The following is a 139,850-nucleotide window of genomic DNA, read 5'->3' as shown; positions in this document are numbered from 1 at the left end:
GCTGAGCTGCCGGGGCAGTCATCGCTAACCCATGCTTGTGCCTTTCCTGCCTCCACATACCTTCACCTCTTAGCTGAGGTGTACCTGAAATACACACCTGCCTCACCCTTTTCTCCTGGTTGATGCCACACGAGCAGATATGTGAGAACGCTTCTTTTTGACTCCCTTTTTGACTCCCTCTCCCAGGCGCAGGGCCTGGAAGAGCCTTCCCAGCTCCCTTGAGGGGGGCAGCATTTGGTAGAGAGCTGGGCGGGAGGGGGGCACGGTGCAGCACAAGGGCCTCCTGTCTCCCTTCCTGCCACCGCACCCCGCCTGCCTGCCCGCCCCTCACCTCACGGGCCCTTCCCGGACCCCAGTCGTTGTCAGGGGCCCCGGAAGAGCCGCCAGCGCTCTCGGGGGTGGGCGGACACGCCGAGAGTGCCCCCTCCTTCCCCGGCCGGGCCCGCCGTGAGCTCGGCCGCCGCCCTGCCTCTCTCCCGCCGCGAAGGGCGGCAGCCAACACGGCGGCCGGCCCCCAGCGCCCCCTAACGGCGGCGGGCGCCGCCCCGCGGCCCTCACGCCGTGACGCGCCTGCCATGAGCCGGTTGCTAGGCGGCGGGGCGGCGTTTCCTCCGCCCGCCGGAAGTGACGGACGGGGCGGTCGGCTGCGTGTGGGATGCGCGAGCGGCGGCGGCGGTGGCGGCGGCGTCGGGGCGACCCGGCTGATCCCGAGCGGGGCTGCGGGGGGCGTGCGCGGCCGCCGCCATGCTGAGCCGCAGCTCGTTCACCAGCCTGGTGGTGGGGGTGTTCGCCGTCTACGTGGCTCACACGTGCTGGGTGATGTACGGCATCGTCTACACGCGGCCCTGCCCCGCGGCGGCGGGGGGCAGCGGCAGCGGCGGCGGCGCGGCGGGCTGCGTCTGGCCCTACCTGGCGCGGCGGCCCAAGCTGCAGGTGAGCGGGGCGGATGTGGGCCCGATCCTCTCAGGCCCCTCATAGCCGAGCGCCGGCGGCAACGGGCTGCTTGGTACCGCCTGAGCTCCGGGGCCGGGCCGGGCCTTGGCCGCGGCTCCGGCGGCTCCGGCGCCGCGCTGACTGGGCTGACAGGCGGCCGGCCTGTTCGCCAGCACAGCCCGTCTTCTCCCCCTCCACACCCTCTCCCGGTGGGGCCGCGGTGGTGGCGGGGGGAGCGGTGCTGGGTGCGAGGACGAGGACCGGCGCCGGCTGACCGAGGACACGGGTGGGGGGACGAAAGGGTGTTTTGTGTTTCGATTTCGTGTGTCCGTTGGTGCAGAGGCCGCGCACAGCAGCCTGGCTGGAGAAACGGATCAACTTCCGTAGAAATGCTGGACTGCCAAGTATAGGTCATCCCATAACAACGTCTTTGGTGGCTGTGTCACAGCGCGTTTCTGCCTCCGAAAGGAGGGAACAGATAACTGACAGCTGGTTTAGACTTTTTTTTTTATGAGTACGGTGTTTTCCTTCCCTGTGAGTATAACCATCACGTGACTGGGGAAATCAGGGAAGCTGGAATACGTACAGACCTCTACTCTGAGAACATTAATGCGTGATCTTAAATACTAATGCATGAACTTAAAACGAGGGGTAAAAGTTTTAAACTTTTTTTTTTTTTAGATTTAGATTAGATATTAGGAAGAAATTCTTTACTCTGAGGGTGGTGAGAACAGGTTGCCCTGAGAAGCTGTGGAGGCCACATCCCTGGAGGTGTTCAAAGCCAGGATGGATGGGGCTTTGAGCAACCTGGTCTAGTGGGAGGTGTCCCTGCCCATAGCATAGGGGTTGGAACTCGATGATCTTTAAGGTCCATTCCAACCCAAACCATTCCATGATTCTAACTCCATTCCATGATTCTAACTTAATGTTTCTGTACTCTGATTTCTCTGTGCTGTGTTTTGATTTCAGTTGAGCGTGTATACTACCACACGGTCAAACCTTGGTGCTGAGAGTAACATAGATCTGGTTTTGAATGTGAAGGATTTTGATATTGAGTCCAAATTTGAAAGGTAGGTACCCAAACTACAAGTTCTTTAATTCTGAAGAGTGTATCCTAACTAGTAGTTTCATGTATGGATGTATGCATGAAGCAAGCTAGCCTGTTCATGATAGTTGTGTTTAAAGAGTAGAGTTGTTCTCGCATTCTTTGTTTTGGGGTTAAAGCTCTTTTTGCATGCTGTACAGGGTATTCAGTTCACACTTGTTCTCATAAAATGTGTATTTGCCATGTTAAGGCAGAAAAGGTGTTAGTTGGACTTCAGCCTTAAGAGTTGATGACAAAGTGCTGCTGTTAATAAAAATTGTATTTTTTTTCTTTAATGAAAGGTTCCTAGAATATATCATGAACTAAACGTTGGTAAAGTGCCTGCCTTGATGGAAATAGTACGCTAAGTTCACCTGGTGCTGAGGAATAGGCTCTTAGACAAACTTTTCTTACATTGAAAATCATCTCATAGTTACAAGAAACAAAAGCTTGCAAAAGAAAGCTATAGTAGTAAATACAGAAATGCTTGTTTCTCTCATGTAGATTTTACAAATCTGGAATGCTGTCCTATGTTGCCTATAATTTTCAGATTCCACTCTATAAACGTTCATCTCACTAGCTGTGCTAAATCAGTAACGTACGTATGATGTGCTAAACTTAAGTATTGGTTAGTTTGGATCAGCGTTTTCAGCCACACAGACAACTTTTTTAAAAAGTGTGCTTTGCTTATAGTAGTAAAAATTACTTCCCATTCGGAAGATCTAAGTCAAAGTCAAAGTGCCTGGAAATGCTTGAGACTTTCCTCTAATAACACGTGTAGCTAACCTAGCTAGCTAGTAGCTACATGATGTTCTTAATAGCCATGGCTTCAGACCTGGAATAGAACTTAAAAGTCAAACCATGTTCTCTCTTCTTGTATGTTGTAGCAACATTGTTTTCTATAACTGTTTCTGTGCTAATAATCATAAAAATAAATATTTTTTAGGTTTATATTTAGGGTTTAGGGTTTCGAGATCTTCTGAAGGGATTTTGGTGCTAAGATGGAATAAAATTGTGCCATTAGACAAATTTCTGAGTATAACACTGGACTCTAGGTATGCCTCTATAAAATTAAAATTATCAGAACTACTTGGTTTGTGCTACATATTTGCTGCCTCACTTTTTTTTGTTTAAAATAGTTGCCTTTGACTCTTGTCACAGTCTCCCAGTTTCTTTCACGCTCTGTGTTTTCTATACTTAAAGAACATCTGCAGTTTAGGTCATATTAAACTTCATCACTGACAGACTTAAAAATATAAGAATTTTTTTTACTGACACAGTCTGCTAAGTCATTGAAATTATTCAGAGAAAAATAACCTCAGCAAATTTACAAGAATAGAGGAGACATTATGCAAGGTTGCAAGTAGGATGATTTCTTGGCTAACGTGCCACTAACACACCACTTCATGATTCGGGGCTCCAATTTAGAGTTCTGTGCTTGGCATGCCATAGCTGAGAAGACATTTTGTTAATGCAAAGCGCTTGGCAAAACTTGGTGATTTTAAACTTTTTATTGTGTATACAATCTGTGATACATATTCAGCACACAGAAGGCTATTTTCTACAAGTGCTGTGATAATTTCAGCCCTATGATCTATTGGTAGGGGAAAACAACAAAAGAACTGATGATGCAGTCCTGTGTTTTCTAGGATAATAAAGGATGAGTTGGACAAAGATTACAGTATCTTCAGATAATATTTGCATTTCCTAAGTTTTACCATTTTGATACATACTAGAGTATATAAATTGATCCAGCCACGGCTTGTTAGGACATATTAGCCAGAACTAATTGTTGTGTGCCAGGGAACACAAATGTGTCTTTTTCTTTTTTTTTTTTTTTTTTTTCATTAATATCCCAACCTTTTTTGCTTGCTTCCAGAGCATCTTCAGTGATCCATATACGTAATAGCTAAATATTTCAGCATGTGCTACATCATCTCATAATGTTTTGTTGTTTTTTTTTATTTTAGGACAGTGAATGTCTCTGTACCAAAGAAAACCCGAAATAATGGCACATTATACGCATATATATTTCTTCATCATGCTGGCATTTTGCCTTGGCATGACAGTAAGCAGGTGCATATAGTAAGCCCTCTGACCACATACATGGTCCCTAAACCAGAAGAGATTAATTTGCTCACTGGAGAATCAGCCACACAGGTAGGTGGTTTTTCCATCTATAGATGAACAACTGCAAAAAAAAGTAATTTCTTTTATAGACACTACTAGTGTTAGCATCTGCTGTGCTTGCATCTTTACACTAATGATGATATTAGAAAATAAAAACAAAATCAAAACCCATCTTCTTGATTATCTTGATTATTAGCTTGTATCCTAATAAGTAGATCACTCAGCACAGCAGAGGTAGAGCCCTCTATGACACTGGCTGCTATTAAAACACTTCCCTAGTTAACATTAGTTACTTCTTTAAAGATTCATTGCTTTTGGTAGAAATACTGTATGGTTCTGTAACAGTATGATGATGCTTTCTGTAGTGAATTGGATTCGTGTGAAATAATACGCTTTGCTTTTATAAAAGAGATAGGAACTTGATTTTGACATTGGTGAGTGACCAATGTCAAATTGCTTCTTTTCCTTTAGGATGTTCTTACTTTGCACTTCAGTTCAAGAGAATAAGATAGTATCCTTTGACAAGTGCTATGATTACTCACAGGGGCGGGGGGAAATGTAGTGTTACTTAATGAAATACTTGTGAGTGGCTGCTGTACCTCATATTAAGTGGACCTTGAGAATTTCACTCTGTTCTTTGGAATCTGAAATATACCTGTAGCCAGCAGTGCTGTTTCTAAATCCTGTCAGAATAAAGCTGAGAATAAGTTGAGGCTAGAGTCCAACACTGAAAGTCAGAACAGGTGCTGTTCATCCAAAGAAAAGCAAGTAGAATGCTGTGGGGATAAGCATCTACTGAAAGCTAAGGTCATACTCGGTTTCAGCAGTGCTTTACAGAGCATTCGGAAGCTCAGAAGTTCAAAACAAATGGTCTGATCTTTTTGGACCCCAAAATTAATGTGGTTGACCATCCACATCCTTTTGACTGTTTTGAAGTAACATCTGATTACTTATGTAATCAGTCCTTATGTCAAAGTGACTTTTTCTGACTAGTGTCCACATTCCTAAGTTAATAAGATTAATTACTCGAATATTCATTCTTGATGAACAAGGCTGTGAATGGGCTCTGAAGTTTTTCACTGTCAGATTATGGTGTGCCTTTACCCGTTCTATCATACTTGAGCAAAATATTTGATCTGGTCAAAAGTAAGGTAAAGTGTTTCTTAGTGGGCTTCTGTTTCATGATATAGTTAGTGGCTCCATAGTTTTTGTGAGTTAGAGTATTATCCTACCCAAAATTCAGTATTGTTTAGCAGTATATATATTTGTTGTATGTTTAAAGCAAATTGAAGCAGAAAAACAGACCAATGCTCTAGATGAACCTGTCTCTCACTGGAGGTCAAGGTTAACCTTAAATGTCATGGTGGAAGATTTTGTGTTTGATGGATCATCCCTCCCTGCTGATGTTCACCGTTACATGAAGATGTAAGTTGATAACTTAATTTTGCTAGATTTGTTATTATAAACTTACTGCACATTTGTTCAAAAAATCCTCCCTGGCCTCCTTTAGTATTTTATGTTTAAATTGGCGGTTAGGAGACAAGAATAGATACTCCTAATGCTTGCATTTTGGTAGTGACAATTAGTAAGATATTATGTACTAGAAAACCTGATTGGAGATACCTTCTTCCTGGGCAGGTCAGAGTTTAGAATATTTCTTTGTATGGAGTTATCATAGTATGTGAAAGCAGAACTACAAACACACAAGTAAAATGCTACGGCAGACTTCATACCCCCTTGTTCTCAAATCATACTTCTGGCCTTTAAAGCAATTACTGTCCCTTGACCTTTCCACTTGTCCTTCATCTGCAAATTATCTATACAAACTGCAAGTGCTGAAGAGGCATAGCTGATCTCCTATGTCATCTTTTTTTCTCCCTTTATGAGTTGCTTTATTTTACTTTGACAATGTGTGTCCCTACATTATGTCATTTTCTCAAGAAATTACTAAAAAGCAAGGATAGGTTTTTGGGCCACTAAATGCAGGCAGTAGCTTCTGCTCACAGCTTGCTTAAATTACTTCCAATGTTAACCATATAAATAGTGCTGTATTGGCTTATGCTGCTGTATGTCGATGCTTTTCTCTTCAAGTATCCTGTTAAATCCAGAAGTTGTTGCTTAATCAGCAGACCTCGGGGTTCTGGGATAGCTTCCCAGCCAGAACAGATAAACTTAGTAACTCATAAGATAGGCCCATAACAAGAAGGGGTTGGACTGGGGTTGGTGAATGAGGATATTTTTTCTGGTCACGTTTAGATATGCATCAGTGCTGTTTTGTCATTGCATTATACAGGAAGTAGTTTAGATATGAAACAGCCTGCTCCATTTCCACTAGCAGTAGCTTTAATTGTAGTTATTATATAGAAACCTAAACCTCTTCAGTTAAATAACCAAGCAGTATTTCTGAGCCTTGTTTTAGTACTTTTCTATATTACTGTTGCCCATTGTATATTTAGAATGCAGTCTTTCTTAGCATGCATAGAGCCTTCATTCTTTTGTCAACAACTAAAATTCAGCTTCAGGCTTTAAAAAGCTCTGTTATGCTAGTTCCATAGACTTACTGAGAACATCACAGTGTAGATAACTGCCTTTCTAGTGAAGGACTTTAAGAATTTGTCTCTCTTTAGCCTAGTGCCCTGACACTTTTCTAAGATACGGACAAAGCGATTGCATATAGGTCATAATTTGCTCAGTACCTTTCCAGTGGTCAATTTTGTAGAGGGCTCAAAGGCCGGGAAGTTTCTATTGGTTCCATACAGGTTGGTGAGGTGGTAGAGTAATCCAAACGAGAGCTTTGGTTGAGAAGACAGAGAATATTTCTGCATCTTGTGCACTCTCTCCAGTGGTATCTCTAGCCTTCCAGTGTGCATACCAGCCATCGTGTTCATAGTCCCATGCTAGCTAGAGCACGTGCTGTTGCTGACCTGATGCATGTCATCGGGGGTGCAGAGGAGTGGGGGAGGTGGTGGAGGGTTGTCATTGTTACAGTAGGAGGGGAATACTTGAGAAAAAGGATACAAATATATGGTAGTAAACTTCAGCACATTTCTCTTCAACGAACTTTTAATTTCGGCTACCCTTGGTCATGCAACAACTTGAGCATCATCACAGCCAATGTCATTTGTCTGGCTCTTCTTTTTTTTTTGTTTTTGTTTTGGTTTGGTTTTTTTTTTTGTTTATTCTGTCTTTCTACTGAAAAGTAAAAAGAAACTAAAAAGAGAAATGTGACATGCCTAATTTTTTGTAGTCATCTCTCAGTGAAAGACTGTAGGCTAGTGGCTTCTTTCTATCTTCTGTTAAAGAAAAATGTGCCTGAAAAGATGGTGGGAGATATCTACATGTGTAGATCTGAAAGTGATGAATAAGTGCTAATTTGAATAAAAGTAGTTTTCTTTTTAGATCACTACAGTCATAAAATCCATGTTTAAACATCCTAGGGTTCAGTTGGGGAAGACAGTGCATTACCTTCCAATATTATTTATTGATCAGCTAAGCAACAGAGTGAAAGATTTGATGGTGAGTAATAGAATACCTTTAATTATATTTCACAGTTTTAATAGTAATCTTCAATGTTGTTTTAATCAAGGTTTTGTCTTAGGTTGTTTGCTGTAATGAAAAAGTATAAATTCACAAAAGGACTCTATCAATGACTGTTTAACTTAATGTGGTCAAAGGTGGTAACTGCAAAGGCTGGATCTGGGTTTTGAGACTCCACTCTGGCAGAAATCTCTGCCAAGCACTCCCTTCTATTCCACCAAAAGATATTTGGATTCCACTGCTTTGCCTCTTGGGTGGATATGGAGGACATCACTGCAGCAGCAGTTGTGGTGGGAGCAGTCTCATGAGCAATTTGACTCCTTAAGTTGAAAAAACTGTGTTAGTGTTCCAGAGCTGCTTCTGATACCTTTTAGGGAAATGACCATACTGAACGCAGCTGCTACCGGAGCTACACCGAGATAAGTCAGTAGCTGTTCTCTTATCTCCAAAAAAAATTCACTCGTGATTAAATTTTCTGGTGGTGCTCTCTATCATCTTAGAGTAACTTGGGCATCTGAAAGTTTGGTATTACAGTACATCCAATGATTTTGTGCACTGAAAAAAATCAGGGCTTAGAAACTTCAATAATGGAATTACAGAAGGATGAGGCTGAATGAGATCTCTGGAGGTTGCTAGTCCAATGGCCCTGCTCCAAGTAGAGTCACCTAGAGTGGGTTGCTCGGGACCTTCTCCAGTTGGATTTTGGATATATCCAAGGATGGAAATGCCATGGCCTCTCTGGGCGACCTGTTACAGTGTTCAGTCACCCCTGCAGTTAAAAAAGGGTGTTTTCATTCATTTAAATAGAATGTTCTGTATTCAGTTTTTGCCCAATTCTTCTCTTGTGGGAAATTATGCTGTTCCTTTACTACAAGTTACACCTGGCAATCCCTTACATCTAAACTATGTTCATCTTAGCAGCTCTTAGTTAAGCCCTGCAATTCTTGTCAGTTGTACTGACTGGAATTTAGCAATCAGAGTTTCTGAGAGCAAAAGTCTTGGGGAATGTCTCAAAACTGTTAAATAAGTATGCCTGGATTCAGCATCTTCTAAATGGAAGTCTTGATAGATGTAAACTTTCCATAGACCTACTATATTGTCTTTCCAATTCATTAACTTTAGCTCAGACAAAGAATTTTGTTACTTTTTGTTGGGGAAAATCTTCTTTAAGAACTGGTATCCCCCCCTGCCCCCCAAGCTTTTTCAGCAAAATAAACTCCTAAGGATTTGTTACAAATCTTGGTAGCAGATAGTTTTGTCCAGTATTTCTTTAGATACACTTTTGTGATGTCTTTATCAGTGGTCATTGTCCTTTGTTTTAAGTTTCTTACCACAACTCATTCGGTTCAGTACATTCATATGAGCTTCTAACTGGTCATCTACCCTGTTTACAGATAAACTCAGCATTCTCATGGTACTAATAACATTCCTGCAGTTGTCATGCATGTCACAGATTATGCTATTGTAACTCACTGCCTTAAAGTCATTAAAGATCCTGAGAAGTTCTGCAAAGACTATTCCATCAAAACTAGCAGACTTCCCCTCCAGCACTGACTTGTGTGACTGCTCAGTAGTGACTTGCCAGAATGCTTGCTAGTCCTGCAGAAAGAGTGGTCTGATAGTATGCATACTGTGAGATAACGAGGGGTAAGTGAAAAGCAGGAAAGTATAAGGGAAGAAGTTGATACAGCTTTTGTGGAGTAAGGTTGGCATTTGACTGTAAGTAGGGGCATAGACACTACCTGTTTGGTATGCCTGACCTGAAGTCATGGAGCTGAAGATGCATTTTCCCTGCTTGTGCTAGGCTGTGTAGATTTTGAACTGGCTATTATTTTGACCCAGATGGTAGGTTTTCTATGGTAAGTAATGTAGACAGAGGTTACGCGTTCCTCATGTTCTTAATTGTTCTTGCCAATGCTAGGGGTTTGGGGATTGCACAGAATTCTGATTTAACGAAGAGAGAACTTTAAAATTCATGCCACTGAATTAACTTGCTTTGTTTACACACTGTTTTGTAGTGCCGATAAACTCAAGCACTAGAAGTAATATGTGATGTTCTGAGGCCGTACAACAAGAGTAGGTTGTATTGCAGAGGTTTGGTAACTTCCTAGTTTTCAAAGGCGTAGCAACAATTGCACTCAACTAGGTTGTCAGGCAGCACTTGTGTACTTCTAATTGGTCATTCTTCTAATCTTTATATGTTCATTTAATTTTCTTTTGGTGTTGAAGAATTGCTATCTCTGTCTTTTACTGCAATCCAGTTTTCTCCCTGTGTTACCCCTAACTCTTCAGTAGTGCTTTGCCTTTGTCGAGTGCACTTGCTGCATGTCACTTCCCCATGCGTTTGCAAAATTTTTGTTTTCTATCTGTCCTGTACAGGTAAAATTTCTTTTCCTTTTCTACCAGAATTGTTAATGCTGTCTTTGATAGACTGAGAAACTGAAACGAGAATGGAGGGATTACAGGCATCCTTTAAAAAGGAGAAGCAGAGAAGCAGCCTGGAAGATGTTTATGTAGCTTTTGGTTAACAGCTGTAGAATCTCCCCAGCATTGTCTACCTTGAGCTCTAACCACATTGTTTTCACCCTGCTTTGTTGTTGGGGTCTTTTTTGGTGTGTTTGTGCTTTTGGGGGTTTGGGGTTTTTTTGTTTGTTTGTTTGTTTGTTTAGTCCAGGCAGTTCAGAGTTCCCTGGCACCATTCTAGTTTCTCAAGCTTTCTCCCTGCTGTATTTATAAAACTTCCTTTTCTCTGCCTTGCATGTGTGCATGTTCTGCCACTTTCTGAAAAGCTTATAGGGTCTTGGGAGGGTGGTGAGATTGAGAATTGTTTGTACTTGCTGGAGGAAAGAGTGAATGGGAGTGAGCATAATCCCCAGTTCACACCTGACTGATATGTGGGGAGACTAAAACCAAGTTCTGTAACATAAGCGCCAGAAGAAGCCTCTTCATCTCAGAGGTGTCAGTTTATTAATTACTGTAGAGACAGGTACAGTGTAGAGTAGCAGTTCTGAGATGGGAATTATGATTGAGTAGTAATTAGGAGCCGGGAGCAATAGATCTTGAACTGTTGCAATTCGGAGTGCCTGCCTGTCTGTAGTCTTGAGCTATCTGTAAAAGTTTGAAACATACTGCCTGAACGTGTACCTAGATAGCTGCAGAGGATTCTAACATCTGTGAGGGCAATTTTTATTTCTTTGTTTTAAACTTACTTGAGAGACAGTCACCTATCATGCAGAAGGAGCTGAAGCAATTTAAGACTTTTTTTTTTTTTTTTTTTTTTCCCAGCTTAAGGGAGGCCCAGGTAGTTCTCATGATAACAAATGTAGATGATACAGGAAAATGAGCTGAAATTTACTTCTTTTGGAGCAGGAGGAAGATTTCTGTGACACTCCATTTCCCAAGTTTTGCAGGCAGATTAACTTGTTTAGCTTTACCTATGGTGTTTTCACCAGTCTGAGCAAGTAGAACCATCTTGTTTCCCCACCTTTTGTTTTGTTATGTGTTGTTGTAAATTTAATTTCTCTCAGAAACAGCCTCAATTTAGTAAAATTCTGACTGTGGCTTTTGGGATATGATTTTTTTTTTAATCTTCTAGCTTAGGTAATTTTAGTATATACATTCAGATAAGAACTATTAAAAAAAAAAAAAAAAAGGATTACCTTAAACACACTTGAGCTGGGACCAGCAGAGGGAACTTTACGTAAACATCTCAGAGGCATTTGTATACAGTAACAGTGAGGTTGCTGTAACAACTTGAACAGAACAAACTGTTAATTTAACATTTCTTGGGGCTGGGGGGAACAGATTTCAAGCATAGTATAGAAGCCTAAGATCTTATTCCCTTTCAAAAAACAAACTGACCTCTTAAAATTTTGTGATTAAAACACAGTATGATACAAGCACTTTATTTTTTAAAAAATGGATGGAAATAATTCTTGCGTTTTTTTCTGCTATTAAAAATGAAACTATGTCTTTTTGAAATACAGGTTATAAATTGTTCAACAACGGAGCTACCTCTTACAGTGTCATATGACAAAATATCTCTTGGAAAACTCCGATTTTGGATCCATATGCAGGATGCTGTGTACTCCCTCCAACAATTTGGTATGTTGTTTATCTTTAATGACTTTAGGCCAAAAAGCCACCAACCCCTCAAAGTTTTTTACATGTAAGTACATAGATGACACTTAACTCTTTTTTTTTTTTTTTTTTTTTTTTTTTTTTTTCTGGTTAGCTGGTGAAAAGTTTTAATGCTACAAATCTTACATTGGTTTACCTTAAGGTAAAGATGGAAATAAAATGTTGACATGTGGTAGGAAACAAGAATACAGAGGTGAATTGGCCATTTTAAAAACAAATTTTATTTGGCTGGTACTACTGTAAAAGTATAAGAGGCCAAAATAGAGGAGAGGATTTTCACCTCAGGTTTTCCCTATCATCCATGGAACAGAAAGGCTGCATCAGTTTTACATAAGCTTTGATATAAGCTATGTATAGCTGGTTGCTGTAGCCATATACCTACAGTGAAATACAGCATAGTCTTTGCGCTCAAGCTGGGCATGAAGAAGGAATCTAGGTTCTGATCATACTGCTTCATACTTCATACATAATCATACTGACACTTCAGAACTGGCTGGCCTCTCACTGTGGCTCAGTTACAAATTTATAAGGTAATTCAGATAAACTGGAGGCTTTACATGCATTAAACTATTAAAATCTGTGTTTTGCTTAAATGTAATGGAGTAGGCGTACACTTTCACTCTGAAGTTCATATGCTCTATGTTGGTGATGGTACAGCCAAGCTTTTACTGTCTTTAAATGTTCAGTCCACTGATGCACACATTTGAGTCTAATCGTCACTGTTAATCCTGAAAATGAGATGTAGATTTTTATCTTTGCTGTCTTAGTTTTATCTTACTGGACCATAGTTGGCTTCTTTGTGCTAGAGTAAGGAACTACATTGTAACTGAACAGGTGTTGATGTGTGTGAATGTAGATTTTTTTTTTTTTTTTTTCTGATCCTGTCTTTTTAAGCTCTTCAGACAACAATTTCAACTTTTTTTCAGGCCAAGAGATCTTAAAAGCTTCTGTGGTGCATTATTTTAATGATTCTTAAAGCCTTCCCAGTTTGATTTTTTTTTTTTTTTTTTAATGCAGCTAGATGCAGTATTCTGCTAGTTTCTCAAAATACACAAGCAGTGGTAATGCTGCTTCCATATTACTCAGTGTTATTCTTTGTTCACCAAAATTTAGTCAGTAAGAGGGAGAGGGTTTGGTTATTCACTGTCATCTCAGAATTAATATTTTAATGATGGACAACTTAACATTTAAGGCGTTGATTCCTCTGAGAGAAAAAAAAAAAAAACAATCTGTTCAGCTCTAGTTTCAAGAGTGTAGTGTTGTAAGATACAGTACCTGTATACAGTGTGACTTAACTGAGGGTCGACTTTCTCTATTTCTTTTGCAGCCTAATTTTTTCTCATGTTTTGTTGGGGGAAGGAGGATAGGTAAGGAATAAGGTCATACTAAACAGAATTCAGCTGCTTCTCCTTAGCTCAGGCTAATGTATATTGAAGCTACAAGTATGTCTGCTTAATATATCTGTCTTGAAAGAATCAAGTAACTGCTTGCTCAGAGTTTGTGTGGGGCATTTGACCCCCATCATTTCTCCATACATTTTTGTGATCCTCCTCAGAATGGCATAATTGAAATTTTCATGTTCCAAGTCTTGGTTGTCTTGTAATGGATGTGTATATCAAGACCTGTCATCCTAGAGTACCTCCTCTGCCTGGGAAAAAACTACCTACAATGCTGCTTGTTCTCTATACGTATGTAGATAGTGAAATGTAAGGTTTAAAGTCTTCCTTTTGGAATAACTTATGAAAAGGTCACCTTAGCAGAACTCCAAAATGACTTGAAAGTGGGTAAGTTCATATTCTTCTTGCTGTGATGCAGGACAGCTGATAGGAGAAAGTAAATTGGTACTGAACTCACCAATGATATAACTAGCACCATTGCTGTAAATGCAGCCTTGTGTATTGTCTGAGAGCGATAGGCTTCAGTCACAGTGGCTGTAACTTTCTACTTCATGAAGAAAGGATCTTAACACTGTCTGAAGGAGTTCAAATGGATGCCGTATCTTCTGGAAAACACACTTCTTGGTTTGCCTAATCCGTGCTCTGGGGTCTATACTGTTGCATACGTGGCCACGTTTCCCACTGACCTTTGTTGTCCTCCACAGTGTAGTCCTTTTCTCATTTTTCAGTTTTTAATGTCAAGCTTGCTTTTCTTATGTATCAAAGAAGAGCTCAGAGGCCAAGCTGAATAATCCTTTTTCTCAGGCCAGAATGACTTCCTGTGTCTTGCCCTTTGTGTCTCTGGTGTTCTGCTTAGGTTGTAGTTGCACAACATGTTAAAGGTACATCAGTCTGCTTGTAACCGATGGGTTTTGTTTAAGGCAAGCCAAATAACTAGACAAAATGTAGGTAGACTTGGGTTCTGTCAATAAAACTGCCATCTTGTTTGGGATTTATGATTCCTTAATAAAACATGTGCAGGTGAAATAAGATTCCTTTCATACTGGACTCTAGCATAACAGCAATTAACTGTCTAGTAATTCTTGCATAATTACTTGTTCTTTCTCTTAGGGTTTTCAGAAAAGGATGCAGATGAAGTAAAAGGGATTTTTGTTGATACTAACCTGTACTTTCTGGCTTTGACATTCTTCGTAGCAGCATTTCATGTAAGTAGAGAAACTTTGGGTTTTAGGAATTACAGCATATGAAATTAGAAGAAAAAGGGTTGGGGGTGGGTTGAACTTCAACTTTTTCATTTATTGAGAACTATTTTGGAAATTGTAATTTCAGTGGAGCAATAGAAGAGATTTCTGGGACAAGTCAGCTATATTTCCAATAGCACATTAATATTAAAATCTCAAAGAAGATAGAAATATGAGATAACTAGGTATAAACCAAACAGTCTTGACTGAACTATAACACGTTTAACTTCATTATCATCACGATTTTTTTAGCTGAACCAAAGCACCCAGAATTAATATGCCTGTCAACATTGGTTCACATTTTCTGCTAAGCTGAGTTATCACAAATTTTACTGCTGCAGTGGCATAGCTCGGGCACTACCAGTAGGGTTTGAGTCTCTGACTTCTAACCCCTAGAGAAATTTAGATCAGCTGATCTAGATTACTTCAAAAAATTGTCACTGTAAAGTGCTGAGCTTATTGCGTTAGGCAGGTTGGTTTGTTATTGTGTCTCTCTGTCAGCATTGTATGTGTTGGTTTAAATATGAATCTTTGTTTTAATGAAAAATTTTTTATCGATGTCATAAGTCCCTTCCAACTGAATTATGCTATTCTATTCTGAACAGAAATACTGAAAATACTGGAAGAAATACTCAGTACAAATAAATTTAATGCTGAAGCATCCTTGAAGTACAGATCAACTTCCTCGTTATGAAATAGAGAGGAGAAAATGACTACCTATATTTTAGGAATGTTTTAAAAACTTTGTTACTATCCAAGCCTAAATTAACTATTAATCCAATACAAAGCATTTTGAATCTTATTTAGTGTCGGTTTCTTTGGTCTGTCAAGGAGGTGAGCAATTCCTCGGGGTCCTCAGTTCTTCATCCTCTATCATGTGTCACCCTGTATTGGGTCACTAACTTTCTTTACCAGATGCAGCACTGTAGTAGTAGCAGTACCTGGAATTCCACCTGTCATTTTGTGCTGCTTTTACAGCTTGGGCTTCTAAAACAGTTTTTCTTTTTAGCTTTTCTTTGTGGTATTTAATTTTTCTGACGCTTCAAAAACAGGTTTTTCTTGCAATTCCATCTTAAATGCATTTTTGACAGTTCAGCTGGTAGTCTTTAGCATTCGAAAAAATAAGTCTGTTTCTTGCTATTTTCAGCTTCTCTTTGATTTTCTTGCATTCAAAAATGACATCAGTTTTTGGAAGAAAAAGAGGAGCATGATTGGGATGTCTACAAAAGCAGGTACGGGCCAGAGTGCCAAGTGTGTGTGTGCTATCTGATATATACTGTGTGGTTTTAGTCTTACTCTTAAGTTGAAACTTTGTAGATTCACCAAGGTGGCAAAATGAGATGTGTTTGTGTGTGAAAAGAAAACGGCTAACAGGCTAGTTCTAACTTTGGTAGCTTTGTGTTCAAGTATCACTTGTTTTTAAGCGCTCGTGTGACTTCTGAGGTTTGACTGTCTCACAGTTGAGAATGAGTTTAATACTAAGACAGTCACCAGATTTACACTTTGAGAAAAGAATAAGGACCAGAAGAAAATTCTGTGGGCAGAGAGAATGGGCTGTCATAGGTAATGCTGTCCTCCGAGTTCTATGTGTTACTTGTAGATAACTACAGGTTCCAAAATATTTGGAAGGGAAAACGCTGTAGTGTAGCGCTGTTTATTTGATTTGGGCTTTGGTGGAAACAGGAACAGTAGAAGCTGCTGGGGGGGGGCGGGCGGGGAGCATGGGAGGGTTGAGTTGACTTGGATGTAGGAAAGATGAGAGAAACATAGTGGTCCAACATCCTGCCAAGCCTTCCTAGAGACAAATGAAGGTAAAAGCCAAGCCAGCCCTGGACGCTTGAGGTTTAACATACCACTCCCCAGCCTTGTTTATGGTGCTAATACTTACTGCTTGTTTTTCTAATAGATTTTTTTCTATTCTGTTTATAAACCAAAATGATAAATCTGGAGTCACTTGACCTCTGAGACCATCCCTAATTCTATCATATGTACAGATTGATTAAAACATGTGAGGAGTATCAACACCAGGAAAAAAGGCATTGTAAACAACGATGAACAGCAACATGTTTTTCTCATGTGGAAAATCTGTTTATCATCTTTATTGGAGTGCCTTCATTTTTCTAAGGCATTTATACTGCTGCTGGCATATGTACGCCAAAAAGTTAGTAAAAATTCGAAATAGTCCATGAAATTTCAGAATTAAGTGTTAATTGCCGGTTTAAAAAGTGAGTAGAGTCAAATTGGAAAGACTGAGTGACAAAAGGTTTTTTAACCTTACTATCAAAGTATTGGCCTTCAACCTCCAGTAATTGATGGTTCCATCCTGTCTAGCAAGCCTTAGTCACCTTTCTGCCTGTATCTACTTCTTGCCCCAAGAGAAAAGTGTGACAGGTGATTGCTCTGGAGTGGTACAGTGTAACTGTTGATGTCCCGAGTGTGTTGTAGCTCTTCTCTGTTTCTGGTCCTGCTTAGGGGGATGGATATTCAAATCTAAGAATTAGTTGGTAGACAGTTATAAGCATCCAAGGTTTTGCAAAACCTGAAAAATAACCCTAAAATATACTTCTTAACACTTACAAACATTAAATTAGTTGCATGAGTTTCAAAGACTGATAATAAATTACCCTACAGCCTTCCAGCTTCTTTGAGACAAGAATTATGAACGTAGTTCATATTAGAACTGTTACATTACTGAATTGCTGTGGTACAGAAATCTTCCTTAAATATTCTCATTTCCTTTCATCTTTTGTGGTAAGGATTTCATAAAACGTTTTTGTTCATTTTTTGCTTGGAGGTATATAGATCACTGGCTTTTTCTAGAACTACTTGATATATCAAGATGTATATAGAAGTTCATGCTTAAACTGCATAAGGTGGAATTACAGTAAATAGGCCAACAGTCTTCTGTCATATCAGCCGTTCATTTAAATATTAATAAGCCTTCCGTTTTTTTCTGTCTAGTGCTTTGGCGGTGCTTTAGTACTGTGGTAATATTTCTTTTCCTTTTGGATGAACAAACAAGTTTATTGGTACTGATCCCTGCAGGCATTGGTGCAGTTATTGAGGTGAGTTCTTAAAGCTGTAGAACCAAATACCAGTATTTGCAGCAACATCCATACTTTATTGTAGAAAAAGAATGCTAAAATAGTTACTGAAAGGCTACTGCTGCTGTAGTATGCTGTCTTAGCAGCATTGTTTAACTGGCTTTCAGTGGTAAAGGAGATTGTCTTCCTTTATCGAATAACTAAACTGGAAGTATCAGATTTTTCTGGGATGGGCCAACAGATATTGTGGAAACCAAACCTAGAGCTATGCTGAGGTTCCTTCCTGTCACGTCAACTGATAGGCATCACTCCTGACCAGGCATGTATAACCATGTCAACAAGGCTTCACGGAAACATTTGTCAAAGAGCAGGCTGTATGCCATCAGACCCAGTGCCGTGGGTTACAGGTACTGCTTAGAAGCCTGCTTTATGCATAGTGAAGCACAAAGTCAACAGTAATGGGAAGGGGACAGCTCTCTACCTAGCATTGTTTGCAGATGGAATTACTTCTCAGTATTTAAAATAAATTCAGGACTCGTGTAGTCAAAAATTTCACAAGTCTGTTATAGTTGCAGGTACAAAACAGTTCAGAATTTTTAGTTAGTGATTAAATTGTATGCAAAGTCACAAAGTAATACCCAAATTTCAGCTTATTGTATGACAGATTAAGGTCTTGCGAAAACTATGAACAGTGGTGTGCTAAGTAATACCATTTCCTTGACTGTAACATTATTTTTCAGTAAGTTGAGATTTTTAAGTCTGATGTGTTTCTATGTTTTAAGTTTTCTGTATCAGATTTTCCAGTGTTTTTATTCCTATAAATAGTTTTATATTTCAAACTTTCTTTAGCTGTCTGAAATCTTAACAGTTTCAGGTATTGGTTTTGGATTGCAGGCTGGGGGAACTGGGTTGAAAGGATTATATAGGAACTCTGTGTGGGACACTTAAATGGAGAAGTGTTCTGTAGGTTCTGTTGCAGTAACATGTCTTTCATCTCAAGTGATGGTGAGATAACAATAGAATTTGTCTGCTGGGAAGAGCTTTTTCACAAGTTGTTCTTAACACCTGTGTCACATGCAGTACTAATAGCGACATTGCTTCTGTAATAAGGAATTTTCTTGCTTGCATCAAAGATGACAGTAAAGGATCATCTTTACCATATTGCATTTTTTTCTTTGGAAGTTATGATGGGTGAGAAGAGAATATTGGTGTATCTAAAGTTAAACAAACAAACCTTGTCCACCAAAAGCTTCATGGAGTGTAGCTCTCCTGCTGAGCTTACTGCATTGCCTAAGGTGTTGAATGCGTATAGCAGAAGTAAATTTTTAGGTGCACTGAACCTTTGGTTACATTAGGGTCAAACTGTTTCAGCTTTACATTAAGCAGCCAAACAGTTCTGTGGATTCACTGACTTTTGCTTGTAGCCCACTAATGAAATGTAATGACCATGTAAGTGCCTACTTGATCGCTGTTAGGAGTTCTGAAGCACCTTCATCTTGCAGATCCCAGCTGACCTTGAAGGCATGTAAAAACTTGCTTGGCGGGTGGTTACTGGAGAATTCTCTGAATGCTTGACCTGGAGTGCGTGCTGGTGCTGGGAGTAGCTAACCCCCACCTAAGCACTGCAGTCCAGATGTCCTGGAAGGACTACATTATTTCACTTAAAGTACATCATCTGATAAGGAGACTTAGTAGTGCACACTCCCAGTGTTGTACTTGTCTGGGGACATGGAATTTGGTTTGTATAGAAATGTAGGCAGTGTGCTGCAATCGGGCTGTTGCTGCTTTATGCAATGGTGCTTAAAATAGATAATTCTGGGGTCTTGATTCTGAGTATCTGAATCCTGTGTAAGACATTCCTTTGGCTAATTCCTTATGTGCACATTTTGGTTTTGCTCATCACAGCTCTGGAAAGTGAAGAAAGCTTTGAAAATGACAATCAAGTGGCAAGGCTTGAGACCCAAAATTCAGGTATAGTAGACATTGTCCTGTTAATGATTACACTCTTGAGCTTTCCATCTGTTTCCAGGTTACTGTGCAACTCGGCTTTCAGTGAAATGAAGATTAAACTTAAAAGTTCATTAACTTAAAAGTTTCCTATGTACATCTTCTCTTTATGGATGGCTTAATCCAAAAGCTGGATGAGCATTTTCGAACTTAAGAATTTCTTTGATGAATCCTGTAGAAGAAAAAGCTGTTTGTGTGTATTTATGGTATGAGAAACTTCAGAACTCCTCTGCCAGTCCTGCTAAATCTTAACAGGTGGGTCTGTGCTCCCACCACTGTGTTACAAAGGCACTTTTATCTGGCGTCACGATTTGAAGTAAGAAACTGAGTTTTTCATGAAGCTTGAGGTATAACTTGTCCATTGTGGAACTAGTAGAAGATGTGACATGTTCTGGGGACAGGACAATCTTTGACAAATCCTCTAGGTAAAAATTTAAGTCCTGAGACTGCAGGACATGCAGAGGCAGCTGGGATTCAAATTAACACTTTTTAAAGAACTGTCTATATTGAAAGTTTCTCTTGTTGGTAAGAGAAACAGCTGTCTAGTTCAGCATTTACTTCACAAGAAGTACTAGGGTTTTGCGCAGCTTGAAGTCTAGGCATCTTGAGTTGCTCATAGCTCTGGTTGTTCCTTTGTCAGTATTCAAGGAACTGTTTAAGCAGTCAAAATTTCTAGAGGTGCAGAGGTAATCCATAACTGACCTCTTTGTGCATAAAAATTATTATGGTTTTTAATAATGGCTTCCTGTATCTGTCAGATTCTTAGCCACTTGGCGTTACTTTTGTTTTGTGAACCCTGTTGTCTCAACAGCGTTTTCCTAAGCAAAGAAATCTTGGATCTTTGGTGAAAAGTACAAAGGAAAAAAAATAAACTTGTTTGTCTATCCTGTATTTGGCAGGCTGCACAGGACATTTATATGACTCTCTTGTACAGAAGCTTGTAAGAACTTTGAACTGTTACCTAGCTTAATGTCTAAGCAGTTTAGTTTGCAGTTTAAATCTCTTTAGGGAGTTGGACAGCGAGTGCTTTTTCCCCTAGTTCTGACTTGATTATGCATTTTATATGTATTGCAGTTTGGCACATACAATGACTCTGAAAAGAAGACTGAGGAGTATGATACCCAGGTAAGAGGGAATCCTGTGACTTCTGATCTATAAAGTCTACATGTGTGACCTGCTGATTGACTTGTTTCACTCTTTATTGTTACAATTGCATTTTCCACTTTTGCATAGTTGTCAAGTGGATCATCATTATGTGGCTGATCAGATAGTGAGGATTCATTCTAATAATTTATGAGGAGGAACAGTGAAAGAGTTGTTAGCTGAATTTGGTTGAAACATTTCTCTGAGAAGCAGAATTGTAAGTGACTTAGCTGAAGAGAAATATCCTAAAGGGTATTCATTCGTAAATTTGAAAATTTATATTTGTACTTGTTATGTATACTGGAGGAATGTTCATGTACTTCCTGATTTCTGAAAGTAGTTGAAGAAATCGGGAAGTTAAGCAGAGAGCTACTCTTAGACTCTGATCTTCATGCTGTCCCTCATTGCTTATGCTCTAACATCCTTGGTGGTCTGAACTGAGCATTGGAATTTTCACCACCTTCTCTAGAACTGGAAGCATACTGGAATTAATAGTACACATGTGGAAATAGAAAAGATTTTCAGGAAAAAAATTATGTGGCTGTCTTCTAGTTCAAGCCATGACAAATCTGTATGTAAAATGTAAACTAACAAACTATTTTCATTGTCTACTAGGCTATGAAATACTTGTCATATTTGCTCTATCCACTATGTATTGGAGGTGCAGGTTACTCCTTGCTGAATATCAAATACAAAAGGTACTGTAAATCTATAAACGATCTTATACAGAGTTGAAACATTCCCCATGATATGATAATTAGGATGGCAATAGCAAGCAAAAGCGTTTTCAAGAGAGGGCTCTGTATTCCTTTAGAGGCGTGGGCCTACAGCAATATCTTGATACTTCAGCAGGAGCTGAAGACTTAATATTTCATGAAAAGGTGAAACTCCTGTCCACTTTCACTCAAAATAATACAGCTAGTTCATTTTGTATTGGAGAGATGCAAGCAAGTATGCAGCTGTGAGAGTCTGCAAATACAAGCATGGTGATGGCCCTATAGACATATTTTTTAACAGTCTTTAGGCCCCGAAGGGATGGGAGGAAGAGCAAGCACTACCTTAAAATAACATCAGGAAGAACTGATGTCGCAGCATACGTGGGCCGTAGTACTTGTACTAGGGGCAATTTCTGGGTGTTAGAAAAATATTTTTTTTCAAAAGGTTCTTAGGAAGGAGCTAACAAAAATTTTTAAATTCTGCTTTTCTCACAGAATTCCTGAATTCATTCAATATCGCAAAATATTATATGCCAGGTGTTTGTAGCTGTAGCTACATGCTGTATGCCAGGTGTTCTTAAGCTGTAGCTTAAGAAAGTGAAAACAATTGATACCATAGAATTTTTGTCGTTGTTAAATCTATTTGTAAGGAAATGTGATGGAACAAGTAATCTTAACAGTGGATTATCCTTTAATCTTGCAGGCATTTTCTGATGCATTTTTTAGATGCTTGTGGATTAGTGAAATGCTGCTACAGCTGTAACATTGCTATTAACAAGTCACTAACAAAGCCTTGCAAGTTTAATTTTAAATGATCTAACCTGAGCATCACAATTACTAGCTGTTCCTACTATCACAAGCAGAAATATAGAATTTGGCCACTATCTGTAACACTACTGTTATGTTGTTAAGGTTGTGCTCCATTGAACATCTGGGAGGGGTTTTTAGATGTAAAGAAGGAAAAATGTTGGCTCCTTGTATTTACCTTTGGGTTTTTTAAGTGCCTACTATAGTGTACTTTGCACTGAATGGTATTTGTTGTTTGAAATTGGGTAAGTCCTTATAGTGCTGTATTAAGTGTCTCTTCAGTATTTAGAATACAGTGTTACCTTTGCGAGCCTTAGTACTGTTAGGGTTCAGTGCGCAGTATTATCTGATGTCATTTTGGGTGCAGACGTCTTAGAACATTCTGAAAAAGTATGAAAGCAGTTGATAAAGCTCTCCAAACTTGTTGGATGCACTGATAAACATCCTTTGCTTAAACTGTTAGCACCTTCCCTGGAGCCCTTCCTAATCAAAGGAAGATGCGGGGTGTTTAGTTCTTACGTAAAGTCATTCACGACATAGCCATTTCTTGGAGTAGTCAGCACACAGCCATGTAGAGGATTACAGGTATATATTTTTGAATAACTGGACTGTCTCCTTTGTTTGTAGCTGGTACTCCTGGTTGATTAACAGCTTTGTCAATGGTGAGTCCCTTCTTTCTATTCATATTTCTTCAAATGGAAACCAAGACTCAAAGTAGAAAATTAACTGCTGTCAGCTGGACCAGTGTAATATGGAGCAATAACTTGACTGTAGGTTCCAAAACTATGACAGTGATTGAGAAAGGGAGAAAAATCAACCCAAAGTGAAACAAAAGGATTAGATGCATCTTCTCTCTTTAGGAAAATGAGTGTAAATCTCTAATTGTGAAAGTATAGTTGTGTAGTGTACTGCTGTTGTGCATTTGTCTGTAAGTTTTCCATCTTTTATCTTCAGGAGTGTATGCTTTTGGATTCCTGTTTATGCTGCCCCAGCTGTTTGTAAACTACAAGGTAAGATTGAAAAGTGATAAAAGACTACTTTTTTAGTCTCTTCTTCCAGAATTTATTACAAATTGATATTTTTAATCCTAGATGAAATCTGTTGCACACTTACCATGGAAGGCTTTCACATACAAAGTAAGTAAAGCTCTAATTTAAAGATTGGTGCATATTATTTGAAAATAATTTTCTGTGAGAAACAGCTTCGTGTTATGTAGCTTAAGGCTGACAGTGCTTTGCTTGTTTTAAGAACTAAACTGACAATAATACCAAATTTGTTTGCAAATGTCTTTTAAAAAAAAAAAAAACCACAATCAATGTTTTCCATTTTTCATAATAACTTCTATATCATGAGAATACCTGCATCCTAGTTTTGCTGATAATAATATTGCTTTTTGTACTGTCAGCTGTCTTGCGCGGGTTCAAATGTTGGTCCTGCAAATAAACTAATCAGTCTCAATTTAATACATTATTTTAGGAAGGGAGAGGTTACATTAACAAATGATAGTTCTCGAGAAACAGATAGGACCACTAAGAGACCTTATTTTGGCCGGTTCCAGGAGCTACCAGAGATTGAAGTAATGTACACACTGTTCTCTGCTGGGGTTGGTAATTCTGAGCTTCTGGGCAGTGTAGTGACAAATGTGTGGTGGGTTATTACACGGTGGAAAAGGGCTGCACTGTGGTGTCCCCATTGCTTGAACTGCCCTTGTGAGAAATAATGAGATGCTGTAGCAAAGCCTAACGCCAGACCTTGGAGGAGGGGAAGGTGAGCTTATTTCAAAACAAAGTCAGCTTGCTAAAACTCTGATACCTGCATAACCACAAGCACCCATATGTGTGTCCGAGTGGTTTGTGTAGTATTCAGGCACCAAGATGGATGTAAGCTGAGGTATCCCAGTCAGGATTCCTTGCACTGGTATGGGGAACAAGGGATACCCACTGTTGAGTTTCTCTGTCTCCTACATTCTTCCTCAATTGACAGCCACCTGCTAGTTTTGTTCTTGTACCCCTAAAAAGCCGATACTATTTTGACTCCATCCTTTCCCACCTCTGTGAGTCATTAGGATTTTTGTCAGTTGTTTTCCTGATCATTGTGTCCTGAGAAGGCCTAGGTGGATGTGCTGGGACCATCAAGACCTTGATGACATCAACACATGCTATGTTTTCTTCTGCTTCCACTCACAAATGCTTTAATTTATTCTTCCTTTGTGCAGATGTATTACAATTCTCCATATCATCGATACTTTAAAAGACACGGTATTCTCCATAACATCATAACATCAATACTTTAAAAGACACAGTATTAAAAACTGCTCAAGACATGTTGTCCAATTCTGAATAGATGATCTGGGACAAAAGAACTAAAATCTTAAAATTTCAAGTGTGTTTCATAGCTTTTCCATTTCTGTAAGCCTGCAGCAATTGCCCAACTTTCTGCTGCCTTAATATTTTTAAGGACTCACGGAGCATCTAGGAAAACAGATTGAAATATAGCTGATAGCAGAACAGCAACTAAACAGTGTTCCATATGGAAATATAGTAAAAAAAAAAAAAGAAATAAATAAACAAACAGCTACTGTGTCAGACATACTAGGCAAATCGGCATGTTTCTTAAGAGGGGAGTAAAAGGTGTATTAGTGAAGTAATTTTGCAATTTTACTCCAGCAACAAAATGCAATAACTGAGCAGAGACATCAGCAGCTAAATAAGCAACAAAGGGACAGCATTCAAGCAAGTAAAGCAGTAGAACTCTCTTGCTGAATAGCCTTTTCTTACAGAGCATTTATGGTTCCTGTTAAGATGCCAGAGGCTACCCACAATAAAGGCTTGTGTGCATGTAGAAAGAAGTATGTGATGTTTTCAATTATGTTTAACTTACTGGTCTTTGGAGGGGGTAATTTACTGTTTCCTAGCGGGTATTTACATTTGCTTGCTCTCTTCTGTGCTTTGAAGAGTGGAAAGAATAGTCTGAGGTCTCACCTGCAATTGTTGTTTTAGAGAGCTTTGGTTTTTTCCTTAATTTGAACTCTTTCCTGTTTTCCTTGGCAAAAATGAAGATCAGTCTAACTTTCCGGTCTCTGTAGTCTTTACGTTTATGCTCTTTATACTTTTATGAGGAGTACCTTCAAATGAGGTAACCTCAAAAGAAAACTAGCTAGACTAAATACTGCTAGATGGGCTGCCTTGATGCATTCAATCTCAACGGCTTATGAGGACTGCCTAAACGCCTGAAGCCTGGCGTGCTAAGCTTTTTCTTCCTTTCATCATTGTAGGATCACTCACTTGGGTGTTGACTTGGAAAGGCTGCCTTTTCCAACTTGCCAAGTTTTTTTGTTCCATGACAAACCTTCTTTGCACAGGCTTGAGAAGTGCCATCCATGTTCTTTGATCACTTCAGATTGATGGATTTGTTTTGACTTGCGAGAAGGAGCTTTCCTGTTGTAATTAATCAGAACTCTCTCCTGTCCAACACCCCCATCTTCTGCTGATGCTTTGTTTAATCATATAAACATTGGTTTGTTTTGAAGAGTGATTCCTCCTCTGTGTAGAGAGTACATCATTTTCCCCATTCTTGTGGTACGGGTTAATGTACAACTTGCTAATATTGAAAGGAGAAGACAGGATACTGACTCTGTTAACCCAACAGTGAATATTCTTCGCTGGATTTGTTTCCTGCTGTTTTTAGTGAGTTAAACAGTTTATTGCAACATGACTACTAGAGCTGGGGCACTGTAAGAGTTGATTTCTACTCATTCCTGTAGGCCAGAGCCAGATCCAGAGGAGCTGCCCTTCTGTGACTTTCTTTACTTTCTCTGACAAAATAATTGTTGTATTTGCATGCTCTGAGGCTGATTGCGTTGCTTTCCCAGCAGATGTCTGGGAATTTAAACTGTCTCACTCAGGAAGAAGTAGTGAGAAAATACTTCATTATTGCTTCAGAAACAGAACCTATAGTATGCCTAGTTGAGTGGAAATGATGTAGAAAATTGTGTCTTGGATAAGGGATGGATGATTACTTCCAGGAGAGTGCTGAAAATATTTTAAAATCTCTCTAAGGCTGTCAAGTTAATGTTCTTAAGAGCAGTAAATTAACAATTTTTTACACAAATTTCAAATTCCCACAGAAAATGGAAGTGAGCTGACATTTTGTAAATCTTAAATCATTTGAGTAATGAATGATTAAAAGTCTTTTTGCCGATTTCTTTTAAAGATTTCACTGAAGTTGAATCCATGTTTTTCCCCTTGCATGACAATACTCTCATTTACCTGAAGTAGTCCTACTTCCTTTTTACTTGTAACTATGATTGTGTGGCCCAGGGTAGACAGTATGGTCTTCATTAAAAGAAAGCACTTTAAAGTTTGCATGAAATATTTTTTTAGCATAACCCTTAAATACTTTTATAAATATGAAAGTAGTCTGTGTTCCTACTGAAAAGTATAGTTCTAGGAAGTCTGTTTCCTGTAGCTTTGTATCACGGATAACTTCCTTTCTTCCCAGTCAACTGAAGTATGCTCTTCTTTTATTTGTAGGCATTCAACACCTTTATTGATGATATATTTGCTTTTATCATCACTATGCCAACATCTCATAGGCTGGCGTGCTTTAGAGATGATGTCGTGTTCCTGGTCTATCTTTACCAAAGATGGTATGCCTTTCTTTAATACTCATCAGATTTTTTACGACGCTGTAGATGGTTGCAGTCTTTTTGCTATAAAGAGCTACGAAATAGCTTGGGATAGACTTCAAGCAGAATTTTTATACCATAGTAATATATAGTATGGTCTGGATAATGGTAGTTGTGTATATGCCTAGTCAAGGGAATGTTGAGCAGGGGATCCTGAAAAGGAGAACTCAATACAAATCAGAGGAGCAAAAGCACTTTCCTGTAACTGATGGTATTCTTGGACATTTTTTAGCATGCTAAGAGAGTAGTCAAGAAATTCCTTTTCCCACAGCACTCTCAGAATTTTTGTCAATTACCCCTTCTCCTTCCTCAAAACAGCTGTCCTCCTTTTCAGCAGATGGTTTCACATTCACAAGTCACCAAACAAAATTAACCTGAAACATGAATACCTGAAGTAAGGTGAAGGAGAGCAATTTTTAAGCATGTATTCACAAATCCTCTTAGGAGCTCTGGGCTTCCAATCCTTGCTGAGGGGCTACATGTCTACATCTGAGGCATGCTTCCCAAGTTGCTCTGCAAGGCAGTAGCGAAGGATGTTTTCTGATGAGGGATTGCCCTGCTCTGCTTTCCTTTTTATCGAGTTTCCAAACACAAGTTATCAGGTTCTTTTCCAAGTTGAGTATCTGGCAAGTTTCAGATTCACTAAGTAACTAAAATCGGATGGGGAAGGCAGCTGTATGCAGTAATCACTGAAATATTGTTCATAAATGAAGCTACAGAAAGTGTATTCTTGTTCCCAAGAATAAATATTTATTTGTAGAGCAAAGAATTTTAAGCCTAGTTCACATTACACCAGAATATATGGATGTGTATATTTAATCATTAATACTAAATGCAAACTTCAGTTTTAGATTTATATAATTGCCCATAATTGTAGTAAAACAGCCACAAATGCGTATAGAGAATATGATGAGAAAGGAATTAACTTTTCAAATTAAGTACCACAGAACTGCTTAATTGCTCCAGGTAGCAGACAATATTGTAACTAATAATTTGGGTTTTTTTCTGCCAGGCTTTATCCTGTGGATAAGAGCAGAGTGAATGAGTATGGAGAATCTTATGAAGAAAAGCCAAAAAAAAAAGCTCATAGAGAATAACTAAGAATTGAAGAAGATTCTGACCCCTGGACTCTTACTGGCTTCATGTATTATCTGGTCTTAAGGAAGGAAAAACTTATTTAATAAGAGTATTTTTAAAGCTTATGACAGAACTACATGGACAATACATCTTCTATATTGCCAAAATCTAGTTTTGATATCCTCCTATTTCAAGATCCTCTTTTGTCCTCACAAGGTCCACAGTCTGCCAGATGTCACTAAATAAACTTCCTGCATTTAAAACTTCTCTTCGCTGAAAACCTAAGTGTCCGGACCATTGCAATTAATATCCAAATCTATGTTTTTAAGACAACTCACTAACTGGAAGTGTGATGCCCGTGCCACTAGGCTATGAAAAGTGAAAAAACAAGCCAGTGTGTTACAGCAGAATCGAGCATTATTGCCAAACTATAGAGGCTGTCAAAAATAAAATGTATAATATTGGATTATATGCTAATTACAAATCATTTTCATTTGATAATGGAGACAATGGAAATTCTAGAAATCATTATTAAAGTTGTATGTGGGCATTTAAGTTCATAGCTTTAAAAAAAATTGTTGGGAATATAAGGAGAGAGAGAGGGAGTAGTTAGAATTCAAGTTCTTCCACGTTTTTAGCCCACAACATGGCAGAGGGTTTCAGTTCTCTTAAACTGAGTGAAGATGTGAAAAAAAAAAAAACAACTGTAACATGATTTCGTTCAGTATGTATCCATGTTTATATAAATCTTTCTGCATTGTTGACAAATCTTCTGATTTCTTGGCGTAGCAGGTATTCATATAATGCAAATCATTGTTACGTGCTAGGAAAGTCTCTTAATACGTTTTAAATTCTTCTTAATGTGGTACCTCAGTGACCTACTAGGCCAATTCTCTCATGTTTCACAGGGAATAATTCCTTGGTCTTTCCCCTCTCCCTTCCTGCCCTGTTCTATTTATAAGATGAAATGCGCATCATTCAAGTGGAATGATTTTGCTCAAATACAATACAGGTTCAACAAACTACCTGGAGACAGAGGGAAAAAAAAAAAAAAAAAAAAAACACAAAAAAAAAAGGCAAAACAGCCTGGTGAAGAACAGGTATCTTCCTTTCACACAATTTAAAATCCATATTCCATGGGAACAATTCATTAAAAGGGAGGTATTTGATCCGTTTCTTTCAAGTAAGTACAAATAATCAGGTTGTTATTACACCAAAATTCAAACATCACAGCTATATCTAGAAACCATGGTTCTAGATTTTTAAAAGCAAGTTTCTTAGTAACAGTAAGTGAATTATAGAGTGGATTCCTTTCAGCAGCAAATAAAATGCAATTAAAAAAAATAATCTAAAAGACAGAATTCTGATTTCCAGTTTCAGTTTTGCTTTGGTCACTAAGTTTACAAATTAACCCCAATGATTCTTAAGTTTCTTTATTAAAATGCATGCTGTTTGTGCAAGGCTATTAAATTTCAATTTGTCATTGATTGAAAATAGTAATTGAATAACCTTGAAGAACATGGATCTACTCCTATAGTCTGTAACCACTTTATGGAGCGGATTTTATCAAGTTCTGGTACTGCAGAAGTCTGAACATATAAATACTTGGGTCCCCAAAAGATACAGAAATGTACCTAACTTCTTTTGTTACCGTCTATAGTCTTTCTTCTACTGAAGTCCTTACATGCCACTGGCAATGGAAGGAGTCTCGAAGAGAATATTTAACTCATGTTAAGGTCTCTTTACATTGTTAACTGGAACTAAGGAGGACTTGATTTTAGCATTAAACATATATAAATAAATCTATGCAAAACCAGGGTTGCATTTGCTATATTTTGTACCTGGTTTGGATTTGTTTCGAAGCAGCTCTTTCCTGTTAGGCAAATTAATTTGGGACTCCTATTTCATAATAATAAGTAAATGTAAATGTGTGAAAAATTTTCCTGATATAACTAATGCATATAGCAGATTCCCTTTTTGTGCCATTTCAAAACAATCAAGTTACTGGCTCTTCTAGAATAGCTTCTGAAAGTCCGGAATACCATATTCAGGTATTTCTAATGTTTCATCACTCATTTTTGTATGTAGCTGTTGAAAAATCACTCTTGCACTTTCACATACTGTGAGTTTATTGGTCTTCTGTCTTGCATTTCTGATGACAATGACCTCATAATATCGTATACAGTAGTCATAAAGAATATAAAATTAGAACATTTTAAGTCTTTAAAATGAATGAGACTTTCCTGTTCAAGTCATTATTTTATGTATTCCATTTCCAAATAAAAGACTTGGCATACGGGATAGAGAGTTACCTTTTGTTGTTGGAAAGACAGTGAAAAACTACCTAAGCAGTGTAACTTTTGAAATACTACATGAAATGTGTTAATTTTCTAGTTGCAGAAATTGCACCAGTTTAAACCAAAAGTGTGGTTCTATATGTGGTTAATGCAGAAGAAAAACTTCCTATATAGAGAATTTCATTGAATGTATTGCAGCTCATGCCAGATTATCCGTATCTGTGATCTATTTAAGAGGTCAAGAATAAGTTAAAAACTTCCTCACTTCTAACAAGGTTAACTGCAGTAAGCAACGTGGTGACCATCTCACGTTCTCATTTTCATTAGGCTTGTAATGGCTTTGGAAGTTAAAAGATCACAGTGATTTGGGGTTGGGGGCGGGGCTATTTTAGAGTTAATTTGGGCAAATCATCATATGCTTCTGGGAGATACTCTTGCACAGGACTTATCAGTGCATAACAACATAGTAATCATGATTCTCTCAGGGTGCAAGTGGAGAAAGGCAGCGGACAACACTTTCTGTGGGTGTACACGACCAGTGGCTTGGTGCCTCTTGCCTGTGTTACGGAGACTATGCTGTGTTCCCGCACAGTTCTTCCAGTTCCACACCGTGCTGTTCCCTGCTCGGCTTCGCCTGCTGCTGGCTGTGTTCTCCAAGAGGTGACCTTCTGCCCTTACGGCTCTTTTCCCTGAAGCCACAGAGCTAACCGAATTACAAAATGGGAAGCAGCAGGGACAATTTGGTCAGCAGAGCTTGGGAAGTCTGTTCTGCTCTGCTTCTGTTGCTGCTGGATAGAGCAGGTGCTGTATGTCGCTTGTAGACTCAGCATGAGTATATGTCCCCTTTTGATACGGCATTGCGCTCCAGTAGTTGTCAGCTCCAGCATCTACACCTCAGTGCCAGAAACATTAAGAAGATAATCCTGTAATTTAGCTGCTTTTAAACATCGCGTTTTCCAGTTTTTTCATCAGAAGGCAAATCTAATGTTGAGGAAGGGCAACAGGATCATTTATTAGTAATGCCGGTCCTCTTTACATTACAACTTACAGCTTTTCAATATCATAAGATGTAAAATAATGCAGGTGGGAAGGGGCCTCAGGACCTCCAGTACCAGCACACCCCCTACAGACTAATCAGGCTTTCCTGATATTCCTGTGTAAAACTATAACCGAGTGCACAGATTTAGCTGTAGGAGTTGAGAAATAAAGCCAGAAAGAGCCCAGCTTTCCCAGATGCCCAACGAGTCTCTGACTGCTTCCCTTCTTACAGAACCAAACCTCTCCTAGTGTATCTGTGAGGACCCATGTGCTTTTCCAGTGGTTACAGGCACATTTAAGAATTCCTTTTTAGTCCAGAGGGGGAACTGTGATGTCTCCCATGTTTTCACCCATCTGCATTAAATACCACTGCTCCTTAAGGATATGTGGAGCTAATCAGTTTGCTCCAGTTTTTCCTTTATGCAATTCTCCTATTTCTTACTGCTCCTTTTAATACTGGGTCCAAAAAAAATCCTGTATTGTCCTTTTTTTTTCATCCTAACCCTCACCCTGTTGAGTATACCCGCATCAAAAGCAACACATTCAAAAGACAAACACTTGCAGCTCTGGGGAACTCTGGCTCACTTCTGCCTATGTTCAGTTTAAAGAATAGGGTAGCTTCTCCCCTTCTCCTCCCACCTTTCTATGTGGCAGTACTCTGTCCTTTTACTCCTTGCCATATGGTACCCATAAAATTTATTGCAAGCTGTTTTCGGTACAGTATGTACTAGCCTTTCAGTTTCTGGCCCCTAATGTTCTCCTTAGTCATCCACAGCTCCACAATCCTTATTAACTTAAGATAGAGCTCTTTGATGGTTGCCTTTACGATGATTTCTCCTCCTTCTGTTCTTGCACTAAGGGACTCTTGCACACCTGCAGAGACTCATGAGCTATCTTAGTCCTCTTTTGGACTTTGAAAAGTTCACTCTGAATATTTTTATTAGGCATTAATTGCCTCTAGCAGTCTCCAGCCGCAGGTTAGTCTGTGTTGAGCAGCCTAAAGCCAGGCAGATGTTTTATTGCCGTGGCTCGTTGGCGTGCTCTGGTCCAGCTAACCACCTGGCCACTGAAGCAAAAGCCCTTGAGTGTAGACTTTGGAAATGCAGCTTCGCTCTTGGCTCCATTCAGAACACCAGGCTTGGCACAGCTCCAGCTTAGTGCTGTGTAATGTTCAACACCTGGCTCGTGGCCAGCCAGATGTGGCTAGCCAGCACACTCTGCCTCCTTGCCGCCCTGCAATCTCCCATCTGCAGTGCTTGCAAGCTTCAGCTCAAAGAGTCATCACAGACACCTAGTTTGGACTGACTTCCATGGGATCTACTTGAGTACAGCCTCTAGTTTTCCAACCAGACTTCACAATTTATATTTCCTATACTGAAATTCTCAAACTCTTGCTACATCTGCTGTTTAGTCTCTGTCAGAAGCTGGCCTTCCATTTGCCAGGTGCTGACTGTGAGAACAGAAAGGAATAAGCCATGTTTCATTTGGTAACACCAACAAACCCTTCATCAACTTGCATGAGAAAGTATTGGCTAGCCTCACCCTCTCTGCCACCTCAGAAGTTTTTACAAAGATACTGTCGTTCCACCCCAGCCGGCAACCCCACGCAGCCGCTCGCTCACTCCCATCCGATGGGATGGGGGAGAGAATTGTCAGAGTAAAAGTGAGAAAACTCGTGGGTTGAGATAAAGGCAGTTTAATAGGTAAAGCAAAAGCCGTGCACGTAAGCAAATCAAAACAAGGAATTAATTCACAGCTTCCCATGGGCAGGCAGATGTTCGGCCATCTCCAGAAAAGCAGGACTCCATCACACGTAATGGTTACTTGGGAAGACAAATGCTATTAACTCCAAACATCCCCCTCTTCCCTTTTCCTCCGCCAGCTTTGTATACTGAGCACGACATCATACGTTATGGAATATCCCTTTGGTCAGCTGGGGTCAGCTGTCCCGGCTGTGTCTCCTCCCAGCTTCTTGTGCACTCCCAGCCTGCTCACTGGTGGGGTGCTGTGAGAAGCAGAAAGGCCCTTGACTCTGTGTAGGCACTGCTCAGCAGTAATGAAAACATCCCTGTGTTATCAACAGTTTCAGCACAAATCCAAAACATAGCCCCATACTACCTACTGTGAAGAAAACTCTACCCCAGCCAAAACCAGCACAGATACATAGGAGATAAAAAAACCTTGAACCAGGAATTTGTGTTGTTTCAAGCCAACTCTGATTTCTTAAACTTGGGCATCTCAGAAGATTAGTGTCAGAGGACCATGCAATCTGAAAAAATCCCACAGTCCTTGACTCCATTACCCCTGGAACATAGTAAGCATTGCTCTGCAGCCTTATACAGGCTACCTTTGATTCTCTTTACCTTTGCCAAGTGTGCAAGGACCAGCAGTACATTATGGATCTGTCTGCTTTATATCAAAAACCTCCCTTGAACAGCAGTTTGAAAAGCAGACCTGAAGATACAAGGCTCTGCGAGCATCCACCTCCTTCACTACTGCTTTCTTCAACCTGTCACTTCACAGAATCAGAATTTCAATAAATAGCTATTGCTTAAAAAAAGGGAACAAAACCACATTTGTCCATTTTGGGGAAAGGAGAGGGGGAAAAAAGAAAGTGTTCTTTGGTTATGCTGTGTTTTTAAATGATTGGTTATAAATACCTCTTGCTGGAGTGCCAAACGAGTCCCTTAGACTTTCTGGTTTTCTGTCCCCCAATTCAGAAAGGATTGGGGTCTTCTCCTGCTAATCAGCTACAGCTATTCTCAGTCTACAACAACCTTTTTACAAAAGCTGCTCTTCTCTGCTGAACTCTGCATTTCTCAAGGAAGAACAGCCTTTGACTGCAAGTCTCCCAGTGACAAAGGCTAATTTAGGTTCATATGCAAAACAGGTATTTCATTATGCTAAAGATTTGACCAACTGAAGGAATTGTTCTTACATTCAGTTAACAGCGGGATCATATACTTTGCTTCTTTCAGATTACTCTTCTCCAGCGTCTTTTTCCCAGTTCCATAGTTCTTTCTTGGGACTGTATCCTGGCATCACAGCACTACTAGGAAGGAATTGAACTCTACCCCAGCCATAAACCATCACACACGGAAAACGAATTTCCCCTCAAAGTTTCTAATAGTGAAAGGCACCGTGAAACAATGAGGAAGAGCGTATGAGGAAGGATGATGCACTTGGGCATGGCTGGCTGTCAGCCAAGAGGCTGAGAAAAGGATCAAAGAGTTTGTGGAGGAAATACTGGGACTGGGGGGTGAAAAGCAGCACTTAACATTGATTAAACAGAATTGAAGAGAAAAGTTCAAAGTTTGACCGGCACAGGGTGTGTCTGATGCAATGAAGACCATGACTCTGAGGACACAAATGTAGAAGGAAGTGCTAAACATCTGTTTTAAGGTGCAACAGGTCTGTAAGGAGAAGCTGAATCAAACAGAAAGGCTGGGGTTGGTGTGAGAACAGAGATGCACCATTCAGGGACCATCACACACAGTGCAAGAGACACACAGTGGCCTGGAAAAAGCAGTTAAAAGGTGGAGAAGGGACCAGTGCAACTCTCTGGGAGAGTCCCAATCCAGAGGACTGGGGTAGAGATGTGTGGGGAGAGCCAGCCCCAGGTAAGTCTGGTAACTGTAATAACAGTAGTACCAGGAAGGGCTTGTTCCCCCCTTCCCCCCCCCCCCCCCCCCCCCCCCCCCCCCGCCCCGTGCCCTGCTGCAAGATGAGCTCTGTAACTTAGGAAGCCGGCCAGAGAAACAAACAGCACCTCCAGTAACCAAGACCACTGCAAAGACAACCAAGGCTGAAGATGCAGCCCAGCGGAGAAGAAAGCAAGTCACTGTCCCAGCAGGCTTCATTCCACCATACATTAAAGCTGTGACAGGTGATGGGTGCCCTAAAAAGGGATTACACTAAGTAGCTGGTTAAACTGGAAGGATGTCTTTGATTAACAGCATATGACTGTATGGATCTAGCTCAAGCAGCAGCCTCAGGGTGAGACTGGGAGACTGGGACCAAGATGAGCCACACTAGCTGAAGATCTCCTAGTCAGTGATGACTCAGACTGATGGATGTGATGGATCATTAAGTCTTACTCTGACAAACTGTACCAGGTCTAGCTGAGACCGAGTTACCTTTCTTCATAGCAGCCTGTATGGTGCTGTGCTTTGGATCTGTGACTAACAGCGTTGTCAACACACCAACATTTTGGCTATTGCTGACCAGTGCTTGCACAGCGTCAAGACTTCTTTTTCCCCACTCTGCCCCTACAATGAGTAGGCTGGGTGGGCAAGAATCTGGGAGGGGACACAGCCAGGACAGCTGACATGAACCGACCAAAGGGATATTCCATACCATATAACCTCATCCTTAATGCTAAGATTGCCCTAAATGTTCCTTCTCTGCTTTTACATTATGGACTTCCTGGCAAGCTGTCCCACTTCTGATGTTTGATGTTTCTTTCAGCTTTGGAAAGTTATTCATCAAACTATTCTGATTTTGCTTGATTAGTTTTTTACTTTTCCATTTGAACACAGCTTCAGTTTTTTGAAAGACACCTTTCTTCTTCTCATGACACTTCTTATAACAGTTTCCTTGCAGCCTTTTCAAATGGAGTTTTAAAGAGAGAGACACAATTGCAGTAAGACTGCGTCTTTAAATAGACATTACTGAAGCTAGGCCTAAACATAACATCTTATTTCCTTTCACTTTGGTGTTGGATTATAAAAATGGCATTTTATTATTATCACTGCACTATCATCATCCATTCCCAGGGTAACTCTCTTTCACAGAAGCTGGTCATAAAGCAGGATGTGGATAAGGTTAAGTCTGCCTCGAAGGATAAATTTTGTTGAGGAGAACTGTGACTTCATTATTTGTGCAGATGGGGGTTCCCAGTACAAGAATGACGTGGATATACTGGAGTGAGCCCAGTGAACTTGCTGCCAAGGGCCACTAAGGTGATTAAGGAGATGGATCACCTGACATATGAGGAGATGCTGAGGCAGCTGGGATTGTTTACACCCCAGAAGAAAAGTCTCAGTGGGTATAAATAGAAAGAAAAGTCTCAAAGTGTATAAATAGCTGACGTAAACAAGACGAATCCGAACTCTTCTCAATCCCTTTTCCAGTTCCACCCTACCGTGTCATTGCTCATACAGACCATTCCATACATTTGATTGTCCCTCTCTGAACCTTTTCTAATTCTAGTACCTCCTTTTTGAGATGCAGAGACCAGAACTACACTCAAGGCGTAGGCAAACAATGAATTTGTGCAATAGCATAATGATGTCCTCTTTATTCCTTCCCAGTTATTCCTAACACGCTATTTGCTTTTTCCTATTTGTTTCATGTAACCTCAGGGTCTCACTCCTGAGTGGTACTAATCAACTCAGAACATAACATTTTATATATGAAGCTAGGAATGTGTTTCACCTCTGTGCCATACTTGATGTATCAGCATTAAATTTCATCTGCCATGTAATTGCTCAATCACTCAGTCTTGTAAAGTTCTGCAGTTTTTCTAGTCTGCTTGTGTCCTTGCTGCTTTGAATAACTTAATCCCATCAGCAAATCTTGCCACTTATTGCTTATTTACAGTACTTCTGGGTCATTTATGAAAGTTACAAAGTGCAGACTAATGGGGAACTCTGGTGGGGGATCTTCCTCAGTTGAAAGAAAGGAAAGAACTGACCACTTAACCCCCCCTCAATCTCTTATCTTCTAACAATAATTTATCTGTACCAGCACCCTCCATTTTAGGTTTTTGGTTTTGGTGTTTTTGTTTTGTTTTGTTTTTATCAATAACATTTCCTTGCAAAAGTTTTTGGAAATTCAAGAATTCAAGTAGAATATATCAACCAGATCACCATAATTTTCATGCCTTCCTGACCCTTCATAGAACTCGAGAGTTTTCTAAGGTAGGACTCCCTTTTACTGGAGCACTGTTGACTAAGCAACTTGTATTTCTCCCAGCAGCTACTAATCCTATCTTCTGTTATTTCTACTAATTTACCTGGAATAAACATCAGGTTTAAGAGACCTACAGTTCCCCAGAACTCCACTGCAACCCCTTTTACAGTCTGGCACCAAGTTTGCTGCCATGAAGTCTTCGGATACCAAGAAAAGTGTTGAGCAGGAGGTTACACGCTACCATAAACAATTTGGCTCCCTCATTCATGAGTTTGATGAGAAACCCAGGACCAGCCAGTTAGTTACTTTGAGGGTTTACTCTGTTCATGTCCCCCATAACCTTCTGTACAGTTGCTCTGGCTTCAGACAGATCCTCTACGGAGTCCTAAAAGGGGTTCCTCGGAAGGGAATCTTCCTGTTTTCTTCCTAGAGGAAACCCACCTTAACAAACCAGCAAGACTCACTTAAAAGCTTCTTCGACACCGTTGAAACTTTCTTCAAGGCCTTGCTTGACTGCAGTTCGCGCCACCCCAAGTGCCCTTCAAACACACCAGCGTGAATTATACCCCCCCCCCCAAAAAAAAAAAAGAAACAAAACCAAAACCAAACCCAAAAGAGGATGCTGCAAAGCTGCCTGAAGCTAAGAGACTAAAGCTGCGCTAACCACCGCCGCTTCTCTGCCTCACAGCCGGCCCCGCCGTGACTTCCCCCCACCCCCCCCGGCCCCTCAGACCAGCCCCCGCCCCCTCAGACCAGCCCCCGCGGAGCCCCGAACCGGCCCCAGCCCAGCCCCCCGCCCGGCCCCGGCCCGGTGCCCCAACCGGCCCCGGCCCCGGCCCCCGCTCGGCCCCTCCGCTTCCCCAGACGGCGCCGGCGGCGGGAAGGAGCGCCGGAGCTGGACAGCGGCCTCGCGCCCCGCCCCGCCCCGCCCCGCCCCGCCTCACCTCAGCCACCGCCTCTCCGCGGCCACGCTGGGGCCCGGCGGCGGCGGGACGCGATTGTGCGAGGGCGTTTGCTTATTTTTTTTGTTTAAAAACCAACACGTTTTGGGTTTGGTTTTTTGTTTGTTTGTTTGTTTGCTTGTTTTTTTAACAGCGGCTCCCCATTGCCCGGCGGCGGCGCGGAGCTCGGCGTAGCGGTGCGGGAGGGGAAGGGTACGGAGGGCAGCGCGGTGCCGCCCCGGGTGGCGGCGTGCTCCCTCGCCACAACATGGCGGGCGCGGAGCCCTTCGCGGCCGTGTTGGCCGCGCTGCGCGGCTGCTACGCCCAGGCTGCCCCGCTGGAGACCTTCATCCGGCGGCTGCGGGAGAGCGGCGCCGGGGAGGCCGAGGTGCTGCGGGGCGACGACGCCCCTTGCTACCGCACCTTCGTGGGGCAGTGCCTGGTGTGCGTCCCCCACGGCGCCCGCGCCATCCCCCGGCCCTTCACCTTCCAGCAGGTAGGAGGCCGGCGGCGAGGGGAGTGATGGCCCCGCTCGCACCTGCGGCGGGCCCGCGGCGGCCGCAGCAGCGCAGCCCTTGGCTGTGGAGCGAAACCCGACGAGCCCCCCCCCCCCCCCCCCATCCCGGGGGCCGGCGGCTGGCCGAGCCGGGGCTCGCCCAGCGGCTAGCTCCGGCCGTCAGGGTGGCCGCCGGCCCTCGGGGGGCGGCGGGGAGGCCGGGCCCCGCCGCCCGCCCGCCCGGGCTCGGTGGCAGCGCGCTTCCTGTACTCCATGCCTGCGCGGGGGCGGCGGCCCTCGGCCCCTCGTGGCGGCCGGGCCTCCCCGCCGGGCCTTGCCTGCCCCCTCCAGCCGCCTCCGGCCAGCGAGGAGGGGGGGGGTGTCGTCGTGTCCCGTCCCCCATCAGACCCGGCTGCCTCTTCTGGGGGGTGGGCGAGCGGAGTCCCGGTGGCAGCGGGCGGGCGGTAGGTGAAGGCAGGAGGAGGTCTGCGTGGCCCGGGCCCCGCCGGCGCTCCGCTCGTACCGCTGTGGAGTAGGAGTGAACAAACCAAATGCGGCCGGGGAGCAACTGGGGATGAAAAATGCCCCTTTTCCCCACTCTAAGAGGGTAGAGAAGAGGGGTGTGTGTGTGGGGGGACTGCTTGCGGGTCGGTGTGTAAGCAGAAGAAATTTTACGGAGAGGAAGGACGGCTTTTGTCTGGGAGCCGCTGGGTGCGCGAGTGAAACCGCGCTTCGGTAGGAAACAAATGTTGCAGGCTCGTTGAGCGGGTTTTAAGAATGGTGAACCGAGTGGTTTGGTTGAACTTTTCTTTTACGTAAAAGGAAATGGAGGCCTCAAGAAAATCAGTGTGAGTTCCCTGGAGGTTAGAGCCTGCGTGAGCACGTATCGACGGGCAGAGTGACCTGAAGGTCTTGGAGACTGGTTTGCTGAGGGAACCCAGGGGAGTAGTGGAGGGTGTTTCCTGGGCATGAAAACCAGGATCAAAAGGGCAGACGTTAAAAAGGCTTCCTTAAAGCTGTAGGCCCATGTTGCTGCATGTACACATCTTGTGGTGCGCTTGAAAAATCTTCCGTTTTGGGTATGGCGCTTCTAAATCATTAATATTGCCTTGAAAGGTTTTGATCTAAAGGTGATGTCTAGGACTATGTATCTTGCATGTCTATTTAAAGCATGTCTTGTGGTTTTTGCAAGAGTCGGTGATAAATGCTAATTTTCTTTTTTCTTTCTTTCTTCAGTTATCTAGTCAGAGTGAAGTCATCACGAGAGTCGTTCAGAGACTGTGTGAAAAAAGAAAGAAGAATGTCCTCGCTTATGGATACTCCTTACTGGATGAAAACAGTTCTCATTTCCAAATCATGCCATCTTCAAATATATACAGCTACCTACCCAATACTGCAACAGAAACTATTCGTATCAGCGGCCTCTGGGAAACACTGCTGAGCAGGATAGGGGATGATGTGATGATGTATTTATTGGAACACTGTGCAATCTTTATGCTGGTTCCCCCTAGTAACTGTTATCAAGTTTGTGGGCAACCAGTTTATGAACTTATTTCACATAATGTAGACTCATCCCCCGTGTTTGTTAAACAAAAGTTTTCAAAGCATAAACGTAGTAGCTTGCTTGACTATATGCAAAAAAGGCTTATGTTCCATAGACAGTATCTGTCAAAGTCGCATTGGTGGAAATGCAGACAAAGACTTGAAGCTAATGTCTCCAGCATGGGAAATAAAAATAGCAAGATACAAAGCTTAGTGTCTACTTACCAGTATTCTGCAAAAGCTGTTTCTAAAGCAGGCAAACGGATAAGAATGGTTAATGAACATCTGGAAAAACAGAGTAGCTCCAACCTATATTTGTTGCCTACAGCACCATCTTTAAAAAGGAAGCTTGACAGGGAGGAACTTGAAATTCCAGCTAAGAGGGCAAAAGTAGAGGAGAAAGTGAGAGAGGAAAGGGCTTGTAATCTCACTCCCGATGTAAACCAAACTAGTTCCAAGAGAGATGGAACTGGGTATGTAGCATCACGTTCTGTAAGTCTCATTAAAAAAAAGCACATTTCTCAAAGAAGTAACAGTGATATGTCTGGTCCTTCTTTAGTTCACACATCTCGTGATGGGAAGAAGTTTACAGCAGGTGAAAGCTCTTTTCTGCGAGGTGTTCAGAGTAACAAACCTTTAAAGTCCAGCATAGAAATGCAAGCAGAATCCAATAGGAATGGAGTAGAGATGCATATGTACAAATCTCAGTTGGATTCTGTACAAATCAAACCCACGGAGGGTATTTCTTCAGTTTGCAGAAGGCGGGAAAGTCCCCTAGCTCATTTGGCAAAGAAGTTACCAAATACACTCTTGCGTTCTGCAGTATACATTGACAGGAAGTTTCTTCTGTATTCTCGCAGGAGTTTCCAAGAATGTTTTCCTAAATCATTTTTATTGAATCGCTTGCAGGGCTGTCAGGCAGGTGGAAGACGGCTTATAGAAACTATATTCTTAAGCCAAAATCTGTTGGAGCAAAAGCACAACCAAAGTCTGCCACACCACAACTGGAGAAAGAAGAGGTTGCCCAAACGCTACTGGCAAATGAGAAATACATTTCAGAAACTGTTGAAGAACCATGGAAAGTGTCCTTACTTGGTTCTCTTGAAAAAAAATTGCCCTGTTCGGATATCTGAAACCAGTGTGAGAAAAACTGAACTGCCTTGTCAGGCAGCCTTGCCTGGGGAAGCAGAGGTTCATCAGCAAGCAGGACAGTTTGGGAAAGAGCCTACTAAGTGTGTGACAAGCAGCAAATGTGAATCAGGTCATGCTGGTGTACCAGGCAACTTAGGCACTCCTCTTGCAAAACCTGTGCGCGGGACGCCACAGAGTGAGGAGCAAAACCCGGTAGAGGTGTGTGATTCAGCCCTCGGGGAGCTTCTCAAGCAGCACAGCAGCCACTGGCAGGTGTACGTCTTTGTGAGGGAGTGCCTGGAGCGGGTCATCCCCGCTGAGCTTTGGGGTTCAAACCATAACAAGTGCCGGTTTTTAAAAAATGTGAAAGTGTTCATTTCCATGGGGAAGTTTGCTAAGCTTTCGTTGCAGGAGTTGATGTGGAAGATGAGAGTGAATGACTGCATGTGGCTTCGTCTAGTCAAAGGTACTGCTTGTATTAAAGAACTAAATGGCGGGGGTGTCAGATGACTGATGTTCTCGTGGAAGGGGAGGGTATTGACTCAGAGTTACTGGGCTCATTGGTAGCAACCATAGCTGAGAGAGCAGACCTAGTGTTTGTAATTGATGGTGGAAGAACACTTAAGCCTGTCTTCCTTCCAGCACTTAAGTTTTCGTTGTTTTCATGCCTTTTGTGTTTAATAGGGTGACATTTTCATAAACAAGAATTCAGAACCTGAGTTTTTCAGCAAAACTCCCTTCCACCCCTACCCTGCAAACTGCAGTAACTGAAAAGTCATTGACGTATGACCTAAGCACGTAAGGAACAAATGTAGTCTGCCTATTGATTACTGTAAGCCTTCAGAAAGACCTAAAGGCAAATCAAGACACTTGTAGTGGCATGTGTTCCTCTGCAGTATTTATTCTTACCTGGTCATGTAGTTGGATCCTACAGTAATGTGAGCTGAAAATGATATTCCTTTTTAAAAGGTGTGATAAGGTTCTGAAATTGCTACAAGTTCTTTGTAATGTAGGAATAAAATAAAAAGTCTGATCTTTGAGAACTGATGTCAAAAATAGGGGAGGTTATATTTCCATAAAAACCTGTTAATTCTGGCAAATTATTGATTCTTTATTCAGAAACCATTGCTCAAAACACGGTTTTCTAAATGCTGAGTTAAATATTAAAAAAAACCAAACAACCCTATTGTAAAAGACACTGTACATAGTCATTTGGAACATTGTATCTTAAAAGAATGTAATACCCTCTTATTCTCTGGCCTTATTCCAGGAAAAGCAACGCATAGGCTTGATTTTAATTTTCATGAAATTACTCCCTTGTGCTTGAAGTTTAAACACACGTTTAATTGCTTTGCTGCACTGTAGGTGGGGTTTTTTTCTTTTCTCCAAAAGTAGTAGTAGTGGTTTCATGTCAGTTCCCTGAATTGTACTCATCATTTACATTTATTGTCAAGAACTTAGAAAACAAATGATCTAGTTCCAGGACAGCTACTTAACAACTTTCTGATTTAATTTGTGTACTACAACTGCATATCGCAACTCTTCAGTTAGAGAATTTTCTAACAATCATTGGTTTTTTTCATTGATGTTACCTGGCTTCTGTTGAAGTGAACGCTGTTTTATCTCTTTATGGTAGTCTTTTAGGTGCTGTAAATACATGAAAATGTCTCCACCATGAAGCGCACAAAAACCAGACAGGGTAGAGAACTGGAAACTTATTTCCATTTTATAAGTTTCGGTTTTAAGCCTCAGCTCTGTTGTGTCAAAATTAAGCTGTTTTTAACACATCTGTGCCATAATCGTGATTTGTGCTATTCAACTAAACTGTTATGTCTGTATAATTTCTTCAAATTATCCTGGTGTATTTTGCTAAATTCTACTTTTCAATTTAATTTGAAAGAGTAGTATTGGAAGTTGGCAAAAATACGGTATTCTAGCACAGGGTTTCATTCCCTATTCACCTACCCATATTTAGACATCACTACAAATCTAGGTGGCCTTAAATTTGACAGTAGCTAGGAATGTTCTGGGTTCATATTTTTTATGCCAACTAAATGTTGTAAGTGCTGACGGACTTAGGGTCTTTTGTTTTCTTTTTTCTTTTTTTTTTTTTTACTGCAGCAATAAGTTCTATATAGGATGTCCGAAATAAAGCCTAACCCTGAAATTAATTTTCATGTAATTGGGAAATCTGAGTATTATTCTCATCCCCAAGTCAGCCCAGTTAAATTCTGTTATTTTTACAGTACACCTGGTATTTTTATTCTTTTGCTTATTTAAAAAAAAAAAGTTTTACATTGTAATAGACTTATTTGCATTTTACCTTTCCCTTTACAATAATCTTGCCTTTGTGCATTAAAAATCTTGCACAATCAGTGCTGGGGGAATAAAGTAAGTCTTTGGGCTACTAATGGCATGTATTCATATCCTGTATGTCAGTTTGTCACTGCAAATTAGTTTCTATGTTTCTACTTTAAGCTTGGGTCACATTATTTAATGCCAGTGAAAATTTGGAGTGGTATCTGTGCAATTGTTTGTATTTGCTTTTTTTCTTTCCATTAACCTCAAGCCAAGCAAAGAGTGTTATGTGTGTTTTTTTTGTTCCTATGTTCTGCTTCTTTACTAATACAAATAATTGATACTTACTGTAACTACCTTTGAATTGTTTATTGAAGGTGATCACTTTGTTCCTGCCTATGAACATTGTTTCCGTGAAGAACTTTTGGCTAAATTCCTGTACTGGCTGATGGATACCTATGTTGTTGAGTTGCTCAGATCATTTTTCTATATCACCGAGACCATGTTCCAGAAAAACATGCTTTTCTACTACCGAAAGTTTATTTGGGGCAAGTTACAGAGCATTGGAATTAGGTAACATTAGAAAACTAATTAAACATTAGTGGAGTATGTGGAAATCTCATGTTTTGTAGTGTAAAGTTATCATTTGCTTTAATTTATTGCACATTTATCCTTCTTTTATTTGCTTAATTTCCTGAAAGAAAATTCAGCTTGTGACTGTAGTGTGCGTAGCTTATAAATTCAGAAATATTTAGTGTGAGAAAAGTGATACAGATTTAGAATTCTGTGGTAGAAGAGAAACCTTTAATAACAAAATCCATTATGAAGAGGATTTTGTAATTATAAGTCATATGTTTATACCTTTTTACAATGAGTGAAGCATAGTGACAGAATCCCAAAGTAACATTGGGAAAGTTAATATTAAAAATACTCAATCTGCTTTTACTGCATTAATTAAAAAAAACAAAACAAAACAAACATAACACCTCTACTGAAATGCTGTAATACTGTATTCAGACAGTGGCCTTGTGGTTTTGGGTATTTTTTTTTGAAGGTTGAGGAATTTAAAAGCTGCGTATTCTTTTTTTTTGTGCGGCTGTGGAGTTCCATGCTATCTTTTTTTTGTCTTAAAAATACATCCGTGTATTTAAGTTAGGGTATTATTTAAGATAAAATTTTAAGCAATTTAGTGAGAAAATAGGAAAGATATGAAGGCAATTTTAATGAACAGTGTTGTGCACGCATTTCCATAGTTCACATCTTTTGGGTTTTCATTATAAATTGTTGGTGTCTGAGAGTGCTTTGGAACTGTGCAAAATGAGCATATTTGATGTCCTGTGTTTTAATAGCCATTTTATGTGGTGAACCTTTTGTATTCACAGTGGTCTGTTGGTCTGCAATGTTCTATGTGTGATTTTTCCCCCCTCCTGCCCCTTCGCTCTCTGATTTTAACATTGGTATCTCCAGTGCAGCTCTTCTGAATACGTGTTTGCACTTAAGGAGGCCTCGATTCCGTTTGCAGTTGTAGCACAGAATATGCAATGTAATAGTAGAATATAATTTTCAGTCCCCCATATTCTGTTTGTCATGTCTTCAAACTAACAGCCTTAATGTTGCAACTAGTGTTTTATGTAGTTTTCAGGGTGCCCCTTCTCACCTTTGCCTCAGGAAGTCCCTGAGCTGCAGAGTACTGGAAGCTGGTGAAGCATCCCAAGGAAGCACTGCTGTGTGCTAGCCAAGGGCATGCTGTAAGGACAGGCTGTTTGCTGTTGGCTATGGGATATGTAGCTATATGGACTTTTAGTCTGACCCCAGCAGCCGCACTTAAGCTTCACTCACAAAGCTAGGGCTTTCAACACTGCTTTTTTTGAGTGTGCAATGTAATGTGAGGTCTTCCACTAATCCAGTTTGCTGCATTCATACAGGTGGCAAGCTGTCTGTTTCACATGGGAGGAGAGAAATTGGGGTCTAGAGATATTAGGAAACAGCTTTTTAGTGGTGCATTGGCTATTTTGAGGCTCTGCAGGCACTCTCCTCCCTTAACCAGCCAGTGTTTTCAGGCACTGTTGGTGAATCGGTGCCAAAGGCTGTTAAGCAGTTTCCACCTTCCCTGGAGGAAAAGCATCTGGCGGCCTCAGTTGTTGCCCTAATTGATGTTTTGTGGTTGTCCTGGTTCTTCTCCTCCTCAGCTGGAGCTGCTTGTGGTGATTGCTCTGAGCTGGCTCGAAGGAAGGTATTCACAGCCAGGCATAGCCATTGATGCCTTTCCAGTTCTTTTGCATCCCCCTTTGAGAGGAAGAGAATGGATGGAATGGGACCATTCACTTAACTTCCTCAAAGGTCCAGTGCTTAACAGCGTTTTGAGTGTACAAATGAGAGAAGGATAGTTCAGTGGCCACTAGATTAGTGCACATTCAAAATCATTAGCACTGCTATAAATGCCATGAAATAAGCAATGAATGTTGCTGCAGGCAAAATGACATCCAGTTCTATAGCTGGAAGTAATGATGAAGATCTCCCAATAATTGGCCTTTTTCCTCACTTTCAAAGGAAGTCTTTTTTTTTCATGGAGTGATTGATTTTTTTTTTTTTTTATGGAGTGATTATTTTTTTTTTCATGGAGTGATTGATTTTTATTTTTTTTTCCCCCTCCAGTCTTAAATGTGAACTGTAAAGGGATGGAGATTTGATCATTCAGCTGTTTCTGTTGAGCTGGAGTTCTTTGTTTTGTCTTGGTGATCTACCTAATACTGTAGTACGTGTTTTGTGGGTTCAGGAAAGAATTTAAGGCATAATAAATAATAGCGATTTCTAGCTGTGGAAAAGGGTTCTCCTGTCCTTTCTGCTTTACTTTGGGCAGTATCTGTACCAGGAGTTTAATTTCAAAGTTTGAATATAAATCCTCAAAATACTTGCTCAGTAATAACTCAACTTGCCAGACCTGTATGCTCCTATACCTTCTAGGTGTGATGCATCGAATCGCTCGGACCCCAACAGTCCCAAGCAGCTGGATCATTAGCTTGTATGGCAGTTGTGTTGACATATGGAAGAGAAGTATTTGTGTGCCTCTCTTGCCTGCATGCTTGGCATCTCAGGTGTCTCCTAGAGCATGCTTGCCAGGTTTCCAACATCCTTACGCTGCCTTTTGTGATAGCGTGGCTTCCTCTTGCTAAACCAGCCTGTTGGTTTGTGTGGGATGTGAAAAATACGCATGCAAATTTAGATTTGTGCCCCCTCTTTTGTGAGGATTTGAATTGTCTCACTTTACTTCCCAGGGGAGTATCCTTAACCACTAGGCTGTAGGGCTTTTTGGACTGGCACATTTTGTCCTTCTGAACAATGCAAGCGGTGCAGGAGATTGATCCAGATCTTTTATGTTGCAGGTAGGGCACTTTAACAATACATCTTAAATAAAAGCAAGGGCTTTTGTTCCACCTCCTTTTCCTGCCTCATTGCATGAGCGAGTATTGATTTAGACTAAGCTACACAGAACTGTAAATCCTGAGAGGGTGTCTGAGGGGGAAATACATTTCCCAGTAAGGTGAATTTACGGAGCTCAGAACCCGTGACTTGGGACCCTTCCATTCTTCATTATTTGCTGCTGTTCACTTTAGCTGATGCCTGCTGATCAGATCAGTTCTTTTGCATCGTGTTACTGGATACCTAAATGCCCTTAAGTTGTGTATGTATCCTAGTATCTCAGTTCACTATAACTAATAAGTAGTAGGTCCCCTAAATGTTGGGAGTAGAACATCCCATTACAGTGTGTAAGTCTTTCCCTGGATCTTTCTTAACATAGTTTTTAGAAGGTTCTATTCAACTTTGTTAATGTTTTTCAAGCTTCTGAAACCATGAGAAATATGAAGCTGCCTGTTGTCTTGCATAAAAAATATTTCATAATGTTCAAATATACGCGGGTAGTCTGTGCTTAAATTTTCATTTGTGTTAATTAAGATTTTTTAAATTATCTTAATTTGCATCAAGCAAAAAATGTGTACTCTCTTATTATTGTATTACATTGTCATTGAAATTGTTCTGAAATTCAGATTTCCATGTCACTTTCTGTGGAGGTTAGTATTTGTAATTATCTTCTTAGAAAAATATTTGGCTTCAGTTATCATAAAGAGATAAAATGTTTTAATTTTTCTATTTCTTACTTTCCTATTGCTTACACTGAATGTGTATTTGTATTTTAGAAACCATTTTGCCAAAGTACATCTACGTGCTTTATCTTCAGAAGAGATTGAAGCTGTCCGTCAAAAAAAAAATGTTCCTGTGGCATCAAAGCTCCGGTTCATTCCCAAAGCAAATGGGTTAAGACCCATAGTAAAAGTGAGCGGTGTTGTTGAAGCACGAGCATTCAGCAGGGAAAGCAGAGAAAAGAAGGTTATTTTCTTTATTGTTTTATGTGGGTTTGATGTAGGCAGCTAATAAAGGGAGTGAGGCTTTTTACTATTTTTAACATGATGAACTGGAACATTCAAATCAGAATGGCCGAATGGGTATGTCTGTTGCAACTTAGCTTCTTCCTTCCCAGTGCTTGATTACCATTAGCTTCCAATTCCAGAATCATGTACTTCTGTTTGCAAGCCTGTCTCAAGGAGGCAGGAAATTATTCCAACAGAATGGCGTGGCCTGTCAGGTAATTGTGTTTTCTTTCTCTTCTCTTTCCATCACTTTCCCTCAGGCTTGCTAACTGTCTCTGGTTGTGGTAGGCATTGGCCCTCTTTGGGAGTAGAAGGATGGGAATTTCAGATTTTCAGTATTCTGAACTAACATGTTGCATTTGTTTGGCACACCAGACGGTGAGGGACAGATGAGTCTGGCCTGTTGTGATTTACCTGGATACTGATTGTGCACGTTGATCAGCTAGTTGGTGGTTGTGCCAGGTCAGCCCAGGGGGCCGAACAGTGGTGAGTTGGGTGTGTTACAGGAGAAGGTCTAAGAAGGGCAAGGATGCTGGGAAGATAGGAAAGAAGCTGGGAATTACTGCAGTGTGGGAACAGAGACAGAACACACAGTGCACAGAATAATCTATTTAACAGGCCAGTGAACCACAAGACGTAGTGGGAGCCTAGTTTCACTATCTTGCATGACTGTGTTAATTGCTTTTCCTTAAGACTGAGTCCTGTTTAGTGCACAAGATTAAATGTTGCCCAAATGGATGAGAGGTCAATGGCTTCTTAGTACTTACCGTTCAGTGCACAATCCCAGACCAGATTTACAGGGCATCAACTAAAAGCTGTTCTCAGGTGTTATTTCTTCATAGTCTTTCTGTGACAGTCAGACTGTCAGATTTGAGACTATGCACACACTTAATTTGGAAGTAGCTGCAGTGCTTTAAAGGGGCCGTTGCTTCTGTAACAGATCTGGCATAAAGGGTGACGTGAATATACTGAAGAAGATAAAGGTTCAAAGTCAACTATGGTAGCTGGTCAAGTGGTTTGAGCTAACCTGGCTGCTCTGGAACTAAGAGGGAATATCGCTACCTGCTGGAGAGTGCAAACATCAGACTTCTCTTTGAGAGTGCTGACAAACAACTGAGGAGACTAAGGTCTTCAGCTGTTAAACAGACCTCATCTGTCTAAACTAATCATGGAGAAGAGCAAATGATTTTCAAAAATCCATAAAAGAGAAGTTGGTGGCAGTATTACCTTTTTTCCTCAGATGGAAGGCTGAGACAGAGAAGTGTCTAGTGTAAAATGATCATGTTATTCATTAATTCAGGGATTACAACCTAATGGAAGTGATGTAGTCTGTCTTTTTTTGTGTTGTTTTTTTTTTTCCCAAAACTTGCATGGCTACTCAGTTTGTTTCTGTCATGGCATTTTATCCTGCACTCTGTTCCAGTTTGATCTTCCAGTTCTTTCTGCCTGACAATATTTGAGGTTTTGGAATTTGGAAGCCAGTTTGGAATTGTAGGGGTAGTCTTGGCCAGCTTCTGTAGCTCAACACTGAAATATATCCAGATGAATTGCCAGAGATAGTGTCCCAAATATCCAGCAAAACAACTCCTGATTCTTGAGCTACTCCCAAACTTTGCTGCAAAATACCTAGTGGAATGAGTCCAGTTCTGTGTATTTATCCTCAAATCGCTGTAGACTTTGTTTTGTTTCAAAGGTTTTACGTATTTGCTTTACATCCTTCTACCTTTTTTGTTTGAACCAATTTTTTTTTTAATTTATTTTTAATGGGAAGCTCAAAGCACTGTGAGGCAGCAGGGTTCTAAAAGATCTGATTTGTCTGCAGGTTTATAGTCTTTTACTGCATTCTGCAGAGATTCCAGCAGATCTTTAGGTTTTGCAAGAATGTTAACAACTTTGTGGATTGGACCTGTTCTGGGCAATTAAGAGGCTTGAGGGAATTCCTTCTAACATGAAAATGAGGTGCTACTGTGAATACTGCAACTCCAGGGCTCTCGGGTCTAGTTGAGACTGGGTTTTCAACCAGTCTCAATTTTCTTTCACTGACTCACTTGCTAACACCCATATGGCCATCAACTTTGTGAAAAGGTGGAGGTGTGCTTTTTGTGAAAAAGCAACCATCCTGGGATAAGCTCATTAAGAAGGAACTTTGCTGATGATTTCTTTGATCTTGCTGCTTCTGTTTAACTTTGAGCTACATCTCTACCCTTTTGACTATTTTTCTTGGGAACTTGGCTTATAACAGAAAAAGATACCAGTGCAATAATTCAGGATGGTATCTTAATTTACAGAAATCTTTGTTTTATAAACTGGTCAAAAACATTTTGCAAGGTCAACCAATGAATGAACATAATTACTTACCTTATGTAAAACAGTGAAGTTGGCCTGAGTTGTTTTGGAAGCAGTGGCAGTAGTATACTAAACATTTTCGGTGTGCTTTAGTTTTGCCAGCTTTTCACTGAAATTGTAATTGATATTTTTCAGTGCAAAAATAAATGTTTTCAGATGACTTTGAATACTTCCATAATTAGTTGTTTCAGTGTATTGATATTGTGATCCGCAATACTACCATTGAGAGTAAGAAACCTTTTATGTTCTGCGTATACATTTTGGAGGATTTCTCTGTAGTTCTAAACTGATTACTAAGCTACGTGTAGTTTGTTTAGTTTTTTCATTAGTATGGCTTGCCCTTTCAACGTTCCTTTGTTGCCTTGTCTGTCAATATTTTTTTTTCTTAAGGTGTTTACAGACCTAATCAACCTGCACAACTTCACTGCCACTCTGGTGTATTTTACTGTTCCCATAGCTGAGAGCTAAATGTTTGCTAACCTACTTCCATAAAATACCTCCAGAGGCTGAACTGATGGTGCAGCTGGAGTTAGCCTAAGGTGTCAAGGCGCATGTTCTTTTTGCTGTTCTTGTTGTGGTGATAATCTCTAGTAGAGAGAATGAAGGATATTTAAGAAATTACTTTCTAATTGGTGGCAGTTTTATTTGCTGGAGTCCATCTATTTATCTCCTCAACTATTACACCTTGATTTCCAACAGACAAGTGCAGAAAAAACACATTTTCCATTGGATTTAAATGTGGGAAAAAAATAAAAATTATCTGAGGCTGTTTGTCGCTTCCAGGTAGTTACTGCAGCTATATTCAGGGTTTCTGAAAACTGCAGTTAGCCAAAATAATATAGTAAATATACAAATTTATTCTCATAATTCATCTAAATATGAAATGTGTGTATTGCACAGAATTTAATGTTTCAACATACCTTAAAGTGATTCTCTTTGGTCTCCTTTTAGATGCATCACTACAACACTCGACTAAAAAATCTATTTAGTGTGTTAAATTATGAACGGACTATAAACACCGGTTTTATTGGCTCTTCAGTGTTTGGGAAAGATGATATCTACAAGACATGGAAGAACTTTGTTACAAAGGTTCTTGAATCAGATGGTGAAATTCCTCATTTCTACTATGTAAAGGTATGTCTTTTTAATTAGATATTCAAATTAACTTTTCAAAGTCAGCTTGTGCAGATACTTTTATAGCTGTAATAGCTGTGATCTGAGTGCATAATTATTTCTTTTTCAAAATAAACTTTTGTGCATACCTAACACAGACTCTGGTTATTTTTTGGAAGCGGGGGGTTGGTTGGTATTTCAAGGGGGGTGTCCCTGCAGTAATGCTTCCTTTACTTGGATATTTTTATGTCCATCTTTCTGTCATGTAGCAGCTCTTATTTCTGCACATGCACTGGATTTTTGCAGTTACATTTATTTGGGTATAAAAATGGGACAAAAATATAAACTCAGATATGATTTTAGGACCATCTTCCTGAAGGAAAACGAGGAAAAAATTGCTATGCTCATTTGGATAAATTCAGCATCTTTTTAAAAATAGGTCTCTTCTATCTCAGCATCATTAGTTTCTGTTGAAAATGAACACTTGAACTCTAGTGTCTCTCCAACAAGTTTCTTCTCCCACTTGAATAAAATAAGTGCTTGTCATATCCCACTATTTGAAGGAGATTCTTCTTAACACTTGTTTTTCAGTTATGTCAAGCAGGCAACCTTTGAATTGGGGCAATTTATATAGATGTATTTAAATTACACAATTTTATATGTATTATAGTGGGGCTTTTCTCTTATGCTTTCATATCATAGAATCATAGAATCATAGGGTTGGAAGGGACCTCTGGAGATCATCTAGTCCAACTGCTGTACTGAAAATACTTTCTGTGATTGTCTTGTTTTCTGTCAAGCCAAAGAATCATGTCATTGATCTAGTTCTTCTAAGATTGTTGCTTCTTCAGAAGGTTTTGAATTTCTGACTGTGACAAGTAAAAGCAGAGTTAAAATTGCAGTATGAGGTTTAGGAAGAGTAAAACCTCTGGGTTTGCAGCTTTCCAAAAGCCTAAGATGCCATCCATCTCCATGATCATATGAAGAGGAAGGTTTCTTAAAATATTCAAACATTCAAATGTCAGCAGTAAACTTCAGTTAAATGATTGATGGTTCAGTGTTAGATTTAAGGATGCATATGGTATCATCTTTTGTTAATAACAAGAACTGTGCTAAACCTGATGGTTTGCTAATTTCTTATAAGGAAAAATTCATTGATGAGTGAGGAAAGGTTTTGCAGATAGCAGTGAGTTTTTGTTTTGTTACAAATTTGGACCGAATGATGCAGTAATTTCACTCCTATGTGATTTATCCCTCAATCTTGTTTAGATAACTACAGCAATACTTTTTTTCATACTGCCACAGTGTTTACAGTGATACTGATGAATACATAATGGAAGATACTACTTCTGTTTCAGGCTGATGTGTCCAGGGCTTATGATACCATTCCTCACAATAAACTCGTCGAAGTGATTTCACGGATCTTAAACCCTGAGAGAAGAACTGTCTACTGCATACGGCGCTATGCTGTGATTATGATTACCACAAGTGGAAAGGCCAGGAGGTTCTATAGGAGACATGTATGACTTGCTGATTTCTTCTGTTTGCTGCTGTAGATACATTTTGGTCCAAGTAATATTTTTGTTTATAGCTTTTTTTAGTCACAACTTGAATTGGGCAATTACTTCGTAAACCCTTTTTTAATAGCGTTGGATATTTTCCAGAGTTAGGAAAGCTTCTTTTTACTGCTTACTTTTTATACAATGTATTAACATTGTGTAATAAATATAATAAATATAAATGTGTTGTAGAAATAGAGATATGTGAGGGAGATATTTCATTTTAACAATAGCAGAATTGTTGGATTAAAATAGTGCAATAAGGCTGGCCCTTTGACCTTCACTGAATAAAAGAGTCTGGTACTGAATTTTCTATTGCTTTTGTCATTTATTTCTTTACACTCAATATATAGGTTTCTACTTTCAAGGATTTTATGCCAGACATGAAGCAGTTTGTGTCCCAGCTTCAGGAGAATACCTCATTGCAAAATGCAATAATAGTTGAACAGGTAAGTATTGGGATACTTCTTTTCAACTGAAAAAGAAAGCTACAGAAGAATTGGAGGAAGATTGGGATTTTTAATTGAATGTACATATTATGTGGTGACACCACCTCTCTTCTAGTTACCCATCACCTTCCATAGAAAGATTTTTGTCATCTCTTCTTTGATGTTTATAACAGGCAGTGGAAGGAGTGCACCAGGCAAGAAATCTGACCAAATATCCTTCTAGACTTCTCCCAGATTTTCTCAGCATCTCAAACTTTCATTTTAACCAGTGTTTTCTTTTCCTTTCCTAATTCCATTGCATGTTGCAACAGTCCTCAAGTGACAAATTAACTGTCCAGCAAAGAAGGGCTTCAACAGTTACTATCTCCAAAACATACAGGAGTAAGAATGAGCAAAATGTATTCTAAGCTAAGTAGCTACAGAAATAGATGTGGCATCTTGAATAGCAAACTGCACAGAATAGAAAAATTGCTTATAAAAAAAAAGCTTATTTTAATGATTATGTGCCAAGGTTGATAAGAATGAACTCTTCTTTTGAAGAGTTAAAAGGCAGCACAAAACAAGATCAGCTCCTGTATTTTTTGTTTAAAGAGTTTTCTCACTTTCAGTGAATAAAAGTACAGTTAAAAATTATTATGTATCTTAAATTTACTCTAACTGATGCTTTGTTACAAGAAGCAAGCGTCCTTCTGTTGTTTTAATTCTTGTGCTGCAGAGAACTGTGCTAATTCCAAATGCTTATTCCAAGACTTCCTTCTGTGCAAGGAGCATGGCAGAGAAAGACATAGAAGTAGATTATATGCTCAATCAGTTTCTTAATACATTCTACTGCTTGGCATCATGGGGATCCATGGTAACAACCTAGAAGATTCCCAAGCATCAGCTGACCAGACAGATTTTTTGTTACAGGCTGCTTCCTCTTTAAATTTTTTCTTCTAAACTTGCCAGTGAAAGTTTTTGCATAGGGTAATTTATGGTTCTAGCATACGAGTAAAATGATCTTGTGTATCTATGGACATAGGAGTAGAATACACAGTGAGGGTGGTGCACAATTTCAGAATCCTACAAAGTGCAGAGTGCCTAATGAATACACAGGTGAAAATGAAAAGTAGGTGGATCTATGATGATGACGTGCATGTAGAATTTTGTTCTTTTTTCCAGTGGACATCTGATTTAGATAACTATGCTAGATATTACACGAACAGCAGCATTCTATTTCAAAAGATGCTGCATTTGAAAACAATTTGTGCTTGTGTGACATCCTTTAAAAAAAAAAAAGGTATTCTAATAAAAGTATCATGTCAGCCTGGGCATCAGTAAGACAGGTGCATAGTGTTAGCTTTTCAATACAAATAACTATGATCTTGCATGCCTCTATCAAAAGCTGGGTGCATTTGTCTGATGCTTAATCTGTGCGAATAGGAAGTAATTTTGCTTTGGTTCTCATGAAGTAATTGCTAAAGGGATTTAAACTGCTCTAAATTAATTTTTTATTACACAATTTTTAAAACAAAAAGCTTCATATTGGATGGACAGCCACGTATGGACTTGTTGGTAATATGTGGCAAAGAATGGGTTTTGCAGCAGAACTGGCAAGTAAGTGTATCTATACTTGTGGAATTAGGAAGAACATGACAGTTACAGAAATGGTTCTGCAAGGCAGAAAGTGGCCAGAAGAGCGAGGTGTCATATATTGTGGTAATCCAATGTAATATACCAGCACTTAAAAAAGTGGTTTTAGATGTTATATTTGACTATTTTCCCATGTAACATCAATCAAAACTGCTTTTCTCCTAAAGCAAAACAAAAAAAGAACTGCACCATTCACTGTTGGATGTGAACAGCTTTTAAGTGTGTGTATTCAGATCTTGGTGTTAGGTGTTTTGTTTCTTACCTTAGGGGTTTGAACTACTACAGTCTTAACTATTTGCAAAGGTTTCTCTGTCTCTTGTAAGTTTATACTATATTTTTAATTTCAGTACATTTCTGAAATAAAACTCTTGTGTTTTGTCCCATTTCTAGAGTTTAACTTTTAATGAGACAAGTTCCAGCCTGTTTACTTTTTTTCTTCAAATGATACATAACAACATCCTGGAGATTGGGAGCAGGTAAAAAAAGAAGTTAGTTTTTTTTGTGTAGTGTGTTCAGGTTTTTTTGGTTGGCTGTTTTTTCTGTTAAGCAAGGTACTTTTAATTAGCTTGGGGATTTTTGATAGCTGTCTTTTTATTTCATGTTAATTTGAAATCCGTTTATCAGTTTAAGCTCCATAAAAGCATGAGGAGTTTGGAATCGAATTTGTATTTGAATAAAATTTCCCTCTCCCAGCTGGACGATGTTAACTATACACAGAATGCATTGTTCTAAAATAGGTAACCTTCCTTATTTAAAACTGGAAAAGTAGTACAAAAGAAAAATACTTTAAAACGTTGGAATTCATAGTGGTGAACAAAAGCAAGGTAACATCCAAGCAATTGTGCAAAAGCCTTGTTAGCCGTTTCTCTGTAGTGCAAAATTAAACCTTTTCTGAATGGCCTTGCTATTTGGCAAGTTGCAATAAAAATAAAAGGCAGTAACAGTAAGAATTAAAATTATTGACGATTTCAAAACTAGGAATCAGATGCTCTAGAGGGTAGTAATGCAGATTTCTTCTTTTGTTGCTAGAAATACTGATTACATTTTGCCTCTAGGTGGCAAGTGTGCCATGCCATGTCTAGAAAGCAAGTATTATATGATGTTTATATTAGCGTGAATAGCTTCCTGCTCTTGAAAAAATGCCTTTAATCTAGAATATTTTATCTCACAGAATTGGGGGGGGGGTTAGAGAAAAGCTTTCAAGGACACGAATAGAAGAGTGTTTATAGGTGTTCCTAGCATTGATACTTACACGGCCTTTGGCAGGATCATGAGAGTGCTTATGTGGCATGCCCATAATAAGGACTAACTGACGTCAGTGTGTTTAATAAATATTTAATAGTTTTAAAGAAAGCACACCCTGGCAAAACCAATTTCACATTTATTTAAATTCAGTCATAGCTTGGCTGAAAAAATACTGTTTGTCCTGGAATGAATTTGCCCTTTTTAAGTAGCTCATTCTCATTTGTTAAAAAAAAAAAAAAAGAAAACCCAAAAGTGCAAATAAGTTTAGTAAATGAATACACTCTTTACCCGACAGTTCTCAGAAAGCCATCACAGTTAGTCAATATTCACTTGATATTTTGAGAAAAATGCTTATTGTTGAGCTGAGAACCTAGAAAGACTCTTTTAATGCCATTTATTATATTCATCAAAAGTCTCAAAATGTAAAGTTACAGCTAGAAAAATTTGCAGGTGATTCAAAAGACAGGTAAGATCACTTCTAGAATGTAGTATGTGGCTCTCGTGTCCAGTTGCATAATTTCATTCTTTTCGGTTTCACTAAGCCATTCATGTAGTAATGGTAGAATGGACTTTATAATATAATATCTCACTACTTCAAAGGAGCGTTGTGAAAATAATTACCCTGGGTTTTGTGAGGCATACTTATTCTGTTGCTGCCAGCATAGAAAAATCCACAAGGTAACAGGGAACTCTGGCTTCAGTAGCATATCTAGATGTGATACATTACTATAAGTATGTGTGGTCTTATATAAGTAACAAGATAGGGAAGGTATTAATGAACCTCACCCTGGCTATGCCTATATGAATTCTTTAAAGCCGTGAAGAAGAAATCAAGATTTACTCTTTTTGCAAAGTGACAACTGGCTACTTCAGTGAGCTTTTCAAGGAGGATGGGGGAGAAGTTGAGTATAATTACAAATAATAAGGGTTAGCATTTCACAGGATGTAGTGTTTTTTCTTAATTAGAAGTAAGATAGCTTCATGCCTGAGCGGTTAAATGAGGAAATAAATGTGATTTACAGTATAGCTGGGGTGTATAAAATGAGATCACATGCTCTATTGGGTTAAGCCATCAGAAATTTCCCTAAAATTAAAGTGATATTTATTTGTGGAAAACCAAAACAAACTCAAGAAAATATTTTCCTTGGCCAGATCATGCTGTGCAAGTATAAATAAAGTATAAGTGTATATATAAGTATAAAAAAAAAAATAAACACCTCAATTTAAATTATTGATTTAAATTATTTCTTAGTTAAACATTTTTACTCTGATTTGTGCTGCTGAAAGGGGTTTGGTTGTTTGAGGTTTGGTGTTTTTTTTTTTTTTTTTTTTTTTCAGAAAACTTGGCAAGATTTGATAGTGGTGAACATTTATATTTGAATTAGGGCAACTAAGATGATTAAGGGATTGGAGCACCTCCCTTATGAGGAAAGGCTGAGAGAGCTGGGACTCCTTAGCCTGGAGAAGAGAAGGCTGAGGGGAGACCTTATTAATGCTTACAAGTATCTAAAGGGTGGGCTGAAGGAGGATGGAGCCAGGCTCTTTTCAATGGTTCCCAGTGACTGGACGAGGGGCAATGGGCACAAGTTATTACACAGGAAGTTCCGTTCAAATACACGGAAACACTCTTTACGGTGAAGGTGACAGAGCACTGGCACAGGCTGCCCAGGGAGGTTGTGGAGTCCCCTTCTCTGGAGATTTTCAAGACCCGCCTGGATGTAGTCCTGAGTAACGTGCTCTGGGCAATCCTGCTTTAGCAGGGGAGTTGGACTAGATGATCTCTAGAGATCCCTTCCAACTCTGAAACTCCATGATTCTGTGAATTTAATGTGGATATCTGCTGTTTCTGAGAAAAGTTGGAAGTGTTCCATCTCAACATCCACCTGAATTTAATTCATGATGTTGATGTACACTATGGATTTTTCAACCTATGGATTTTTTAGTGGGGACCTGCTAGGAGCTGTTTGGATAATAATTAAAAATAAATAAATGATAGTTTTAAAGATTTGTCCAATGCTTTTTTTCTTGTACAAGAACACATGTTGTGAAGCTATGTAAGATGTAAAATACATCATACTTACAAAGCTTAAATGAAGGGTAGCTCGGCAGCTGAAGGAGGAAGGGAGGCATTGCGATTTGCAATCAGGTATAAAGTGTCTTTCCTTTAATGACAGTTGTCTAATGGAGTTCATTAATGAGAAAGGATTATGTGTATTAGTGTGTTTTTTCACTGTTTAACTTAAGTTCTGGATCCATATGTAGATTCCTAGAGGAAAGAACAAATAAATTTAAAGCTAACTAGCAAGCAGGTAGGGGTAGCATTTTTCTTATTGAAACATATGTGTTATACTTGAAAATAAAAAGTAAATGTTTATTGGCTATTGGAATCTTCTTGTTGCAAGTTTTGATTTTTTTTTTCCCCCCCTGTTTTTTTTCTTTTATTCTTTACTAGATACTACTTACAGTGCTGTGGAATCCCTCAGGGCTCCATTTTGTCAACCTTACTTTGCAGCTTATGCTATGGAGACATGGAAAATAAATTGCTCTGTGGAGTACAGCAGGATGGGTAGGCATGCTGTGTTTTTTGGTCTTTTATAGTGATGGATAATATATAGTATATGTGGTTTTAGTGTACATATATTATTGTGCATGTGTTAATAGTATATATAATGTAGTGTATGCGTGATATTTTCTCTGAAGTTTAATTTTGAATTTTAAGGATTTCTGACTCTCCATTAGGAAGCGTGGTGCACACAAAGACCTCTACAGCTTCAGTGTCACTGTGGTTGTTTTGTGGGGGAATTTCCCTGTTTGTCGTAAGACTGTGAAGAAAAGTGATGAAAGGAAGCTGTCCCAAATCTGTGAATCACTGATGTGTTCTTACAAAGAGCATGGTATTTAGGGATGCTGTACAAAGTCTGACAAGCTCTTCTTGTACATGTAAAAGGTTTATGGTTCTCCCACACTCATTCCCACAAAATTTGTTGTGTTTTGTCTTCAAACAAGATGGGATTTTTGTTACAGGCTTTCTGATACTCCAGGCTTCTGCCTGAGGGCTTTCCAGTCCACCATCTGTAAATCTTAACATTTTATCAAGGTCACAGCTTTACTGCAGACTTTTTATGAGGCACATTGGTTCTTGTTTGAAGCCCTGTGTGTGGCTCTTGGTACGTCTTCTAAGTGTTTGTGCCCTGCTTATGCTTGCTTCTTAGGAGCTTGACAGAAAGCTAGCCTGATAAAAGCTCTAACTCTTTATTAGCCATAAAAACTTTAGGGTCCCTTTTACCTCCCTATGAACTGATTCCCAGCTGATTCCCAGATTAGGATCTTTAGGCAAGAGCTAGACATTGGTGAGACCCCTGAAGCTTGTCTGTGTTCACACATCTCCCTCCACTGCTGTGAATTCTGTCCTAAGAAAGAATAAAGAAACTAAGTGTGTAGGAGTACTCCAGATAAGTGCATCTGCTTGTCTCTTCTTGGGAGGCTCATGAGGTAATGGAAAGTCTCAGAGTTTTAAACGTTTCCATACACGAGTAGTACAGTTCTTTTCATACGTATCTGGATGCTGTGATGATATGAGTATAAAGAGCTATCTTTTGCTTTCAAAGGATTTTGTTTATACATACTGAAATTATGAAACTGATCAAAAGAATGCACTTTTTTATGTAGCAGCTGTTTTTATGTAGAGCAGGTTTTAGAATGTTACTTAAGTGTCTGTTGAATGGTTTTGATAGTTTCATTTGGCCTTTATGTCAAAAAAATAACCTACTATTGACTTGGCTAGGCAAGGGTGCAGCTGATTTGATCATAGTGATGGCAGTACTCCTGGTTTGAAAAGGAGAATGGACAGGATCATCTCCAGAGATTCCTCTCTATGATCTACTAGGCAGGATTTATCAGAAAAGTATGCTTGCGGCCTGAATTCTCTTGAAAAAGAAAATTCCAGCCTTTACAGTGGTAGCCTGTAGTCTGTTCTACATTCAACTTACAGCTTCACAAACAAGTTGTTACATGGTAAACGAAGATAGAATTAGAGCACACGAAGCATCCTATATCTGCGCGTGTACCTGGTATTACACCTCCTTTCCTTGTATTGCGTATTAAGATATTGAAAATTCTCCCTTGGAAAAGTGTAAAACCCTGTATCCAAGAAGCTGCTGTGGAGTAGCTTGTGTGCTGTAAATTCCTGTCATGTTTCATGTAGCCAGCCCCTTTGCTTTCTTTTTTTTTTTTTTTTTTTTCCATTTATTTTTAGGAAAGAAGCAGAACTGAGAATTTCTTCATGAGACTCAATTTGGAGATCATACTGGCCTCTACTTTCTTGTGAATTAAAATGGGCACATTGTTGCTCTGAAGAGTATGACAAAAATTTGAAAGGATTGCATATTAAAAAATCTAACATCAGTTTCTTCTTGATTACAGAGTCCTAATACGTCTCATTGATGACTTTTTGCTGATTACGCCACATTTAACGCAGGCAAGAACTTTTCTGAGGTATGCTGTAAAAGACATAGTCTTCAAAGTAATAAGCATTAACAGCTTTTAGGTCATTCTTTTTCATCTTTATATGCGTTTGTACATACATAGGTATCTTTGTTTTATGGATTCATAATCAAGGGCTGTTTTGGAGTCCTTGCTGGTAGCCCGTGCCTGGGAAGAATCCTAATAGCTACATTCTTGATGGCCAACTAACAATCTGTTGCAACTCAGATGGTGGGGGATTCCTGCTGGGGTTTAAATTAGGGACCTAGCTACTGACCTTAACGGAGCTTCTAGCAGCAATTAGTAGTGCAGACTAACCAAAGCAGCTGACAGTTGTCTTTTAAGACCATTTTCCCTCAAATTTTTAGGATTTCTTAGTTAACATTCTTAAAATGTTTTTATCGGGCAGGCGTCCTGCTATGTTCTATTCCTGGGGAGAGAATGCAACTTTTCTCTGATTCAATATTGCTAAGAATTTTCTAGTCGTTAATATTCTGGGGTGAGTATTTGAAGACACTGATAGCACAGCAGCATGCATCTCACACGGAAGTTTTCAAACAGTAATTCTTTAGAGTGCTTCAGAATTACCTTGGGCCCCAAATTAGGTTCCTAGTTAGCATGGATATGAATGTACAGTCAGTATCCAAGAAGAGTTCTGCTAATGCCAAAGACAGTTTTAAGGATCCAAAGGAGAGGTCTTGCAGAAAAGCTTAGCATCTGCAGTGCAACCAGTTGCATCATGGTTTTCAATAGTCAGAAAGATGCAGCTCTGTTGTGAGCCTGAAAGGTGATGGGGAAATCAATAAAGTACAGTTTGAAGTATAAATTGTGCTAAATAGCGGATAGTGTACTTTGAAGACTTCATTTGTCCTCATTTCCTTATTGGAACAGAAAGAAATTTCTAGGGATGTGCGGATTTACAGTTTTGGAAATGATAACTAAGAGGTGGGGGATTCCTCAAGCTATTAATCTCTATAACATCTTTTCAGCATAATGTCACTTGCAGTAGCATTGCAGATGTTGTCCTACTTGCACTTTGAAGTTATCAGCATCTTTGTTCTATATCAATTTCTGCACCAGCTGTGTTGATTTTCTGTAGACAAGTATCCTCTTTGCAAGTTTTCCAAAACTGCTTACAGATCCTATGAACTCTCTCACAAATAGAATAGTAACAGTTTTTTCTAATGTAGTATTAGAACTGGGAGACTCAAGAAACTTAATTTCGAGGAGACAGCATTATGACTATTACTCCCCAACAGGAAGAGCCTACCTCTTCCTCTCACTCTTTGAAAGGATGAAGGATGTGCATGAATACATTGCCAAGTAAGACAAACTGCTGCTTGTCCATGAGATGACACTGCTGATCCAATGCAAAGTAGGTAATCAGCAGGCACTCTGGCAATCCTTAGGGAAAACTTTGTGGAGAAGGTTCAAAACTTTTCATCAGATAAACAAGGTTCCTGTTACATGGATTCTCCTCGTTTTCGTTAAGTTTCAAAAACTAACTCTTCCTCTGTCATTATCTCAGTGGTTTCTGTGAATGTGATTTATGCAGCTTGTCTCAAATGTTTCATGGCTTATGTTCTTAATTTACATTAATTTGTACATGTTTTTCTCCATTATCTTTGTATCCTTAAGTTTATTTAATTTTATGTATTTATTTACCTCTAATATCTTAAGTTTTGTTTGTTTATAGCTATGTTCCTTAACCTAAAGCATTGGCTGTGGTTCCTTTATTCTTTGGTTTCTGTCCCTTTATGTGAGATTGTGTGTGTCTTGCAGCATGCTGGGGTTTTTTGTTTGCTTTTGTGGGGGGAGTTAGACTAACTTTTTATCTGTTTTAGGACTCTAGCGACAGGTATTCCTGAGTATGGCTTTTTAATAAACCCCAATAAGACAGTCGTGAATTTTCCTGTTGATGATATCCCAGGATGTTCCAAATTTAAACAGCTGCCAGATTGTCGTTTGATCCCGTGGTGTGGTTTATTATTAGATATACAGACACTTGAGGTTTACTGCGATTATTCCAGGTAAAGAGAGTTGTATACTCCAGTGTCAGCTTTACAGTATATCGTACACAGTGCGAGAAGCACAAAGGTGTCTTGTGAATGGTGTAGTTGAATTAACTGCAAAATAGATTTTACAGTTCTGTTTCTTATTCCATGATTTAAACATTTTATTCTGCTGTGTAGCCTGCTATTTTCTTCATTCCATCCTGGTGGAATGTACTTATCATTAACACCATCAAACGTGGCACAGGTTGCCAGTAACCAGAAGTTATACACCATATGGTGGCTACATAGTTCTCAGAAAGTTTATTCAATCACCTCAGTTCAGTTTCTTTCATCGTTATGTGCTGTATTGTACCTGGTATCATATAACTATATTTATTGTTCTGAAATTGTTATTTTTTTCCTATCTTCCTAGAAGAAGCAGTATTACATGAACTACAGATTGGGATTAATTTTGTATAAACTATAGGGGCTAGTAATCCTTTCAACATCAGAGGTGTTCCCTCTAGTACACTTCAAATGCTAGTGTAGGGGAGAAGTAACCTCTCGTTAAACTAGCAGCCTTGACTATATACACAAAGTGGCCTGGTTTGGTTTTTTTAGCAGGGTGAATTATTCAGCCTTGAGGTATCGAAGTAATTCTTTAGCTAGTAGCCTTAATGCCACAATATCTAGTCTCTTTCTAAATTAAATTTAGTTATAGTAATCGTTTAGCTACTGGCTCATTGATTAGCCCGCAATCTCTGTAAGATGAGAAGTTAAATGAGGCTTACTTTACAGAATTTAATTTAGGCTATTAGCCTCTGGAGTTTGTTTAACTACTTTTTTTTTTTTTTTCTAGTTATACCTGTACTTCTATCAGATCAAGTCTTTCCTTCAATTCAAGTAGAACAGCTGGGAAAAACATGAAGTACAAATTGATTACAGTCCTCAAACTGAAATGTCATTGTTTATTTCTTGATTTACAGGTAGGAATATGGAAATGGATATTTGGAAATATTGTAATTAGTGATAAAGAGCATTAAAACTGCTTTGAGTTCTGACATAGGGACTTGATTTTGAGAGGTAATCCACATAACTTGAAAATATTGACATAAACTAAAATATGGGGTCTTAGCACCTTCCAGAGCTGAGCCTTCACAACATTGTTAACTTAAGTACATACAAGAAATCTTTAAAGTTTAGCATAAAATGTTTTTTCTCTAGATCTCTAAATCATCTTATACTGTTGAAAGTGAACAAATCCTATCATGACGCTAAAATATTCCTATAGCTCTGTTTCTGTTCTGTTCTAGATCAACAGCCTTAGAACAGTTTTCATTAACATCTACAAGATATTTTTACTTCAGGCTTACAGGTAGGTCACTGTCTTCTACAGTAACTCTGAATATTTCATTATTCTTTCCTGACACATGGAGGAGCTACGGATTAGGAAAAAGTGTGTCGTATAAATGTGCAGTTGTAAATGTCAGTAGTAAGTCATGTTATTCTTGTTTCAACACTGTTCTTGCGTAATACTAGATTCAGGATATAGGATTATATTGATGTGTGTGTTTATGTGACTCTTCACTAAATGGATTTTCAGTGTCTCTTGGTATTGGCAGCTGACCTCAAGAAAAATAGTTTGTTTTACTGCAGGATGATGAGAAGCCTTATCACTGATTAACCAGTTTATATTTAGAACTTTGTATCTATTAAAATCATATCGAACTTTGACCTGTATAACTTTGCCTTAAGTAAGGTTTCATTCTACCAGTTAATTGCAGTTTCTTAGCTGCTGATAATGTCTTAATTACTCCTTAGCTGGTAATATCTTGGGTTTTGTGAGCTGTTCGTGACCAGCAGAGGAAGTGAATGTTTTAAACAAGCATTAAGGGGAAGAAATCAAAACTGATAAGCAAGATGGGAGAAAATACTAATCTGTATGCGTTGAAAACTTTGAATGATTGGCAGTGCCAAGGAATTGTTTGTATATTGTTTTAACACAAAGAAGGTGTAAGAGGTGCTTCCTCTTTATATTAATTATAATGCTAGAGTCTGAAGGAAAAAAAAAAAGGCAAATGCTTTTAAAATATAGCTAAACAGAGGTGTAAGGGAGCATAAAATACAAGTAATTTCCATAGAATTGGCTTCCAAATAGACAAAAGAGTGGATATCCTGGTCTGTGGAACACTACATCATTTGAAGTTCTGTTTTCCTGAATTCCTGAACAGAATTTGTTGTGGGGTTTTGTTTTATTTTGTTTTTTCTTCTTCTTGCGCACTCTTATGTGGGTGCTCTCTGGCTGCATGGTCTGTGATATGGAATAGTGAGGATGTGTAGCTTAACTTTTCCTGCACAGAAGACAGTTGTTGTACTCAGAAGAGAATTCTGTGACCAAGGCAGAGGGCTTCCAGAACTTTCAGGACAGAATTTATGAACAGACATCCTATGTGTCTGGCACTTTAGTGATGTGTATACATAGGAGAGGTGTTGTATGCTAACAGTGTTGATATCATTGAATGGTAATAAGGTTTGGGTTAGAAAGGACCTTGAAGATCATCTGGGTCCAACGCCCCTGCCATGCGCAGGGACACCTCTCACTAGACCAGGTTGCTCAAAGCCCTACCCAGCCTGGCCTTGAACACCTCCAGGCATGGGGCATCCATAACTTCCCTGGGCAAGCTGTTCCAGTGGCTCACCACCCTCATAGTGAAGAATTTCTTCCTTATATCTAATCTAAGTCTGCCCTCTTTCAGCTAAAGACTGTTGGGTGCTTTTAAATGCTTTATAGTGCCTAACGTATGTAAACATAGTTTCACTTGAAGTTGCAAATTACTTGTAATTAAGTAGGCTGCTTTTGTGAACAGGTTCCACGCCTGTGTTCTCCAACTTCCATTCAACCAGCAGGTTAGAAACAACCCTTATTTCTTCCTAAGGATCATCTCTGAAACTGCATCATGCTGCTATTCTATCCTGAAAGCAAAAAACGCAGGTATAGTATGCTAATGGCTATGAAGTAGCGTGTTTGTTTCTTTTTTTTTTTTTTTAAGACACATAAAATGTCTTGACTGTGCAGTCAGATAATGTCATTTTGAGATAACAACCAAGCATGAAAAATATGGAGTGAATGATAGGAATCACAGTGCATTTTTTTTTTAACTCAATTTCCTGAAAATACTAAAATATTTCAGGTTTTAGATTTTAGTCTTCAGTTGACACAGGAGACTTCATTGACTACATAGGTTTTTAGTAAAAAAATCTTGGAGTGATTTTATAGAAAGAGAGGAGGGGTCAGACATACTTTTTAATGCTCATCATTTTCAGTGACATTATTTTCCTGTTCTATCTCTAGGGATTGCTTTAGGTAACAAAGGTGCCTCTGGTGTGTTCCCTTCTGAGGCAGCAGAATGGCTCTGCTACCATGCCTTCACTGTCAAACTAGCAAACCACAAAGTTGTTTACAAATGCCTGCTTAAGCCCCTAAAAATCTGTAAGTATTTGATTATTTTTACAGTTTGAAATACGGTTAATAGTAATAAAACTTTGAATCTAATGGATTTTTTTAAGTTTTTGTCAAAGTGTTGTTCTAATATGTACGTTAATAAGCTTTCTGATTTTCATCAAACTTACTAAATATAAGTAGGCAAATTGAAATGGTATGTTCTTCAGCACTGCATGTTCTAGAGCCTTTTTCTTAAGAGACAGCTATTGATACTTGGCACTCAATGAATTTGTACAGTTCAGAAAGCTTAATAAGATTCGGTTAATCATATAAGCATTCTGAGCAGGTTTAACAAAATGAAATATAAATGCTCAGTTTTCTATTTACAAAAAAAAATGTTGATTAGCTGGCAACTAAATAAGTTCTTCCTGCAATGTAAACTGGGGTCACTGGGGTCACTTTGAAACAAGCACTTGCTGTGCCGCATATGCTATATTGTAGTATAGTTAAGTGGCATTGGCAAATTGACTCTTCTACTTGGTGAAAGAAGCTGACTGTGTACCTGCCTCTGGGGAGCTCAGTCTTTGACCAGTTGTGCAGTCTGTCCCCAGGCCAGCCACAGAACTACTAGAAATTTCAGTTCTTTCTGCCAGAGAAGCTTCTTCTGTCAGAGACACTGACACCAAAACCAGAGGCACCATGTCTGCTCGCTGCTGCTGAGAAGTCAGTTCTGTTCAGCCCTTCTAGAAGTACCAGAGGAGGCAGGCCTGCCTCTGGAAGGGGAAGAGATGGCTGCTTGCTTCATGTGCAGAGGACAAAAACTGAAGAACTGAGCAGCGAATGCATTAGTCACATCGTGTAGGATAGTTGGGTATCTGGACACAGTCTTAGAGAACTGTGTCAGTTCTCGAAGATGCATATAGAACATACCTGAGTTTTCATCTCTAATACTGAAAGTTTTGCTCTTGGGATCTTTTGATGGGCAGATCACAATCCAAGCAAAAGCTCCTCCATCCTTTTTTGTGCATGCTTTGCTGCTCAGCACCACATCTACCCATCTTTTAAATACCTCCAGGGATGGTGATTCCACCACTTCCCTGGGCAGCCTGTTCCAATGCTTAACAGCCCTTTCTGTGAAGAAATTTTTCCTAATATCCAATCTAAACCTTCCCTGGCACAACTTGAGGCTGTTTCCTCTTGTCCTATTGCTTGTTACTTGGGAAAAAGAGATTGATCCTCACCTCGCTACAGCTTCCTTTCAGGTAGTTGTAGAGAGCGACGAGGTCTCCCGTCAGCCTCCTTTTCTTCAGGCTAAACAACCCCAGTTCCCGCAGCTGCTCCTCATAAGACACGTGCTCCAGACCCCTCACCAGTTTCATTGCCCTTCTCTGGACACACTCCAGCACCTCAGTATCTTTCTTGTAATGAGGAGCCCAAAACTGAACACAGTACTTTAGGTGGTGCCTCACCCGTGCCAAGTACAGGGGGATGTTCACTTCCCTGGTCCTGCTCACCACACTATTCCTGATACAGGCTAGGATGCTGTTGGCCTTCTTGGCCACCTGGGCACACTGCTGGCTCATATTCAGCTGGTTGTCAACCAACACCCCCAGGTCCTTTTCTGCCGGGCAGCTTTCCAGCCACTCCGCCCTAACCCTGTAGCACTGCATGGGGTTGTTGTGACACAAGTGCAGGACCCGGCACTTGGCCTTCTTGAACCTCATACCATTGGCCTCGGCCCATTGATCCAGCCTGCCCAGATCCCTCTGTAGAGCCATCCCACCCTCAAGCAGATCAACACTCCCACCTAGCTTAGTGTCATCTGCAAACTTGCTGAGGGTACGCTGAGTCCCCTTGTCCAGGTCATTGATAAAGATATTAAAGACAACCGGCCCCAGTACCGAGCCCTGGGGAACACCACTTGTGACTGGCTGCCAACTGGATTTAACTCCATTCACCACCACTCTCTCTGGGCATGGCCGTCCAGGCTGTTTTCTACCCAGCGAAGAGTACACCTGTCCAGGCCATGAGCAGCCAGTTTCTCCACAAGAATGCTGTGGGAAACAGTGTCAAAGGCTTTACTTGTCGAAGGCTGTGACTTGTTATTACTATGAAACTTTTAAGACAGAAGCTTTTGCTGTGATTGATCAACAGATCACTTGGGGCCCAAGTAACTCGAATGCCATCTCAGAGATCTCTGTTTGCTTATAGCCTCCTGAAATCTTACCTGTACTTCCACTAGCCCTGTTCCATCTATGCTGCAAGGGTTGATCCGATACTTGGTGGAACACTTCTGTGGTTGCTGTTTTTATGAAAAGCTCCCAAGACATCTACTATTTAATTTGGCAGGAGGGTAGCTGTTTGGGGTCAGCTTGTCATGCAACTTGAATATTTACCAGTGACTGTAATTTTGAGAGGTGCATGTATATTTGCTTCCCACCTGCCCTTCTGCTTCCTTTAAGAATTAGCTGAAGTTTTAAAAATCATATCAAACTGCATTTGAAAAGAAACTGAGAAGGTGCTAGGGGCTTAGCAGGAGGGAAGGTGTCAGTGTGCTGGTACTGTAAAGCTGTACAAAGACATCTTGTGATCTGTATGCATACCCTTGGTGTGAATGTGCATTGTTATCTCCATGTCTTCAAGATCTCTGATCATAGATAAAGGCTGTTTTTCAGTCACCTGATTGTACATGGTGTTTATATTTGTATTTTCTTCCAAATTTAGTAAGATGCTAAGTCTCCCAATCCTGCGGGAACACTCTAAAATCCATTTAAAGAGACATTGCGAGATAGTTTTCTATTCAGTTTTATAAATTAGTTTTGTTTGGCCTGCATCAGGCTTATTCCTGGGTAACGTTATTGTAATCAGAACATCATGCTGTAGACAAGGTTACTACAAAGTTGAGCATTATGCAGAGATACTGGAGCTAATTTTAAACACTGTATTTTAAGCTTTGTCTTATTTCTGGAAATCAGGTAGCATGTGTGGATGTCAGAGCAGCTGTGACAGGGAAGTCACTGGTTCTCATGTGTGTTCCTGTAAAGTTAGCTCAGTATCTCTATGTGGCACAGTAGTCTGTGGCACAGAGGTAACCAAGGCTGGTAATAGAGCCTGTGCTGACTTAACCACTACACTTTTTGTTGTCATTTTGGAGTTTGTATCAGCTGTATAAAACCTATTACCCATGTAAGACCATGTTGTTGACAGGAATTGATACAAACTTAATTTTTTGTTGTTGTGTCCCTGCACATATGCCTTTCCATTACTGTCCATGGGAATCGATATCAAACTCATAGGTTTTGGAGAGGAGGTTCTTCCCGCTATTCCAAAACCTGTTAAGTGTCTCTATCAGGGGCTTGTCAGTATAAGTTGTCATCATTCTTCAGAGTTAAGTATTTAAAACATAGTTACTGTTTAACATCCCTCCTATTATTACCAGTGGGGAAAGGAGCAAGAGTCTTTCCTTATCATGATAAGATATAAATACATCATCTGTCTCCTTTCCAAATACAGAACAAATGTTTATTGAGCACTTCTGCCTTTCTGCACCATTGACAATTTTGCCAACTCTGTTTAGGTAACGGATTTAAACTGTTGCTAGGATTTTACATGTTCTTCCTAATCTTTAAAAAGTCCTTTTTATTGTCAACAGTTCTGTTGATGATAGACTCAATGACCTTCTATGTTTCAAAACTGTTATGTCCTCTTATAAAAATTTCATTCCTGATTTAAGAGCCTTGTTTAGTCTCCAAAATTTTCCACCTTAAGCATGGCCTTCCAGTTAGCCTCTCTTCTCTTACAAGGAAACACAGTGGGGAGAATTGCTGTTGCCAGTGTATAGCAAAAGGTGCATTTTCCACGTAATTTTATTTTTGTTAATCTTATTGTATATGTCAGTTCCAAACATGGGCTACTTTGATGTCATATCTGAAAGTAGAGGGGAAAAGAAAGAGTTTGGGAATACCCTCCTGCTGTAGGTAAACATTACCAACCAGACAAGAACCTGTCCCTTGTCCTTAGCATTGTTCAAAATAAGGTCTTTCAAAATAACTGTGGTTTGACAGAAGGCCTTTTTTGGTGGATATAGTTGGCCTTATACTTAAAAAAAAAAATAAAAAAATTATTAAATCCAAACAAGTGTTACAAGGACATAGTAGGAGGAATTTGCTCCTTGGTTTTCTTAGTTTGTTAATACTTTCACATATTTTCAACCTTTTTATTTATAGCCTGATTTAAAGGTAAAAGAGTAGTACCATATTTTATTATAACTGTTTTTATACCCATATTCCAGGTGTTCCTACCTTTTAATTGGATTCAGCTAGTATTGATTTCATTACTTTATTAGCATTTTCCCTAAAACAGAATTGTTAGTTGCTTGCAGTAGTAATGAATTGTTTGTGATGTTTTGGTAGGTAAGATGCAGCTGTTCAGGAAGATCCCAAAGGATACTATGGCACTACTGAAGACAGTGACAGAACCATCTCTTTGTCAAGATTTCAAAGCTATCCTGGACTGACTGATTGACACTTATTTCATAGTTTTTCCAGGTTTGAAAATAAATCTATGTCTTTAGATGACTCTTCTCTGTAGTTTATTTTGGTGGAGTGGACTGAAAGCAACTTCACTTAAAAATTTTTTGTGTTTGTTTCCCGGATACCACACAAGGACTGAAAAAGAGCAGACAGTTTTGTTAATACCTTCTTGCTTCTGTTTGCCTGTAAATTCACAGGCTATTTGAAGTAATTGACTTGGTTTTGTTCAGTAATTCCCATCTTCTTGAGGAAGGCATCATTAAATTATGTTCTGTATGAACAGATCTACTTTCTTATTTCAGTGTGTTGTTTATGAAAAACTGTTCTTTGCTTCTCTGTGTTGCAGAGTATTTTGTAATAAATTGACTGGTTAATTGCTATAACACGTACTTGTCTCCAATACCTTTATTGTATAGTGATCTTTAACATCCTGCTGAGCTCGATTATGTCCTGAAAGACAGTTACCTGCACAGGGCAAGTACATTTTATGGCACTACCTAGCAAGATGTACAGGTTAGAGATTTTATGCTTTGGAGAACACGACTAAGATATGCCAAAATTTCAGTGTCAAAGCTGGTTATGTGTGAGAAACACGCTCACTGTATTGAATTTTAGTCCGGGGCAAATTCGGTGGAGCAAAGAATATTTATTACAGCGCTGGGAGTTACACAGGGGGTTTTTCCTCCTGTGCCTCATTTTTCCCTTTACAACCGCTTGTTTTTATTTCGTATTCCTTATAATTATTCATGTTTCTTCTTGGAACATAGTTTGCATAGTCAATGAGTTTTTGGAACGCGACCCACCCCCAAATACATAAACAATGAGTTCTGGGAATGCAACATGCCCCCCTCCCAGGCGGCATGCTTCCTCCAGGGTCTTCCTGATAGTCCATGGAGGGAGGGCCAAAGTCTTTATCACCATGTCCTTCTTGTGGCTTCTTCACTCCTTACACTTCTGTGGTTATCTTAGCTAACTACACCACCCTTTGTTCTGCAAATTTTCGGTAGTTCTAACTGTTGCTTTCGTCTGATATCCTATTTAAAACTATCCCCTTTTCCAAACGCATAGCAAGCACACACCCATCTTAGCTGAAGCCATAGCGAGTACACATTCATTTTTAGCTGAAGCAAAATTTTTGCCAAATTACTTATTACATTATGTTTAGTGTATGTTTTATATATTTTGAAGACTTGGTGACATTTTTAGTGCAGTGATATACAGACCGATGGTGGTGCGTTTATGCTTACAAAACAAAGTTCTTGATTAGATAATATAGTGAGTAGATTACTCTTGTATTTGCAATTCCTGTTCTTTGTTTAGATTCATCTTTGGCTCTATAATGTTACTGAAGTATTGTCTAGCCCTGGTGTTAATGTGTTGTGCACAGCTGAATTTTGCCCTGTGGCTGCTCTGATAAAGCTGCCCATATTTGTGTTGTGTTCTTTGTTGTTGGTTTTTTTTTTTTTCTTCGAGGCTTGTGTGTTGAATTTGCATTGCTCTCATGTAGAGGTATTTTATTAAGATTTTTCTGTCTCTATTACAGGCTAAGTAGCAGCTGCTGGGAGGTTTTACCAAAGCCAATGGAGGATATCTTGCTGGTGTGAAACACAGCTTAGGCAGAGTTACTCAATAGATGTTTTCACAGGATTGACAGACCACCACCACACAGGGATTGGTAACAAAGCTTCTAGAAGCTGATTTGCAGTATTGCAGTCTGTCCATTAACATCGCAACTCAGTTCAAACTGCCAAAATGTACAGTCAGTCATACAGTTTCATTTTTTTTTTCTTTCTATGAAGCAGCAATGTTAAAATAAAAACAAAATTAAAAAACCCAAACCCCATAGAACAATTGCTCCTACTAGAATAGAGAGCAGATGAAGAACAGCCCAGTTGCTCTCCAGCCAGTAGCTCAAATGTTTAAATCCTCACCGTCCCCCACAATGTTCTGCAGTGATGCTGGTGTGAGGGAGCACTGTCATGGACACCGTCACGTAAGAGAGGCCTGGTGGTGCAGGAAGCCTTGTTGCATTCCATCACGTGACAGGAAGAGGCAGTGAGATGCTCCAACGGGGACTTGGCAGGGATGAGACTTGAGTCTTGAAAGAGCTTCCTGCGCTTTGGCTGGAGCTGTTCCTACCTGTGGCCGTTCACCCTTTACCCGGACTTTCTTCAGCTGTGCATGCATTCCTTCCTGCTCACTTCCCTCTCCTGCTGTAGCAGTTGTGGGTAATACAGATTTTGACTCTTCACCACTTACTGCACAGGCCCTGTGCATTTTGTGTGTCATCTTGAAGAAGACTGTGCTGGTGGGCAGCAGTAGGGATGAATGCTTGCTTACTTTGTCCTGGTCACTGTGTTCTGCATGAACCTTCAGACAAGGTTGAGGCAGAGGAGCCCAATCATTTCCTGAGAGCCAACGAGCATGCCCGTTTTGAAAGAACGGTCTGGAATAGGGGTTGGGCAGCCTGAAAGGATGGCTCATGAGCCAGGATCCTTGCAGCACAAATCCATATGGGGAGGATGGGCCCCTGGGAAGAGCAAGGAGCCTTTCTGCAGTGAACAGCTGTCTCAAGGCAAACTTGCAGGGTATTCAAAAGAGTGTCCTGGATAAGTTGGGTAGATAACTGGAGCAAGAGCTGTGCTGAATTGGTCAGTGTTTTGGAAAGCATTGCAGATAGGTGCGCTTGGGAGGACCAAAAGAAAACCTCTAAACCTCTCTGCTCCCATCCAAAAGCAAGGTAGTTATGGATAGATTTGCTTCTAAGCCTTTGAACTTAGATTTTTCTATGTGAGCCAAAACTTGTTTTATATGTTTTAATGTTAAAGACACAAAGCATCATTGCTGCTTTATGTGCCTTCCGTGGGATACTCTAACACGGAGAATGGAGGGAATGTAAACTTTGCCAATGGCTTGGATTAGCCCATTTTTGCTCTGTATCACAATGGATAGATACTGTGATATATAAACAGACGATGTGGTTTCAGTCAAAGGTGTAATTTTATAAAAATGCGTAAAGTGTAGTGCTTTCAATTCTCTGAGCTGATGTTTGCCTTTCCCCATAACTACTTGCTGAGTCGTCAGTTTTAAACAGTAACTGCTGTTCTGAAGGCTATTTGTAAACAGATGCAAATACAAGGCAGAAATCACAAGAGAAGACTTATTTCAGTTTAAAATACCTTCCATTCATGAAGGCAAGTGAAAATAAGGCTGAAACTAGTATGTGTATTCGCAAATGGGCAATTTGGGAATCTAAAGAAGAGCTGGCAAGTCTGTACTGGAAACTTGGACTTAATTGCTGCTGTAGCTTATAATAGCTGGGAAAAAAATGCTGTGAGCTTATGTGTAAGGAATAGATTAAGCATAGCAATGGTATAGATTTAATGCTCTAAAATGAGACGGGTATGCTGTTGGGAAGGTAGAAATATTTCATAAAGCTACTTCTGCATGGAGCTGTTTTAAAAGAAATGGTGTGATATATTATAGTGGTAAAATATTTCCTACTTAATTGGTAGCAAGGTAGTACATTAAACAGCAACTGCTGACAGGAAACGTTTGAGTGGATTGTATAACTTGTATCTGGAAATATTAGCTTAGGAACACTCTGAATCTGTGGTGTGGATTTTCAACAATCATTGGAAAGCTAGGAAAATTGCAGAAGATTTGAGGGTTGGGGTGAAGGTTAAGATTTTCTTGGTATTTAGGAGAAGGTAAGTAGAGAGATTGAGAGCTAAGCCACTCAGTGTAACTGCACCGAGCAACCTACATTGCCAGTGTTGCAAACCACTGTGCAAGTGAGCTTGCTGGAGGCTTTATGTGGGGAGGAAGAGTGATAAGGATGAAAAATGTTTTTTAGTGTCTCTGCAGGGCTGGAAGGGAAGAATTTGACAGAAGCCCCTCTAGAGGAAATCACAGCATCTGGATGTGTCCATCAAGCACATCTTTCTCCCCACTCCTTCCGTTTGCGGAGGGTATTACGGACTGTGAATCTCAATTTGAGGTAGGTATCAAACTTTGCAATGTAGGGAACTGCCTATGTTGCAGAAGGAGTATGCTTTTCTCTCTGCAACTTTTATTTATTTATTGTTTTATGATAATTTGGATGCTTCCTTATTTATAGTGCTGTTGCAATGCTCCTTCTGAGGTGTTTTCCTGTAATAAGTACTTGAGCTCCTTGTCTTAAGGCTATGGATTCTGCTTAAAGCTGAACATCTCCATGGCTGTGTCTGTGTCCTTTACAGATTTACCCCCACAGAATCCAGACTGTCCTTACAACCTCAACAATTCTAGAAAAGTCTTGTCTGTCAGAACAGTATGAGTTCACAGCAGAGTATACTGGCAATGAAGATCTGATGGGATATGCAGATAAAAGATTGGGAGGAGAGTGAGCAGAAGTAGAAAGTGCTTAGTATGTAAGACTTTGACACAGATTCAGTTTCATGTTTGCATGCACATGCTTCCTCAAGTAACAAAGTCAATCATGCTGTTCAAGAGAAAAAAGTACCTGTAAGATTCTGTGCTTCATATGAATAGGAAGGGGAAGATTGTAGCACTAATTTTACTGGAATAAGGCTTCAGTTCTGGCACAGGAATTTTAGTAAAGGTCACATGAGAAGTGCACTGAGAACAGAAAAGTGATGTTCCTGCAAGAATTGCTCATCACAATGTCTACATGCCTACTTCAGCTAAACAGTAACTTCAGCTAGTGCATTTCCCTGCTGTGAGTTGTAGTTACTGGAACTGAAAATTGTCTTCCCCCTGGGACCTGTCCCAGGCTGAACTGTGTGTCCAGTGACCCATGAAGTCTCCCTTCTGGTGAACAGGAAGGGGCAGCTCAAAAGTCAAGAAGTCTGAGAGTGTCATGAGAGTGACTCGAGATAGGTTTTATAGATTTGAAAGTCTTGTGTATATATATATATCTCGTTTAATTCTTTTCTCAGCTTGTATCTGTAGTAGTTGGTTGTAGTTTTCTTTAAGAGCAGATCTCTGCCCAAATACTTAAACCTGCTTCACATACTCTGCATATATGATTTTAGTGAACATCTAGCTATCTGTAGTCAGATGCATGAATATAGAGTATACACTTTAGTTAATTAAAAAATTTATGTATTTACAGCTTTTATGTGAAAATACACTCAAAATTGTAATTATATTGGGGTTTTTAATTATTCATTCTTTATGGAAGCCTTTTTTACTCATAACCTTTTAAATTCAATTTGCAGCAGGCAGAGTGGCAATTTAGATGTTCTGTGTCATTGTCAAGAGTCTTGACGGTGCACAGCTGTAGAACATCAAGAAGTTTGCTTGGACTTTTGTGACTTGTGAGGTTTGTGATAATAGAAGCTGTGTTTCCATGCTGGGGTACCTGCCCTGCTATTAACCTGAAGAGCTGGGGCTGTTGGCAGGCTACCATGGGGAATTGCTGGGTGTCATCATGCAGACCATGGGCCAAGTCCATGGCTCTCATACAAAAAGATGCAGAGCCCAGGCACACAACTGTTTTGTGGGTGATACTATTCCTCCCACATAGCGGAAGGACCAAGAGACTCTGGCCTGGGGACTGCTGTGCACACATTTAGTTTACCCGTTCATTTCCTTCCGGCAGGCAGAGGCACGGTGTGCTTTTGATCCCCTGGTGGATCCTGTGTGACGGGCTAGAAACTGCTATTTCAGTGCTCCAGGAGAGTCTTACTGTCCAGGCTAGTTGCAGGACAAGAGGTTGCAGCAGCAGCTGTGTGAGTGGCATACTAAATCTAAAAATGAAAAATCTAAAAGAAAAACCATAAAAAAAATCTCTCTCTCTTTACCTTGCTCTTTCCTTAAGCAGCAAGATAAAAATCATCCCCTCCTTCATCCCAGGCTTGCAGTTCCTCTTGTGCCCCTTCCAAGGATTCAGGTAACTGCTTTTCCTCTGCAGAGTTTGAGTTGGTCTCATTCATCCTCACTGAGTGACCAAATCCCCGTTACCAGTTATGGTGCCCTACTAGTATGTAGCCTGTCATAAGGCTAAATACTGAAATTATCTCCATTTTCCTTAATCTTCCTCTCTTTTCCTTGATTCTTAATTGCTCAGCCTAAAGGCTTTGTCATACCTTATTCTCACATCCTTTCCCTATGTTTTTTCAGAGGCTGCTGGTTGCTCAAGTGTCTTGGCACAAGGAGTCCTCATCTCCCATCACTGCAGAGTGGCCAGGATCTGCAGGCAAGTACAGGAAAACCTGGTTTTGAGTAAGGATTAACTTCATTGTCATGTTATGTAAGGTTGCAGCTCACTGAGAGGCTTCCATACATGTGCACTTTTATTACAGTATTCAGTTACTGTGTCCGGTGTGAGAAATTAAGAGGGAAAAATTGACGTTTGTTTTAACAGTATTTTCCACTACAATAAATTCTGGAATGTGCTAAAGTAAGAGATTTGTACAAACTTAATTACTCAGATTTACTTAATACACATTCTTTTAACTGCTGGTGCTTTATTTTTGCTCTTTGCAATGCTTGAGAGTATGAAATAATCACAAGATAACCGCTATTTAAATGTGTATAGGGATTTACAAAAAGCAGAATGTAGTGGACAAGAGGAGTCCTTACTCTTCAAGAGCTTCCATTCTACATCTCTCAGAGCGGGGTCAGTGAATGAAACTGTGCTTGTGCTTGTGTTCCAATTTTTATGTTGCTGATCCTTAGGAGCAGACTCTTCTTTTTTAGAAGAGAAGTTAAGGAAGACAGGGGAAACTTGCAATAACTATCAGGCTTTCCAAGTTTAAAGTCTGGCTGGAGAGAGACATGAAGTTGGTAATGCATGAAAAGGGTTAAAGCAGTGGGGCTGGTACTTGGTCAGTATGTAGGATTCTGCACAGGATGCAGGAGGGACAAGATTAATATAACTGTTGTGAAATTGGTTGAAAATAAAGGAAACATAGCAGCACTGTTTATAGATTGCTATTAATTGGCTGTAAGCATATGAACTGCATTAACCAGGTTGGTTGGATAATACCATACTACAACTAATCATGTCTAACAAACGTTGCCTTATTTTTACTTACAGACAGATACAATGGGTGTTTATTCTTTTGGATGAGAAAAGTTGCTGTTATGCCCCTGACATGAAAACACTTCTGGTGATACAAAGCTTGGGTCTTTGCTTCTGTGCATTTGTTTGATCAGATGGAAGAGTGCTACCAGAGGTACAAACACACAAGGAAGGACAGCTAACAGCACACAGATGGCCAGTACCCAAGGTGGATAAACTTTCTCCTCTTTCATAGGGAAGCCTTCCTATGGAGATAAAAAAGCAAGCAAAAGAGATAATTGGTAGGTATGCTTACGTTTTGCTATGATTTCCATTTGCATTTTCTTTTGCTGTATAGTAAGGGTAGCAAAAGTTACTCTTGCTCTACAATAGCATTCAGTGGCCGTGTCCTCCGTATACCCTTCCCGTGAGTCTAAAGATGGCTGTAAATGTCTTACAGTTTCAAAGATTTATAGCTGGAAGTGTGACACATTCCTAGGAATGCAGGGGTTGCCCAAAGAGTTATCAGACTTTCACCGTCTCTTGGTTAAGCTCTGATTATTCGTGTTAGTACTCAGAGCTTATCTGGTTTCAGCAATTACCAAGCATGCTTTTTGCCAAATAGGGAAGAGTTATATGAGAAATTTTTAGAGAATGGTGATAATACAATTTCTGCAAGTCTGTGGCTGTGAGTTTTACTTTGGGATGATAGATACTTAATGGTGTTTGAAGGAAACACTGATACTGTGTAATCCTCGTGCAGTTTAAGACCAGGGTCGATCTTCAAACCCCTACGCAGGGTGTTTTTGAGAGGCATCCAAGAAACTGCAACTGGTGTGAAACAGTGACAAAAAGATCAAATGTTATCAGCATTGACATATCTTCAGTGCTGCATTAACCAACACTGTTTTCAGACCACTGCCTCGCTCCCTGTTCGCCTGTCAAAAGTACACATTCGTAGAATCAGGGCCCCAGGTGATATTGGTAGTTCTCACTGAGAAATGTTTTCATCCCTGGCATCTGCTATGCATCTCTAAAGCTCTTCTTATGCATTTGTTCCACCTCTGAACCCCATGTAGGTATGGAGTGTCTGGGAGACATTTCATTTCAACAGTTGTCTGCATTACAGAATCACAGAATGGTCAGGGTTGGAAGGGACCTCTGGAGATCATCTAGTCCAACGCCCCCACCAGAGCAGGGTCACCTACAGCAGGTTGCACAGGACGGCGTCCAGGCAGGTTTTGAATGTCTCCAGAGTCAGAGACTCCACAACCTCTCTGGGCAGCCTGTTCCAGTGCTCTGCCACCCTCAAAGAAGTTCCTCCTCATATTAAGATGGAACTTGCTATGTTCAAGTTTGTGCCCATTACCTCTTGTCCTATCACTGGGCACCACTGAAAAAAGACTGTTCTTCCCATCCCCCTGGCACCCTCCCTTTAAGTATTTATCAGCATTAATAAGATGCCCCCTCAGTCTTCTTTTCTCTAGACTAAAAAGACCCAAGTCCCTCTGCCTTTCCTCGTAGATGTTCTAATCCCCTAGATTCCTAGATTTCCTCATAGGAGAAACGTTCTAATCCCTCATTACACACATTCGTAAGAAATATGGAGCATGGAGTATGCAGGACTCCTCAAGAAAAGGCTCTGTTAACAGAAATGCATTTTAGTATGTGTAACCTGTATGCATACTGGAGCCTTCTCATTCTGAGCATAGCATCACTTCAGGCTGCATTCCATAGGTAAGCAGTAGATGGTAATGATTTTTAAGGATCTGGTAAGGGAAAAAAATATACAACTCTTGCTTTTATTAGAAGTTTTGAAAATACTTGGGAACATACATATTTAGGGTTCCAGGCTGCATAGCTCGGCGACTTCTGTATCTGAAGAGTAACAAAGGCCACGAAGACAATTAGCAGGAGCAAAGGGCTAATAAACCTCCATGTGATCTGCCAGTAGAGATTGGGTTTCCGTCCAGTCATCCATTTCACATCTTTATTGAACCTTTTAAGAGAAGGCATGTTTATGATGATGTCAGATCTAAGTGGTAACAGTTTCACTTTTTCATATTTTTCCATAAGTTTTAAACACATGGTACAGCTCCCTAAATCTTTTCCATTCCATAGCCTTCTTTAATAACTTACTATAGACTTAAGTAAATGATAATATAAATAAAGTAGTCTTTATTGATCCCTACCAGGCATGAATGATCAGTTTACATTGCCAGTTTACAATACCTGAGCACCTGGTCTGAGGTTTCTAAGCACAAATAAGTGATGAAGATATTACAGTGGTTCTGTAGAACTATTCAAACATTTTTAAAAAGGCAAAATTGCCAAGGGAACAAACATAGCTTGTTAGGAAGAAGTATGAATTAACCAGCACCAAATGAATCAAATCAGGTCAGGAATAAAATTACTGGGACCTGAGCCAGCTTCATCTGCGGTCAGTAGTGGCAGTAGTTTGGATATGGAGCTGATCTTTTACATATACCTCTTAGAGTTTTTTTACAGTGAATGGGCAGTAGATATTTGGTTCTGGGTTTCACAGTTGCATGATAACCTGTATCTATCAAGTTGGAAAGAGTTTTGTGATCTGGAATAGGAATTGTGGGTGTTGTGTGTGTGTGTGTGTGTGTTCAAACAGCAGCTTTGTTTTCAATTCTGTTAATCTAACTGAAGATATTAGAAATTTTCTTGAGAACTAGGAAGAAGTGATTTGACTATGCTTGTATCCCACAGTAACAAAGAAGAAAGGGTAAAAGTATACTAGCACAACAGATAAAATACTCTGTGTAATCCAGAGTCTGTTGTGGCGTGTGAAACCAGATTTTGTTGCTACTTCTGCATCATGAAAGATTGAGGCTAGCTGTATGGCCAGCAAGAGGGATGTGTGAAACTGTTTATGATGATATAGCCTGGGAGTTATCACTATTTAACATGGGAAATGTTCCAAGGATCTTAACAGTGGATATAAAAAATGTAATGCAGGGACTTTAGCTGTAATTGAGGAAGATTTTTTTTTTTCTTGTTTCTTATTTTTAAAATCGTAGCCTATAAGACTTAAGTTGGGATGATACTGGAACAAACACCTTGATACGGAACAGCACTGGCTAAATGTGAGTTCATTATCTATACAGGCTACAAACTGATCCACAAAAAATCAGGACCTTCGTGATCCCAGTGCCAGAGTAAGAAATGGAAAGGTAAGGTCCCAACATGTAACTGCGTAGATTATAGAGGGGAAAAGATTAACCTTTACTGAGAATTGAGTTAACTTCTGGACTGGGGCCCCGAGCAGAGAAGGCAGATTTATTCTAGATCAAAATGAGATAAGGTTTCTGGCATTTATAATTAAAAAGGATGTAGGAAAGTTTTAAACCAAAGAGTGAATGTGGTTAGTGTCTGTGACTGCGAAGATTCTTAGCATGCAGGCTGAGCCTTTTAACATGGGATTACTGCATGTTGCTTACTATGAAGTTTGAGGGGAAAAAATAGTGATAAACAAAAACCACAAGAGTATACAAAACAAAAGGTCAGTAGCGGGAGGGTATTTGAAAGACCGTATAACTCCTCTTGGCCAAGGAACTACAACGGCTGTTGACTTTAAACTTAGGATGCCCCCTTCCGTAAGAGCTATGCAGAGATTATCCTTCCTGTTTTACAAATATAGGAGACTTGAAGAATGATAACTATGTTCACAGAACTGGTAAGTGCTGGAGAAATAAGTTAATATTGTATACCTGTATATAACATACACGGATTGAGAGGACAATGCATTTGTCTCTTATGAGAAAAAAATTCTCTTTCCAACATACCTTTTAATTTTATACACATATGCAACCCCAACCACTTCAAAGAAAGCGATGACAAGAAGAGGCAATGAGCCTGCATATCTGTCAAAAATGTCAATCCAGTAACTCCCCGAACCCAGCGTAAAACACAGAGCAACGAGGAAACAAATTAGACATATTACACCTGAAGAAAAAAAAAAGGCAACTTTGTTACTGGAGTACTGAACTGAACTTGGTAAGTATATTTTTTGTTCTAAATTATTTTTGGTCTTGTTCTGGTGATTTTTATTGTCTTTCCTTCTGGGGGGCTACAACAAGCTGTTTTTTTCCATAGGGGAGCTAATATCACTTCTCAGACTCAGTTTTCCCCTGTGTTGGCCAAGAGGCACCCCTCTGCAGGAGGAATGCACCCGTGTGACTCGGAGCATCCTTCCATTGTTAGTGCTTCCAGCCTGGGCTGTGCTATATGTTCTTGCCCTACGTTGATTTTTTGACTGCTCTGGTGAGTTTCAAGTGCCCTCATTTCCATGCAGTTGTAGGCTCAAAGCACAGGCAGCCACCACCTGAGAAGTGTGAGGGCTCCCTGGATTTCTGCCCTTCATTTCCTCAGAGGGCCCAAAGCTACAAAGGTGCGTATCCATTTACATCCCGGCGTGTATGGTATAGGTTTCACCACACTTCTGTACAGTCGGTTCCCCTTTAGCCAAGGTATGGATTTGGGGTAATTGAGAGAAAAAGTGGGAAAGAAGGGAAAGTGTTGCTGGATGCAGGCATGGACTGCAAATCAATTTGTATGTCCTTGTGTTGTGTTACTAATTGCTTCTGGCCTTTGTTTCAATGCTGTGTAAAATTGGGTCCAGACTTTTTTTTTTTTTAAAAAGCTCACAAGTGGAAAATCAACTTCAAGATAATACGGTTACCTCATCAAGTTGTAAATAAATTTGTTTCCACATAAAAAGTTGTAAAATAACAAGGATATAGTTTAGATGCTACAGGAAGACTCTAAAAAAAGGCATGACAGCAATATTCCCCATAAGAATTTAAAAGGGCACATTGCAGAAGTGTTAATCCATTACTTTAAACTGCCAGAAATTTTTCTAGACCAATTTCACAATAGGATCTCTCCTACTCTCACTGAGTCTGGTTCTTGCAGAGCACGTTGGGTTCAGTAACGGTCTCTGGTTGAAAAGATTCTGGTTTTGGTGCAAGAACAGTATCACACACGCTCATTCCTTGGTGTCCAAGTGTTAATTTTCTATTCTGGTGTGTTCACAGTAAACATGAAATAATCTATAGCAGCATAAACATGAATGAAATAGGGGTGAATGACCTATCTTACAGTTGTGACAGTGTGGTAAGTTTGTGCGCAGGTGGTAGACCAGCTGACGTAACTGGTTGCTTTCAAGTGACTTGTTTAGGCTTAAGTGAAGACAAGGCTTTTCCTGAGGTTTACAATAGCTCAGAATGAACTTGACTCCAGGAACAGCAATTTAACAGGCTTTCTCAGGCTGAAACAGCTCTCCCAAGCTAGGAAAAAACTGTCAAGGGCAATATAATAGTGTCATCTGACAGCTTCTGCCATAACTGCTACCTCATCTATGTGCTTATCTTCTGCAAACACAATCCATTGCCCTTACTAACGCTATGAGATAGCCACGTTAATATTACAAATTCTTAATCTCTCTATGATACTTCCGAAGCAGTTGGTAGTTTGCGCATCTGTAAAAAGCCACCGTCTTTGAACAAAGCAAAGCAAATGCCTTACCAGATAATAGCTCCTTGGGTATTGATTTAGATATAATTCGAAGCTCTAGAAGAGGCGTGAAGACTCCCTCGATGTTCCCAAACATGGAAGAAAGGCCCAAGCTGAACAACATTATGAAAAACAGGATGGCCCAGGCTTGGGAGCCTGGCATGAGAATGATGGCTTGAGTGAAAATGATGAAAGCCAAGCCAGTTCCCGATACGCTCTGCAGATTTCACAGACAGATAAACATATGCATTATAATGGCATAAATGTAGTTTTTCATGCATATAGAATTATAACATGCTTCTGTCCTTCCCTGGAGTCAAGGGTGCTGGTCAGCCTATGGGGATCTGTGGCAGCCAGCAGTTGAGAAAGTGGGTAGTGGGGAGTGTTTGTGGGGATTTTAATGTTAAATGGTCTATCAGAGATGTGTAGACAGCCATAGAGCAGAATTTTAGCTTGCACAGAGAGATGGGTCCAGAGTGAAGCAGATCTGAGAGTTGTAATTGTTTGCTAATGCCATCTTTAAATATGTTAAAAAAAAAAATCTATGATGTAATAGCTGCTGGAAAGAAAATGATGTAAATAAGGATATGGTTGCCACTCTAGCAGCAAGAGACTTGGTGAATTGTTGATCACAAAAAAACCCCACATTATTACCAGGGCAGAAAGGGCTAATAGGGAAACCCCCAATTTTAGCCAATTTTCTTTGAATTCAGTCTCCTAAGAACAAAGATATTTAAATCTAAGCATTGAAAAATACTAATGCTGCGGAAGTAAAATATGTCAAACCGTAACTCAGAAATGGGTGCCATTAGAGGAAGCCAAACAAAACAGAAACGGACTCATGTCAGGGCTGGAATGTCAGTCATTCTTGGACTTCTCCATCACGTGAGTGAAATAACCTGTTTCACTATCATTGTGTGTTAAGGCTATTGTGCATTAGCACACTGTTTCTAGCAAATGTGTCCACCCTTTTGTCCTAAGATTTTATTTTATTTTTTTCCTCAAGCTCCTTGCTTTCTTATTCTGTCCTCCAGCCATGGTCCCATTCTTTTCTCATTGGGTGGTAAGGACTTGTAACAAGGGAGTACCAGTGGGTGAGCAGTAAATGAGAGTAACTGGTGGGATTACTGGAGCAAGGGGAGTGAAGTTGGAGAAGGAAACAGAGAAGAAACATTTGTGTTTAGTGATAGGGGAGATGTTTTAGAAGGGTTGGAAAAGAAGGAAAGGGAGAGGATAATGATGTATTTTGGAAGGGAAAAGGGGGGTTGGGGAAAAAGAAAATATTTGTGATATCCTGTGCAGAGAAGAGGAAGAATAAAAGGGAGAGGACAGGAGGGAATAGAAAGATGGGGAAAGGAAGATAAAAGAGAAGACAGTGACAAGATACCTTCCTGCTAGTCATATATGTGAATGAAGACAAACAGCGAACATTTTAATAGATTTTTTTTTTATATACTTTCCTAAATATGATTTTAGGAAACTCCCATTAATCATCTTTTTTTCTATACTTCATCTAGTTATGTTTCCTTGGTTGTGATTATTCCTGTAATCAAAAGTAGCACTGAATCTAATGTCCGTGGTAGGCTCCGGGTAGGAGCACCTTTGAAGATTAGTTTTGTGATAATAATGTGTAAATTTGCATGCTGTACCAGACAGCTTTGAGTTCAGACTATCCTACAGCAGTGTTATTATTTCAAATTTTGAAAAACTGTTTTGTTTCATGATTATGTATGTGTTCATTACAAGTAGAGTAAAGTACCAGTACTTGTAAGAAGAAGATACCAGTCCTTCTACATAGTTTGTTTAAAGGTTACTTTGTTGAAAGCAATTATGGTACCTGATCAAGAAATTCTTGAAGGTCACAACTTTTCAGTCTGAGTCCAGCAATTTTTTCTGGATATGATGAATTTAGGAAACTAAGCCAGGCTGTATAGTTCTGTCGCATGATGCTTTCTTCTGGAAGATCAAATTCATTGATGATACTGATAATGTTCCTGCCAGAGAAGACAACATATCATTAGTTTAAATGTTTGCAGGTGATGTGGCTGGAAATGCTATGCCATGTATTCGGATGTTAATAGAAAATTGTGTTTACTTTTTGTGCTGTTGTTTACACTATAAAGGAAAATATTAAATAAGGACATATATAAAGTAGTTAGGGGAAAATATTCAGACTATGCGACATCTTCTCTTTCGGATACAAACTCTTAAGGACTTTATGCAGATGCAGTCTCTAAAACATTTCTATTTGTATTTTATCAGCTCTCCAGACCATTTCCACCACTTATGTTTAATAATTTAGTGAATCTGGTGGAATAGGAAAAGACATTGGTTTTTTAACTACTACTAATGCTAGTCTGGGATCGAGATGTGACCCTTGATTCACTACTTGGAATGGATTGTTTTATAATTTGTCTTGTGTCTTACAAGCGCTCCCCCTGATCATTCTTGCCTCAGTGCCATAGTATTTCCATTTTTATATTGGACTTCTCCATACAGATGCTTTTCCTTTTTAGTTACAATAAATTCTCTAAAGGCATGTTTTTCAAGTAATACACTACCTTTTTAGGCCTTGAAACCACAGTATAACACTGCAAACACAAGTTCCTCACCTGTCCAAGCAGTCCCAGTAGGCTGTGGTTGCTTTAAACCCCAAAACTGAAAAGACTGGGATGGAAGCGTAGAGGGATGTCATGCTGTTCACAATTGCTACTGTCACAGCATCCTTTTCACAGTCATTTCTAGAAATAGCATTCAGACAAGTCAAGTGACTAAAAGAAAGGCCATATTTTTTCTGTGATTATCTCAGGTATTTCTGCAAACATTTTATTTTTTTAAATTTTCCCCCCGCCCCCCTTCCTGTTAGAAAAAAATCTATTTGGCATTTTAGAAAGACAGCAGCTGTTAAGATCTGTTAGAAAAAATAAGATCCTTTATAAATATCCTAACAAAAGAGTTACTTACTTTGGTGGATTGTAGCTTGAGAACGCAATAAGCCCTCCAAAACCCAGAGAGAGAGAGAAGAAAATCTGGGTAGCTGCATCAAGCCATACACGGGGGTTTTTCAAAGTGCTTAGCTGAAATAATTGGAATAGATGCACGTATTAGGCTTAAATTAAAACTTCTTTTTCTGTCCCAGTTCACATACCTTATCTCCTATTTTACTTCTGAATTTGTGGGTTGTGTTGCCGTCTAAATACACTGAAAATGGAAATTAGTACGAAACATGTCAGTAAAGCAGGTCTTTCTGAAGACATAATTTGGTCTATTTAAATGTATGTAGTAATTATAGAATCTGTTTCATTGTACAGCTCTTCTGTCTGATGACAAATATGTGTTTCTAAATGATAGGCATTAGGCACACAATAGGGACAGTACCTTACTTTTTTCTGCAATTTATGTCTTTTTGTTAACCTCATACTGGGTAACTTTAAGTTAAAGTTTAAGAATATTATCTTCCTAAGACTGTATAAACAAATACTAAGCCTTCATTGTTTTAAGACACAGAGTAATTCCATAACTGTCCAAATTAGCTTAAAAAAATAAAAAAAGACTAAAAGACCAAGCAGACAAGAAGAGGATATTCATTAAAAAGAGCATCTTAGATTCAAAGTACTGTCAAAACTGCAACAAAAGATAAAAGGGCAACATAGGAAAAATAAGGGAAAAGGAGAAATTAGCAGAGAGAAATTTGAATTTTGATGTAAGGGCAGCGTGATAGAGGAAGCCAAATTAAGAAGTCAGTGATTATTGGATTACAGAGAATAATATGCAACTGTAAACAGCTGCACTAAGAAGGAATCTCACCATTAAAATCAGTCTAAAAGAAAAAGATAAAACATAAGTAATACGCAAAATGTAAATGTGTTCAATAAATATTAGTTTCCTGTAGAAACTAAGAAGTGGTGTGTTAAATTCATACCCTGCCAGGTGAATTACTTTCCAATCCGTTACCAAGTAGGGGCAATAGAAACCAGTATTAGTTAAGGATGAGTGTTTTAAAAACCAACAGGCCCAAAAAATAATCCCAGGGCTGTAGAGTCTTTCACTTTGTTTTACATCAGTCTGAGTCAAATCTGCATCCTCGTCATGTAGGGCGAATGGTGCCTTTTCTGTGTCGTGTCTCTGTGCCTTTGCTGTTTAGTGCATGACCGGGAATGTCTGTAAGAATGATCCTTCGAGGAGCATTCGTAGGAATGAGAGGTAATTATGCCAAAAGACTCTTAATAGCATTTTGGGTTTCTCTGAAGCTGGCCTGAGCTTGAAGAGTGAGAATAAGGGGTTCACCTCAGTGTGGGTGGATGAAGTGAATGCCATTACTGGAGATGCTTTCTCCGCAAGTTTGCCAGGGCTTTGACCACAGCAGAACTGTGTATTTTTGCACAAAATAGCACAGCAAGCAGATATGTGCATTCCTGTGAAATGTGAAAAAATGTGAAAAAAATATTAATTACTGGCTGAAATGCTTCAGCTGAGGCAAACCTTTCTAGAGGTTTATTTTGAAAAAACCAAACGCTGCAGTGCCAGAGTGCTCACTGGCAGGACCTTGTGGAGGTGCAGAACAAGATTGCTGCTGCGGTGCAGAAGCTCAGCATTCTCATTGCTACGTGGCCTTCACAGTTTGATTAAGTGCTGCCAAGTCAATTGTCGGTGTCGATAGATGCGACTGTTACAGCTCCGGCTTTCTGGCTGGGGACTTTGGCAAATGAGTCTGGAGATAGTTTAGTTTGGTACTGGATGCAATGCATTTATTGACTCTAAAAGATACTAATCAACCCCCAAACTTGAAGAAATAGTGGACAGGCAAGCATGCCGTGGCAATGTCATTATCTGGTCTTCAGCAAATAATTATGAATCTAAATGTTTTTTTATATTTGCAGGAATATGGCATGCAGTTTTCATAAGCCTGTCTTCAGAAGAAAAAATTCTATTGAGGCTAGAAACATGCGGATGAAGGTATACAACCAGAATGTTAATGAATGAGCATGGGAGTAATGAGGGAAGGAAGCATAATTGCTCCCTGCTGGATGGTGAGATGTTTGGCCACTTGAACACATGAAACACAGACAGAAGCTTTCTTAAAACACAATTAAAAAATATTGGGATCCCTATGATGTGTAATTTTGGTGTAAAAACAGCTATTGCTTTTCTCGTAAGCATGTGGCCACATAATACTGCATGTAAAGACAGTACTTCATTAAGGTCATGCTTTTGTTCTCCTTAATGCCAGAAATGATATGGACAGACCAGGTACCTTGAAAAGAGTTTTAAGTGTCCATGCACAGTAATACATCAGGTGTAAAACTAAATTGCAAAGTAGAGGAAAAAATTACAAATTGCCTCTGTGATAGAGGATCTGGTGCCTGTGCTGCCTTTTTCTTTTTCTTGGCTATTCTTACTGTTTGTTGAATAGCTGCAGAGCTCTGGGTGCAGGTATCAGTTGCCCAACCAAGTTCCTGGAATTGTTCATTTCGAGAACCCCCAAATATTTACAGTCTCTGAAGCTATTTCAGCTGTGAAAGAGACTGGAGAAGGAGACATTTGTGCTCCTTAGCCAACACAGATGTCCTCAGAAGCTGAACCGTGTAGAGACCATTGCTAGTGCTTGATGGGATCCCTTTTCTGTTGCCTCTGGTTATTTTTTTTTTTTTTCCAAGAACCTTTCCAAAAGTCTCTGTTCCAGCTCCTGTGTTGTTTCATCTTTGTACAACTTCTGCTTTCCCCTCAAGGTCCATAAGCGTAACTTCATTATCTTTTTGTTTTCTTGGCAGCTTTGCTTTCCGGGTAGCCAAGGATTTAGAGAGGGTGAGTAAATCGTCAGACTTACTTCTCCATGTCTGAAAGTCAATGAAAAGAAGTATTCATTATTTGTACTAGAATTTAAGGTGTGAAAGTGTGTCAGATGGCAAAAAGCTGACTATGTATTTCTTCATGAAAATAAAACCACAGCCTGACATATTTAAAACCCATATGCATGCAGTTATTATTTGTGATATTTATTAATGAGAACTAAAATACGAAGTTGGGAAGTGAAGAAACTTAAACAACGGTAGTTTGGAAAAAAAATTAAATTCAGTTGGGTGATTATGATGTTGAAACTGGGTAAGATGTGACTTTTAGCACTAGGTATTACTTTCACAGATTTTCAAAAACAACAGCGAGGTGTAAGAGTTACCAGAGAGTGGATGTGGCAGCTATTACAGAGAAACTACAATTTCTGTTGCACTGCAAAGTTGAAAAAAAAAGTTGGAAAAGATTTCCTCCAATGAGGAGCATGTCAAGAAGGTTGTTTTTTGTTTTTGTTTGTTTGTTTGTTTGTTTGTTTTAAGCAGGCTGAAACAGGCAGTAGGTGAGCTAACTCTCACTTTATTTTGCTAAAACTTTACAAACTTCCTGCAAAAAGATGGGAAAAGAAGAGGCAAACAGCACACACTTAAGAATATGCTTTATAGTTTTGTAAGCTAATGTGGTCTGGGTGGGACGGGTAAATCTCTGTCAAAAAAGCCCACAAACCAACAACCCATCTGTACAACTCACTCTGGGACATTGCCTGTGGAGAAGTATAACAAGAAAAACGCATGTGTTTACTGATGGCAGTGGTGGGAATAGTTTCTCATTAAACAAGCTAACAGACAAAGGCAGTACTGGTACCGCAGTTGTGGGCTAAGGGGGAGAAAAAAAAAAAAAAGAAGTTGCAGCTGTATGCTTACTGTCTTTTTGAAGTCCTTGAAGTGCCAAAATCCTTCATAGCAGTTGGTATGTTAGTTTAACAAAGCCATCTCTCTGTCCTACATTGTAATTTTCTATGCAATACCCATGGCAGATATCACTCACCGGGCTGTTGCATCAGCTTTTCCATGTTTGTAGATAAGAACATTGTTTCATCACCAAAACCATCTTCAGATGACTCTTCAAGGATGTCCCCAGGATCTGCTTCCTCAAACCAACTAATCATTAACTGCAGGTTGATTGCAGCTGGATTTTCATTCTGACTTCTGGTGCCAGTCTACAGAACCATCTGGGCTCTTCTGTTATGACGATCCACTCCACCTCAGCACTGCAATACCTCCAGGCTTTGTGAATACACACAAATCTAGGTTTTGCGTTAAGTTCACTGTGCAATGATCGTAAGTCCTGAAGATGCCTGAGCTCTTCCGGAGAAACCCAACAGCCGGGCTGAGACCAAAGGCCAAGTCCTGTTCTGGTTGTGTTGTCTAACCTGCTTTCTTCATTTAGACATTGCACCAAGCATTTATTGTCCTGTCTGGGCCCTACAAAAATGCAAATGCACATCCTGATCTCCTGTAAAGACTAAGGTTGTCCCTTTTGAGCTCTGACAGCGTTTAGATGGTTCAGATGCCCGTGCCCCTGGGCTTGCAGGGGGAGGGATAAAAGAGGTGTCTCATTTGAGCTTTCTCGTGCTGTTGTCCCTTTCCAGGCTGGCGTGTAATGTATTTATGGGCTTCTTGGCTTATGTTTTCCTCAATGCCTATGTTTCTGTTGTAGGAAGGGAAAGAGAAATACCCGGTGCTGCTGTGGTGGGAAGCACTGCTGTGGCTGCAGAGGCAGAGGATGCCCTGAGACCATCTGTCAGTGGGTGCTGCTTCTCCTCCTTTATGCTCACCGCTTTACGGAGCGTTTTAGCACAAAATGCAGAGCTGTGAGGAGCCTATGACTGATAGCAACCACTTGGTGGGACGATTGGACTTTGCATTTGGGAAGGCTACTAAGAATATTGTAGAGAGGTCCTTCTGAAATGGCCATCATATGGAGGGATCTGGGCTTCCTGTCCCTTTGAGAAGATGAGAAAAAATGGGAGAGGAGCATTCTCCAGCAGTTCTGTCTTTTAGGGACAGCTACAGGGAAGGGAAAACTTCAGCTATGGAGAAACAGGGATAGGAGACAATTATTTTCAACCCTAAAAAAAAAATAATCACTTTGCAGTGTAATTCCTCAGTTGTTTTCCTTGTGAATGCTTAAAAAATTAAAGTTTGAAAATTTTATAGCATTGGAAGGGAAATCCCATCTTTATCATGTGCAAAAAAGAGGCGATCCTGTTAGTGAAATGCATCAGTTTCACTTACACGTTCAAGACTGAGGCACCCATAACATAATCTTCCAATATATTCTGATATGCTTATTACTGAATTGTTAAATACTTTGCTGCTTCTTTTCTTGCTAAAGCGTATTAAGATACTAAATCACTTCATCTCAGAAAAATGAGCTTAGCTGAGCTCTTGGATAGGGAGCTAGATCAGGAGTTGCTGGAAAATGAGTATACAGTATGAGATCTGAGGGGGAGGAAAAGGAAAAATAGTATTTCTGACTATAGCAGCGATACTTACATTGGGGGTGAAGAGGTAAGCCAGACCATCAGTGGCTCCTGGTAGACTGAGTCCGTGAATAAGGAATATAGTTAGGACCAGGTAAGGAAATATTGCCGTTACATAAATTGCCTAAAATAAGAAGACGGATAGACAGTTACTGACAATAACATTGATAAATCCTATTTAAGTTATTGCAACATACAGTCCTGATGCTAGATAAGACAGCTACAGATGAACATTACCATCTTTAAACGAAACAGAACGTGCTTTTGCAGAACATATTTGTAACAAAATTGGTCCTAAAACTGTAAAAAAATTGGTCCTAAAACTCAGGGCGACAGGTAGGGCAGAAGCGTTTGCAATGGAAAAGCAGTGTCATTTTGAGCCACCTGTAGCACTGTTACCGCTTTATTGGACAAGGAGCACACTAAGGTGGTACTAGTGTGGTAAATGGGGAAGGCTTTCCTAGGCGGTGAAACTCAGTAGCTGGAGAGCAGGATCCAAAGTGAGGGATAATGCACTTCTCTGTCCTTCCTGTACCTTTCCTGTGGTTTCAATTCCTCGGATGGTGCAGAGATAGACAATTGCCCAGCAAGTTGCTAAGCACAAAATGAGCCACCACTGTAAAGTGCCACTCTCGGTGACATTGGGTGTTATGTTCAAAGTTTTCCGGTACCAAAAATAATTTACTGCGGTACTTTCGTAACATTCTTCGTTGAGCCCTGGAAAAAAAAAAATGTGGCAAGCGTAAGAATAAATTTTAAAGTTGGTAATATTTTTCCCACTCGCTGTATGGTTAGGAAGCAAAACCTTGTACTAACGGAGAGTGCAGGACAGTCTGTTGTAGGCTGCCAAACCAAATACAAGATGGATTGAGCTGGCCTTTCTGCATTGTCTGGGATGTGCAGCAAGACAAACTCTTGTCACAGCAGGCTGAGACTGCGAGATTTACGTGAGACCTCCACCAGAACATCACCAGCATTGCTGCAGGTGATAACTTTCTAAATAGAAAAGGTGTCATAGTCAGTACAAAGTAAAATGTGAACTGTAATTGCAGTGGAGACTGAAATTTTTTAGCTCAGTGTCTAAAAGCTGGTGGAGCTGTAACAAGATCCAGGCACCTGAGGATGCATTTAAGCCCAGGACCCCCTGGCTATGTCATGGCCCTGTAGTGGGGCAAGACGCGAGCATCAGCCTTTTTGGTTCGTGTTTCCAGGACTTCTGCGAGGAGGAACCCCGGGCACTCCCCAGTCAGGCTCTGCGCTTGGAGAGGAGGGAACTGGGAACGTGACGTACGCCATGACCCATGTTCACCCCTTTGCCTGCATGCAACCTAAATGCCTGAAGTGGCGGCTGACACAGGATCTTCAGGAAACCCACTGACCTGATGTCTTTAGGAACGTGGGTGCTGCAGCTCCTGCCTTTGCTCATGGCCAGAGTCAGGTGAGTCCCAAGAGCCTGAGACAGCCCTGTGAGTTTCCAGGAGCCGGGGTCCCACAGCGCAGAGGCAGCACTGACAGCAAACCCTGTAACCAGGAGGTCCAGCACGTACCAAGGCTGGGGGAGCTCTTTCTCCTTTCCCTGCCTGTGGAGACCTGAATGCATGTCTTCCTCTGTTCCCCTGCCTAGGAGAGTACACTGATTTTCCTGCGGCTTCTCCTGCTGAAGCTACTGTTTTGCACACAATCCCACTCAAGTGTAGCATAACTCCCCACCACCACCACCTGATTTTGAGTCTTGTGAGCTCTGGCTATCAGCTCCTGCTGGGATTACCTACTGCAACGAGAACAGTAGCTCGCGCAGGGTGGTTTGCCGCTCTCCTGCCATCAACGGCTGAGCGCCCTGGCTGGAGAAGGGACCGCTGATGCCACTGGCACAGGAGGGTCAGTCAGTCATCAAGTAGAGTCGTGACTCTACGAAGGGGAAGAGCACGTCCGTGGGCAGGAGAGTGATCAAACGCTGCACTTCAGCAACATCCTGATGCTGCGTTTATTGGTAGTAAGTTTGTGGTGGCTGAATGAGGTAAGTGGCTACAGGAAACCTCCCTTACTCTGCTGTGTAAACACCAGAGCTGGGTACATTCATGTATTTTAGGAAGATAATCCTGTGGGTATGAGAAACAACAACTCCCTCCATTTAGAATTTTTTCCTGTTGGATGAAATCAACAAATGTTCAATCGAACTCTCAAACTGGCCCGTTTCCCCCTTTTCTTGTGACCTTTCACTCGCTTCTGAAGTGCACCGTTCACAACAAAACTCTAAAAACAAGTGAATCAACAATGTGGCAATTGAGCCATTCAGCAGAGCTCAGGGATCCTCTGAGTTCCTTGCCCCGTGGCTGCAGCCGGGAAGCACACTGTGGTGCTCCCAGGCGGCCAGCTCCGTGATCTCGAAGGTGAGCAGAATTTGGTACTCCTTTTGCCCTCATAAATTCCTTTTAGGGAGTCTCTTGTCATGCAGGTGATGTTAATTCAAGTATTTTTCAACTAGAGGGAGGGAGCAAAGTGTTGTTGCTCTTCCATCCTTGCCTCACAACCCTCCAGCCTCTGGAAGAGATGGCTGCTGCAGGTCCTTCTGCTGTGGTTCGGGAGAAAGGACTGACTGCGGAACCCGATTCTGGGAGAGGTTTGTGGAAAGGTGCCCCAGAGTTGCCCCAAAGAGGCTCCCCCCCTGCCACCTGACCCTGGGGTGCAGAGCTGTCAGCCCTAGATGGGTTAAAGGAAGATCTTTCAAAAGCACAGAAGAAACTCTGACAGAAGACATCATAAAATTGTTATTTATGAGGTAAGAAAGCTAATATTGGTGAATCATCATTTTGTCCTTGTTCTTCTGTAAAATAGAGTCATAACAGGACTGCCAAGTAGTAAAAGTCCTCTGGAAGATGCAGATTACATTAGAAATAATCTACAGATGATAAATTTTTAATAGAACAGATGTCGCAAATCCCAGCAGAGACAGCAGAGGAGATTCCTTGTTTGTAAATCTTGAAATACTACAGAAATTCTAGCAGACAAAGAGTTAGGGCACCTACCTTTGAAAAGCAAGAAAAATGACCTGAATAAGTAGTGGCAAAATCTTGACCTCAACTCTGGGCTAAATTCTGGGAAAGCTGGCCTCGCTGGCAAAAGGCTGATGGAGAGGAGTAGTCATGATTGTGGTCATCGTGGCTTTATGAAACTTTTCAAACAAATCTTGCTCTGGTGAGATCGCAAGGTAGAGAATGAAGTAACTTACAGGTATGTGGTGTACTGATTTAGCCAAGTGACTTTCCAGTGACAAATTTACACTTGAAAGCGCGGTTGCCGCTGAAACGTCATTACACCTGAGGCTGATGATGCTCTTTCGGTGTATGAGGACGCTTGTGTACTCGGCCTTGCTGGTGTCCTTTCCTCAGCTCTGAATTAAAAGAATCAGATGTGCACCTGGACACGCGCTGACCAGCACGGTCCCGGGTACCTCTGAATATGCGCTCTCCGGCTGTTGAATGAAAGTCTGTGGGTCGCAGCAGGGTGTATGGGTAACGAGCTATGTAGTGAAAAGCTTGGCTGCTCTTGACCCTTTAGTCCCAGCTCAAGTATCCGAGCCTGAAATAATGCCATTTTAGTCTGTGTGCAGCTGAGCCTGGCAGATGGGATCAGCTGCTGCTTGACTCACTTAGGAAGCAGCTCCCCTGGAGAGAGCATTGCCATTGCGATGGAGAAGTGCAGGTTCTTCCCATCTTGGTACTGGTATTGAGAAATCCATTATTAAAGGACCTCTTCAATATTTTCTAAAAGATGCTTAACTAAAAATGCAGGGGTTTTGTATACCGATATAGTTGATTAAAAAGTTGATCTCCCAAAGCAGGTTTGGAAAACATTTGTTTAGCTCGCTAGTTGGAATGTCTGTATCATGAGTAATGAAAGAATCCTATTTCTTAAGACCCAAATAATTCTCTCTACTTCTGTAACAAAGACAGGAGGACGTCTAATCGTCTTCCTACTCTGGAATAGTCCTGAGGTCTCCAAAAGAATGTTGACTTCTGCTATCTTTTGGGTTTTTTGTGTTTCTTGCTCTGCCCTGGAGCTTGTTGTCTCTCATGCTCAGAACAAAAAAGAAAGCTGAAAAATAATTTTAAAGAGCTGAGAGCAATCTTCCTTTTCCTGCCTAGGTACACTGTCTTTGGTCTTAGTAAAGGTTTCATAATAGGTAGTTAGTCTAAGCCTCAAAGATTCCCTCTTTAAGAAGTTTTTCTGCTACCTCAAAAGTGTTTTGCTTATTTAGTTGCTCCTTTTTCTTTCTCTCTCTCTCTCTTTTTTTTTTTCTTTTCTTTCTTTTTTTTTTTTATACCACTGTTATTTTATACCACTCTCTCGGCAATCTACAGGCAGAAACTAAAGTTCGCCGGTAGGGTTGTGTTTCCTGCTCTGGCAACTCAGCTGATCTTTCTCATGGCAAATGTACTGAAAGATCTCCAAAAGAGCTTGTTGTGAGTCATAACCAATGCATCACCGCCTAATGACAACTTGAAAGTCTCATTTAAAGCAGTTACTGAAACATGTAGTCATAAGTTCGGTTCTTAATTATGCTAACAATCTCACATGTCTTGATACGTAGTTTATGATAACAGACAAATGTGTTTTGATAAAGCACTATTTCTCCAAAGGCAAAGAGCAGAGGACGCTTTTTCAGACTGGTATTTATATCATAGCACAAGCATAAAAAAATAAACAAAACATCTCTCTTCCCCTTGCTAGCCCCCAGACTCTGATGTTTGTGATCGTCCTTTTGCAAGCAGTGACACTTGAAATAGTAGTTACCTGTTCTGTTTTCATTTAGAGGACAAACACTCCAAGGAAGTGGTTCTTGGAAGGAGTTTATGAAATACCACATCACCCAGGTTAGAACGGTGTTGTAGTATAAGCTCACCAGAACCGACACCATCCACGAACCAACCCCTGCAGAAAGCACAAGATCTCACTTTACAAAAGCTTTGGAAAAAACTGTCGGTCACAGGATTTTCTCTTAGAAGCTCACGTTTCCTAATTTTTCGAGATTTTCTGTTTCCTCTCCAGAGATTTTTCACATGAAAGATGGGCATTTTTGTTCTCAGGAGCCAGGCACTGGTGCACAGTCCCCCAGCTCACCAGCCCTGCTCCAAGAGGGCTGACACTCCTCACTTACATGGAAGATTAGGGTGGAAATCTTTGCTCTAGTATATAATTCGTTGTTCTCTACAACGTGGGACAACTTTAATAGCAGAGAGCAAAAGAGATTGGAGTTTCACAGCACGCTATAGTTGTGTGAGGGCACTCTTGTGTGCCAAATCATGCACGTATGCCCTAAACTGGTAACTGTTCTGCTCCTACAATAAGGAAGGAAGAATAACACCACCACGGATTCTGCTTGCTTGCATTTTTGCGAAGGGAGGATGGACATGCCTAATTGTAGGAGATGGGTTTAGCTGGCACCACCACCCTGCTGCCTGGTATTTCTTCCTGGTTGCCCTCTGACCCTTTGATAACTCCTCTTACCCACCCCTTCTCCTCCCACACCCCCCCACAGGCATGGCTGTCGCTACCAATCCCATTTTCAGGCACCTGCTCAAAGCAGGACATGATCCAGCAGCCCTGGCTGCAGCATCCAAGGGTTTCTCTCTGCCCCTGCAGGCAGGAGGGTGCTATCTCAAAACCTGTAGAGCCGATGGTTCAGCCCTCTGACGTTGGCTGCTCCCATTCGCTTTTTGCAGCCTAACAATGTGCGCAGGACACAAGATATGTTTGTTTTTTTTTTTTTTCAGTGTATATTAAATTAAATAAACAGAAAAAAATTGCTGGTAGAGGACTGCACACTGGTCTGGTGCACACTGCCACATGGATTGTCCCTCGTGCCCAGACATATTGATAATTTCCCTTCCGTAGCCCCACTGTGCACCTTTCTTGTGGAGGGGAACTTTTCCAGCTGCTTTGGGCTCTTCAGGAGGTACCAGGCTCCTGTTCCTGGTTTCCTGTCTTTCTGTCCCCTCTCCAGTCTGACTGACCCTGGACAGAGCAGACTGGCTCCTGGAGGGGCTGTGAGGGAGGAGCGAGAAGCACTGCGGTCAGGCAGCTCTGGTGTAGGCTCCAAGATAGGGTAGGAATGGGAAGGTTTACGTTTAAGGCTCCCATGTACCTACAGTAACACCTGATGGGAGTGATAGATAATTACAGACTCATAGAGTAGTTTGGGTTGCAAGGGACCTTTAAAGGTCATCTAGTCCAATCCTGCCCTGCAATGAGCAGGGACATCTTCTACTAGATGAGGTAGCTCAGAGCCCCGTCCCGCCTGACCTTGAATGTTTCCAGGGATGGGGCATCTACCACCTCTCTGGGCAATCTATTCCAGTGTTTCACCACCCTCATGGTAAAGATTTTCTTTTTACATCCTAAGAAGCACTGGGCACAGGTCTGTAGGAAGTGAGTGCTGGGTGGGATCTCAGCTCTGGTTCCTTGAGGTAGGACCTTGAGAGACATACCGACTCCTCCGAGGTAAGGTGAGATGGTGTTCCAGGCACCGATGCTGCCTTTCCTCAGGCACTGTCCGAGGGCCAGTTCAAGATGCAACAGTGGGATTCCTTCGAAGAGAAGAGCGATGAAGTATGGGATCAGGAATGCCCCTGAAAACACAATTAAGTGCCACTGAGCCACATGATTTTCTGGATCTCACTGAAATTACTCTTTGATAATTTTTCTGCTTTATAACCCTACCAAAGTCCTTGTAGGATGTCTTGAGAGGGGGAGCATTGCTAGGGATACCTGCCAAGTAACATCTGTTACTGGTAATTTTGTTGGTGAAGATGTAGGAGGAAGGACTGGGATGCTTAGGGCTGCAGGACACTTCCCCTCAGGCACTGCTACAGTGCGTTATAAATAGCATTGCTATTTTCTCCATTTCCCTTTTTTTTAAGCATCTTCTTTTCTCCCCCTGCTCATAAAGCACAAGGGTTTGCCTCTCCCCTGTACCATCTGTTTCCCCTTCAGTGCATCATCTTGTTTGTTTCCTTCCCTAAAGCTCGCAGGCGTGTGTTCCTTTGTCCTCCCCTGGTAAAGCAGGATTTTACGCTGGAGACCCCCAAGAAACCAGGTTACTTCATTGCATGAAGTGCTGCTCAGAGCAGAGAGCCTCTGGCTAAGGAAGAACTGAAAGCAAGGCGGGAGTTGTGCTGCGAGACGTGGGAGCACTGAAACCCCACTGGTACCCTCTGCATCTTCCATGTTTTTCTCACAGCAGCTCCCTTGGGCCGGAGGCAGCGTGTGCTACTGGGTGCTGGTGGATGGGTACCAACCCTGGCAGCAGCCTGGCCCGTCCCTGCAAAATATGGTGTGCAACGCCTCATCTCCCCCACCTTCCTTCAGAAGGGATACATGTTTGCACAGATACTGATTTTTCATGAGGCCAGGAGAAGTTTCATCAGTATGTTTAAAGCACCTTCCCAAATGCCCAATTAAATTAGAATGGTCTGATAGATCGAATTTTAGACCAACAACGGCTGTGACCACGCAGCCTCTTTTCTCTGGGGAAACAAAGAAGTCCTGCCTCAGCCCCCTCCCAGTCCTCCCACCAACTCATTGTGCTCCTTATCGCTTTGTCAATAAACCTGTGCCTTGTCATACATTTCAACTTGGCCTCCAGATCTCATGTCTGAGCCTGCCCAGCTCTGCTCTTTCAGCTCTGGAACCCCCCTGCCCTCCCTGCAGTCCGGCAGGGAGAGCGGCTTCACCATCACCAGCCAAGAGAGCAGAGCGGAGCAGCTCGGCTCTCTGCTCCGTCTTCGGCCCGGAGAGAGGAGCTGAGGGAACGCACGAGGATTTCTGGTCTCTTCCTGGAACGGATCCTGTGTTTTGCAATCATGGACTGTTTAGAAAGGCTGGGCAGATAAATCAAATCACTCGGGCTAGGTATCTCAATAACCGTGCTACATATTGCGAGGTACTGCAATAACTACATGCAACACCCGGCGAAGGTATGTTGTTTAATAGTTCAGCCCTTTATCAAGAAATATAGAGGAACAACAATCAGCAAAGCACTTCTCAACAAAGGACTATTCTTAATTTGGCAAAGGTGGAAATAAGTGTCCCTCCTTATGATCTGATTTCTTAAGATGTTTTTAACTGCTACGCTGCAGTTAAAAAAAAAAAAAAAAAAAAAAAAAAAAGAAAAAGAAGCCTCGCAGTTAATTCCCGGTATGTTAAATCCTCAGTTTGGATCCTCGGTACCCCTGCTCAGTAGTCCCCTTGCTTGGAGGAAGCTCTAAAGTGGCTGTTACAAACCTCACATAAGGGAGAGATTTACAGCAGGAGTTAAGGACCACAGTAGTCTGTTTATTTTTAAGTAGTTTACCGCCTGATGAAATCTCACCTGGACCTACCTACCGAAGCTCCCATGTGAATATTAAGGAATTTGCAGGTCTCTTCCGCGAGAACTCAGTAACACCTCGCCATGCTCAGCCCTACTCTCTCCTTCAAACCTGCTGCAATATCCCCCTAGGCAGCACGCCTGAGGGCACCCACCCAGCCCTCCTGATGGCCCCATGCCTGGGGCTGGCTCCCGGGAAAAGCAAAATATTCACAGGAGTGACCGGAGCACTGCGGTGCGGAGCACTCTGTACGCTTGCCCGGCTGCCCGTGGTCCCACAGCAGCTCCGGGCAGCAGCTGTTTCGCTGCAATCCATGTGATGCTGAGCCCTGGCTAGCAGGGCGCTCTGTAAGGGACCTCCCTATCTCCCGTGTCATATCTCCCTGGAAATAACTGTGTAATAATTAGTGCAAACTGCCCTCTCTTATCTCTCTCCCCTGCTCCGTTTGCTGGTTGAACCATTGACAGCAGAGCATGTTTAGATATTCTGCTGATAAAAGCCTGTTTGCTCTGTACCGGTGCGTACGTATCTCCAGTCATATTTACAGCACGGCAAAACATAATGTCACACTTGGAAAGAAAATACTGGTTTTCTATGAGAGTGATATAAAAAGTATGCTATCTGCAAATGTGAAAATATGGCAGAAGATTGGGCTAAGAGGAGACAGTTAACAGAGCTAATCTTTCTCAAACCTAATTCAAATAAATGGTTTGTAGTGTAAAAATATGATTTCGGTTAGTCATTCCTTTGCTTTACAGTATTTTTAGGCAAACCGGAAATAGTCGGGAAAAGCATAAAGAGTCTGCTCAAGCACTTGAAGCTTACACTTTTCCACAATAAAATCCCCCACCTATAGAAAGAAAAAGAATACCGGCAAGGTATCAGATCCCTAATAGTGCGTGGGAACCCTCTAGCACTATATAGTCAAGGGCTCTGTTTGATTGATAGGGAAAGATGTGCCAGAATTTAAATACTTCTTTAAAATAAAAAATGCCATGAGAAATCTAACTGTGGAAAAGGCAAGAAGAAAATCCAAGAAGCAGAATGAAGCAGCGAGCTGGTACCTAACACAGAGCATGTATCACAAAACCGCGTTCAAACATAGGCATGGCAAAACCCTATCAGCACCCAGCTGGTGTGTAGCACACGTACAGCAGAAACTCTGTAAGTTTGGCTTCCATGAGGCATGGGGAAATTATTCAATATCTGGATATTCTAGGTATATTTATATCCAGTTATTCTAGATCTATATGCTCCACAGTGAAAGGAAAATAAATGACACACATAAGAAGCAAAGGTTCCCCAGTGTGAAACCTTTAAAAACACAAGTTTAGCTTCAGTAACTTTTTTCCTCTCAAAAAAAAAAACAAAAACCAAAATAGTGTAAGGAAAATGATAGTGATCAAGCATTCGTAAGTACCTTAAAAGCCTGGAGAAAGGCCCATAAAAATCGAAACTATCACCAGGGCACGATTTAGTTGCATCCCTGAGGCGTGACCTGGGAAAATTTTTGTCTGCACCATTCCATCTGTCAGAAAGACACTCAAAATGCATAAAGCATCCATCCTGCGAGTAGATACAAGCACTACTAACAGAAGGTCAAGGAAAAAATCTCCTTGATGTACAGGCTAATCAGGTCAGAAAAGCAACCGCTCAGCCGTAGTCACCCTTCTGCCCGCAAAATGACACTGGAAGGGCACAATCTTTGTTATATCACCTACAGATGACAACCTGGAAGAAAAGTGCATGAACTACCAGGCAGGCTGTCGAGAGCTGCTGATGCACCGGAGGGCAGAATGACCAGGAGACTGACGATGGAGCGCAGTCTAAAGCTGAATCATGGCAAAAGGCAACACAGAGCAAACCAGCCAAATTGGCTTTGTCATGTCTTAGAAAGGGAGAGCAATAGACCTGACTAGTGGAAATGTAGAGCAGTTTGAAGTATCAGCCAGGTGACCTGTTAATCAAGACATACCAAGACCAACAGAAATTGCTGAGCCTCAGTGAGAAGTGATGGTGAAAACATGTGACGAAACGGGGAAAAGGACTTCACTGAGAGGTTCAAATTAACAGTTTATTTGGACTTCACTCACAGGTTCAATACGTCACTATTGCAAGTTCTATGTGTACAATGACGATTACACTATTGCAGTTTAAAAGAAATTAGCGGGATACACTATTGCAAGCTACAAATGATCCTGACAACAACACAAATCACAAGCGTGCTAGATATTAATACCTTAAAAGAGTGCATCAATCACAAACTTAATAGCATGCCATATACTGTACGTATGTTTCTTAGTAACTTACCCTCTCTCAGGTAAGGTCGCTCAATCCCTGGGAAGTTACCCTGTACACCGTCCTGGATGGGGGGGGGACTGATCTCCTACAGGCCAGCTGTATCGTTGGAGGATTCCCCATTTTTCTCCCCAAACTCTGCGGTTTATATTTCCCGATTCTGTGAGGGTGCAGGATTATGCCTAAATGGATTACACTGTCTGGGATATTTACCTCTGGTGGTGCGATAGCTAAGTCTTTGTTGCCAATTTGTGCTGTCTGGCGCTCAAAGTCACGGGAATAGTGGTGGGATGGGACTCAGGGCATTTTGTTTGTCAAGGGCCATTTGGTTTCGGTTCTTATATGCAATCTTGAGATAACCCCGGGCTGAGCTGTTTTGCAGCTCCCCCCAAGTTCTCTCTGCACAGACAAGGCAAGGCGGGGATGAAGCTGAGTCGGATGACAGCTCCCTGCATCTCACCTGTTGTGCTCGGAAACCGGTTTGGCTGGGTGCTCCCATACAAAACCCAATAGCTTTGCTTGATGCTGAGGTACCTATGAAGACTTCCTAAATGGTACAGAAATACTTAGAGGAACTGATCTACATGAGCAATGTTGCATCTTATCAGCGCCTGCAGATCAGGTAGCAGAAGTAAGTCAAGTAACTTAAAATGATGATCTAAAGACACAACAGCATTTGAAAGGCCGGGACACAAATAATAAATTACCTTCAGGTCAGAGATTTAGGAATGGAAAAAAATAATTAAGAGGAAGACCGAAGTGACCTGGAAAGTGGCAAAATAGCAATTTCAAAGGAAACGCATCTGTAGGGTCTGAAAAATTCGGAAAGCAGATCTCAGTACAATACAATGCAACAAGCATTCAGAGATCCACTTCACCGGTTCTGTTTGGCACATAGGAGAGAAGGTGATGGGTGCATTTTCCAAAAGACTGAGAACTAAATGGCAAGATGCCTGTGATAGTTTATGTTTTACCTACGAGAAATTGCAATAGGTGGTAACTACTTGTTCAGATAAAGGGAAAAATCTATTAGCTATTGCACGGGGATTATCAGACCTGTCCCCTTTTCTCCATGGGAGTTCAGGTAAGCAGCGTAGTAGCCAACACAGCAACAAATCTCATCAAGACATCAGTTAGGGAAAAAAAAGCAGCAACTTAATCATATTCACCCCTCTCTCCGCAAAACAATACTTCATGATCTTTGTTACGTGTTATCCACGTGCCTTAATCCAGATGAAAAGTATGAGCTACTATAAATGTCGTATTTGTGCATCATATTTTTGATGGCTCTGATTTTGACTTACAGGCCACATATTGCCCGTCTTTTAGAATCTGAAATTTTGCAGGGTTGAGTTTCCCATGTAAATGACCATATCTCCTTGAGCAACAATGAGGGAGCTAAAGCCATATCCAGAAAACAAGGGGGCCATAGCTGTTCCAACAAAGATGGGTAACACTTGTAGATCAACTTATAAAATAACCTTGGTCAACTTATAAAATAACCTTCCCTGTGAAATACTGGTGACTGAAGGATGCAAGTGAGTAGCACCCGTGTGTGAGCGTGCACCAACCTGAGCTGTAAAGGGCAACAAAAGACAAGTTATGAAAAGATCGAGCCATAGCTTTTCACCAAGGACTTGAGCAGGACACGGTAAAATCCCAGAAAATAAAGTTTGTTACTTGTAACTTAATTCATTTATCTATCGGAGCGAACAGTTCTGCTCTTCCCAACATACTCTTTTTTTATTTTTTTTTTTTCAGTATCTTCCAGGTGTACCTGTTGTTCCTCTCGGATTTTATTTTCCTTCTGAGGACACAGTGAGCCAGTCAACTGCATTTTATAGCAAGTTGTGGTTCAACTCCCAGCAAAAGTTCAGGTAGGCCACGAGTTATGAAAGTCCGTAAATCATTGCCTCAGAAGTAAACAGTTCTCCCTTTTTAGCAGGACTTTAGTGTTCATGTGTATTTATTTTCCTAGAAAGAAACTGTATTTTATATTAAAGCTATTTTTCAGTTATTCTGTAGCTTTGGGCACCATGCACATTTTTAATAGCCATGGGTTAGGCAAGCATATATCTACTAGCTATAATCAAAAGTACAACACTACAGTAAGTTCCAGCTAGAACTTGGCGGGGGGGGAGGTGTTGCAGTATACTCAGATAACTATGTTTGACTGTTGGGTTTAAGTGACAAACTATATACGGGGCCATTTAGAGACTTCTTTTCAATCCCAGTTGCCTGGGAACCTATGTGTTTGTCTCCACTTACTGTGGCAAACAACCTTCATGTCCATTAGTCACGAAAAGTAAATAACTAACTTAACTCAGGCAATAAATCCAAATAATCAGTAACGACAGCGGGTGATAAATGTCAGCAAAACTGATATTATATTAGATCCGAGTTACTGAATAACACTAATGTGCGATGAATAAGGTCCAGAGGTCTGATGAGAACAGCTGACATGAGACAAACATATAAGCAGTCATATTTATCACTTGTTTTTTAAAAGAACTAGAAATGAGGAAAAGTGCATTGCCCAACTCTTAAAACACTTGGGTATCACCCGAATCAGTTGTGAAACTGTGGTCCGTACCCCAGAAGCCATTAATCCTTAGGGCACGTCTATGCCGTTTCCACACCAGGCTTTGCTGCACTGGTGGCTGTGGCTGTGGGCACTGAGCCACAGCACCTCTCAGGGCTCCTGGTTAACCACAGTGCTGCTGGTCTACCCCCAGTTCACATCTTCAGGTGCACACAAGTAGGATTTATGCTCCAGTACCCCTGGAAATCTGTTGGGCTTTTGCGTCTGAGTTGTTCGCTTTCAAAAATGCAACCCCAAATCACATCACTGCCTTAAATTAGCAGAAGAAAACCACAACCACATTATACACTGGCATAAACCTGACAGCTTTGTCTTCTTGGTAGTCTTCGTGACTGACTCAAACCCTTCCAACGCCAGCTTTCTGGGAGAAATCGTTCACAAACCCCACAGCACTTTGTTACTGAGTCCATCCTGCTGTTGAGCTCCCAGAGCCCTTCGTTAAAATCCGGTGACCAAACGTTGGCCACACATCCATACATTGACATTTATTCACCACTGTCTTGTGCCGCTCTTTGTAGTGATGCTAAGTAGCTATATGCCCTTACTGAGTCTGCTAGCTATTTTATACCTATTTTTCACTGGCAAAATGACTACTCACGATGCAAGAGAATGACCCAACCTTTGTCCCTGAAGCATCTTCCTGTTTTTATTATCTTTATGCCTGCTCTAAAACCTGTCTTTTTTTTTTTTTTTTGCCCCTAGCAGCTCCCGTGGGACACGGCAGTGCTCAGGAGCTGGATACACGAGCAAACAGACTTTCTGAGCGCCGGGTGGTCTGTGAGACAGGTTACTGTGGGCATCCTCACACTCGGACTCATGCTTTTCCTGGGGTGGTAGCGGGCTGTAAGGCAGGGATGCAGGGGGTCCCAGAGAGGAGGGATGGAGGGGAGAGATCAAACCTCGGTAGGAGACGAGTGTTGCTGATCTTCTGAAGTGACGCTGGGATCTCTGAAGAGGATGAAAAACATCTGGCCACAGCTAGACCCCTGCCTCCAGCACGGAGAAGCGACCCTTGGTGCTTCATGGGAAGCTGTGAGAGCATTTTTACAGGCAGTAGAGCAATATTTTGTCTGTAATGGAGATTTGCACAAAACCCTGAAGCGCAAAGTTCATGCAGATTTATGCAGTTGGTGGCCCCAGAAGCAACTCTGTAATGGGATGTTCGGAGTAGCTGTGTCTTGCTATGGTCCCATCTGTTAGTTTAAACCCTCTCACTGAATGCTTTGTGTTAATTGTTCATTACATTACAAAAATATTACATTAGTTTAGTTTCATTGTGGTGTTTGCTGATACTGAATGCTTGTTCCCTTGCTCCAAGATAGAAAGGCCACCTGAGATGCTGTAGAGTATTTGTCTGACCTACAGCTCCTGCTCCAGAAGGACAGCTTCCTTTCAGGGCCTGTGCCATTTCTGCTGGGGGGATGTCTCTCTAAAGGTGTTTATCATGTCTCATTAATGCATGTATCATTAACTGAAGGCTTTTCCCAGCCATGTCCATGGGCAAACATAGAGAAACAGTGCTCTTGCACCTATGACTTTCTAACCACCCAGTTATGGCACTCATCTGAACCCATTTTCACTGGGTTTCACATCTCACAAATAAATAAGTCACATGGGAGGAATCTAACCTACTGCTTCTTCCCTTTTCTTGTTTGAATTTGTGTAATTGGGTCTTCCAGCTGTTACAAGTTCACCGATTAACAGCTTCTTGCCACCAAAATAATTTCCATCTGCTTTTTTATAGACTGTGATAAACATACTCTTTCATTTTCAATACCATGAGTTAAATAGATTGGATTCTTGTGTCATTCCTTGTCCCGTATATTTTCCAGACCCTGAATAATTCTGGGGGCTTTTCTGCATTTTGTCTAATTTTTCAAGTGAAAAGCGGACTTTCAGAAGAAGTCAGAAGGTCAGAAGTTGCTTTAGTATCAGTAGCAATATCTCCACCTGCTTCCTAGTCCTCTGCTTATATATGCAAAGATTTTCTTTGCTGATACACCCTGTTGTATCTCACCCATTCAGTTAGTTACCAGAGTCCCTGAGTGGCTACTTCTTTCTAAAATACCTCCTTCCATTAATGGCAGCCTCCATTCTTGGTTCCTTGGTTGATTCAAATATATGTAGTTCATCAAGTAATACAGATACCTTGGTAGAACAAGCTTGGATTTAATAATTTTTTTCTGTCATTTGATGGCTTCTCCAGGTTCAAATTTTATGGTTCTCCAGTCAATTGAAACAATTTGCTATCTCACTCTGCTTTAGGCGGCTTACCACGGCAGATCTCAATAGCTACTGTGAATGGTGAGTTATCAAGTACTCTTTTCTGATCCATTTATATTTGCTAAATTGGCTGCTTCTAGAGCGTTTCTTTGTGGGAAAGGTGCCCAGGGACGGGCTTGGGCAGCTCTCCGTGCCACCTGGCAGGCTCCTCTTGGTGGTCCATCAGCTGAGTGTTTTAAACAGCCCCGCAGACATCGGAAAAACTCAGTTTAGTTTTGTGGAGGGGCAGTTCCAGACGATGGGGCAGCTCCTAAGAGCACCAGAGAAAGGTGGGGAATGACTCGCTCACCTTCCCAAAGGAAAGTGCAGCGGCCATTTGTCTGGGAGCCGGTTCACTCAGGCCTCCCCAGGACTTCTCCCTTTTCCTTAAGGTAACGAGCTGCAGGTTCAGTTCCTGCTCCCACCGGGACTGTAGCAGCAATGTAAGAACTTTGACATCAGTTTTGCTGAAAGTTAGCATCAGTCTGGTCTTATTTCCTAAACAAACGCATCATTTAAAAATTGTATATACTTCTATAGAAAAAGCTAATCTAACGGGTGCAAAACATTTATGAGAATTAGATAGTTAAAAAGAAAAGCTATGCAAATATATCACTTCCGTGCCCGTCCTAAGTTAGTATATTTATATTAGAATTGTAGTTTAATATTTCAGCAACGTCCCATTTCGATCTTACCGCCTCCATGTATCTGACACAAGTATGGAAATCGCCACACGTTCCCCAGACCGACAGCAAATCCGATACAGCTTAAAATATACTGGAACTTATTGTCCCACTTGGGTCTGCCATCTTCTTTAGGGATTTCAGGCAGCACTGATAAATCTTTTGACATTTTAATGAAGTATCCTTGGCTCCGTAGCCCCTTTCCCTATAAATAGGAAGATGCTTCAAACCTGCTTCTGCTACAGGTTTTATGTGGGGTGACTGGAGGATCCTGGAAAGAGAGGTGGAGCTTTTTATGTGATGCAAAGGAACGTGTCATTGCCAAAGCTGCAGTTTAAAGACAAAACCAGGAATTATTATTATAGAGAGAGTTACCACTCTGGATTTTTTTTGCAGCTCCTTCTATAGTTAGAGAACTTGGGAATATGTTGTTAATGGGTAACTCAAGATCAAAGAGATTTCTATTTTCTGTTCTCCTTCTGTTCTCAGATACTTTCAGAGAAGTGTGACACTGAATATAATTAGAAAGAAACCTTTTTAAAATTATAAAATACTTGGAAACAATCTGTAAATAAAATAAGTGTTGCCATTTCCTTTCTTAGTTTGTTAATACAGGTAAATGAGTGAAGACAGCTTTTGCAAGTGCAAAAAGTAAATTTAAAAAAAAAAGCAAGAAAAATTAGACTGTTTACGTTCAGACATTAGAATTTGGTCCATTTTCACCATAGCTGCTAGAGGTTAATCACTTCCCACCTGTCAATGAATCTCAAGTGACTATTTTTATTGTTCACTAAATAGTTACTGATGAATGCAAGAGCTGAGTACTTTCCTTCCATTGAAATTGTGTGAGAACATTTTTCTGTTGTCTTTCAGTTATCCCAGGGTATCGCTATTTTGCTGGCCAAATCAGTTCATTCCACACTAAACAGATCAGCCAGTCAGCTTGCTTGCTTCACTAAATCAACACATTATTCCTGTATTCCCCTTTTCGAAATGGGAGGAGTATTTAAGTGAAGAAGATGGACTTTTTTATTTTTTCCCAAAATACTTAGAAATAAAAGCCCTGCTTTGCAGCTAAGCACACAAATACGGTCAGGTTTCAGGACATCCAACCAGAAGTCGGTTTCAAGCCTAGGCTCCACAAGTCTCCCCAGGCAAGCACAGTTCATCTGCTTTGCAGCTCTGCAAACATCCGGATCCATAGGTGGAGCAACTCGACTTCCAAGTCCCTCATCAGGATGTCTCACAGGGCACGCACGAGTCGGCGCACGCAGCGTGGTTTGGCAGTGATTGCACAGCATCGCTGCTGCTGGGGCACCCGCCACCATCGCCCCTGGTGCTGCCGCGCTTCAGGCTGGGAGATGCCTTGGGCTGTGCTGGGACCATTTTAGCGACACACTCATTTCCAACACCTGCGACCTGCAGCCGACCACTTCAAACTTGGTTGTGCTTGTTCTTGGTGGCTGAGCTTTTTCTCAACAGACAAAACCTTTTTCCCCCCACTGCAGAATAACATCTTTAAGTAGTTTAAATAATTACTCACATTTAAATAATTTTTAAAAATTTGAAATTGGAATGCAAATGAATTTAATCATTCAAATACACTTGCGATGCCTGGTACTTTACTCTCCAGTTAGAGCAGGTCTACTACTCTAAAGATACACTCTAGACTGGATAAACCCCAAATATCCCTATTTCTTGTGAAAGAGTTTTTCATTATAAGGGAGTGTCAGGTTGTCAATTGAATCAATTCTTTTCCTAAAAAGTGTGTACAGAAAGAGGAGCAAAGTGATACAAATGTGTTGCCTGTGTACAGGGGCAGTTGAACAAAGGGGACCACCTATGCAGAGGGGACATTTACGCTGTCTGCTTCTGCCATTTGGCCTGGGTGCTCTAATGGTGCCCCTTTCTTTCTCCAGTGACCACATAAGGAATGGGACTCAGCTCCTCTGGGTCACATGGAAATTGGAAACCTAAATTAGTTGTAAGGTAGGGGTGTGTGTGCACGTGTGTGTACATGAATTAGACCTACCAACCTTGATTGTGACAGGTGAGGGCAAGAAGCTTTGCATCACTTGGGTGCCTTGGATCTCCCACCAGCATGGACCCCCCCCGGCAAGTGATGCGCCGCTTGTTCATGGGTGCCAGAGAAGGCAAATTTTACCATTTCCTGAACTGCTGTTGCCCCATTGCAAGATTACCTCTTCTCTCATCAGCCAAAGCAGCGCTATCTGGTTGGAACTTGGAAGTAATAGGCAGTCATGGAGATGAGCTGGGGACTCCTGAGGTAACAGGAGCCAAGATGGATACACCAGTGAAATACACCAAAGGAACTAAGAGGTGTTCCTCTAACAAGGTGACATGGCCGACAGCCCAGCTGAAGTGCCTCTACACTAATGCATGCAGCATGGGCAACAAACGGGAGGAGTTGGGAGCCACTGTGTTGCTAGAAAGCTACAACTGAGTTGCCATTGCTGAAACTTGGTGGGATGAATCCCATGACTGCAGTGCAGCTATTGATGGTTACAGGATGTTCAGAAGGGACAGGCAGGGAAGGAGGGGTGGAGGCATTGCCCTCTACATCAAGAAATGGATAAAGTGTGAAGAGCTGTCTCTGAAGAATAGCCACGAGCAGGTTGAAAGCCTATGGGTAAGAATAAGAGACTGAGGCAACACAGGGAACCTTGTGGTTGGTGTCTACTATAGGCCGCCCAATCAAGGGAGCCTATTGACAAAGCCTTTTTACTCCAGCTACAGGAGGCATCACACTTGCAGGGTCTCATCCTGCTGGGGGACTTCAACCACCCCAACATCTGCTGGAAAAGTAGCATGGAGACTCCTGGAGTGCATTGAGGATAACTTCTTAAGCCAGGTAATAGCCCTACCAGAGGGGATGCAATACTGGATCTGTTGGCCACCACCACAAGTGAGCTAAGTGGTGACATCAAGATTGGAGGCAGCCTGGGCTGCAGTGATCAGGCACTGGTGGAGTTCTCAGTCCTGAGGGATATGGGTCAGGTGAAGAGTAAAGTCAGGACCCTGCATTTCAGGAAAGCAAAATTCCAGCTCTTCAAGGAGTTAGTCAATAGGATCCCCTGGGAAACTGCCCTCGGGGACAAGGGAGCAGAAGAGAGCTGGCAGATCTTTAAGGATGCTTTCCATACAGCGCAAGAGCTCTCAATCCCCAGGTGTAAGAAATCAGGAAGGGAAGGCAAGAGAACAGCATGACTGAGTTGAGACCTGTTGGTCAAATTAAAAGACAAGAAAGAAATGCACAGGCAGTGGAAGCAGGGACAGGTGTCCTGAGAAGAGTATAGGGACACTGCCCAGTTGTGTAGGGATGGAATGCCAAGGATTGGCTGGAGCTGAACTTGGCAAGGGATGCAACAAATAGTAAGAAGGGCTTCTAGAGGTACATTATTCAGAAAAGGAAGGTCAAAGAAAGCGTACCCTCCCTGATGAGCAAGACTGGCAAACTGGTAACAACAGACTATGAGAAGGCTGAGGTACTCAGCAACTTTTTTGCCTCAGTCTTCACTGGCAACCTCTCTCCCCACACCTCTTGAGTGGATCGACTGCAAGGCAGGGACTTGGGGGAGCAAAGTCTCTCCCACTGTAAGAGAAGATCAGGTTTGTGACCACCTGAGGAACTTGAACATACAGAAGTCTATGGGACCTGATGACATACATTCCAGAGTCCTGAAGGAATTGGCTGATATAGTTGTAAAGCGACTCTCCATGATATTTGAAAAGTCATGGCAGTCAGGTGATTGGAAAAAGGGAAACATCGCACCCATTTTTAAAAAGGGTAGAAAGGAGGACCCTGGGAACTACTGACCTGCCAGCCTCACCTCTGCGCCTGGGAAGATCATGGAACAGATCCTCCTAGAAGCTATGCTAAGGCACATGGAGGACAGGGAGGTGAATAGAGACAGCCAGCATGGCTTCACCAAGAGCGAGTCCTGCCTGACCAACCTAGCGGCTTTCTATAATGCAATGACTACATCAGTGGACAAGGAAAGAGCTACGGATTTCATCTATCTGGACTTCTGTAAGGCCTTTGACACGGTCCCCCACAACATCCTTCTCTCTAAATTGAAGAGGTACGGATTTGATGGCTGGACCATTTGGTGGACGAGGAGTTGGTTAGATAGTTGCATCCAGAGGGTAGTGTTCAACAGCTCAATGTCCAGATGGAGACTGGTGACAAGTGGTGTCCCTCCGGGGTCCGTGTTGGAACCAGTATTGTTCAGTATCTTCATCAATGACATAGACAGTGGGATCGAGTGCACCCTCAGCAAGTTTGCAGATGACACCAAGCTGAACGGTGCAGTTGACATGCCTGAAAGACAGGATGTCATGCAGAGGGACCTGGACAAGCCTGAGAAGTGGGACTGTGTGAACCTCATCAGGTTCACCACAGAGGAGTGCAGGGTCCTGCCCTGGGTAGGGGCAACCCCCTTCATCCCCAGACTGGGGAGATGAAGGGATTCAGAGCAGCAGTGCTGAGAAGGAGTTGGGGTACTGGTGGATGAAAAGCTGGACATGAGCCAGCAATGTGTGCTCACAGCCCAGAAAGCCAAGTGTATCCTGGGCTACATCAAAAGAAGCATGGCCAACAGGTCAAGGGAGGTGATTCTGCCCCTCTACTCTGCTCTGGTGAGATCCCACCTGCAGTACTGCATCCAGCTCTGGAGTCCTCAGCACAGGAAAGACATAGACCTGTTGGAGCAGGTCCTGAGGAGGGCCACAAAAATGATCAGAGGGCTGGAGCACCTCTCCTGTGAGGGCAGGCTGAGAGAGTTGGGGTTGTTCAGCCTGGAGAAGAGAAGGCTCTGGAGAGACCTGATTGTGGCCTTCCAGTACTTAAAGGGGGCTTATAAGAAAGATAGGAACACTTTTTATCAGGGCCTGTTGTGATATGACAAGGGGTAATGGTTTTAAACTAAAAGGGGGAGGATTTAGACTAGATATAAGGAAGAAATTGTTTACAATGAGGGTAGTGAGACACTGGCACAGGTTGCCCAGAGAGGTGGTCGAAGTGCCATCCCTGGAAACATTCAAGGTCTGGTTGGACAGGGCTCTGAGCAACCTCATCTAGTGGAAGATGTCCCTGCTCATTGCAGGGGAGGTTGGACTTTAAAAGATCCTTCTAACCCAAACTATTCTATGATTCTATGAATTAGTAAAAAATCCAGAATTATAAATGAATCAAAATGTCATTCTCATACTTAGAAATATTTTTATTAAATATTTTAAACTTCTGCATAAGACAATATTGGTGGCTTTGTGCAACATAGTGGCATGTAAAGTAAAACAATTTAATGTGCAAGAGAAGTCAGTTTTAAATTATCCTTCATATTGGCCACCCAACCAGAATGATTGGAGACGGAAGAGTCACTTATGGCATGTCAAGTGCTGTGCACCCCCAAATGGAGAACTGCAAGCCAGTTTCAAACAAGCTGGCTTCAAAACCAGAAGAAGGACAAGTGATTTGGCATGGGCCCCCAATCACTTGCAATGTGGCTATTTTGCTTCCAGGATCCAAGCCATTAACTCTTCACAGCGCATTGCATTGTAAAGTAAACAAATGTTTACCTGGAAACAACACATAGTTATCTGTTTATGAAAAAAAAATAAAATAAAATAATTCCGGATTCTTTAAATAAAATATTTTTACTTTTCTCACTGATGAAACATTCTTCCACATTTTTAAATGGTTTTTATGCTGAATTCTTTAAGTTTCCATTAACAGAAGTTTCAGATGTGGAGGTCATAAGGCCCATACGATCATTTTTTTTCTGACAGCAATTTCTGATGGCTTTGTAGATGGCAAAGACAGGGATGGCCAAACTAGGCACTCCAGCGAGGATTACAATAATAGCATACACCCAGTTGGGATATTCAACCTTCTGTGTTTTGGGGAAATTCTCCTGTAAGAGCAAACAATCAAGTTGTAGAAAGTCGTGAGGAGCAAATACCTGGGAACATGCACAGGTTCGATAATTCAACAGATCAAAAATGTAATCAGAGCAGTAGCTAGTCACAATGCCACAATAATTTGCCAATTACACAGCAGTTTCCGGCTCAAGGGTTTCCAGTCACAGCTGTTCTGGACTTATGTTTACTTAAAAGCGATGGAGAGAAGATGGCATGAAAGAAGCAAAAGCCAGGAAGGGAAACTGGTGGGACTGCTCCTGGCGCCCTTCCCGGGCTAAAAGGAGTGTGAGGCCGTGGAGGGCTCACAGGCCACGAGGGCTTGGTGGCCAAACAGCCTTTGGGTGGGAAGGCTAAAATCAAAGAGTGAGGAAGGAAGTGAAGTTGCCGAGGAGGAGATAAGCAAGCGGCCCCATTTCCCCATTTTCCTTTCTCTCCCCTCCTGTATCTCTCTTATGAAAATAAAAACCATCTTTACAAATCAAGTATGCTGCATGACTGTTGCTGCTTTAAGGGTGGCTACTGGTATAAGGCCAGAGAACAAAAAGCAGAGCTAGACAGGCAGGGAAGAGATGGGGCAATGGAGAAAATGATGGGACCCGCATTTTTTCTAGTATGTCCTTCCCTTTTCTTTACCACATACAGCTTTTTATTCTGCAAGGGGAGGGAAGGAAAAGTAGGTAACTTATTGCTGCAATTATAATTTTAATCATACCAATACATTTGGAAGAGGAAAGGAGAAGTCTGGTTATTATTATTAGTTAATACTCATTTCGCCTGTCAGTGATGAGTAACCAGCACGACAGCAGTGCTGTGATTTTAAATGCACACAGAAACAAGTGCAATATCAAAATGGTTTCACAACATTTGTCAACGTAGAAAGGTTGTGACATTTCCAGCTTGTCTATAATCCCCACCAGTGAACTGACATCTGTTTCAGCCTTGCCCGACAACTGGACTGGTTTTGGTTTTGTCCACTTTGGAAAAGCTACTCAGGTGTCACTATATAACAGTTGCAGTCATCACAGCTGAATTTAGAAGTTATTTTTCCCAGTGTAAGTTTTTATTATTACTTTATGTCTTGTAGTAAGTTTTTTACTGGAAAACTGTTTTGGATGGGAGATGAATATAACTGACTATGACTCTTGTATTAAAGAAGAATGTATACAATATTCTAAATAAATCTTTTGGGTTTATATACTTACATAGCTAGGGTCCCAAACGCTGTAAAGCAGTTCTTCATTGACTTTCACCACAAAATAGAAGAAGAAGATAACTAACATAATGAGAGGACTGATAACTCTCCAGGTAATCTGCCAGAAAATGTTGGGCTTGTGTCCAATCATGAACTCAATATCCTTGTTAAACCTAGAAACAAAAAAGGCAAGTTCAGGACAATAAAAACTGGTGAGGATCAAAGGGTGCCTGCCCACGAACAGGAAAGTTCAAACTACACCTAAGCTGTGCTGCCCTTTGCTGATGACAATGTGAAACAAGGACCGACAACAACATCAGGAGTTAGACCTGTAGTGGTAGTTCAAATTAAAGTAGATACCACTGCAACCGTGCTAGAATTCCCAGTTCACAAAAATAAGTCAGGAAAATTATTTTTGGAAATGTACTTTGTTCAAGAAGTATGTGAAGCATATGTGAAATAGTTTCGGCACAAAAGTCAAAGCATATGGGCTTTCCCTATAACATATTGCAGTATTGGTTCAGGATTTTTGGTAAGCATCTCAGAGCTGCATAAATTAAAAGGAATGACACAAGATTAAAAATAAGCAAAAGCAAATTGGAGTAATTTTAAAAATTATGTGCATTAATGCTTAATTTGGATTTCTATCAGTTTTCTCAGGCTGAATACTGAAACAATATTTAACTTTACACATTATTAAGAATTATTAAGAACCCTACAAATGTGTTGCTTGGGTTATTCATACAGCATGCAATGGACAATGGGGCAAAAATATCTCCACAAGAAGAAACAACCCCTGTATTGAGACTGATACTGTCTGCATCAGTCCTCAACCAATTTATGACCTCTACATATGATGCAGCACCATGTGCACACACTTCTTCAAAAACAGATATTTTGGAAGTTTGGGGCTTCTATTGTTAGTCCTCTTGTCTGGCTTTCCTGCGTATCCTATGGCGGTAAGTCTGAAGGGACTATTCAGTTGGTCCTACAGCTGTGAACGACACACAGAATTCAGTTGAGTCTCAATTACTACGTAAGTTTATTTTATCTTTTCATCTCTAACTTCCGAGATCTAGGGATCATTCTGAAAATGACACGGAGACCCCTGTCTTGACTGCAGAGCGCATCCAGGTGTAGTTCACGTGAGTGTCATGGGTAACACTCAGGTTCTCCTTCAAGCGGGAGAGCCATCTTTTTACCAATGACCCTTTCTCAGAAAAAGGTCACAGAAATTAATCTGGAGCAGACAACACCACCTTCGGGCACCCCTGAAAAGCTCTGTTCTCAAAGAGGGCTACAGCAATGTGTACTGGCCAAGAACATGAAAGTTTGGTGTGAAGCACTTTTCTGAATTGACCCCCACCCCTCTATGGTCTCAGCCCATGTTTGAGTCCTGAGAATAGTTTCCATTTGACTTTGTAAAGTGTTCTGAGATTTTAAAGGGAAGGAAAAGTGATCAACACAGACTTTTCTGTGCTTAACAAATCAAAATAAGCCCTCTTTCTTTAGGGTACTCCCTCCGCTCGTCTAATTTACCTAAATTGATTCATGCCGCCTCAGGTAATATAAGACTCTAAGTATGGGAAGATTGGCCACGAGGGCATTCACCCCATCGCCAGCAGCAGCACAGCTGGAGGGCCTGGCACACGTTCAAGCAAAACCTATGGGTGATTGAAGTCCCCGCTCTTTTTTTTTTGTATTTCTTATGTATTACTTATGAACAGAAAGATGGTGAAACTCGATTTATTACATCTCTAGGAAGTTGATAGGATTAATTACTCTCTGCTACAACTGATAAAGTCCTGAACCTGTCAGCTAAGAACGTGTCTCGGTAGCCTTGGATTTGCATCCTGCTGTAAAACAATATCTGCAGCCTGCCTGGAGATCCCTGCTGGGGACGGTATCGTTTAGCGTCCTCTTTAAACACCCCTGGGATATACCTCTGTTTTAAACTTTCAGCTCAGTGCCAACGTGCTTGTACTTTGCTCCTGCTCAATAAATATTTAATGCAATTATCCTGAAGAAGATTTGCTGTAAATGTCACCATATTTAAAATGTAAATGAGTTACAGTGGCCATTATGTTAACTGTTGCAAATAAGTACATTTGATGCCTACTTTGAAAATAAAATATTTGCACTCATATTATTATACTCTAGAGCACTTCTTAATGCTTAATATTTTCTTGCAATATCTTATGCATGTGTTTATTTCAGCTGATTGTTATAGAGCATTATCTATTATAATGTATTAATAAAGTGGGAAGCTTTCATGTACAAATAAAAATCCCCACTGCACCCTTAACAAAGCATTTGTTCTTTTTGTCAAGAACTATTTCAGAAACCTAAATCATGTAAGCAACCTGACACTACAGTTGCATGAGTTCAGTGATTTCCATAACAGAAATTCTATGCACCGAGATGTAGCAAGATTGCAGCTATACAACTAACCGATTTATGCACTTGTTTCTAGTAATGTTTAACTTGTATTTCTTACCTGTCTATTCCATAAATGTAGACGACTGAAAACATCTCACAAAATGCAATTATTAGCAAGGGAATAGAGCCAGCAAAACTGTCAAATAGAGCCAGCCAGTAGTTACCAGAGTTCAGCACAAAAATAAAAGCTAGCAAGTAAGACCCCACACAAATGAGACCTGTGAAAAAAACCAAACAAAGCAACAGCACATTTAGGCAAAGAAAGAAAAAGAAAAAAAAAAAGTAAGACATTTTCCCAGTATCCAGAAAGCTTTATAAGTAACTTTTATTTCAGTTGCAGCCTGAAGGTATCCACTTTCTTTTTTAATGGTACTCTGAGGAGGCACGCTTCTATGCAGGTAAAATGGCAAAACTCTCCCATCATTGCGCAGGGGGGAGATGCTGCAACCAAAACGGGAGAAGGCTGAGGAGAGAAAATGGGTCCTCTTCCTCCTAGTTGGTGGGACAAGGTGGCACTGAGCGAAATCCTGCCCAGGTGAAGGACTCGGGTCCTCCAGCTTCTCAAGAGGGGACATGATGATCATCGTGATGAGCGGGCTGATGGACAAGCCACGGGGGGAGCAGCTGTCTGCAGGCTCAGAAGGAACCTCACAGGAGCTGCCCCATGGGGGGACAGGAGAAAACCTTCAGCAGGTCATCTAGGGGTCTTAGGACCATGTCAGATGAGAAAGTAGGTGGGTGGTGGGTTGATTTTTCAGCATACAAGCTATTCCCTCCTGAGGAGGGATTCACTTGTCTCTAAAAAACCACTTACCAGTGACAAGTTCCTTAGGCACTTTGGGAGGTATAATCTTAAGATCTTGTAAAGGTACAAGGACGCCTTCCATATTTCCAAACATAGATGACAAACCCAAGCAGAAGAGCATGATGAAGAAGAGAATGGACCACAAAGGTGAGACAGGCATTTTGGTGATAGCTTCAGTGAAGACAATAAAGGCTAAGCCAGTTCCTTCGACTCCCTGTGGAAGATTTCAGAAGCTCCAAAACTAGGCTCATCAACATCGCGCAGCACTTAGATTTACATTGGTATTCACTAGACATGGTGTATGCTACACCATACCACAATACTTATGCTTTTTCTTTCCACAAAGACCTCCTAATGCAGAAGTATATTTACTCTAATAATACAAATTCTATCACATGGACACCTATTTTCATCTGTAATTCACCAGCTTTTCAACCAAAAAAAAAACAAACAAACAAACAAAAAAAGGTGCACCCATTTCATTCTTCCTGTAACTTTTTTTCACCCCGGTGTCAAGGTCCATTCTTTCTGCGTTGTGACACACTCGTACTGATGGGGACAGGGCTTGCTCCAGCTGTTTCCTCACTCTGGGAGTCTCTTCCCTAGTCATCTTGTCCCACCATGGCTGCAACCAGTTTGTTCCAGAGAAATACCTGCTGCTATGTTGCCAGCTACATGAGGTCAGCCTAGAACACTCGTGGTTTTAGTTACTAGTCTGACAGATTGCCAATACTTTTCAGAGGAATTAAACAGTTTATCTCTTCAAAAGCAAAACGGGGTAAACAAAAGTAGTTCTTCAGCCCAAGAGCATTCCAATCCAATTGCTATCTCTCAGTGGAAATATATGAAAAACCAACAACCTCAGAAGAAAAGGCATTAGGCAATTAAAAAATTGCTCTGCATTCCTACTGTATTTATGGTATCGATATGAGTCAGGGCGTTAAACTTACGTCATTCAGGAAACTCTCCAGATTACAGGTTTCAAACTTCAGTTGTGCAAAAATGTTCGAGTTAGTCATGTTACATAGCTGCTGCATTTGTTCAAAGTTATCTTGTGTTACATTACCTTCTGGCAAATCAAATGCATTCATCAGAGTAAGAATATTTCTGAAAAAGTGAAACACAAGTAATTTGGAATTGTTTCTTTTTAAGCATCCTCAGGATTCATTTTCAACATCAAGCAAGCTATTAAGAGCACGATGGCCTTTATAAAGATACAAAGAAAGCAATGCTTCTGTTGCTCAGGATCAGATTTTGAGATTGGGAAGTCCAGCAGTTTTGTGTGCGTGCGGTTCTTTCTTTCTTCTTTCAAGGTGAGTCTAACACTGCAGGGATGACAGCTAAATGCATGGGCACTCCAGGGACCTCTGCGGAAGTTAGGTGCCCGTCTTTGCACTGCGGACTGGCCACCAGTTCCCAGATTGAGCAGCTTCTGGGAGCGCGTAAGGTGTTCTCAGTTATGTACCATGCAATTTTACAGCTGATGTGGAGGAGCTTGACTGCAACCTGCAGGGTCCGGCAGCCCCGCTTAGAAAGGAGTCTGAATTGCTCTGGTAAAATTAGGTACTTCTGATGACACCTAAGCATTTAAACTCTCCAGGACGCGACCTAAATACAGAGCTGACACAGGCACCAGGGTGTGTTACATTCATGCCATATGTCAGCTCAGCAGGCGTTGATTATTGTGAATTCTGCTTCTTTTTTTCTTTTTGCGGCATTTCTAGACAATTTTTCAGTGGACAGTAAAGCTTCATCTAGTGAATTAAAATGGGAAGAATTTAATTGATTAATTTGGGTAATTTCCCAATGTAGTACGTAGAGTCACTAGCAGTACCTGAGGCGCCTACACCATGATCCCGCTGTGGCCAGGACCCTGGTGGACTTTTAGAACTGCCTGGTCACGGGGAGCTTTCTTAAAATGGGCAGTGTTTTTGGTAGCTCATTGCACGTGATCTCCAAGGCAGAGCTGCATATTTTGGCCACTATGCCAAGAGGCATTTGGGGATTTGACATCAGCCATAGTAGAAATAGCAGCAATAGCAGTCTAGTATCTTTTGTTTGGTTGGTTTTGAAGTATGTAACGTAAAATCCAATTTTTCACAGAACCAGTTTTATTGAAACTTGCCTTATCCAGTTAAGTAAATGCATTCCTTCAGAACATGTTTCATATCCATTGCTGCAAATGATTAGTTTTTCACATTTACGTCTAAAACTATAGACATTCTAGCATGTTTTAGTGAAATAATGTGTCACGAACTGAATCTACGTTTATGTAAATAGAAATTGTTACATAAACTGCAGTTATATTTGAAAGAACTGTTTCAAAAAACCCACATTAAAATATGGAATATCTTCTTCCTCCCTTGTCACTTTTTGGAAACACCAGGGAATAATGTAAAATATGGTTGCTTACGCAACATTTATCTAGGAAATAAGGTGGCTCAAATAATTATCGCTCCCTATGGGGTTGATACCACATGGTTTATATTTTTTGAAGTAATGAGTGGTCTGATACCACATGGGTCAGGAGCTGCAATTTCTCAGAAACAATAAATCCATTATCATCAGGCTAACAGAGCTACCTCAGCCAAAAGAACATCTTTATATTCTGTTTTGTTTTTTTTTTTTTTCAATAACTTACTTGTCAAAACAGTCATCATATCTTTCGGTGGCTCTGAACCCAATGATGGAGTATATGACAGTTGCTGCATAGATGGATGTGAAACCATTGATCACCGAGATAATCAGGGCATCTTTCTCACAGTTGTTGCTGCAATTCAAAGAGAAAAAAAGAATGGATTTCAAACACATTCCTAAAATAAATACTAAAAACCAGCTACCAAGACTAACGAAAAAATAGTCTACAGGTGCACAGGTACATCAGTATGCTCTCTAAGAGTATACAAGTACAGCTGTTAAAGATAGATTTAGTGAATTAAAACTTAATAGCTTTAATAGCTATGCTTTCTTTTCCCCCTCAAATAATCCTATTCATATGGAATAACTGCCTGAGCTGTTTATATATGTGGCTCATGGAAACTAAAACATGGAAAGCAAAAAAAGTACATCTCCTCCTTTTCATGCCTGGCACGCACGTGTGCAGACACACATTGGTGTAAGCTGTTGGGGTGTTCTGCTGCAAGATGCAAGATTTGGGTTTGAATTAGGACAGTCAGTAGCGAAAAGTGACCAAAAATTTCCGTAGCACTTTGGTATGGTGAAGTTGCAGAAGCCAAGAGCACTTGGGAACAGTTTTGTTTGATTGTCGGAAAGAACATGGTTCGAAAAATCCTCAAGTTTTGGAAATACGGTGGAACATTATGCTCATAAGATTGGGCAGACCAGCTATTACGTTGTGAAAGTTCGACTGCTTAGTAGAGCCTTCTGTGCTGCGGGCACTTGCCAGTGTATCTGTGCTAAGATGAAAAAATTGCAGAGCCAGAAAGACACTTCATCTGAGAGAGAAGATAAAGAATCAATATTAAATTAGTTAATGGTTTTATGAGAAGGCTGTAAATCTTTAGATATTGTATTTCTCTTAGGCAAGAGAGGACTATTGAGATTAAATTGATGTTGTCATATTTAATTTTCTGATCATCTTCAAGAGGAGAGGAAAGACAAGCCTGTCCAGCCAAGATGTGTGACAGTGTGACCTTTCCTCATTTACAGCATGGCAAACGGGTCTCTAGTGGGCGGAAGGCATTGAATTGAAATTCTTTCCTGTACTCTCATGTCAGTGTTGTCACTGTAACACGAGATTCTCCATGGCAGGCTTGATAAAAATATTTCTTCCCTGCAGAGAAAGTAAGATACTCAAGCTCGTCCTGGTTATGAATGAGGGAATCCCTGATGGCATTGAAACCTCAAAGTATTTCCTGAGGTGGTTATACTCCCAAACCATCTGGGAGCAGGGTTGCTCACACCTGGTCCAGCTGGTGCTAGACTGCAGGTGACCCAACACCACAGTGTAACACTATGGTATTTGCATCTTTTTTGTCTTATATCTCCACGGGAATTTCATTACTTTCTGCAGTTTCCTCCTTAAGATGTGAATGATTGAGAATTGAAGGAACAGCCCTGTGCGTTGGAAATGCAGGAGGACACCTCTCCTTTTCTTTGGGTCTTTTGGAGTGATGTGGAACATTCTCAGCCCTGCTCCTCATGGTTGTGGGAAGTTTGACTTGGACCTGAAGTGGGGCTTGTCACCTCGCACTGAGACTCACAGGCACCAAAAGTTCCAGACATAGTTTTGAAAAACACCTGAAACCAAGAGTGGTGGCAGGAAATTACATCAGTGATGGAAATGTTGGTGTGGTGTCATCAGACCTGAACCAAAACTGAAACACAGACTTCTGAATGCATGACCAAACCAGATAACCAAAACGTAAGTCGGAGACATTTATCAAAAATATCAGGTTGAGAGAATGCTGCACAGTTTGTCTTTCAAGAGGACGGTCCTGAAAGGATGGAAGGCACCAAGAGGCACTGGTGGTTGCTCCAATTATTTTGAGAGGGTGAGTGTAAAATATACTACCATGTCATAATTTGCTGACCGGGTCATTTCCCAGGTGATGGAAGTTTACCCCATCTCTTCCCTGGCCCTAGCTATATCTTCCTAGATATATCTTCTAATCTCTAAGATAAAGATTTAAATTGTGGTCTGTAAATTGCTTTGAAATGTGTGTACCATCACCCAGGTCTGACAGCGTGGAGGCAAAGGGCAATGCTGTGCATTGAGCACCCCTGCAAATGAAGCTTCTGCTCATCAGCTGGTGGTGGGCGGCCAGTCTTCTCCTTTCCAGCCTGCGCCACCACATCCTCCTGCAGGAAATCAGCCAGCACTGGGACCTGAAATCTTGGCTCGGGAGAGTTAGGATCAGTCAGAGATGTGCCTTATGTGGCTGAGGGGATGATGTCCAGGTCCCAGGTAATTACTGCGTAATGACAGTGGACATGCTTCATTTGAAAGAATGAAATATTCATATAAAATTTGGCTTTTGCCTGGCTACTTACTGAACAGAGTTGTAACTGGAGAATGAAATGAGGCCTCCGAAGGCCAGGGAGAAAGAGTAAAACACCTGAGCACCCGCGTCCAGCCATGTCACTGGGTTAGCCAGCTCAGTAACCTGCGGCATCAGAAATACAGCTTTAAGCATATGCAACATTTCTCTTCAGACCGAATATGAGGGATTTAAAAAAATAACTAAAACAAGAATGTTAACCATGCAGAACTTACCATTTTTGAAGAACCTTAATAAATATGTCAATATTTCTGTCAAACTTACTTTTTTTTTTTTTTTTCAAAAAGAAAACCTATCTGTAGGTTTTCTACAAGTATTTTGCAAAATGGTAAACAAATTACTTTCCACAGCTGACAGCTTCCAGAAAAGGTGTTTATTCTTTAGCATTAATAACGACCATTCAGATGTCTTCAAATGGAAAATGAAACTCCTTTTACTTTTGTTTAAAAACTGTTGTACAGTTAAACTATTCTCTTAGATCTTTTGTCCATAAAGCCATACTGATTAGATGGGTTCTACTCCCAGCTGGGTGATTTGTACTTTAAAGTTAGACTCATCCTTAACTAGAATACAGGAAAAGAAAGCAAGCCGCCTTACGGCAACATAATCTGTGATGATTCTTCCATTTTTTATAACAGACTTTGATGGAGGGTGGGAGAGAGTGAGAGAGAATGTATGTGTATAGGTATATTTTACATCTGATGCAAAGGATTCACCTCCCAGAATGAACATTTTAAAGGTGTCTTAGTGATAGTTAGAAAAGCACCAATGGAGGAGAATAATTATCAACTGGTTCTTAAATACATGGAGTTTCACTAAGGGACGAACCATGCAATGACTTACATTAGGAGTGAAGAGATACACAATTCCGTTGGTTGATCCTTTCAGTGTCAAGCCGCGGATTAGAAAAATGGTAAGCACCAGGTAGGGAAGAGTTGATGTTACATACACGGCCTGTAGAAGAAGCATGTAAATAAAACACTTAAATAAAACAAAAGACTTCAACAAAAATAGCACTGCAGGGAAGAAAAGAAGGGAATAAACAAGGTACTCATTAAAAATTACGTCAAGTTTCAAGCAAGTCACAATTAACATACTACAGAAAACTATGTTCAAGAGAAACAGTATGTGCAGTACATTTTGATAATAAACATTTTTACAGATATAGTGCTCCATTTAAGACAAATTGTCATTGTTGAAATTCAACTCATTCAAAAGCAGCATGAAAAATAATCTACTTCCTGAGATCAGGTTGATGCTGCCAGTGCAAAGATGGGCTCTTAGGGCTTTGCTGGGCAGCAAAACATTGATCACTTTTAGAGAGGTAATATTAAGGACTAGCACAAACTCAAATGAGTCTGTACATGTATGTTTTGAAGAGAATGGCCATAGCAAAAAGACAGTGTCCCTCGATCCTGCATTAAAGGTTAATATTAATGTTAAGGTGGTAATACCGAAAGAATGCTTTACTAGGACAAGGAAGCCAAATTACTCACAAAAATCTCCACATAAATCAAATCAAATCAAATCAAATTCCATTTCATTCAGCTTCCTTCTTCTAAAAGCAACTCCAGTGCTGACAAACATGAAGTTTTACACATGCTTTTACTCAAGAAACAGGCAGTCTCTATAGTATGATTAAGTCTGTATGAATAAAAAATCACAACACCATAATGAATATCACTCATAAAAAAACCAAAATAGAGTACCTTTCCTGTTGTTTCGATGCCTCTGATTGTGCACACGTACAGTACACCCCATGCACATGTTAAACATAACAAAAGCCACCACTGTATATTGCCTGAATCTTCAATGGAAGTGGAGATGTTTAATGTTTCTCTGTACCAGAAATAATCTACAGGAGAGCTCTTGGCACACTCTTCTATGTAATCTGTAACCACAAAATGGTTGTCATTCTGTATGTCTTTTATTTACTTGGAAAAAAAAAGTTAAATAAAAAACACCAGTGTTCTAAATTATACCACCTAATGTCAATGAATATGTTGTTGGCAAATTTCAAATTCTTAGAGGCTGGTTTTGTCGAAAAATTAGACATTTAAAAGAGAATTGTTTAACAAGGGTTTTAATACAGATTTTATTATTATTTCTGTTAATACAACCACGCAGATAAAATCTTTGCAGCTCCCTCAAAGACTCTTCTATCTATATTTTTTTCTTTTTTCCTACAAAAGTATGAGGTTAGAAGCCTCTTGTGCCAAAGAAAGTGTGGAAAGGATTTCTGAGCATAAATGTATGTACATTGCGTGGAATATGTATTTTTTTTTAGTGGAAGAAAAGCAGTTAGGCAGATGTTTTTCAATGATTGTACACTTCCTACCTCATCATTAAAAAAACAAACAAACAAAAAACACAACAAAAAAACCAACACAAACAACTTTGGGCTTTCCACATGTGTCCTGCTCTTTTTTGCCTGATGGAGTGTGGGCACCTGCCCACAGCTTCCTGCAGCCAGGCGGCTCTTCCCCTCCCACACCTCCTTCGGATCAGCAATACTTTGTCTTTCTTGTTTGTGGGGCATCGTTCAAGGTCTTGTTAGCTCAGGTCAGATGCTCAGCTCCATGCAATGCGCTGACCTGTGCAGTATTCTGCCCTGGCCTGCCCTTATATGAGGCTTTTTATACTTATTCTGGGAGGAGACGACCAAAGCTCTCTGAAGAACTGTTTACTGACCCACCAGAAGAACCTGCTTCGTACAGTTTCATGCAGGGCTGACTATGGAAAACAAAGCTGCTGTCACCAAGCAGTCTTCAAGGACCTATAGGCTGTTGTCATATCTATAGATGCAGGTGTTTCATATGGATTACACATCTCTTTTTTCTTTTTTCTTTTTTTTATCCTTTTCAGTATGCTAACAGAGGGGCTGTTGGTGAAGAGGTGGATGAAACACATTGTCAAAATCTGGAAAATGTTAATATTTATGCTAGACGTGCTCTTTGTGAATATTCTGTATGTGAAGGCATCTGTCAAAATCAGCCCTGAAGTTTCATATAAAAAGTCAAAGTTTGGCTCAAAGATTAAGCGTCGATCACACTTCATATAATGTGAATTTTTACAAAATGCAAGTATTGAAATAGCACAATGTTCCTGACAGGACTGCCGTGCCTTGCTGCTGTTTTACAGAAAGAGGCTCAATTGGGCTAATTGCTAGAAACAGAAAAATGTGCTGTGCAACAAAATACGGTATTTCATAAAATATACCTGTTCTGTTGTCGTTGAGAGGACAGCTACTCCAAGGCAGGGGCTCTTGGAAGGAGTTGAAGAAATACCACATTACCCAGGCAATAATAGTGTTATAATATAAACCCACCAGGAAGGATACAAACATTGCCGCTATCCCTAAAAAAAAAATAAAATCAGAACACAATGTAAATTTCAATGCTCTTGTCTTCAAGACATATCAAAATATATGGTATGAACCTCAACTTTTCCCTAATCTCCTCCCCATCCTAGTTCCATGGCTAACAGCCTTTCCCCTCGCCTTTCTTTATTTTGGACGTAGGTTTAACCACTGTGAATTTGCTACGTAAAGGTTGGACAGATGAGTCCTACATAAATGTACAGCCTAAAGCTACTTTGGGACTGAAGCTGACACCCACTTAGAAGCCAGCATCATGAGTGGACTAACTCCCTACAGACACTGCATAATCCTCTTCACGGTCTTGCCTGCTGATATCTAGAGAGTTTGGGATGCTGGGTACATGCTCAACTGACTGGGGATTTTGCCTAAATGACACCAAGATTATCTTTCCCTTCCACAATGGCATTGCAGAGATCAGCAGGTGCATTTGGCTAATCTTTGTTGTATAGGATGGATAGCTGCCAGGAGGCACAGTCTGTGAAAAGGTGCAGGATTCAAGCTGGTAACTCTCCTTGTCCGCTTGCTCCCAAGTAACTAACCTCTGGTGACTTCTCCGGCAGACAGTAAAAGCTAATGATTAGCTCCTGAGGGCTCTTAGGTTCTGAAGAAGTTTGAAAAATTCCAGATGCAATGAACAAGTATCTTTTGAAAATGGTTTACAGATGCAGTGGAATCCCAACAAACGTCCTCACTGGCTGCATTTCTTCCTTTTCAAGTGTGTGGTAATCACAGAATCACAGAACAGCTGAGGTGGGAAGGGCCGACTGGAGGTCATCTTGTCCAGCCCCTGCTCAAGCAGGGCCACCTACAGCCAGTTGTCCAGGACCGAGTCCAGGCAGATTTTGAATATATTCAAGGATGGAGACTCCACAACATCTCTGAGCAGCCTGTGCCAGTACTTGATCACCCTCCCAGTGTTTCCCGATGTTCAGATAGCACCTCCTGTGTTTCCTGTGTAATGAGGTACCTGTGGTGTTTTTAATGCTGCATCGTGCTGTTTTTACTACATTGTCGGCTAGAGTGTTTGAATACTTAGAAGTCTAATACAGATGTGCAGAAGTATTTTCTGCAAAATACCATCTCCGTGGCTTTTAGCGTGGTACCTCTCTCAGATATAGGAAAGTAGCGTTATATAGAGCTGAGGTCTTGTAGACCAGCTTAGAGAAAGATTCAACTACTACTTATCCAATGAATAGTTGCAGAACAAGTTTTTGGCCACTTAAATGTTCATCCTAATGGTAAAAACAGCCAATATCAAATACAGAAAATATCTCTGACGCCCAAAAGTGTTCTCAAACTAGAGAAAGGGTTTAATTGGACCCACAGTCCCTGGGAACATGGACACAACATTGTCATAGTGCCTTATCGTGATTAATGTGTTCTGTCAATGGAGAGTTAGTGAGAAGGGAAAAAGAATAGATCCTGGAATCTCTTATGACACACCAGAACAAAATCCTGAAGCTTTGCTCTTAAGGTTATCAGTTCAGAGACTTGTGCTTTCTCAGGTGGCTTTTTATATCCTCTTCAGACTTACCAACCCCTTTCAGGGTAGGGTGGATAGAGCTCCAGACACCCACACTGCCTTTCCTCAGCCTTTGACCAATGGCAAACTCAAGATGAAGCAGGGGGATACCCTCCAGGACTAGCAAAATCAGGAAAGGGATCATGAAGGCTCCTGAAATGGATACGAAAAAAGAAAAAAAAAAAAAAGATGTTTCCCATCAGTAAAGTACTACAACAAAGCACAAACTTTAGGTCTGAGGGCTTTTGAAACAGCAAGAGAGTTGTAAGCATACTTGTAGAAACCCTCCTCCAGTTTCTGAACCATGCCCCTTCCAAGCAGGGGACTTCATCACATATGTGGTTTCAGGTAGGAATTCTTACTCTTCCCAAGTGACAAATATACACTCCCAAGGTTAAACTTTGAAGAAGCCACCTTCGGATTGCAAGTGGAGAAAAGGTAGGTGCCTTCCTAGAATCACTTTTTTTTTTTTTTTTTTCTGCAAAAGATTATGGTTTTATAATTGTGAATCATGCAAATTATATGAAGTAGTTAAATGATCTAAGCAAGATACCTCGAGAGATTAGGCAGGAGCCTGGGGCTGTCTACATGAAATAACCAATAACTTCCTGGCAGCTGTGTTCAACAGCTTTCATGTCTGAATAGAAATGATCTGAAGTCCAGGGTTCAAACGTTGTTATGACAAGTATAGGACAAGTTTTTTAAATTCTTTTTTTCCTGAATAAAGTGTACCTCGGACATGGGCGATAACATGTAACACCACACTGGAATACCAAAGTGCAGACTCAAATGCTTGAATATTACTACAAATTAGAATTATGGTTATCTGTCATTAAAAGAAGACTTAACTTCCTAATCATAGGCATAAAATAATCAAAGTGCATTAAAAAAACCCAGAAAACAGTATGTGAATGGTTCAGGTTTGGGTATTTGCTGACTTTTTTCTCAGGTAAGCAACAAAAATCAGATAGCAAGTGAAAGAGGAAATTTGAAGAATGGAAACTACAGTTTTGAATTCAAGGCAGTTGAATGTTTTTTGGAAGAGCTAAACTGCATGCTTGTCTGCCCCATGAGTATCTTCTTGATGTCATCTACACCACAGTTTTAGAAACAATCATTTCTGCAGTCTTCATTATCTATGTACTTCAATAAAGTCTCCTAAAAACAGTATTGTATCAAGTGGCCACTATTATAATGAAATCATCCAACTATACCTTTTACTTTCTACTCCTATGGAATAGAAGTAACATTAGTTATTTACCTGTCTTTCATTGATATTTTTAAGATTTGCTAATCAAAACCAGTAGTTTTGAATACATACAATGCTTGTAAAATATTCAAAATGCTGAGCACTTCAAAAATGCACATGCCACACATCAGGTTGAATGACTAATCACTGATGTGCCAGAAAATACATTTTTTTCTTGAAGTCAGTTGCCAAAGGTAGCTGTACAGACATGATATTCTCAGACTTCTGCAAAGCATGTCATTTAGCAATGCAAAAACTTATTACTAAAAATTTAACATTTTTCAAAATCAGTTTAGCTCATCTTGCATGCATTAAAAACTATCTATCACTGTAAAAATGGAGACTGAAAAACTGAAGAGGTTTCAAAGGAGAGAGAGAAGAATAACTGACTCAGGACATATTTTTTATTAGTGAAAAATTGAAGGGCTCATTATGAATTATTTGTAGAGAGGTTTGCTAAACTTGCAACCCTGCTGGCTCTTCCTCTCTTTCTTCTGTATCAGTCTGTCATCTTGGAAAATGGATAATACGGGCATCATCACCAAGGAGGACAGTATCCCATTTGTTTTCTTGCCCACTTCTCACATCTCAGCAACATTCCCTTTTCCAGAGGCCATGCAAGAACAAAAGCCTTGCATTAGTGGGGAGCAGCTACGTGTTAGATCTAGGAGCCTCAAGCTGGTACTCTCTCACCTTGGAGGAAGGTGACTATTTTGCAATGCCAGAAAGGAATGAAGGATGTTCGTCCACCTTAGATTTGAGGAAACAGAACTCCTCTAGTTGCAAATCCAAACTTAGCACTGTGGTCTTAGCTGAGATACCATTACAAATGGCATCAGTGCTACAGCAATCACCTCCTGACTCGTGTAGTTCCAAATACGTATTTTCACACCACAAACATGTGAAACATACAGGGCATATTTCAATTTTAGAGGGACTAGGATCACTTCCAAGAAAAGGTTCTTCTACTCTGTCTTCCCACCACTCTCCAGGGACTTCTACAAAATTACAGGCAGCAAGAGCTGCTAATGTCAGGTGTAATGGGGCAGTCCTCTCCGTGCCTTACTGACTGGCTGCTGAAAGGCAACTGCGCCAGAAATGGTGATGTACTCTTCAGCTGCCTGTGCCCTGGAGTCATTGTTGATGGTGCAAAAGTCTTACCCAACTCTGGCAGAGGTTCTGGCATTTGTTGAAACTGTGTCAGACTCAGTCACTGCAAGGAACTGACTCCCTCTGTCCTTTCAGACAGTTTCTGGCATTTCTAATGTTTTGTCCCGTTTTATCTGCATGGACTTGTTTAGCTGTGCTGGAACGTGCACTGGCACGCACGTAAGGGCCCCTCTTCATCTGATTAGACATGCAGTGCAAGAAGATTTGGCTTCAAAGAGTTTGTTCTCTACTGATACACCACCCTATTTCTGTGAATAACACTTCTCTCAACTGTTTCATTCTTGCTTTCACAGAAAACAGGATTTTTGCAGTGTACGCAAGGAGTGCCCTCTCACCATTGAGATCCATCCCCCTACATCCCGATGGCTTCCTTCCTACCTGGGAGGGTCACTGGGACAGCCTCCACACACAGAGCCTCTGGCCTTTCACAGAGGCAAAGTTGCTTATCAATGCCTGGAGCTGCAAGCAGCCAGAACTATGTCATGTGCTCCAAACTCATGTCAGGCTGGCACACGCCTTCCCTCCGGTCACACTTTGTTGAGGAGCTCTCATGAGAGTGAGATGAGATAAGGACGAGATAATTGTATTTGCACCAGCAATTTTTAGTTGCAGAGCATTCTCTCTGTTTTAAGCCCAAGACACCTCCTAAGAGTCAGAAACCTGACCCTACAGAGTTTGTATGGCTGCTCTGTCTGGATCTTTTCTTTTTACCTCCCCTTTCAGATGCTGGATAGGTCTCTGCTGTACCGCAATCTCACTGCTCTCTGGCAAAGCCCTTCCTCAGCAAGGGTAGTAATTAAATCCAGAAGATGGATTTGTACAGCTACCTGATCCAAATATTCCTCGTTTGCACTCGGGGTAAGCCCTTGTTACCCTTTGGAACTCAACTTGCAGTCATTTTAGATCATCTCTTGAAACTTAAGAACGGACTGGCAGATAATTCTGATAAGGTGCATTGCTTAACTATCCTTACTCCTAATGGAGACACGTCACATGTTTTCATCAGCTCACGGTGAGATCGCTTAAGGACTTGATTAGAAATTCTCCCCCTGGTCAAAGATCTTGTTGTGTAAGGAAATACACAGCCTTTATAGTCCTTTCAATCTATGACCACTTGCTTCTTATCATACCTGTCAAAGAAAATATTTTTTTTGTTAGTGACAACCACTGCCAGTGGAAGAGAGGGAAGATCAGGCCATTTCCTACGAAACAACAGAAGCATTTCCTTTAGAAAGCATTCAAAGGTAGTCTCAACTTTCCGCTTTCAGTGAAAGCAGGCTCATTGATGTTCTAATTTGGGCTCCATTTTTTCCATGCTTGAGACATTCTTGCAAACCTTAGATGCATAGAGCACCTCTACTCACAGAGGTCTAGCAGCCTGGGTAGACGTCGTTCCTCACCCTCCAAGAAAGGGAGATTCAGCAACAGCACTGCCCCTACATGGTAACTCTCCCTGTGGACAGCACAGAGCATCAAATTTGCTGCAAGACTCTCAGAATTGAACCATCTTCTGTGGTGGACATGCCACGAGTGCTCTATCAACCTCAGGCGATTTCCTGAGGTCTCGAGATACTTACAGAGGGACCTTTATTAAGATGTCATGAAAGAAGTCTTTAAACATGACACATCTTTGACAGAGCAGTCAGATAAAGCGACTCCATGACCTTCCTCGCGCAGCCACAAAAAGGGGAAAGAATGCCTTTTGTGAAGCCATCTATCATGTGAAAAAGGTGTCCTGACCAACTGCCTGCTTGCAGATGCCCAGCTTCCTCACTACCCTGGAGTCACTGGGAAATAAATTTCAAGTTCTGGGATGGACACAAATGAAGAAGGAGGGTCTCCATCCACCCCTTTCACTATCACGGACATAAAATACATGGTGTGCGTATGCACCTGCAGTGCAGAATTTATATCCCTACGAAAACAAATACAAATAAAACAGTTCTAGCTTGAAGGGCCATCCATGTGTAGCACAGTAGCTCGATAATTTAAAAATGCAGAGTGTGATGTGTTAGAACTGGACAATTAAGTAACACCACCTATATTTAGCTGCAGGAATATTTGTAAATTTTCAAGAGAAATAAAACTGGAGATCTCAATTATTTACGCCACTTCTATTCCCTTTCTTGGCTTTTTCTCTTTCCAGGGTTCAATTCTAACAGCCAGCTCAGAAATCTAACTCTGTTGTATTTTCCATTTCTCTCAATTTCTCCCCAACCTTTCTCAAAGAAGCTATAATGGGGAAAAAAAAAAGTGACAACGATTCTGCAAAGCTGCAATATGGGACATAAAAAAAAATAATCAATGCTTTTTGAGCTGTCACAATTTTATGAACCTAACAAATAAACCAATGATCTGAAAATAAATGTTGTACAGACAGATATAAACAATGAGTTATCTTTCCAGTCTGAAAACCTTACAGCTGAGATATTAGATTCTCCCCCTATTTCAGTACTGTATTTCAGAACATATAATATTTGCTTTGAACATCTGTATAGCTATTACTCTCTCTTTAATCTAAGAGTTTCTAATGTGAAATTGAAAAAAAATATTATTGCTTTCACCTAATTCTTCACAAAGGGAAGACAGGTAGACTTTAGATGGAGATGTTTTTCTATACTATCATATTCTTAGACCTCAGCTGTAGTGAGGGTAGTCCAGGAAGGAACTGTTGATGTCATTGCTGTCACTTTGTTCAGTGTGGCGTGCACAGAGATGAATTCTCCCTCACGCAGTGGCAAGGTTTACTGCAGCATATGCGAGCTGTAGACTTAAAGACCTTTTTTTTAAATATCGACGGTTTAAACATTAAATATACATGCTCTTTTTTATAATACTCATCAGGGCTGAAACAAAAATGTTCAACTGTTGATTAAATGACAATTTGCTCAATAAAGATTAAACAAAAGCTATGTGCAATGTCAGAGATAGCTATCACATGAAAAGGGAAATTCAATCTCATTAAGCCAGTGAAAGCACTGAGGCAAACACTGTAGCTTTTACATTGCGTGTATATTGAAATCTAGTTCACCTGTGGTAATCATGTATTTTACAACTTTTAAGATGTGAAAAGGATAAAATGTGCTTTACTCTACCCAATTTTACGGGGGTAAGTATTCCATTTTTAAAAAATATAAGCTCGTTATCTATGACAACAGAAGTAAGTAAATTATGTAACCACCATTTTCTTTTTGTGTATTTGGGTTATCACGATGTTAAAACACTATCATAGCGTTGCGTGTAGGAAGAGGCAGCCCTCAAATCATTCTAGGCTTAAGTTCAAACATCTGAAAATAAGAGCTATCTATACAACTCAGTGTTCCTAACTACCTTCACTACAGTCAATTTGGAGAGAAAAAATTCACCTTCCTTGAAGTCCAAGTCCTACAAGGGTAAATTTTATACTTCAGTGTAATCTGGTTATGTTTCATAAGGGATATAAAATGTGCAAACACTGATTCACAAAGTAGGTGGACATCCAACCTCATCTGGGAGCGTCCTTGCTGAAATACTATCTACACCCTGGCTACCAGACCTCACCTGCGCTAAATGACTCCAAACGTTCATCCATATAACTCATGTTTCAAAAAGAAAGAAGTTAAGATAGCAAAGCCAACTTCGGAAATTAGAAACTGTTTTCATGAGGTAGTCTATGCAACCTTGGTTCTGCATGCACCTTATGAGACAACCTCTAATTATGTGATCACATGGGACTTATTCTCATGCTCAACAGATATTTACTGTATGGTAATTAGCTTTATGCTTTTTTATCTCTTAATGCACGGCCATAATCCACCATCATATCCAAAGTGAGGTTTAGGACGCTGTAAAATAAACATGCCAGGGACAGGCTGAGGAGCAGCATAATCCCCATCTCCAGTGAAAGAGAGCAGCAGCAGGGATTCCTGCTGCTCTGCACCCAGGATTCAGTGAAGACGTATCTTGAAGACCCAAAGTATGAAGACATACATCATCCAGGGTAAAGGCACTGAACAGAGTAGGGAGAAATGGAGGTTCCTCAGCACACTCACAAGTGTGACTTATGCTTTGTTTCAGTTAACTTGGAAGAAGGTGCATAACGTTGCAGCTTTCCCCTACTCTGTTACAGAGGCATGCCTGTGTCCCTCAGTGGGCCACACGAATGCAAGGATGAATGAATCATCTTGGCCACTGTGTTGAGTGGCAAAGAGTAAGGCAAAACTTGCCCCAAATGTCTAGTAAATACCTATTTCCAGCTGGAGGTAGTTGATACCAGACTTAAGAGTGTCTGTGCAATGAAAGATGATGCAGAGTGCTGCATCTACTGGGTGTCTACTATGTTGTGAACACGGCTGAATGGGAATTAGAGATTGCAGGAGCCAGGAAATCTCATGAGGCAGAAAATGTCTCAGCAACAAAACATCTTCAGCAATAAGAACTTCAAGATCTGTTTTTACAATACGGATAGTCACACGTTCAAATTCAAAGCCATCCAGCCAAAACCAGAAAGAGTAATTTCTTTTTTCTGATCGAAGGGAGAAGTTGGAGAACTGTAATGAGAGGATGGCAGTGGTTGCAGGAGTTGGATTTGGACCTCCCAGAAGAGGCTGAAGTGCAGCACAGGGGGAGGAGGGATTGCACAACAGCTCTCCACCCTCACCCACGTGCGATGCAGTTAAGGAGTCCTTTCTATGAAGCCTTGGGAAGGCATTGCTCCTCACTTTTATGTACTGATAAGAGTCATAGCATTTGGGGCTATGCAGAAGAACTGATAGAGAAAGTAGCATGTCTGATTGCAGGGACACATATCTGTACAGTAGCTCTAAGCCCAGAGCCAGCTACGTCATTTCTTTGCTATGTGCTGCCTCTCAACTTCTGCCTAAAATTTGAGTGAGAGAGCCCCAGGGAAGCAAGAAGAACTGTTGGTTTTGGGGGATAACTGTTGTTAGTGTTCCCGAGCAAGGACAAACCACAGGATGATGAGAAAGAAAAATAATTGCTGCCAAAAGATAAATTAAAATACAGAACTGACAGACACACACACAAGCAATTCATAAACCTTCACTGACATCAGTCAGAAAACCATGATCCATATCAAGTTCTCTGTGTTTGTTGGATGTTCACTTTTCAGCTGCATTTCATACGGCTAGAACATGAGGGAAAGGAAAGACAGACAGAAAAGCAGGACAGTGCCTATAAATCAACCCTGGGAAACAGGGTTTCTAAGATTAAGTAGAACCCGAGAAGCCAGTAAGTGCCATGAATTTTGGAGATATCCATCCTCTTCTTCAAATTAAAATTGTCACACATGGAAAAGTTGTCATGATTTTTTTTTTGTCTTGTAACTTTTTTGTTACAAGAGTTGGCTGCGCTGCAAATGACCTTCAGTTTGCACTGCAAACTCTAAACACCAGCCCATGTCAGAAAAATCTCAATGTTAAAAGCATCTCTTCTTGCAACTGAGTCATCTGTTGTTAAATGTCCCTGAATTTGTACCAACAACTCCCCACAGAGCCCTCCTTGGTCCCTCCTCTGCCTCGGAAGAGCAGTTTTTAAACATCTCACTGTGTACATTTAATGAAATTTACTTTGAAATGCTGTTCCTTAAGCCAAAAGTTTTCATTCAAGATCAAATATTATGAAGGAAAAAACACTTTTTACAGATACCCTAGAGTGAAATGCAGATAACAAGTACATAGTGGGCAGAAAAGACTATCAGAAAATGAGAAATTTATGCTGTCATATAATATTTCAGTAATGGTTCAGCTCAAGATAGCCTTTAAAAACAAAGAGCAAAAAGTGAAACAAAATTTTAGTATGGTCCTTCAGTACTAACCTGAACCCTAAGGAGTCACAGTAAATTCTATGGTAAATAGCATACATTTGGACTTTAAATGACTTAATAACACCAACAGCTAAAAGCATATTCTTAACGTTAACTGCTTTCATGCTGTTACTCCCATCATAAATTACACACACAGTGACCCTACAGCCGATACACAGATCAGTCCAAAACCAATGAAAACCCTATTATGAAAAGATCATTTGGGACGATGATCAGAATTATACTTCCAAGTAGTTTATCAATTTTTTTAAGTATACATTACATACATATGTATGTATGTAAGTAACAGATTTAGATTGAGAAAACATACTATGTACATGACAGTGCAAAACTGACTAGATCAATCCTGCGTCCTGAAATAAAACCAGTCCCTTCTTTTTTTTCCACCACTAACACGACTTCACTGGGTGTTCATAACCTGTGAAACAACCTTCTCCATTAGACAGTCTTCTAGAGATTAACATCACCGTTCTTACAGGAACTGACCAGTTCTAAACATATTCCATTATTTTTTTCCCCCCCAAAAAAGGATTAAACCTAGTTTATAGCGAAAGTTAGTTAAGATATATTAAAGACATACCTCCTCCGTGGCTCTGACAGAGATACGGAAACCGCCACACATTTCCTAAGCCCACACAAAACCCTACGCACGTCAGCATATACTGAGCCTTGTTATCCCATTTTGGTCTGGAGTCTGCCTCTTCTTTCTCAAGGACCTCAAGTTCTCCATGGGAAGGTATCCTGTCCTCCAGGCCAGGATTGGGCAACTGTAGCTTCACCATATTTCCAATTTCCTGACTGAAAACGCTGCCCCAGAGAGGAGATAACGAAACAGGCAGCTAGTTAGAAATCTGTGCAAAAAGAGAACATCTATTTGCTGTCTCCAGCTATATATAGTGAACCTTTGGCACTAAACTTGAAAGTGCAGGCTTGTGGTAAAAAGAAGCGTCAGCAAATCATTCGATTGACCAAGTCAGCTCTGACACTTATTAATGCTTTATCTGTCAAGGTTGTATGGAACACTCTGCTCATCTAGTGGGAGACATTGATTTCAGCTAATGTAATTCAGGAGATAATTTGGCTATAAAATGTAATCGCCTATAAGGTTATGAAACACCCCTCGCCACTCCCCTGTTTGAACTCACTTAAATATATATATAGCCCTAGCAAATATGGAGTAAAAAGATTCCACTGGCCTCAGACTCAATATAGAGGTTTCATACTATTTTTTATCAGAGAGATAAACTGCTTGTGAATCACCATCACATTCAGTTTCCCATAGCATATGCTTACAAAATTGTACATTTCATGATAATTAAAGAAACATGTTCCTCCTTCTCTGTAAGAGATCTTACTGTACTAAATGCTCTGACAAAAAGGATGAAGAATGAAAGGGATTATAAAATTTGACCTTTAAAATCATAAGCTTAATTTGCTTACCCTAATGCTTCTAATCATTATAGAACAAGGTCTGAAGAACACAACATCTTTCTTGTAAATGGACTTGAAATCAAAGGTCCCTTCACCTTTTCATGACCCTATGATACACTGGTCAAAAATAAAAAAGACACTGGTTAACAAACATCACAGATACCACTCACATCCTCATTCTTTCGGTACAATCACAACAAGCCTTTTTTTATTTGTACCTCAGTGTTATTGAAAGGTAAGTACTTGCCATGGAAAACTATACATAAAATCTAACACAGTATATGTCGTAAGAAAGAATTTTGTCAACTAAGCCCTACAGGTTCATTGAATATAATGATTCTGGGTGGTCAAAACAAAGAACTAGAATGGGTCTTGTAAGTCCAGCCCCTGCCAAAGAAGATGAACACATCACAACATCCCTTTGCAACCTTATCGTGTTGCTTCAAAACTGATTTTTTTGTACTCCCTGTTTCTAAAAGGCTGGTCTAGAACTTTAGTCCTCATGCCCCAAGAAGGCTGTTCATTACCTCTTGAACAGAAAAGTTACAAAAAAAAGTCTTCATCCTTGACATGGACAACTGTATACATTAACCCAGATAGATTTTCTCTGTGCCTTGTTATAAGGTATTAATATTTCCCTGACATTACTTAAACTATCTTTATTAGTCTGCCTTGCAATGGCACTTGCCTTTTTCATGACCCCATCAGCTCTGTGGATGAGCTATCTCCTGATTAACCACTGGATCAAAGTCTTTCTTCTCCTTTGGCAGGTCTAATATTTCCTGGCTTGCATGAGAATTTCTTTTTCTAAGTTACCAAAAGCATATTTTAAATTTCATTCAGTCACTGTTACTGCAGTACATTGAACTACTGAGTTCATCCTGAGTGATACTTTTTCAGCATTCTGAACACTTCTGGGTTGTGCCATGAGTATTTTGGTAACATGCTACTGCTTTTTGCCCTTAGTCATTAGTGAAAGAATGACAAAAGACTGTTCCTAACTGATCCTTGAGGAACTGCATTAGTAACCTCTTGGACCATCATTTCTGCTTTCAGCACAGCTTACCATCATCATCAGATCTTTACCTAGTTCTTTGTTTACTTTATATCTCCTACTTAGCTCACCTAATACATCCAGTTGTGGTCAAGTAGCAACTGCTTTACTGAAGTCCAAAAAGATTACCTTTACAGTATTTCCCTTTTCTAGAAAAATAAATTTTCACTTATAAGTGGCAATAGAGAACTTTCAAATTGCAGCTCTTCAACTTCTTTTTGGAGAAAGACATTGACCTTTTGGTCAATAGCAAGAAACTGCACAGTCCAGGAGCTCACAAGTCATCTGGATTATTATTCTGCCTCCTGAATCCCTGGAGGATAATCTTTATATTCATGCTGTAGGGAACATGAGGCAGTAATAAAGACTGAACAGAAGACAAATAGGAAGAAACAACACCCTCCCCTAATTTATTTTGTAATATTCATACATTCCCTGACTTGTAAGCTTCAGTTCTACAGCTTTGCAAAGTTGTGTGCAGACCTTCTTTCAACCACTGAATCAGATCATGATTACATCATGTCCGGGCAACATATCTTACAACTACAATCTAATGACTCTATGTAATAAGAAATCTTTCACAATCAAAATTCTGTATAGAATTTATTGAACCTAAAATAGCATGTTTCTTCTTAAGCACAATGCAAGCAGGCATGGAAGGAACTAATGTAGCTTCCTTTGGGAATCAAGTAATATGAGGACAAATCAATAGGATATGAAATAAATTCACACTTGTATTATTACAATCTGAAAACTTCTCACTGTTAAGTTTCACGTGCAAGCGGTTTCCATCAGGATCCAAAAATACATTCCAGGTTGCATTCTACTGATTTAATCCAAAATGTCTTTCCGGAGAAGTTTATCTTACTTGGGTGATGCCAGGCTGCCGTGGTTGTTAGTTATCTATC

At 40.7% G+C, this 139,850-nt stretch overlaps 4 protein-coding genes across 5 annotated transcripts; 2 read left to right on the top strand and 2 right to left on the bottom strand.

Moving 5' to 3' along the window:
- Window positions 1-744: 744 nt before the first annotated feature.
- On the top strand, window positions 745-30,225 carry CLPTM1L (CLPTM1 like; the record flags this gene model as incomplete). Of its 2 annotated transcripts, XM_082479795.1 has the most annotated exons (17): window positions 745-933; window positions 1,903-2,003; window positions 3,988-4,177; window positions 5,430-5,572; window positions 7,585-7,663; window positions 11,671-11,788; window positions 14,332-14,426; window positions 15,610-15,694; window positions 17,424-17,527; window positions 19,412-19,477; window positions 20,588-20,638; window positions 21,272-21,354; window positions 22,807-22,841; window positions 23,134-23,189; window positions 23,271-23,315; window positions 26,712-26,827; window positions 27,879-30,225. In XM_082479795.1, the coding sequence occupies 17 exons, from the start codon at window positions 745-747 to the stop codon at window positions 27,961-27,963; spliced, it is 1,641 nt and encodes a 546-aa protein (XP_082335921.1). In that variant the 3' UTR covers window positions 27,964-30,225. The 2 variants fall into 2 exon arrangements, with proteins under 2 accessions (XP_082335921.1, XP_082335922.1); XM_082479796.1 differs by lacking the exon at window positions 23,271-23,315 and having other exon boundaries at window positions 792-933.
- Window positions 30,226-38,364: 8,139 nt separating this feature from the next.
- TERT (telomerase reverse transcriptase) lies at window positions 38,365-70,804 on the top strand (the record flags this gene model as incomplete). The annotated part of the gene is made up of 16 exons (XM_082498948.1): window positions 38,365-38,628; window positions 39,865-41,767; window positions 43,977-44,172; window positions 47,796-47,985; window positions 51,324-51,506; window positions 52,844-53,005; window positions 53,398-53,493; window positions 55,516-55,601; window positions 58,823-58,936; window positions 60,793-60,864; window positions 62,697-62,882; window positions 63,706-63,832; window positions 64,160-64,221; window positions 65,714-65,838; window positions 66,199-66,336; window positions 70,701-70,804. Exons 1-16 carry the CDS (start codon window positions 38,401-38,403, stop codon window positions 70,802-70,804), a joined length of 3,972 nt encoding a protein of 1,323 aa, XP_082355074.1. The 5' UTR covers window positions 38,365-38,400.
- Window positions 70,805-77,882: 7,078 nt separating this feature from the next.
- Window positions 77,883-108,085, bottom strand: LOC309669383 (sodium-dependent neutral amino acid transporter B(0)AT3-like; the record flags this gene model as incomplete). The annotated part of the gene is made up of 12 exons (XM_082480031.1): window positions 77,883-78,095; window positions 79,666-79,828; window positions 81,642-81,801; window positions 83,383-83,587; window positions 85,208-85,364; window positions 85,983-86,111; window positions 86,335-86,447; window positions 91,716-91,826; window positions 92,238-92,419; window positions 96,497-96,634; window positions 98,191-98,331; window positions 107,929-108,085. The coding sequence occupies 12 exons, from the start codon at window positions 108,083-108,085 to the stop codon at window positions 77,883-77,885; spliced, it is 1,869 nt and encodes a 622-aa protein (XP_082336157.1).
- A 5,554-nt stretch (window positions 108,086-113,639) lies between these two features.
- On the bottom strand, window positions 113,640-137,239 carry LOC309669382 (sodium-dependent neutral amino acid transporter B(0)AT1; the record flags this gene model as incomplete). The annotated part of the gene is made up of 12 exons (XM_082480030.1): window positions 113,640-113,849; window positions 115,059-115,221; window positions 117,546-117,705; window positions 118,302-118,506; window positions 119,243-119,399; window positions 120,934-121,062; window positions 123,306-123,418; window positions 124,157-124,267; window positions 125,023-125,204; window positions 126,533-126,670; window positions 128,227-128,367; window positions 137,038-137,239. The coding sequence occupies 12 exons, from the start codon at window positions 137,237-137,239 to the stop codon at window positions 113,640-113,642; spliced, it is 1,911 nt and encodes a 636-aa protein (XP_082336156.1).
- Window positions 137,240-139,850: the final 2,611 nt, after the last annotated feature.

Source organism: Vanellus vanellus, assembly GCF_965231255.1.
Source record: "Vanellus vanellus genome assembly, chromosome: 2".
In the NCBI taxonomy this organism is placed as follows: domain Eukaryota; kingdom Metazoa; phylum Chordata; class Aves; order Charadriiformes; family Charadriidae; genus Vanellus; species Vanellus vanellus.
Note: the sequence above shows the minus strand (reverse complement) of the source record. Positions and strands in the feature narration are given on the sequence as shown.